Source organism: Mobula birostris, chromosome 22 (assembly GCF_030028105.1).
Source record: "Mobula birostris isolate sMobBir1 chromosome 22, sMobBir1.hap1, whole genome shotgun sequence".
Classification (NCBI taxonomy): Eukaryota; Metazoa; Chordata; class Chondrichthyes; order Myliobatiformes; family Myliobatidae; genus Mobula; species Mobula birostris.
The window spans coordinates 25,357,330-25,480,796 of record NC_092391.1 but is presented as its reverse complement, the minus strand read 5'-3'; the positions used below and the strand labels follow the sequence as shown (position 1 = coordinate 25,480,796).

Genomic DNA, 123,467 nt, shown 5'->3' with positions numbered 1-123,467 from the left:
ATGTGGACATGCAATACACTTTTAGTGTCTTCTTTATTAGATACATTTGCACACCTGCTCATTAATGCAAATATCTAATCAGCCAATCATGTGGCAGCAACTCAATGCGTAAAAGCATGCAAACATGGTCAAGAGATTCAGTTGTTGTTCTGGCCAAGCATCAGAATGGGAAGAAATTTGATCTAAATGACCTTGACTGCTGAATGATTGTTGGTGCCAGATGGGGAGGTTTGAGTAGCTCAGAAACTGCTGATCTCGTGGGATATTCGCGCACAACAGTCCCTGGAGTTTACAGAGAATGGTACAAAAAAAAAACATCCAGTGAGTGGTAACTCTGTGGATGAAAGTGCCTTGTTAATGAGAGAGGTCAGAGGAGAATGGCCAAACTGGTTCAAGCTGACAGGATGGTAACAGTAACTTGAATAGCCACCCATTACAACAACAGTAGAGTGCAGAAGAGCATCTCTGAATGCATAACACGTTGGACCTTGAAGTGGATGGGCTACAGCAGCAGAAGACCACAAACATACACTCACTGTCCACTTCATTAGATACAGGAGGAATCTCATAAAGTGGCCACTGCATGTATAGGTCAATAGTGTATCAAATATAAAACTAACTACCCACCAGGTGCCACTAGTGTTTTGAATTAAATTGTATTTATTCCATTTTTTTTCATCAGAATCAGAAGTTTTTCAGCACAGAACATGTCCATTCATCCCATTGAGTCTATGATAGCTCTGTGCCAGAACAATTCAGCTAATCCCACTCTTCTGCCCTCTCTCCTAGCAACAATTCTTTAGCCTTTTGAGTACTTAACCAGTTCTCTTTTGAATATTGCGATAATTTCACAACCTAACACTGCACACCCCAAGCAAAAGTGAGTCACACATTCAAATGCCGGGTCGGCCTCTACCAGCCACCTGATAGACCACCAATAGACAACTCCTCAGGAGAACTTCTTACCCAACTCGAGTGACCGCACTACTTCTGCTGCCCAGCTTCAGTCTTGTTAAGGTCACCATTAATCAAAACTTCTCTCCATCAACTACTCAAGTACAATGGCTAAGAGGGAAGGGACCCTGTGGCAAGTGATTCACCTTTTGCCAACCAAAGCCTTTCCACCAGTTACAAGGCATAAGCCCAGATGTAATGGAATATTCTCCACTTGCTAAATGGGTTTAGTGTCTACAATACATACAGGAGGGAGATTGAAAATCAGGTTGAATGGAGCCACAACAACCATCTCTCGCTCAATGTCAGCAAAAACAATGAATTGATTATTGACTGCAGGAGGAAGAACCCAGAGGTGCAAGAGCATAAGGGGATTGGAGGGAAAGAGGGTCAGCAACTTTAAATTCCTTGTTATATCAGAAGATCTGTCCTGGGACAAGCATTTAAGTGCCATCACAAAGAAGGCATGACAGCACCTAGTTTCTTAGAAGTTTGAGCAGATTTGGCATGTCATCTAAAACTTTGACAAACTTCTATAGATGCACAGTGGAGATTATCCTGGCTGGTTGCATCATGCCCTGGTATGGAAGCACTGATGCCCAAGAACAGAAAAGCCTAAAGAAATGGTGGAGACAGTCTCGTCCATCACAGGAAAAGTCCTCCCCACTATTGAGCAGATCTACAAAGTGCACTTCCACAAGGAAGCTTCATGCATCATCAAGGTCTGCTCTATTTTCAATGCTGCTACTGGGAAGGAAATTCAGGAGCTTTAGGTCCCACAGCACCTGGTTCAAGAATAGTTATTACCCTTAGACCATAAGACATAAAGGCAGAATTAGGCCTTTCAGCCCATTGAGTCTGCTCTGCCATTCCATCATGGCTGATCCTAGATCCCACTCAACCCCATACACCTGCCATCTCGCCATATCCTTTGATGCCCTTTCCAATCAGAAAAATTATTAACTTCCACCTTAAATATATCCATGGACTTGTCCTCCACCGCAGTGGTAGAGCATTCCACAGATTTACTGTTCTCTGGCTAAAAAAATTCCTCCTTGCCTCTGTTCTAAAGGGTCATCCCTCAATTTTGAGGCTCAATTCTGGGTACCCCCACCACAGGAAACATCCTCTCCACGTCTACCTTAACTCATCCTTTCAACATTCAGTAGGTTTCAATGAGATCCCCACATTCTTCTAAATTCCAGTAAGTACAGGCCCAATGCTGCCAAATGTGAGCCCCTTCATTCCTGGAATCATCCTTGTGAACCTCCTCTGGACTCTTTCCAATGACAACACTTCCTTTCTGGGATATGGGGCCCAAAACTGTTGATAATATTCCAAGCGCAGCCTGACTAATGTCTAAAAAATCTCAGCATTAACTCCTTGCTTTTATATTCTATTCCCTCTGAAATAAATACTAACACTGCATTTGCCTTCTTTGCCACAGGCTCAACATGTAAATTAATCTTCTGGAAGTCTAGTTCGAAGACTCCTGAGTCCTCCTGCAGCTCTGATGTTTGAACCTTCTCCCCATTTAGATAATAGTCCGCACTATTGTTCCTCTTACTAAAATGCATTTCCCAGCATTCTATTCCATTGGCCACTTTTTGCCCATTCTTCCAATTTGTCTAATTCCTGCTGCAATCACATTGCTTCCTAAACATTACCTACCCTTCAACCGTCAAACTCCTGAACCAGCATGGATATCTTCACTTACCTCAACTCTGAACTGATTCCACAACCTATGGACTCACTTTCAAGGACCTACGACTCATGTTCTCAATATTATCTATCCATCAAATTACTTATTTATTTTTGTATGTGCACAGTTTGTATTCTTTTGCATATTGGTTGTTTGTTAGTCTTCGTTTGTGTCTAGTTTTGATTCATTAATTCTATTGTATGTTTGCTCTACTGTAAATGCCTGCAAGAAAATGAATTTCAAGATATTATATGGTAACATAAATGTACTTTGAAAATAAATTTTAAAATACTGAAGACAAAGAAATTTTGGCATTAGTCATTATTCTATGTCATCTGCCTCTACCAAGGGTTCCCAACCTGGGGTCCGTGGACATAAAAAGGTTAGGAACTCCTACTCTAGACCTTCTACCAACAGGAAGAGTTGCTGACTACCCTGATCTTCATGATTTAATCATAGTCATAGACATACTTTATTGATCCCGGGGAAAATTGGTTAAGTGCCAATTTCAAGTTTCAAGTACCCCCATCACATCTCCTCATAACCTCTACTCTTCCAGGGGATCACCTGCAGCTTCTCACAGTAGTACCTCATCACCCTCTTTAAGGATATTAGATTTCACCTAATTCTTCAACTTGAACTTTCATCCCTGCACCACCAGAACACTGCAGCCGCAGTTTGTACCATTTACAAAAGTAGCTAGCCTGGGCTACTCCAGCAGCAGTTTCCAAACACAGACGTTCTACAGCCAGCAAGGGCAAGGACTTCAGGTGGATGGGACACCAGCTCTAAGTTCGCCTCTGAGCTGCACACCACTCTGATTTGGAAATCTTTCCCCTTTCTTTCATTGTTACCAGGCCTAAATATGAAATCTCTATCCACTGTACTGTGGGTATATGTTAACCAGGACTACAGTGGTTGAGGGAGGTGGTCTACCACATCGTCTCAAGAATAATTAAGAATGAATAATCAGGGATGGCCAGTCCTGTTTACTCCGACTCAATCCTTCCACCAAAGGAAACTGTCTCTGTCTACTCTGTACAGATCTTTCACAATTTTAAATATGTCTATCAGTTCCCCCCACACCCTTCTCTGCACAAGGAAAACAACCCAGCTTCTCTAGTCTATTCATATCATATCTCATCCCTAGAATCATACAAGAAAAATTCTCTCTTTGGTCTTTACATATTTCTTAAAGTGTGTTGGCTATAAGTGATACCTTAATGAACCAGTGTTTTATAAATATTCAATAGGATTCCTTGATCTTGTTCTCTACATCTCTATTTATAGAAATGAAGCCCTTTCTCAATTGGTCCAAACCCTTTTAATTATTTATGCATATATACCCTAGCATCTCTCTTTTCTAGCATGTAGAATTATGCCCATTTGTTTATATTGCCACTACCTAAAGAAACACAACACAGCATTCATCTGCAATAAAGTTTATCTTCCCTTTATCCACCTATTGCATCGTCTATATCCAAAAAAAATCCTACTTACACTTTACCATGTTTCCAAGTTCTGAGCAGTTTTGGAAATCATGCTCTGTACAAAAGTCCAAATCATTAACATATATCAAGAAAAGAAAATGTCCGGGTACCCCCTCTAAGGAATATTACCAAAGGTTTCCCTCCAGTCTGGAAAACAACACTAACGTCCAACGTCAAAGCATAATATGTATGTATTTTTAAAGAATTCTTCTTTTTAAATACCACACTTACATCTCCTAGATAACAGAATTCTTATCTAAGCTGTGCAGAAAGAGCTTCGGGGTTGGTGAGACAGAAAACCGCCCTGTTTATGACACGGAGAAAGCAGAGAGATAGACCGAATGAAGGAGAGAGATAGGGCATGAAGAAGAAAGGAAAGCACGAAGGAAGGAAAATAACAAGGAAAGAGAACCAGAAGGGAGAAGATATGATTGCAAGTGGCAGTAAAAATAAAAGGCATTGAACATGCACAACAGCACGGATATAATTTTACATGTAATCCTATATTAATGCATGATCGGTATTGACAGACCCAGCACATCCACCGAGGTGTAAACTAACTGTTGTGTAATATAATATGAAAAAATGTTTTATATGTACACATGGAGCTAAACTATGGTTGAGAATCTGAATAATGTACCAAGAGGATAGATAGAGGCAAACAAAGAAACAGATTTATACATACAGGAACAAACATAGACTGTGTTAAATAAACAGTTATATGTATATGGGATATACAGTACACGGGTTATATATCCAAGGTTATGGGTGGGAGATTGCAAGGGTTCACTGCAGCAACTATCATGTCCATAAAGCTATGACAGCCATGTAGAGAATCCTCCAACTTTGCCACATTCGATGTCTGGAGGCCAGCCACTTCCCAACAGGAACGTCAAGTCCAGAAACAAAGTAACAGTGAGTCATAAGATTCTTCCTGGAAGACTCTCTTGGCAGAAATATTCAAGCCTGAGTTATCTTTCCCTGACAGTGGTGTTCCGCTGGTTAAAACTGACTTCAGGCTTCAAACGAGGGATGACAAATGGAGAAACGGGGGTCTGAAAAATAAGCCTCAATTCTTCCTAGCTTGCAGTTCCCAATAATAGGGTGTGTGAGATAGTCCTCAGTTTGTAATGAGGTGGCAGTAAATTTTTTAAATACTTCATTGATTGAGACCGTGAAAAATACAATAGAAACTTCCCCACTCTTCTTTAAACAGTCCCTTGGCTTTTTATGAGGAATGGTGATCTGGATTATAAGACCATAAGACATAGGAGCAAAATTAGGCTATTTGGCCCATCAAGTCTGCTTGGCTATTCAATCATAGCTGATCCTTTTTTGTCTACTCCTCAACCCCAGTTCCCGGCCTTCTCCCCGTAACCTTTGATGACATGTCTAATCAAGAACCGGTCAATCTCTGCCTTAAATACACCCAATGACCTGGCCTCCACAGCTGCAATGTGGCAACAAATTCCACAAATTCACCACCCTTTGGCTAAAGAAATTTCCCTGCATCTGTTTTGAAAGGGTGCCCCTTTAGCCTGAGGCTGTGTCCTATTGTCCTTGACTCCCCCACAATGGGAGAGATCCTTTCCACATCTACTCTGTCTGTGCTATTTAACATTCTAAAGGTTTCAATAAGATCCCCTCTCATCCTTCTGAATTCCAGCGAGTACATACCCAGAGCCATCAAATGTTCCTCGTATGACAACCCTTTCATTCCTGGAATCATCCTTGTGAACCTCCTTTGTACTCTTTCCAATGCCAGCACATCTTTTCTTAGATGAGGAGCCCAAAACTGTTCACAATACTCAAGGTGAGACCTCAGCAGTGCCTTATAAAACCTCCAGCGTCACATCTTGTGTTCTAGACCTCTTGAAATGAATGCTACATTGCATTTGCCTTCCTCTCCACCAACTCAACCTACAAGTTAACCTTCAGAGTGTTCTACATAAGGACTCCCAAGTACCTCTGCATATCAGATTTGTGGATTTTTTAGAAAATCATCCGCATGTTTATTTCTACAACCAAAGTGCATGACTACATTTTGGAGTGTGACTTGAAGTCACAAACTTCTGCTTCGGTTTTGGAGAAAATGACCTCTAAACCACCTCTGGCACATCCACTTTAAGGCTAAGAACATAGAAAAGCATTCAATAGGTCCAATAGATACATTTAATGTCAGAGAAATGTATGCAATATACATCCTGAAATTCTTTGCAAAAAAAAAAAAATCTGGATTCTTCTTCCCAATGTAGGGTATCTGGAGCAGCTTGGTGATAAGTCTTCTTTACTTGGCATTTAACGATCACATGTGTGACTCCTCAGGATACTCCCTGAGCTTTTTAAATATCACCAGGTTCCACTCTTCCCTGTATTTTTTAAAAATAATAATGGGAAGGCCACTCACAAAGATTAGAATCCATCAACAGAGGAATAGCACACAACTTAATTTAAATTCGGTCACGAAAGACACTAGCAAATTTCAATAGCGGAGAGTATTTGGACTGGTTGCATCGCCAACTAGTATGGAGACTTCAACGCACAAGATCACAAGATGTAGACTCTGCCAGTTCCATCACAGGCACAAACCTCCCCCTCCATCAAGGACGTCAGCAAGAGGTGATCCCTGAAGATGGCATCCGTCATTAAAGACCTTCACCATCTGGGACATTGGGGAGGTGGTACAGGAACCTGAAGATCCACACTCAATGCTTTAGGAATAGCTTCTCCCGCTCTGCCATCAGATTTCTGAATGGTCCATGAGCACTACCTCATTGTTGCTCTTTTACACTATCTATTTATTTATTTATTGATTGATTGTAGTTCTTATGTCTTGCACATTACTGCTGCCCCAAAGTAACAAACTTCATTACACATATGAGTGACAATAAACCGGATTGTGATTCTGAAAAAGAAGCAAGCTTTCAGTCTTAAAACACAGTTGGCAGTATATCGTCACCAGACTGAAATCCTACCAGGTACAATCAAACGTGTTTGGTTTTCCTCTGTTGATGGATAACAATTCCCTTTGCTCTCCATTTTATCCCTACCACTCTCCCAAAGGCAATCTTTCCTTTATTATTTTGATTTTATCAATTATACCTTTCTCTATTTGCCACTGATTTTCTTCTGATGTTCCTCCATAACCACTCTGATATCTCCTCCATATGCAGGAAAATTCCTCTGCTCCAACAACATCTCTCCAATTATCCCTTTGCCATTTTTCCCATTGTTTATGATTTTCCACACTTTCTCTCCTTTTTATTTGTTTTAACTTATCTTGTTTACCTCTGTTCCTCTTACATTTTATCTCATTCTTATTTCTTTCTTCTAGTTGACTTTCTCTCTCGTAGACTTTCCATGTCTCCAAATTCCTCTACTGCTCACTGCTCAGGCCTCCCTTCCCGATTTGATCATCTGTCTTTTCTCCTTCATTTTGTTTGCCTCACTTTTCAAAACACCCCGTGGCTCCTTATTCTCACTTCCGCCCCACCCCACCCCACCCCACCCCGCTCACTTCCTCTGACAGTACATTTCCTAATCCCCTCTGGATTATCCTTTTCTTTGTCTTTTGTCTTCCTGACGGATTGATGCCTTTCTGTCATTGTAAAAGCCATCAGTGTTTCTCACTGAAGCAGAATGATACTCTGCAAACCTGTCATTTTAACTCATTTGCATTGGAAATGACTTCAAATGTTTCCATCTGATTTGTATACAACTGTTGTGGTAACTGTTCATAGAACAGACTTCATGGAAATGATTATAACAATACCTGTGCCAGCAGGTGATCAGTTGCAAATCTGACTGTAAAATCTCTGCCCCACTGGAGTGCATCAATCAAACGTTTGTTCAGACAGAGGATCTCAGTTAACCTAATCTTACCCAGGGAAAAAATGAAACTTATTACTGAAGTGATAACAAGACATCTGGAAAGTAATATCAGGATTAGATAAAGCCAACGTGAACTTCTGGATATTTGACAACCCTGTTGGTGTTTTTGATGTTACAAGCAACACAATAGATGAGGTGTAAACCCTTGTATGTAATGTAGTTGTTTTGTTGGAAGGTCTTTGATAGTGTCCCACACAGGAGATTATTAAACAAAATTACTATACATGGGATTGGGGTTCAGCATTAATGTGGTACCAGATTTGGTCAACAGCCAAGAAACAGGGCAGGAATAAGTAGACCATTTCAGGTTCTAACCAGAGGAATGCAGATGCCCCAGACTACGTTGATAAACTGGATGTAAGGGCCCAGTGCAGTATGTCCAGATTTGCTCATGGTAGAAGGCTGAGAGGCAGTTGCAGTTGCGAAGGAGAACTTGGGGGAGGATGTAGACCGGTGAAGTGAAGTGAACAGCCAAGGACATAGAAGGTGGAAAGTAACATGGAAAAGTATGGTGTCGTCGACTTTGGCAGAGAAATCCAAGGAAACGTGGTGTCTTTCAAGTGGCAAGACGTTTGGTGTTCAGAAGGCCATTGGTGAAACCTGAAGACATGAAGCCAATTATGAGGGCAAAGGACAGGAGTTGAGTATCAGAGCAAATGAGTCCTACAGCTTTTAAATAAAAACAAAATAAAGGAAGGAGATACTTGCAGCAGACAGAATGTGCTGAACGTTTACGTAATGAGTTTCCGGGCAGAGACTTAGGACTTTATAAGAAAGAGAAGTTAAATACACAATGTTCTTCCGGGCCTGACGGGATAGATGTAGGAAGGATGAGACCCCTGACCAAACTGTGTAGAACCAGGGACCATAGTCACAAAGTAGTGAGTCCTCCCTGGTGTACATATACACTCACCAGCCACTTTATTAGGTACTGTACACCTGCCCCTAATGTAAATATCAAATCAGCCAATCATGTGATAGCAACTCAATGCATACAGTAAAAGCATGCAGACATGGTCAAGAGGTTCAATTGTTGTTCAGGCCAAACATCTAAATGGGTAAGATCTGAATGGGTTAGTCCTGACGAAGGGTCGTGGCCTGAAATGTCGACTGTACCTCTTCCTAGAGATGCTGCCTGGCCTGCTGCGTTCACCGGCAACTTTGATGTGTGTTGCTTGAATTTCCAGCATCTGCAGAATTCCTCGTGAATGGGTAAGAAATGCGATCTAAATTACATTCATAGTTGAATGATTATTGGTGCCAGACGGGGTGGTTTGAGTATCTCAGAAACCACTGATCACCTGAGATTTTCACACACAACAATCTCTAGAACTTACAAAGAATGGTGTGCGAGAAACAAAAAAACATCCAGTGAGCAGTAGTTCTGTGGATGAAAATGCCTTGTAAATGAGAAAGTTCAGAAGAGAATAGCAAAGCTGATTCATCCAGACAGGAAGGCAACAGTACCTCCAATAACCACATGTTACAACAGTGCAACTCACACAAAATGCTGGAGGAACTCAGCAAGTCAGACATCATCGATGGAAATAAATGAACAGTCGATGTTTGGGACGAGATCCTTCTTCAGGACTGGGAAGGAAGGGGGAAGATGCCAGAGTAAAAAAGTGGAGGGAGGGGAAGAAGAATGAGCAAGAAGGAGATAGGTGAAGCCAGGTGGGTGGGAAAGGTAAAGGGCTGGAAAAGAAGGAATCTGATAGGAGAGGAGAATGGACCATGGGAGAAAGGGAAGGAGGAAGGGCACAAGGGGGAGGTGATAGGCAGGTGAGAAGAGTTAAGAGGCCAGAGTGGGGAATAGAAAATGAGGGAAGTGGGAGGGGAAAAAATTGCCAGAAGGAGAAATTGATATTCACGCCATCAGTTTGGAGGCTACCTAGATGGAATATGAGGTGTTGCTCCTCCACCCTGAGTGTGACCTCATCATGGCAAAGGAGGCGGCCATGGAGCAACATGTTGGAATGAAAAATGGGGATAGGAATTTAAATGGTTAGCCATTGCAAAATTCCTCTTTTGGCAGGTGCTCAACAAAGCGGTCCCCCAATTTACATTGGGCCTTTTCAATGTAGAGGAGGCCCCATCAGGAGCACCAGATACAATAGACGATCCCAACAGGTTTGCAGGTGAAGTGTTGCCTCACCTGGAGGGATTGTTTGGGGAAAGGAGTGGGGGGGGGGGGGGAAGGAAAGGGAAGGTGTACCATTTTTGTTGCTTGCAGGGATATGTGCCAGGAGGGAGATTAGTGGGGAGGGATGAGTGGATTGGGAACAGGTGCAGCAGAGATGAAGGAATGAGCATTTTTACAGGGGACAGAGTGAGAAGGGGTATAGTCAGGAAGATTGGCATTCCAGTCCAGAACTGATTGAGTGCAAGATCTTCGGAAAGGTTGCATTTTCTATATCACAAGAACAATTACACTGTGAAAGAACTTCAGAAACTGAACAATGCTATGGTTAGCAATGTAAGTCTCAATAATATATGGATGTTGTTCCTTTTCATTTTAGAATGGTGTTGAACTGTCAACAATGCTGTGGAGAGTGTGCCAAATGAATTGAATATACAGAAGGTCCTGACTTGACTGAGATCACCCGAACACTTGAAAGTTATGTTCAAACTGCCAGTGCTCTCCTCAGGACAATCATAGTACCACCAGAAGCATGTAAACATGTCGAATCAATCCATACCAGAGCTGGAGAAAACTCTGGGCGAGGGGGAGGCTGTTCGGGCATGGGGAGGGATAAAGGCACTTGTTCCCTCTCAGCTGTGTGGGTGCATGGCCGCACAGTGACTGAAATGCTCCTGTGCACATAGCCGTTGTTGCCGCACAGCTGGAATTTTCTTAACTTTGAAACGTTTAAAGTACCACGCAGATTTCAGGCCGTGTAAAAATTTCCTGCTCAGAGCAATGGCCGGGCTGCGCAGCTGCAGGAAAAAAAGAGGGAATGTTGGATTCTGAGGGCGGAAAGCAAATAGGCAGTGCTTCAGGTTCAGGGGTTGAAGGTGGAGATGCAGGAAAGATTGTATCTGCATGTATGCGTATGTGTTTTACAAGTGCATGTAGCATAGTAAATAGCACAATCTCTTTACAGTGCCTGCTGTAAGATCAGGTTCTGATTCCCGCCACTGCCTGTAAGGAGTTTGCATGTTCGCTCGGGGACTAAATGGGTTTCCTTGGGGTAATCCAGTTTCCTCCCAATTCCAAAGCCATACAGTTACGGTTCAAGAGTTGTGGCCATACACACTTGCAGGCCGCTTTTTGCAATCCTCACTGATTTGATTGGTTGCAAATAGCACATTTTACTGTATATTTTGATGCACATATGACAAATGGAGCTAATCTATCTTTCTGTCTACAAGTACTTGCTAAGAGTCTGTCCTCTTCTTCATTCCATTGGACAAACACTTCTGTTTCTCAGGACGGCAGGGTAGCTGACGTGCAAAGACTAAAGCACATCAGAATAATCCATGCACAGGGATCTTCCGCTGCTCAGATCCGCAGTGGAAAGTCAGTCATTCTTGATTCCAGGAGGCTGCCTAAGAAACGAAGGGGGGGGGGGGGAAGATTTTCAGTGAATTTTGTCTCCTGAAATGTATGCATTAACACTTCTTAAAGTAAATGAAAATCAACAAAGCTGACAGAAGGCTGCAGACCCGAAACATTGACTATTCCTTCTTCCACTGATGCTGTTTGACCTGCTGAGGTTTCGCAGCATTTTCCATTTTTATTAACGCTTTTTGAAACTGGTATGCCCGCAATACCACTTTCTACCATTGATTGGCGCTGTTGCACCATTCTTACTCTGTGTAATTAGTTAATAACTTCACAGATAAAGAATCCACAGCATCAAGATCAAGAATTCGAGACACAAACACGAGGAAATCTGCAGATGCTGGAATTTCAAGCAACACACATCAAAGTTGCTGTTGAACGCAGCAGGCCAGGCAGCATCTCTAGGAAGAGGTACAGTCGACGTTTCGGGCTGAGACCCTTCGTCAGGACTAACTGAAGGAAGAGCTAGTAAGAGATTTGAAAGTGGGAGGGGGAGGGGAGATCCGAAATGATAGATGACAGGAGGGGGAGGGATGGAGCCAAGAGCTGGACAGTTGATTGTTAATGCCCCTCCGCCCCCTCATAATATATATATATGTATATATACACACACACACACACACATATATACACACACACACATTCTTTTTCTCTCTCCTTTTTCTCCCTCTGTCCCTCTCACTATACCCCTTGCCCATCCTCTGGGTTCCCCCCCCCTTTTCTTTCTCCCTAGGCCTCCTGTCCCATGATCCTCTCATATCCCTTTTGCCAATCAACTGTCCAGCTCTTGGCTCCATCCCTCCCCCTCCTGTCTTCTCCTATCATTTCAGATCTCCCCCTCCCACTTTCAAATCTCTTACTAACTCTTCCTTCAGTTAGTCCTGACGAAGGGTCTCAGCCCGAAACGTCGACTGTACCTCCTCCTAGAGATGCTGCCCGGCCTGCTGCGTTCACCCGCAATTTTTATGTGTGTTGCAAGAATTCAAGATGTCATTTCCAGTACACAGTGTAAAGGAGTAAAAAAATAATTGTTACTCGGGATCTGAGAACACAAAAAATAGTTAAAGAACAGAATATTTTTTTAAAACACAATAAATACAAACATATAATTTATATACATAGATTGATTGCATGTCGATAAGGAATGCTAGGCACACCTTATGTCTATGCATAAGGTGAATCTGACAGGAAAAGATATAGTGGAGGGGGTGGGTGGGTTAGTGGGTGGAGGTGTTGATCAGCCTTACTGCTTGGGGAAAGTAACTATATTTGAGTCTGGTGGTCCTGGTATGGATGCTATATTGAATCTTCCCTGATGGGAGTGGGACAAACAGTCCATGAGCAGGGTGGCTGGGATCCCTCATGATGTTTCTGGCCCTTTATCGACACTTCTGTATATATATATATTTCTTATAAATCAAATATCTATGATAGAAATCATAGAAGATTTATGATTGTCCTTTAACATCTGCCGGACGATGCTGAGGGTGGTCGAGTCTGTGGTGGCCAGTGCGATCATGTTTGCTGTTGTGTGCTGGGGCAGCAGGCTGAGGGTAGCAGACACCAACAGAATCAACAAACTCATTTGTAAGGCCAGTGATGTTGTGGGGATGGAACTGGACTCTCTGACGGTGGTGTCTGAAAAGAGGGTGCTGTCCAAGTTGCATGCCATCTTGGACAATGTCTCCCATCCACTACATAATGGATTGGGTGGGCACAGGAGTACATTCAGCCAGAGACTCATTCCACCGAGATGCCACACAGAGCGTCATAGGAAGTCATTCCTGCCTGTGGCCATCAAACTTTACAACTCCTCCCTTGGAGGGTCAGACACCGAGCCAATAGGCTGGTCCTGGACTTATTTCATAATTTACTGGCATAATTTACATATTACTATTTAACTATTTATGGTTTTATCACTATTTATTATTTATGGTGCAACTGTAATGAAAACCAATTTCCCCCAGGACCAATAAAGTATGACTGTGACTATGACAATGACTATTTAGCCTGAGCAGTTTGGGGATCAATTTTAACATGCCATGAACCCACTGCACGCAACAGATGAAAATGCTGTTTGTAATTTTCCTTCTCCCACCCATAGTTCTACACAAAGTACAGAGTGGCCATAGCACATAAGTACTTGAAATATATTACAAATTTAACATTGACGATGAATAATTGGCTTAAAATGGAACAGGGTGCTGGAAATACTCGATAAATTAAAGAAAGAAGCAGAGGATGGGCTTAGAGAAGGGCAGAGTCATTATGTCTAGAGAGATGAAATGTTGCTTGAATTTACAGAGTTTCAACAAAGAGCGATTCAACATTCCTGGTTACAGGTGGTTGAACAATAGAAGGAAGTGGTAATATTGATTAAATAAACAATTACAGCCTTGAAGGGGGTGGTTTGCTGGAAAGATCTACAAACGGGCCAACATGCATTAAAACGGGGAACCCAAGTGGAGAAATTTGTCACAATGGGGGCGCTGGGAACGGACCCAAATGCAAGGCACAGACACTGAAGTACGAAGAACAGGACTTGACTAGAGTAGGGACGTGACAGGATACAGACAAGGAGCAGGGACAAGAATGCAGACTTGGGCTAGGCCATGGACAAGACAGGGAACCCAGACAAGGAACTATGCTTGGGCTCCAAGCCAGAGACTAGACAAGGACCCAGAACCTGGGTCTTGCCTCCGGCCTCAGAACCAGGCAAGGACATGACATGACTACAGGACAGGACGTGGCTGGGGTCTAGAAGCTTGGAGATAGGCTGGGGTCTTGGTCTTGAGGCTTGGAGACAGGCTGGGAGCTGGAGTCTTGGAATGTAGAGGCTGATAAATCAGAGGCTGGAGCTCAGAGACAGACTGGGAACTGTACATCAACAGAGCCAGGACTTATCCTTCAAAAAGCCAGGACTCATCTATAACTCAACACTAACATGAGACTGGACAGTACATAGACATAGAGCCAGGACTTATCCATAGACAAGCTGGGACTCAACTTCATCTCCACACCAAGGTGGGACAGGTCCACCTGTTGGGTAAGGGCAGAATGGCCAGACTTAGCCAACAGAGGCAAGGACAAGACAAGACAGATTCCCCTGCAGGGCAACGGCAGAAACAGCCTGACTTACCCCACAGAGGCAAGGGCAAGGACAAGACAAGACAAGACCCCCCCCCCCTCACAGGGCAATGGCAGAATGGCCTGACTTACTCCAGAGGCAAGGACAAGATGAGACAGATACCCCCGCAGACCAACAGCAAAACAACCTGACTTACCCTACGGAGGCAAGGACAAGAAGAGACGACACCAAAGAACAGACAGTTCTATCTCTGCTCTGGGGTAGCTCCGAGTCTCAGTTCAGCCAGCAACCTCAGCCGGCTACAGAAACAGCCAGATCCCTACCTAGCTCAGAATAGCTGGCAGCCACTCAACTGGCCCAGGACACAGCCAACTCCATACTGCAAAGACAGCTCTAACTACTGACTGCAAGGCTCCATGAGGTGATGGTTCTCCAACACAGCCTAAAGATGATAAGTGGCCACTCTAGCCTTCCACCAGCAGGGTACTCCCAGAGCATCTTGACAAGACAAACCAGCCACCCACACTCAACCCCAAGGCTGCTTATATTCCAAGCCCCAAGATGGGAATCAGGTGCCTACGATTAACTCAACCAAACAAGGGACAGTTGGAAGACCCGGTGTCCTGAGTCCACGGACCGGACCGTGAACTGGAATGCGGACTTCACGGACCAGACCATGACAAAATTGCATTGATGGAATTGTACTAAATAAATAAAGGCATCCGTTAGTCTTGCAAGACCATGGATCTGCGCCTGGAAAGTCTTCACTCTCCAGGACTCAGGCCTGGGCAAGGTTGTATGGAAGACCAGCAGTTGCCCATGCTGCAGGTCTCCCCTCTCCACGACACCAGTGTTGTTCAAGGAAAGGGCATTAGGACCCATACAGCTTGGCACCGGTGTCGTCGCAGAGCAATGTGTGATTAAGTGCCTTGCTCAAGGACACAACACGTTGCCTTGGCTGGGGCTCGAACTCACGACCTTCAGGTCGCTAGTCCAATGCCTTAACCACTTGGCCATGTGCCCACTGGAATTGTACTGAAGGCCCCTTAAACATCAGAAATAAATGGAGAGCATATGTATAGCCAATTATTCAAGAAGTGCTTCTCTCTGGAATCTCTCCTTAAGTATCAGAGAGGAAAGAGTAGATGTCCTGATCAGCTGCATCATGGTCTGGTACAGAATTGTAAAGCATCTGACCACAAGTTCTGACAAGGGACTGTGAGAACTGCTGAGAGGATCATCGGGACTTTTCTTCCACCCATTACAGATAATTATCAGGAGCACTGCTACGCAGGGCCCTCAGCGTTGTCAGTGATCCCTCCCATCCGTCCAAAAACCTCTTTGACCCCCTACCATCAGGCAGGAAGTACCATAGCATTAGGACAAGAACTGTTGGGATGGGAAACAGCTTCTTCCCCCAGACCATAAGACGACTGAACTCCCTGTCGCCACCTAGGTATTATCAAGTATGAAGCACCAGTAGCGTTATATAGTTTATAACTTATTATTTGTGATAATATTACTTTATGTGCTACATGTTGAAGTCGTATGTACTGTGTTATGCACCTTGGCTCGGAGGAACATTGTTTTGTTTGGTGGTATACATGTATACAGTCGAACGACAATAAACTGAACTTGACCTTGAACTTTTTCTGTGATCTTACAGAGTGAAGTCACCCCATCAGAATTTATTAAAAAATGACTAAAATAAACTAAATTGAACAAACTTGTAACATTCTGCATCAGCTAAAAAGAATGGTGACCCCCAGATGGTGGAAAGGAAGAGACAGGTGCAAGGACAAATACTGCATTACGTTTGAAGGTGAAAAAGAAAGAGTATCTCGTTTTTATCAATAGGTGGTGGTGATTTTTTAAGATAAGATTAGCTTTATTTTTCAAACATACATTGAAACACCAAAACATACAGTTGTGACGGGGTCCTGAATTACTCTATGAACTGTGCTCGACTACCCCTATGAACTGTGCTTTTGAAAAGAGAGAGAGAGTTTTTTTTTATTTCAAAATATACTTTATTCAAAAATCCAAAAATAAATATATACAATAAACCATTCAATAACTTTTCATCCTTTACATACGTTTCCATTATACTCAGTAAAATATCCGTGTTTATAGCCACCCACGTGGCACTCCAGTAGTTCAGCTTAGCATCTCATTGTTGAGGGGTATACTCCCCGCCCACCGACCCCTCCCGCTCCCACGGGTGGAGAAAACCTATACTGTGGTCCTTCCCCACCGGGCCCTTGCGGTGGCTGCACCAAGTTTCAGTGCGTCCCTCAGCACGTACTCCTGCAGCCGAGAATGTGCCAGTCGGCAGCATTCTCCCACGGACATCTCCATGTGCTGGTAGATCATCAAGTTTCGGGCTGACCAAAGAGCGTCTTTCACCGAGTTGATGATCTGCCAGCAGCACCGGATGTTGGTCTCCGTGTGCGTCCCCGGGAACAGCCCGTAGATCAGAGAGTCCTCTGTTACGCAGCTGCTGGGGATAAAACGTGACACTAGCCCGTCCATCCTCCTCCACATCCTCTTTGCGAACTGGCAGTGTACAAAGAGGTGGGTCACAGACTCCTCCTCACTGCAGTCCTCCCGTGGGCAGTGGGGTGCGGAGACGACATTCCGGGCGTACAGGAGGGCTCTGACTGGGAGGGCCCCTCTCACCGCCAGCCAGGCGAGGTCTTGGTGCCTGTTGGTGAGATCTGGTGATGAGGAGAGAGAGAGTTATTTAACACCGACATGTTGTTTTGAAAACAGAGAGAGAAAGAAAGAGAGAGAGAGAGAGACGAAGACTAACTTTTGGACTGTCACTTTAAGGCACGAGGAACTTTTGGATTTCTGCTGAGTTGGAGAGCACCGAGCAGCTCATAAGTTGCTATGGTGACGGAGGGCGGCGTTATTTGATGGACAATCGATGTTATGATTTTTCGGCAGCGTGTTTATACTTCCAAGGAAATTTGCCTGTTAGTGCATTTCTTACACAGACAAAGGAAGGAGGAGTTATTTGAATGACAGTTGGTACTCAGTACGGTGAGATAAATAGGAGGTCAGATGATATAGACCTCAGTCACATGTTTTGGACACTGAATGAGCTTTGTTGTGCCCGCAGAAAAAGTGGGTTTTTGGAGGATCGATCAGTCGCTCTTGCAGTGAGGAAAGGCAGTGACCGGTGGGAAGTTGTCCATGTGTCCACCCTTGCCTGGGTTGATAGCTCCACCACAGAAAACCAGTCCCCTGTGTTGTGGTCACAGTCAATAACTTCTAAAGTATTTTGGAGGACAACGAGATGGTCGACGGCGTCAGCTCACCTGAAGACTCAAATCTCTCCCTGTCTCTCTCTCCATCACTACTCAACTCAATACTGTACCACGAACTGAACTGAACTTTACTCATCATCGTAAGACTGTATCTTTTTACCCCTAGACTTGAAGAAGCTTGGTTTTTCATATATATTTCCACACTTACTGATATACTTACTTACATATATAATCATTGCTAACCTGTTTGATTTATCTACATTTATATTACTGTATTGCATAGTTACTAATAAATATTATTAGTTAATAGCAATACTGGATTCCAAAGTGCTTTCCATCTCTGCTGGTTCTTTATTCCCGTCACGGGGTACGTGACACAGTGAAATGTGTAATTTTGTGTCAACAACCAACATGGTCCAAGGACCGTGCTGGAGAAAGCTCACAAGCTTCTGGCACCAACATAACATTCACACAACTCGCTAATCCTAACCATACGCCTTTGATTTTGTGGGAGGAAACCGGAGCACCCGTAGGAAACCCACGCAGTCATGAGGAGAACTCCTTACGGACAGTGGGGGGATTCAAATCCTGAAGGGTGTTCGCTGGTGCTGTAGAGCGACTGTACCTACTGCCAAGCTGATCTGCCACCACTTCTCTGTAAAATTAAAGAACTTTTTACATAAAAAGGGAAGAGAGGCAATGATATATAAATGAGAGAATGAACATGAGGAAAGTGTACATAGTTGCAAGAAAAAACTAGAACTGTTTAAAAGCCTGGGATGATAATAATAATGTATTATTATTATTATTAATAATAATAATACATATATAAGGTTTTAAGTGGTTCAGTATACTTCAAGGAAGTATACTATAGGAACATTAATTTATAGAACCCCATGGAAAATATTCCAAGGTGGAGAGGATATTTCTGGAGAGATTTCCGGAATGAAAGGCCTCGTAGTGTGAAAACAGAGCCACCAACCTCTTGAATGATAGAGGGCGAGTGGGAGAGAGGAAAGCCAATGTCAGGCTTGAAGTCCTGGTGGTGGTAATGAGGTTTGGGGAGTGGGGTTGGCTTGATGAAGTTAGGAGGAATAGGGAAACGTCAATTGAAGGAATTGGAGGCTGGGACCTATGTACTCTACATGTGCAAAAACAGTGGGCAAGTGAATGGGTGTGCACAAATTGGTTCAGATTTGTTCAGTAATAACATGTGATGGAGAAATGATTAAGAAGAACATTGAAATGCTTAAAAACAGAACTTCTACGTGGAATTTATTAAGAAAACAATCAGCATGGAAGGCAAGCATCTGTAGCGTGGCAGAACAAAAAGGGAAGAGAGATGAAAGAGTAACTATGAGAAAAGTGTAGATGCTTGCAAGAAAAGCTAGAAATATTTAAAAACCCGGGGTAATTTTAATATGTGAAGATGTGTTAACAAGATATATTGTAATCCTTGCAGCTGCATGTTGTAATCCTTCACCTTTTCTGGCTCACTGTCCAGGAGGCGGCAGTGTCAGCACCCTCTGGTTACAAAATACTGCTTCTTCCAAAATGAGGCATTCATCTTTTACTGCAGTGGTAATGTAATTCGACAGGGGCCACTGTCAGGCTAGTAAATCATTGAATCCCAAGTGTAATTTTATTTCATGCCATTCCTACAGAGACACAGGCATAAAAAGGTAGCACAGAAGAGAGGCAAGCCTGTGCTCGCAAACAATAAGTGACCTGATCTTAATTAATTAATTGGCTGACCCAGTGCTTCCCTTCCCTTCAGGGATAGATGGCTGAAGTCTTAGAGCATGAAGAGTGCGTTGCTGTACCCACAAATGGTGGGGGGGGGGAAGGGTCTCAGCCCTCAAGACACAGGTGGGATGAAGCATGCCAAGTCCATGAAAAAGCTTGAAAATACTAGACATGACACTCCTGTGTTACACTACATTATGAGGTCTGCCATTGGTCAAGGTCAAGCATGGATGTTGCACCTTAGCTGTCTACATGATACACAAGCCTGGGCAGTTCGATATGGAGAACAAGCTGGTGTCCATGTAGCAAGGTCCTCCTCTCCACGCAGCTGACGAACCCAAAGGAACGGCGGAGACCGACACAGTTTGGCACCAGCGGCGTCGCAAGAGTTGCCAGTCAGCGATGAACTCAGCATAGGACAGTCTTAGGGACACCAGCTATGTAGTTTTCCTTGGGGTTTACTCCCAAGCCTTCCCCATGAGTGGGCATAGCTGCAAGGCAGCGGAAGCTTGAAATCAGAGTTTTCCTTCTCCTAGATGAGCTGCCAACCGCGGCTGTTATATTTGTGTGCTGTAGCACTTCTTTTTTATTCGCAGTCATTTTGTAAATAACACTGTTCTTTGCATTTCTGGTCAGATACTAAATGCATTTCATTGGCTTTGTATCTGTACTTGGCACAATGACAATAAAGTTGAATCTATCTAATGAGCCCCTTCTGCCTGAAGTGACTGGTTTTAAGGTGCCGGTAACCTGCCTTTGCCCCTTCACCTGTCAGTAGAAAGGTTCTGCCAGACTTGGTAGCTAAGCCACACTTAGAGTAGGGCAGGAGCTGGACTTAGTTGTCAATCTAAGGGAATTGGGCGTGCAGGAATTCACATTAAAAGGGTTGCTGGGCATGGGTGAGAGAGCACAGATCAGGGTATTTTTAGCTTTCTTAAGGAGTACAGGGGTTTTGTGGTAAACTATATTTATATGTTGTAACTGGGTTACCTGTCTGGACACGTCCCTCTACAGACTGCCCCTGTGGCTCCTCCCACAGACCCCTGAATAAAGGCGATTGTGCCTTGGCTCCTCCCCTCAGTCCAGGGGCAGACACTCAGCATGCTGGAGGTCACATTTTACTGCTAATAAAAGCCTTTCAGTATTTACCACCATTCAGGGCCCCAAACAGTCCTTCCAGGTGAGGCAACACTTCACCTGTGAGTCGACTGGGGTGATATACTGCGTCCGGTGCTCCCGATGTGGCGTTTTATATATTGGCGAGACCCGACGCAGACTGGGAGACCGCTTTGCTGAACATCTATGCTCTGTCCGCCAGAGAAAGCAGGATCTCCCAGTGGCCACACATTTTAATTCCACATCCCATTCCCATTCTGACATGTCTATCCATGGCCTCCTCTATTGTAAAGATGAAGCCACACTCAGGTTGGAGGAACAACACCTTATATTCCGTCTGGGTAGCCTCTAACCTGATGGCATGAACATCGACTTCTCTAACTTCCGCTAATGCCCCACCTCCCCCTCTTACCCCATCTGTTACTTATTTTTATGCACACATTCCTTCTCTCACTCTCCTTTTTCTCCCTCTGTCCCTCTGAATATACCTCTTGCCCATCCTCTGGGTCCCACCCCCCCCTTGTCTTTCTTCCCGGACCTCCTGTCCCATGATCCTCTCGTATCCCCTTTTGCCTATCACCTGTCCAGCTCTTGGCTCCATCCCTCCCCCTCCTGTCTTCTCCTATCATTTTGGATCTCCCCCTCCCCCTCCAACTTTCAAATCCCTTACTCACTCTTCCTTCAGTTAGTCCTGACGAAGGGTCTCGGCCTGAAACGTCGACTGCACCTCTTCCTAGAGATGCTGCCTGGCCTGCTGCGTTCACCAGCAACTTTGATGTGTGTTCCTTTCAGTATTTACTCTACTTCCAGTCTTTTGGAGTTATTGATGGTGCATCAGGTTTTTTTATAGGATATGATGAATAAGCAGGAATAGGGTACTAGGATGGCCAAAGATGGGAGGATAAAATGTAGATTAGGGTATGTGTGTGTGTATGATTGGGTGAAGGAATTTGGAAGGTAAGTCTATTGCACACTCCAGAGCAGAAGGTGGCGGTAATGCACCATTAGGCTGGGTGCCAACCACCGTAAAACAAGAAGAAGAAGAAGCCTTGGTTGTCAGAGGCTATTTGAGGTGCACACCTTTGGGAGCATTTAATAGGTAGTGGGAGCTTAGGGAGAGCCAGCATGGCTTTGTGTGTGACAGGTCGTGCCTTACCAAATTGATTGAGTTTTTTGACCAAGGTGACGAGAGGAATTGATGAGGGTAGGGCAGTAGATGCTCTCTACATGGGTTTTAGTAAGGTGTGCGACAAAGCCCCTCGTGGGAGGCTAATCCAGAAGATTAAGATGCATGTGGTCCATGGTGAATTGACTGTTTGGACTCAGAACCGTCTTGCACATGGAAGTCAGAAGGTAGTGTTTGAAGGGATTTATTCGAGCTGGAGGTCTGTCATTAGTGGAGTTCCGTAGGGATCTGTGCTGGGACCTCTGCTGTTTGTGATGTATATAAATGACCTGGATGAAAATGTAGAAGGGTGGGTTCATGAATTTGCAGATTGGTGGAGCTGTGGATAGTGTAGAAGACTGGCAAAGAATAGAGCATGGTATAAATCAGGTGCAGATATGGGCTGAGAAATGGCAGATGGAGTTTAGCCCAGATAAATGTGAGTTGTTGTACCTTCAGAAGGGTGCAAGGAGGCAGTACACTGTTCAGGGCAAGATCTTGACTGTGTTGCTGAGCAGAGCGATCTTGAGATCCATATTCGTTGAAAGTGGCTACACAGGTCAATAGGGTGGTTAAGAAGGCTTATGGACTGCTTGCTTTTATTGGTTGAGGCATTGAGTTCAATAGTTAGGAGGTTAAGTTGCAACTTTATTGAACTCTGATTATGCCACATCTGGAGTATTGTATACAGTTCTGGTCACCCCACTACAGGGAGGATGTTGAGGCTTTGGAGAGGGTGCAGAACAGGTTTATCAGGATGCTGCCTGGTTTAGAGGGTGTGTTCTATCATGCGAGGCTGGATCAGCTTGGGTTGTTTTCTCTGGAGTGCCGGAAGCTGAGGAGAGATCTGAGAGAGGATTATATGATTATGAGAGGCATAGATAGAGTAGACAGGGACTGTCTGTTTCCCAGGGTAAAAACGTCTCGTAACAGACAGCATGCATTGAAGGCGAGAGGGGGTCGGTTCAAGGAGGATGTGAGGGGTAATTTTTTTACTCAGAGTGGTGAATGCCTGGAATGTGCTACCTGGTATGGTGGCAGAGGCAAATACATTAGTGGCTTTTAAGAGAAGTTTGGTTGTAAGGAAAATGGGGGGATATGGACATGGTGTAGGTATGAGGAATTAGTGTTTGGGTGTTTTTGATTTGCTTTTTAGCTGGTTTGCCACAATACTGTGGGATGAATGGCCTGGTCCTGTGCTGTACTGTTCCGTGTTCTATGTACCCCTGTGCCCCCCACCCCCCCGCTGGCTATAACAGCCTTAAGGAACCACTTTATTGTACGAAATGCAAATAAAGAGAACAATTTCAGTTCTGGCAAATATGGGGAAGAACATACAGGTTTTCAGGCTGAATAATTTAGATTCTGGGGCATTGTTATGGAATTGCTTCAGATTCAGATTCAGAATTATTTATCGCATGTACATTGAAGCATACCGTACAGTGAGAAGCCTTGTTTCTGTTCGCAAACAACGTACCCGAGGATGTGCTGGGGACAGCAAAGACAGCATGTCCGTAACGTTCAGCAGAACAACACAATACTAGGCAGCAACAGCAAAACTGCCCCTTTTCCCATCTGGCCACCTACCCACTCACCCCCGACCTTCAGTTCCTGGCCCAGACTCACAGACTGACAGTCGTTGGGCCTCTGACCTCCAAACAAGCTGACCCAGAGGCTTTAACCTTCGGGCCTCTACCTCCCGACTCTCCGACTTCGGTCTTCAACCCATGGCTTTGTCCTGGGATCACGACACTTGCCAATAACAGGTTTTGACTTTCAGGCCCTGACCCAGCAGTCGCCGGTCATGGTGTGAGCTCTTGGGCCTTGATTTCTGTACTCACGTGGACCTTTGAACCCGGGACTTGGTGGTCACCGGCTCTTGCGACTCCCACCCGATGGATCACCGTCCTGGGGATCTCCATCCTCAGCGCCTCCTGACCTGACCACCAGGGTCACTGACCTTTGACGGCAGAGTGCTCTGACCTGGATTCCGAACACTGGCTCCTGCCCCTTCCCTCTGCCTCATCGCTGTCCCTTAACCTCACGGCTGACTTCCCACACTATCCACAAAACCATCCCTACAAGCCTGAAGGAAAACACAGCTGAGCTTGAGTCACAACATCACCGGGCTGTTGTGGCCCGGCGCCATCTTGACCAGATTGTATTAGTCATCTACACTAATAATCTGGATGAGAACATAGATGGCATGATTAGTAGGTTTACGGATGGTACCAAAACTGACGGACAGTGAAGAAGGTTGTCTGAGTCCACAATAAAATCTAGATCAGCTGGGAAAATGGGCCAAGGAATGGCAGATGGAATTTAACTCAGACAATTGCATTTTGGGAAATTAAATCATGGCAGGTCCGGTACAGGAAACGGCTGGGTCCTGGAGAGTGTTGTAGAACAAAGAAACCTAGGGGGTGCAAGTACATACAGTATTCCTCTGAAAGAGGCAACACAGGTAGACAGGTGGTGAAGAAAGTACTTGACATAGTTGCTCTCATCAGTGTAAGTGTTCCAGCTGTACAAGAAGTTAATGAGACTGCACTTGGGTTATTGTGAGCAGTGCTGGTTGGTTACATGTAGGAGGACATCATGAAGCCGGAAAGGGTGTAAAATAGATTCACAAGGATGTTACAAGAACCGGAGAGGTTGAGTTATAAGAAGCAGCTCGATGGGCTGGGGTGTTTCCTTTCCCCTCGGAATGTCAGAGACCGAGTGGTAAGCTTATAAAGTGTAATCAATTACAAGGGGCGTCAGTAAAGTGAATGGTTACAGTCTCTATCCCGGGTCATCATCATCATCATCAGGTGCCGTGCCCAGTTTGAGCTTTGACTGCCATGGCCCACACACTCCTGTTTTGGGTCAAGTGGATCAATTCATTGGTATTCATTTCCAGTTCTCTGGCTGCTGTCTCCATCATCATTTGTCTTTGTCTTCCTCTTGCTTTCTTCCCTTCAATCTTTCCCATAATTACAGTGCATTCTAACTCCTCTTTCCTATCCCGGGTAGGAGAGTTTAAGACTAGAGCACACAGGTTCAAGCTGAGAAAGATTTAGAGGGGGGGGTCTGAGAGGTCTGTTTCTCCACACGGAGGATTGTGGGTAAATGGAGTGAGCTGCCAGAGAACACAACTGCAATAATTAAAAGAGACACAGACAGGTGGATAGATACGAAAGGCTTAGAGATATGGACAAATGGAAGAAAATAGGTAGGCTACTTGGAGGGAATGGAGTTAGGATAAAGGGCCTGTTTCTGGGCTATAAAACTCCAGGTCTCTTGGGCTCTGTGATTGGAGGAGTTTGCAGAGATAGGGGAGGGGGAGAATCATTTGATTTAATTTGAAGTGTTGGGTACAAAGGAGCTGATTGAGTCAGTAAGCACAGGCCCGAGAAAGGATAGATACAAGCAGTGGGAATTTGGATAAGGACATAAGGGAAACATGGCTGGAATCTGGGGCAATTGGAAAGCTCAGAGATTCAGGGGCATCTGTGGAGGCAAGGGGACAGTTGGTGTTTCAGGTGGAGGTGGTGCAGAAGGACAGAGTTTAGAGAGGTTGAATCGCAGAATAAAGAGGCAGGGGAGGGGCGGATTAGATTAGATTAGATTATGAGGACAGTCAATCCTCGTTTATTGTCATTTAGAAATGCATGCATTAAAAAATGATGCAATGTTCCTCCAGAATGATATCACAACAAACACAGGACAAACCAAGACTAAAACTGACAAAACCACATAATTATAACATATAGTTACAACAGTGCAAAGCAATACCATAATTTGATAAAGAGCAGGCCATGGGCACGGTAAAAAAAAGTCTCAAATTCCCGATAGACTCATCATCTCACGCAGACAGTAGAAGGGAGAAACTCTCCCTGCCATGAACCTCCAGCGCCGCAAACTTGCCGATGCAGCACCATTGGAAGCACCCGACCGCAGCCGACTCTGAGTCCGTCCGAAAACTTTGAGCCTCCGACCAGCCCCTCCGACTCAGCCTCTCCGAGCACCATCCTCTGTTGAGTGCTTCGAGCCCGCCCCGGCCGCCGAGCAACAAGCAACAAGCAAAGCCAAGGACTCGGGGCCTTCCCCTCCGAGAGATTCTGGACCACACAGTAGCAGCAGCAGCGAAGCAGGCATTTCAGAAGTTTCACCAGATGTTCCTCCGTGCTCTCACATCCGTTTCCATCAAATCAGGATTGTGCACGGCTCTCTACTTGACAAATAACAGACATCACCACCGGAGTGGCCACTGCGAGCTGCGTCGCACCGCCATTTTCTGAAGCGATTGAAGCAAAGGTTGAGGCAGGAGCTGGCAGGTGGTAGGTGGAACCAGGTAAGCAGGGATCGATGGGTAGATGGGACTGACAGAGAGAGCAGAGGAGACAGTAGAGGCTGGAAAATGATAGGCGGAGGCAACAGAAGGCTGCAGATTTTGGAATCTGATAAATAAGGAAGGTGATTGTATCTGATACATAAAGAATATCTGATAATCTAAATATCTGATTTCTTATCTGATTAGTCAGGAAAGTAAAGCCAGATAAGGGGAGGATGATGGAAGACGGAAACAATGGGAAATGGGATAGTAGACCCAAGGAGTTAAGTATATGGGTGATGGACACTCCCTACCCCATTGAAGGCTGCATCCATCGTCACGAGCTGTCACCACCCAGACCATCAGCAGGTCAGGCAGCATCCATGGAAACGATCAGTCAACGTTTCGGGCCGGAACCCTTCGTCAGGACAGTGTGTGAGTGTTGCTTTGACCCCAGCATCTGCAGAGTATTTTGTGTTTACCATCCAGGACATGCCCTCTTCTCATTACTACTGTCAGGGAGGAGCTATAGAAACCTGAAGACGCATACTCAAAGTTCTAGGAGCAGCTTCTTCCTTTCTGCCATCAGATTTCTGAACGGTTGAAGAACCTGTGAGCACCACCTCACAATTTTGCTCTACTCAGTCATCGTTTTATACAGTCCTTATTGTAAGTTGTAGTAATTTCTTATGCCCTGCACTGAATTGCTGCGGTAAAAGACCAAATTTCATGACATATGTCAGTGATAGTAAATCTGACTCTGATTCTGAGAATCTTCCAAGGAAGGGCAATTAGCAGACAAGAGGATTGGCGAGGGTCATGTGGATTTATGAAAGGAAGATCATGTTTGACAAATCTCTTGTTGTCCTGAGATTGGAACAAGCAGAATAGGTAAGCTAGAGCCAGTGGATGTGATGTGTTTGGGCGTTTTGAAGGCCTTGATGAGGTGCTGCACGAGAGATTATTAAGCAGAGTGAATGCACGTGGAGTGGGGATTGATTACTGCATGTGCTGCTGCTGCTGCAAAACAAAACTTCCGTGACATTTAGAAAGAGAGCATAAAATGATAGCTGTGTGAATCCCTGCATCATCTGGCGACCCTGTGGTCTCTGTCTCAGAGACAGGCGTCAGAACACCTCCCAAGGGGGTGAACTTTCGCAAGGTGCCAGGTCTCAATGGTGTACCTGGCAGGTAACTGAAAACCTGTGCCAACCAACTGGCTGGAGTGTTCAAGAACATCTCTAATGGCTCACCACTGCAGTCGGAGGTTCAAAAGGGCCAAAGAAGAGCAGGGTGGGCTACCTCAACAACTATCACCCAGTTGCTCTCATATCTACTGTGATGAAGTGCTTTGGGAGTTTGATCATGGCCAGAATTAATTCCTGCCTAAGCAAAGACCTGGACCCACTACAATTTGCCTTCCACCACATCGTTTCACTGAACACCTACGCTGTGTCCACCACAGAAAGCAGGAACTCTAATGGCCACACATTTTAATTCCACGTCCCATTCCCATTCTGATGTGTCTATCCACGGCCACCTCTACTGTCAAGATGAAGCCACATTCAGGTTGGAGGAACAACACCTTATATTCCGTCTGGGTAGCCTCCAACCTGGTGGCATGAACATTGACTTCTCAAACTTCCGCTAATGCCCCATCTCCCCCTCGTACCCCATCCGTTATTTATTTATTTATTTACACACTTTCTTTCTCTCTCTCTCTCCTTTTTCTCCCTCTGTCCCTCTCACTATACCCCTTGCCCATCCTCTGGGCTTTCCCCCTCCCCCTTTTCTTTCTCCCCAGGCCTCCTGTTCCATGATCCTCTCATATCCCTTTTGCCAAACACCTGTCCAGCTCTTGGCTCCATCCCTCCCCCTCCTGTCTTCTCCTATCATTTCAGATCTCCCCCTCTCCCTCCCACTTTCAAATCTCTTACTAGCCCTTCTTTCAGTTAGTCCTGACGAAGGGTCTCGGCCCGAAACGTCGACTGTACCTCTTCCTAAAGATGCTGCCTGGCCTGCTGTGTTCACCAGCAACTTTTATGCGTGTGCTTGAAATTCCAGCATCTGCAGGTTTCCTCGTGTTTGCCTTCCACCACGATAGGTCTATAGCAGATATAATTCCATTGGCTCTCCACTTGGCCTTGGACCTCCTGAACAACAGCAATACCTACGTCAAGCTGCTGTTTATTGATTATACCAACACCATCACCCCCTCAGTACCAATCAGCAATCTTCAAGATCTAGGCCTCTGTACCTCCTCCTGCAACTGAATCCTTGACTTCCTTATCGGGAGACCACAATCAGTGCAGATCGGAAAAAACATCTCCCCCTCACAGCCTCCCCTCAAAGATGCATGCTTAGCCCTCTGCACCCATAACCGTGTGGCTAGGCACAGCTGAAACACAGTCTGTAAATTCATCAGTACTACTATTGGCAGAATTTCAGGTGGTGACAGAGAGGCATACAGATAGATTGGCTTGTTGAGTGGTGTCAGAACAACAACCTTGCACTTAATGTCAGTAAGGCCAAGAAATTAATTGTGGACTTCAGGAAGGGGAAGTTGAGAGAACACACACCAGTTCTCACTGAAAGATGAGTCGCTTCAGGTCCCTGAGTGTCAATATCTTTGAAGATCAATCCCGGGCCCAGCATACACTGGACCCCAATTTTTTTCAGAAGTGTTGCTTCCTCAGAAGTTTTCTGTTAGTTTATGATAGACTGCTTGAAGCTGAACACAAATTTAATTTCAGATTTCTTGTATCATGTAGGAATTTGGAGAAACAAGAAATTAACTTTTATTAAATATAATGCATTTAATTGCACAAGGTGCTGACACTTTGCAATAGTTCAACTAAGCTAAAAATGTTTTGTCGGTGACTTTCATTTGTACTCAGTGTCTGAGGCTTCTCACTTAAGCGTCCAACAATAATCAGCCAGCATTGTTGGATTCCAGTTGCCCTGATATGGTTTCTCCATGACCGCAATGTCCTGGTAACTTTTACCATGCTTGTCACTGATTGCCAAGATTTGCAGGGAAGTAGTCCAAATGGGAAAGCAGAAAATGAGTCTTTAGTGACATGTTGCACTTCATGGTTTTGTATGCTTGAAGCATGTTGTCAACCAGTTTAGTACCCTGTAGTTGCCAAGAAGATTTTCAGCAACATCTTTGAATGCTTTCCCTGCGGATTTTCTCCAGTTCCACTCGAAGGTTTTTGAATTGCCTGTCGTTGATGACCTGTTTGATTTGTGGACAAACAAAAATGCCTTCCTTAGTCTTGACATCGGTTATTCTGGGAAACATCGAAATCCTTCACAGAAGTTTACAGCCTTTCTAAAACCTGTCCTGCCATGCAGCATCCGCCTAGCCCAGGCATGTCTGGACACGATAGAAATCTTTTCAGCTTACATTGTGGGCAACATTTTAAATGACTTAAGTTATTAATTGAAATAACAAATATAGGCAATTTCAAAAAAAAGGAATGTGATAGGGACATTTCATGGTAAATTTAATGGTGATTTTCATGATCAGCAGCCCAAAGTCCATAAGATACACCCAAAAGCAAGGGGCGGAGTGAAGTGACGATGGCACCTAACGGCGACCCCTTTGCTTGCAGCTTTGGAAACAGCTCTATTTCTATCTTTAACATCTCTTTCAAGGTTCTTTTGAAGACTCTAACCAGGAGTTACACTCTGACTTTGGTTCTTTGCAGGAATAGAACCCTCTCAGGGCCTCACAACCATCCACTTTTTGATATCCCAAAGAACGCGGCCTGGGAGACTAGTGTGTCTTCAGGGTGCTGGATTTTCGTGGCTCTGGAGACGGGCTGATTCTAGGCCGGTGCCCCTGACTGAGGCGTTGCAGGAGAACACGGAACATCGGAAGCAGCAGGTTAGCTGCTGGCTGCGTGTCCAGAGACCTGAGCTCTCTGGGCACAGAGCTTGAAAAAAGTGATGCAACAGACTTTTAACATCATAAACCAGCGTTGTTTGTTATGTCTCCCCTCTCGCTGTGAAATGGGGACACCTCTTTTTCTCTTATAAGGAAGAGAGAGAGAGAGAGAGGGAGCCTGTGGAATGTCAGATTACTGGGTGAACAAGTAGTTTCTGGAGTACAACAAGTCTGTGCCTTTATTGATGCTTTGCTGCATGCTTGAGTGCTCTGTGGAGGGTGCTGATGCTTTTTGCTGGTGGGGGAGGAGGGGCATTGCCTTGCTGCTTGTGCATGGGAGGAGGAGCTGGGGGGGCTTTGGGATTCTAACATTTAACCGTTATTCATTCTTTGGGGCACTCCTCTGTTTTTGTGGATGTTTGCAAAGAAAAAGAATTTCAGGATGTATATTGTATACATTTCTCTGACAGTTGATGTACCTATTGAAGTATTCAGGAAGCAAAATCTTTGTTATCCAGTGATATTGATGCAATTATGGAGAAGTCACGCCAACAGCTATATTTCATGAGGATTTTTACAGATACAGCACGGAGAGCATTTTGACTGGTTGCATCACCACCTGATATGGTGGGGCCACTGCACAGGATCAGAAAAAGCTGCAGAGGATTGTAAATTCCGCCAGCTCCATCATAGGCAACGGACTCCCCACATTCAAGGACATCCTAAAAGGGCAATGCCCCAAGAAAGCGCGCCCATCACCACCCAGGATGTGTTGTCGTCTCATTTGTACCAGCGGGGGAGGAGGTACAGGAGCATAAAGACACACCTTCACCATTTTAGAGGCTGCATCTTCCTCTCTGCTGTCAGATTTCTGAATGGTTCATGAACTCATGAACACTGCCCTACTTGCTTTTGCCCTCTTTTTGGATTACTTATTTAAGTTTCTTATTGTAGTCCATGGTAATGTTTATGTATTACACTGCACTGCTGCCACAAAACAACAAATATTTCACAGCAAACGTCAATGACAATAACCCTGATTCTGATTTTGGATCCAGGTGGTGGATGGTAAGGAAGTTCAAGTTCATTGTCATTAAACTGTACACGTGTGTACAGCTAAACGAATCGACATTGGCGCGGATCACAGTATGTCCATCGTTGTCTCACGGGCAACGCTGGGTTTTCGTGGCAAGATGTCGAAGTAGATTGCCAGGTCTACCTTCCGTACAGATAATACTGCTGGCCGGATTCGAACTCGGGACCATCCGCTTCAAAGTCCAGTGCTGATGCCACTATGCCACCAGCTGGTGTATCGCATAGAATACATAAAATAATATTAACATATAATAAAAATATTATGTACAAGTGACATTAACTGAATATACAACATATATATAACAGTATATATAACAACAGTATAATGCTACTGGCGCTGTCAAAAATAGCGTGGACTGGGTGGTAGCAGGGTCTTCAGAAGTCTCTCAGCCTGGGCAAGAAGCTGTCACACAGAGTCTTTGTTTTTATACCTCGGTACCTTATGCCTGATGGTAGGACGTCGAAGAGATTATGGGACAGATGAGAGGGGTTCTTGACAATGCTATGTGCTCTGTGAATGAGCGCTTCGCGTATATGTCCTGGATTGTGGGAGGGGCGGGGCGGAGCAAGACCTCGAATTTCTCTCAGCAGTCCTCACGATCTGTTGCCTTGCAGTTCCCGTCCCAGATGGTGGTAGAGCTGTCTTGACAGTCTTGAAGGGGGTCCGGTGGAATGTGATTAGAATGGGGGGGGGTGTGGTTAGAGAACTTCGCTCGTCTCATTCTGCCCAGGAAGCAGAGATGCTGCTGTGCTTTCTCGACTAAAGAGATGGTATGAAGGGATCAGGAGAGATTGTCCATGACGTGCGCTCCAATAAACTTGGTGCTCCTGAATCTCTCCACAGTTGATGTCAGTCTGTAACTTCCTGAAGTCCACAATCACCTCTTTAGCCTGGACTCAAGAAACTGACTTGGGGGTTTGGACAGAGTTGAAGTTCTCTGTGTGCGATTGAGTTGGTTCATATGGGAAGAAGTGATTTATTAACAGTGCCTGTTCATAGTTGTTACCAAGTGAGCATTACTCATAATCCGTTACATACAAATTGTATAATCACCTCATTTGCTGACTGTATTGCAATATTCCACATTTCAAATAATGGGAAGTTTTCTGAAATCAAAATAAGATCATCTCACCATCCACTTTTTATACCTGATGCAAATAAATTTAGAATGTTGCACTGTTTTTCCACGTCTTCAGATAAGATGAAAAGAACCCATGAAAAGCATCTGGCCCAGATGGGGTATCTGGCCAAGTACTAAAGACTTGATCAACTGGCCAGAGTGTTTACTGAGATATTTAACTTCTCGCTCCGCAGTCTGAGGTACCCGCCTGCTTCAAGCAGACTTCACTTGCACTGGCGTCTAAAAAGAATGTGGTAACCTGACTATTGTCCAGTAGCACTTTCATTCACAGTGATGAAACACATCAACTCCTGCCTGAGAAGCGAATTGGATCCACTCCATTTTGCCAACCGGAACACCAGGCACACAGCAGATGCCATTTCATTGGCTCTTCACTCAACCCTGGAACATCTGGACAGCAAAGGTGCATACATCAGGATGTTCTTTATCGACTACAGCTCAGCCTTCAATACCATCATCCCCTCAAAACTAATCAATAAGACCTTGGCTTCAATACCTCCTTGTGTAATTGGATCCTGGATTTCCTCACTTGCAGACCCCAGTCAGTTAAAATTGGCAACAACATCTCCTCCACAATCTCCATCAGTACAGGTGCACCACAAGGCTGTGTGCTTAACTCTCTGCTTTACTCACTTTACATTTATAATGTGGCTATGCACTGCTCCAGTGCCATATTCAAGTTGGCTGATGACACCACTGTCATTGGCTGAATCAAAGGTAGTGAAAAATCAGCGTATGGGAGGGAACTTGAAAATCTGGTGGTGCCACAGCAACAACCTCTTGCTGAATGTCAGCAGGACCAAAGTGGGATTATTAACTTCAAAGATTATTAACTTCAGGAGGGGGAAACTCGAGGTCCAAGTACCAGTCCTCATCAGAGGATCAGAATTGGAGAGGGTCAGCAACTTCAAATTCCTCGGGTTATCATTTTGGAGGATCTGTCCTGAGCTCAGCACGTAAGTACAATTTCAAAACAAAAAATAGCAACACCTTAGGAGTTTGTGATAATTCGGCATGTTACCTAAAACTTTTACAAACTTCTGGAGATATGTGGTGGACAGTATATTGACTGGCTGCAGCACAGCTTGAAATGGAAACACGAGTGCTCTTGAACCGAAAATCCTACAAAATATAGTGGATATAGCCCAGTTGATCATGGATAAAGCCCTTCCCACAATCAGACAGCGCGTCTACATGAAGCATTGTCACAGTAAAACAGCATCTGTCAGCAGGGGCCCTTCTTTCTTCTCACTCCTGCCATCAGGAAGGTGGTACAGGAACCTTAGGACTCATACCACCAGGTTCATGAACAGTTATCAACCTCAACCATCAGGCTCCTGAACCAAAGGGGATAACTTCACTCAACTTCACTTGCCCCATCGTCTTAATGTTTCAACAACCTATGGATTCACTTTCAAGGACCCTTTATCTCATGTTCTCGATATTTATTACCTATTTCTTTGTTATTTCCTTTTTGTATTTGCTCAGTTTGTTGTCTTCTGCACACTGGTTGAAGGCTCAATTGCCTTTCATTGATCCCACTATGGTTATTATTTTATTATGGATTTATTGAGTACGCCCTCAAGAAAATGAATCGCCCGTGTTATATATGGTAACATATATGTACTTTGAAAATAAATTTACTTTGAACTTTGGTTCTCTCCCCTTGCCTTACTGCAACCAATAATGCCTCACTTCTGACCGTGATTGACAACACAGAAGACCCGCCCCTTTGCCCGGCAATAACCTGTTTACCACAATGCGGAGACGTCATACGGAGGCGGCGGGTCTTCGCGCGATTTGCGCAGGCGCGCCACTGGTCCCTTAAATCACGCGCAGCCGCGTCGCTCCGCGTGATATCCCTCCGCAAACAAGGAGAAAAGAGGCAACAGAATAACAATTTACATATATTATCTTTAATTTTCTCAGGAAAAACATGTATATTAAGCGATATTTGTTGTTATGAAATGAGGGCGAATTACAGTTTGTTGGCTGGTGGTTTTCCAGTGTGGGGAGGGGCGGGGGGTTGCAAGGAGCGTGATGCATTGTGAGGAATATATGAAGAAGTAGTCCGAGGTTTATTTGTTTTTCAGTCGGCAGCGGATGCATTGAGTCGGGGGAGGGGGTGAGCTGTTCAAGATGGCGGCGCCCTGTGGAATGCGGGGTCTCTGAGAGGTAAAAGCGCCGCGCTGCTCGGCTGAGAGGGCGAGTCCGACCGCGTGTTTGGCCCACTTTCTCGGCCGTGCCGCCGTCCAGCTCCCCCGCTTGGCCTCACGCACCGACCCGTGAGCGGGTGAGGTTAAGGTGGTCTTTTCCCCGCCCCTCGTTCCATTGTGGAGGGGAAGGAGACATCGGATGGTTCAGGGGAACCGAAGGGTCCTGTGTCTCCTCGGACCGTCACGTTACTTAGTGGTCAGTGAGTGCCTGGGACCTTGAGCTAAATGAATGGGTGTAGCGTATTTAATCAATGCTACTGTTTCACGGTTTAGCTTATATTGGTGTTGCTTCCAGTCTATCATGGGCAGGTAGTCCTTTCGTACGTGTGGGATGAGATCTGTTCTTGATCACTCAGTAATTGTTTGGTTATGTGAAAGTAGTTGTCAAGTCTGATCTTCCTATTCATTCTTCTGCGGGTCCCGCCCCAAGCAACCCCAGAATGGGTTTAAACTAGAGTCATTTTGGTTGCCAGGGCGTCTTGTAATAGCGATCTTTTTCACTGCCCCTTTTGTGTTAAATGCTTCGTGTGCAAGTGTTGTCTTAATAACTGTGGGTTGTCGCACTAAGTGTGAATGAACTATGTTTAGGTGACTATAATTTAGTAGTTTATTCTACTTCTGAGGGAATTTAAATTAATAGATGATAAGTAATTCAAATACAAGCTGGCAAAATGGGCTGAGGGATTGCCTGGTGATTTAGGATTGAGTTTGAGTGTACCAGAAATAACAGATTTTTTTTAAAAATGTGAAATAGCAATCAGTTATTAAATCTGGTAGAACTGTTTATAAATACAGGTAATAGTATTTTGCAAATTTTATATACATTGTCTTTATTGAGTTGGCATACAATTTTCCATGTATTACAATGATTTGTGCAGATTATTATTTTTAGATTCAGTATTGATGCCTTCAGGCTAAGCTATCTATCTGTAGTTTTTTAAATATATTAAATATTTAAGTGACTCTGGGAAATGTGAACACTGAGGAAAGTAACAGTTGGGTAAAAAATATTATTGTCTTGATTTATTGATGGTTATTAATTTTCCCATGCAGATGTCATTAACGACTGTTGACTGTTTGGTGAGGATGTCAAGTAAAGTTCCAGAATTTTGATGCACTGTTGAAGGTTTTTCCCAGGTTGGCTCTGGGAAGAATATCTTGCAGCTATTGTCATCCACAACTGTTTACTATTGTCTGAATGGTGTGGGTTGTAGGCCTGGAAGGTGCTGCTGAAGTAATCTTGGTCAGTTTCTGAAATAGATGGTAAACACAGTGCATTGGTGCAGGAATGCCTGGAGTATTTGTTTAGGATGACTTTGAATTCCTTCATTGTTAGTGCTGTATAATCCATGCTTTCCATAATACTTTTGACTTGTAAAGGGTGAAAAGGCGTAGTGAAATCAGGTCACTCCATTGAACGTTTTAGAATTTGGTGGACAATGTTTCATGCACCATCTTTGGGAATTTATTAATAATTGCCAGTATCTGTGAAAACGACTGTAAGCTCTCTACTACATTGCTGAATGTTGCTAAATTGCTAACTTATTTCATATGGGCTGTTGCCCTCATCTGATAGTGATGTCATTGAGCTAGAATTATCCACCCACCCTAGCTGTCACCTTTTCATCAAATTGCCTTTAGGGAAATGCTGCAAGTCCAACCACCAGGACTACACGTCATCTGCAAAGCTTCTTTCCTGTAGCTTTCCAGCTTCTCAACAAAACTTACTCGGGTGTAATAACTTAACTGCCCCTGTACAACATCTGTTAAGTGGGCTTTCCTGCTCACCTTGTTCTGTTGATAATTAGTCTCTTCATATGTTCACATTTATTTAAGTTTGATTATTGACTTCTTGTGCCTGTCACCATTCTAATTGTTATTTGCTCCTTGCTGTTTGCACTATTGTCTTGTAAATTGTTGGTTGCTATTGTGTTGCCTGTTAAAGGGTATTGTCCTGTTTTATGGCTTGACATCGAACCACAATCAATTCTGGTACATTTCACATACAGTCAATAAAATGTTTCTGATTCAGGTTGTTTAGATAGATTACAAAGAGATTATTTAGTCAATCTTGCATGTTCCTATCTCTGAAAATCTTTCCAATTAATTTCATTCTACTTGTTTTTCTCCCAAAACTTTAAACTTCTCTTAAAATTGTATGAGTAAATGATTTTTTTTCAAATGGCAGGCTTTTACTTGTAGGTTGCCACAAGAATTGACATGGAAGCTGCACTCTTTTCAGCCTGTCATTTAAGTCTGCTAACTTGGTCTGTCAGGAGAGGAAGCATAAAGTGACAGTAGTAAAAAGGTGTGAAAACTGGTTGTGCATTTAGTCAGCTGATAATCACAATAGCACCTGCAGCTTTATTTGTCACGTGCTTTCCTCCAAAAGAAATTGACCAGTCATTAATGTTTAGCACATGCTGTTTTATATATATTCATGTGGATGGAGTTTGCATCTATGTGCATTTCTTTTGTCAATTTCTAGGGCTTGTTGCAGTGACAAATGGAGTGCTAGCACCAAATGTGCCAATAATAAATAGCTGGCAGGTGTGGAGATGCCCAGACTTCATGTCATTCCAAATGTTTCTGTCAAGTGCATTTTGCAATCAAATTGACTCCTAGTCTCACTAGTTTAAACAGTTGTGGGCTTTGTCAATCCAGAACATTGCCCTTGTTTTCAAAAAAAAACTTTTGGAGTGTCTGTTGGATTTCTGTACTCATTTTAAACAAAACATAAGATTTAACAAAATGAGCTCCTGATACTTCTACTCCTTTCTGAAATTGTAAATCAAGCCTTTCCCATCTGAAAGATTGCAGATATGTTGAATAGAATATTGCAGCAATTCTTTAAATATTTGTGCTAAAGTTCAGTAATGCATATATGATCTTCCAGAAAACTTAAACAATTGAAACCATTTTCATTTGGAATGTATTTGTATTTTAATCCATTCAGCTCAATTGTGAATAGTTAGGCTCCCAGTGAATACTTTGTACTCCATTTTGCTCTATTAACAAAGCATCAATTTGTTCCTTGCTAATTTAAATTTACCTAAATGCATCTATACATTCTATTTCATCTGCTTATCACTCACTAACACACTTTCCAGAATTTCTTGTTTGGTTTAATAGTAACTCTTGTATATGCCTTCCTCCTTTGAGTACTCTGTGGAAGCAAAAACATCTTCCATCCGCAATATCAACTGATTTTCTTCTACCACCTCTCTAGCCCCTCAACGTGATGTTGTTCTCAGTTTTGATTTGGACTGCATAATGCCAAATGTGAATAAGTACATAGTTGTCCCTGCAGCAAGTGGCAAAGGTTTTGAAAGTCATTTTATTTTGATAAGTGATTACCCACCCAGGGCATGCTTCTTCTCATTGTTACCATCAGGAAGGGGGTACTGAAGCCTGAAGGCATACACTCAGCGATTCAGGAACAGCTTCTTCCCCTCTACCATCTGATTTCTGAATGGACATTGAACTCACTACTATATTTCTGATTTTGCACTAATTTAACTATTTGATATACATACAGTGTGTATATATGTATACTGTAGTTCAGTTTTTGTTATTATGTATTGCATTGTACTGCTGCCACAAAGTTAACAAATTTCGTGATGTATACCAGTGATATTCAACCTGATGCTGATTATTCAGATTCATTTATTTGAACATTTAGTCTTCTCTAGGTTCAGTTGCTGTAAGTTTTAAATGTCTGCGTAATCCACGTAACAGTGAGCAACGCTCATCAGATGCTTTGTAAGTGGGGGAGAGGGCAAGTGCAGTGAAACTGAGGGTCTTTTCTCTGCTGCATTCTGCATGTGTTTATGTAGCTCAACATTGAAATGTAAAGCATATGTTTAGTCTTTTTAAAATGGAATTCCCATTTTCCTATACAAAATTTTATTTGTCACATTCTTTCCTAGAGAAGGAATTGATCTGTGATCAGTATATTTGGCACATGTTATATACAGTATATTTATGTGGATGGAGTATGCATTTGTGCATCCGCAGTCTTGTTTCTCTTAGTAATTCCAGCTCTTCAATCCTGACAGTTTTGTGGTCCACCAACTCTTAATTTATTGACCATACCTTCAGTAGTTGAGCTCCCATGTTCTGGAAGCGAATGCTTTTGACTCCTTTTAGAAGCCTCCAAAACCTGCTGCCTCTGTCCTAAAGTGATATCTCCTTTTGTACGTTTCAAATTTTCAACTTTTCTGCCTTTGAAGCACCCTTATATGGAACTATAAATGCAAGTTTTTGAAATTGGCATTTGCTGCTTCTGCCTGAGGTTGTGAACAATGAAAACAAATAACACATTTTTTACCAAGAACACAGGAGGAGTAGGCTTTTGTGTGCATTGCCATTCTATAACTCTGACATTTTTATGCAATGTGACAGTTACAAAAGCACGTTTTTGTAGGATTGATATGAGGATTGTCTTTAATTCTTGTCTCACCCTTGGTTGCCAGTTTGTTGAAATGGTTGAATCACTTTCCCAGCTGGTGATTTAAAAAAAAAATGCTAATACATATTTGGTTTCATTGATCGCCTGATGTGTTATAGTGATATCAGTGGTGTTTGCTTCATCTGGCCCATCTTATTTCTTCACACCATTTTGCTGTCCATGGGAAACCTATCAGACAAATAAATCTTCATTGTGGCTTTCATGCACAGACTTGGTATTTACACCTATTGAACTATAGTTAGAGACTAAGAATGATGACTACCCAGTTTGTGCATGGCAAAGTTCATCAAAAGTAGCAGTAAGGTGAAGAAAATGCACAATCTGGTCTAGTAATGGTTTTGGAAATATTGGCCAAAAATACTGTCTACCTTCAGATTAATGCCATGGGATTAATAACAGCAAGAGATCTGAGTACGGTAGCAAGAGTTTCTTGCCATTAGATAGGGCTTGATGGGGTAAACTCTTTGCATAGGAAAGCATGCACTTGTGATAGAGGGAATGTAGTGAAGGTTCGGATTAATTCATGGGATGGCAGAATTGCCATATGGGAAGAGATGAAGTCAATGTGGATTTTTCTCACCGGAGAATTTGGAGTATTCTGACAGATCTAGGCAGACTATTCTGACATTAAATAAACTATGGCTTGATATTTTCTGGAAGCAAAAGGCATCAAGGAATATGAGAAAGCAGGAATATGGTTTTTGAGTAGAGGGTCATCGATGATCAAATTGAATAGTGAAACATTCCCAGAGTTGTTATTTTCTAGGTTTTTTGGGACAATAGACTTGTTGGCCTAACCTCAATGGGGGAAAAAGTGATGGTTTTTAAAGTGGTAAGAGGAGCTCCCTACAATGAGTGAGTAGAGTCAACGTAGACTTGTGAAACTGAAATCATATTTGATAAATATTTTTGGAGTTATAATTAGGGGAATATGTTAATATCAGCCAGTTAATGTGATGTATTTGGTCTTTCAGCAGTTGTTCAGTAAGATGCTATTTAAGAGGTAATTAGACCTCATAATGCATGCATTTATTAGAAATGCTTGCATGGATTGAGTATTGGTTAACAAGAAATTGTAGGAATAAGTGGAGTCACCTGTAACTTAAGAGACTGTGACTAATGGGGTGCCTTAGCAATGGATATTAGGCCCTCAGCTGTTCAGTCTAGGTCGCTGATCTAGTTGAGAGGATTAAGTCTAATATTTCTAAGCTTGCTTGTGCACAGTGGCCTGTGAAGAGTACAGTGTTTCTGGTGGATATGGACAGTAAGTTAATGGCAAGGACATAGCAGCTGGAATGTGTCATCAACTTCAACAGAAATAAAATGATCATATTTAAATAGTGAGAAATTGGTTGTGGGAAAGTGTGGATGTCCTTTTATGCAAGTCACTGAAAGTTAATATTTGGGTACAAAAAGCAGTTGCAGAGAGCAAGTAATATGTTGATGTTAAATGCAAGAGGATTTGAGAATGAGTACAAACATATTGCCACACTTGTACAGTGTCCTGATGAGGTCTTGTTTGGAATAGTGTTTTCCTACACAAGGATGTATCTCTGCAGTACGAAGTTGAAACAGAGGTTAACCTGATTTGTCAAATGACAAGATATTGAGCAGACTGGGACTGTATTGTCTTGGATTTAGAAGATTGAGAAGTGTTCCCATTGAAAGTTAGCAAGTAATTTGAGGTATAAATATTTAGGTTTTTTTTTTACCTAAGCTAGCTGTCTATATTGGTATATTTGACGTAGAGATCAATGGATTTTTTTGAAAAAAAGTTCAAGGGAATCACTGGATATGTGGTTGGCGCAGGAAAGTGATGTTGCTATGAAAGATCAGCTGTTGTTTTGAATGGTATAACAGACATTTAGAGTTAAATAGCCTACTCTTACTTATGAGACTGTATTCTTGTATTTTAGTGCTGCCCTGCTAGTCAGCAGTTTGGTGTTGAAAAGGGTGAAACTGGGGAGGCGATACAGCGTCAAGTGTACACAGCATGACACAGCCGGTGAATATTAGTGACCTGGTTCAGCTGCTAGAATCCACAAACCTTCAAATCTTTGAGGACGTGAAAGGACTTATTGTGGACCACCTTCGGTCAGGTGAGGCTGTGCTGGTTTCTCTTTCAGGGACTGTTTTGATGAAATGGTCCTCCCTGAACTGTTGGGATCTTTGTGCTGATGTTCTTAGCAGGTGATTCTTCTTGATTTAATTAACTTTGTTTTTTCTTTAAAGTAACATTTTCCCTGTGTTTAATGGTTGGTGGGTTTTGGTAATACTTTCATCATCAGAGGTTAATTTGGGACTCAGTGTTGTAATTTTTGAGTTTGTGCAGTGTGTGTCTTGTATTTTAAGTATTTCCATTTGCTACATCTGTTAATAGGAAATGTAAAACTTCCTTTTTTTTAAACTTTGCTATAATTGCACAGAGTTAGTGGAGCACTGTTAAATGTCTAGAGATATGGAATATTTCCAAATATTCCTGTCCTTCACTCATCATTAGAACCATACAGCACACAAAGAAGTCATTTCTTTGATATGCCTTTTTGGAACTCTTGGGAAGAACCAGTCAATTAATCTTGCACTGTCCACAATCCAGCAATTTCCTTTTTATTTCAACTTCATCGTTAAGGTTGCTAACCAATCTCCTTCCTGTAACTTTTCAGGCATTGCACTTCAGATCAAAGTTTTATCTCTGCACCCACCATAAATTCTGTTTTGCCAACTATCTTAAATACTTGTTCCCTGATTCTCAAGTTAGTCAAAATTTAATGTGTTAAATTTTGAGCACTTCAATGAAATCTACCCTCAAACCTTGATGCAAAAACAATCCCAGATTGTTGGCATAGCTAACTACTTCACCTCTGCTGCCACCCAAGTGTGGTAAGCACAACATTCCTAATTGAGACTCAGCAAATGATTAAAATATTTACATGTTATTTCATTGCAGAGAATCATGGGGTCAGTCTCCTTATCCAACCAATTTATTTTGAAGTGCCATTTTGCAGAGTTGACTGAAGTCTTGCACAACTAGTAAAAGTTCCTTGTATGTGTCAACTGGTTGTTATGTCTGCAGATCGTGGCTCCTTGCTGCTGAACCCATTAGTGGATCATTACTTGGAAAATAATTCTCTGGCAGCTGTGCAGATCCTTTCAGCTGTACAGGAGCCTCATGATAAGGTAAGCAGCATAAGTGGTGATTGACTTTGAACACGTTTTTATCTTGTTACTTCTAATTGCACAACCATTTCTGAAGGAGTCTGAAGGAAAGGTGATAAACTTAAATTCTGCCACATTAATTGGCAGTTGGTTTAAAAACTTACGGATGCCAGATGGGGGAGAGGGGGGATGTTCTTATAGCCTCAAAGATAAGCCAGGGCTAGTTTTTGATGCCATTACCCAAACCATTAAATGTGCAGATGTGCAAGAAGACGTTTTATTTCATTGCTAAATTTAATCAACTGTGCAAATAACTATTGTGTAGCTTTTCTAACAGCTTCATAATTTTTAGGATTGCAATTTCATCTTGGGGCTGGATATTTCAAAAAGTGACAGTTTTATGCAATTATGCTTTTTCATTAGTTTTTAAACTTACTCTGAAAGGTCCCCTTAAATATCTGCCACTGCGTCTTTGATTTCCTCCTCCCCTCTTAACCAACTTGCCAGTTCACTGTAACTATTATAATTTCTCCCAATTGCCCTTAGTTTGGTTCCAGGGCTGTTATTTTAAACCTCACTTCAGTAGAAAGCAAAATTCGGTATTATGATCATTGCTGCTCTGGAATGCCTACAATAATGCCCGTTGTATTATGCTAAGTTGAATGCAGCCTGTTCTCTGGCTCCAGAGCATGCTTGTGTGAAAGAAAATTATCCTAAAAACATAAATGGTTCATTTAAACTTGCCTTTGCCCATCTAATTTTTCTCTTAATACAGATTAAAATTGTCTGTGATTATTACCATCCTGGTCAAGCTCCTATTCTTTTTATTCTGTTGTACAACTCTCTACACATGACTTTTTGTAGTGAAAAATGCATGCTTAAGTTGCTTTAGGCGTAATTCTGAGCTTTCAGGCTGCTGCTTCTTGTCAGAAATGTAACTTTGCAAGCTATCCACTAGCCATATGAATGCTATCAATATTTCCTTCACCGATGCTAGTTTAAAAAATCCTTTGGGTCTCTGCCTATCAACACAGTGAAATAATCTTTAACACAGATTGCATTAGTTTTTTTAAAAAGTGGCCCATCCCCACCAAAACAAAGACCAGTGAGATCCAGAATCCTTGAAAGTAATGAGCACATTTTTTAAAAAAAATTATCAAAGCAGTGCCTGGAGAGGAACAATTGTGTTTTAATCTTCACCTATATCCTGGTGTGTTGGTAAGTTATGCCAAAATGTCCACATCTTATGGTTACTGATCGCTGGCTGTTTTTCACCGGTCTAGACTGACTATCGTCTTTTCAAGCATTGGCTATTAGTCAGCAGCAGGATTCCTGGCTGTGTTTTTTCCCTTATGACTCCTTTGATATTCATGTATCTGATAAATGGCCAAGTTCAGGAGTCTTTCGCTGCTGGGTACTATACACGTAAACTAAACAATGAAATCTTAGATTTTATTGCTACGGGGGGTGGGGGGGGGGGAGTTCTGCCTTTTGAGGAGCATTAATTTCATTTAACACCACACTCTGTGGTCTTGTAATTCCTGGTAAACTCCCTCACATGAGGCAGGAGAGGTGAAATTAAACACCTGTCATGCTGGTTATAACTGGAAGTTCAGTTGTGCTTTTGTACTGGATTAGCCTTTTTGAAAATTCTTTTGATGGGGCTTGTAATGAACATGGTTGGCAGGATTATTGCAAGTCAATTTTAAAATAGCCTCAGTGTTGGACTGGAGCTACACGAAGTCCACAACTGTAATCTGCTCTCTGAAGGAATGTTAGCATGCTGGTTGTAATTTTAAAACTATTTAACAAATGGAAACAACAGGAATTCTGCAGATGCTGGAAATTCAAGCAACACACATCAAAGTTGCTGGTGAACGCAGCAGGCCAGGCAGCATCTCTGGGAAGAGGTACAGTCGACGTTTCAGGCCGAGACCCTTCGTCAGGACAAATGGATTACTTTTTACTGATTCTCCATTTGTTCCCAGATTTTAACTTAATAGGACTGAATTCAAAGTCCTGGCACAGACAGACGAGGCCATGTGACTGACTTCTGAGAATCTCTTAATGGTTCTAAATTTGCTAATGGGATTTGACACCTTGTTCTGAATTTCTGGTTTATTATTATAACGGTTTTTCCACTGTACAATGTCTGGGACTCAGATGGCTATTCTCCACTTAAGCAGGTTTTTCTTTCTTCCTTTCTTCAATATTTTTATTTCTTAAAAGAATACAGGGTACAGTAGGATATATAATATATCAAATACAATATATTGAAATCACAAAGTGTAATTACCCATATCCATATAAAATTAAAACATAATATTGAAAAGAGATTTTATTATACAAAAAATCTAAAGTCGCTACCAGGAAAAAAAACAGCTGTTAGGTTTGGGGAAAAAAAAGAAAAGGAAGAAATCCTTAACATATAGTAAAACATATTATGAGCCTACATCTGTGCTTAATAACAAATCAAAGATTTTGAAAATAATTCAGAAAGGGTCCCAACAATGTTAAAAAAAAATCTTGTCTAGGTTCAGAAATTGAACAGTGAATCTTCTCTAAATTTAAGCATGACATAACATCATGTAACCAATGAGTACGAGTAGGCAGAGTGGCATCCTTCCACTTAAGCAACAATGGCCTCCTGGCTATGAGAGAAATAAAGGCCAAAATATGCAGATCATGTGTCTCCAAAGTAATATAATTTCCTCCAACAATACCAAATAAGGCAGTCAAAGGATTAGGTTTAAAATTTGCAAGCAGGTTTTTAATCATGGGTTTAACAGGAAGAGTTGTAGTGGCTGTAGAATTCATTGCGCTTCATTTTATTTTTCAGCATCTTTTGGATCGACTAAACGAGTGTATGGGAAAGGCAGCGACCCGTCTACCTGCTGTGACCTTATTGGGTCACGTCATCCGACGTGAGCCCACTTGGATTCATAAACTCTTCCGTGCTCCTGTGCTGGTTTCACTTCTCAAGTGTCTGAAGGTTCAATTTTCAAAATTAAATTTATTTTTAAAATGAACTTGTATTTTTCCTCTGTGCCCCCAGTGTTACTATCACACCTCATGTTTCCACGTAAGATATGCTTTGACATTTGTGAATAACTTGCCTTCTGAAGCTGGTGGTGTATAGCTTTAAATGTTTGTATTACTTGTAGATTTAAGGCTTTCTTATAATTTTTGCCCAACTTCTCTGAAGATTTTGACTGAGGAAGTAATGTGAATATAAATATAATGTTGGATCTCTTGTCCTACTCTCTTCTGTCTCGCTGGTTAACTAACACCCAAATCCTTTTGAGCTTTTCTAAGTAATAAGCAAGGAATAACATTTTTTAATATTGTATGTGGACGAGTGTGTGATGACATATTTCTGTCCTATGCCCAAATAGTTCTCTGGGATATCTCTGGTAGGACTCTGGTAATCAGAATTCACAAATGGGATCCATATTTAGTGTGCTAAGGCAGTACCTTGACACTGTACAAACCCTTCACTGGAGTGTCTGCTTGCATTTTGTGCTCTGGAGTATTTTTGAGTGAGACTTGAATTGCAGCTTTCTGGTTCTGAATGCTGCCATTGAGTCAGAGCAGACTTCGCATATTTTTAATGAGAATTTTTTTGGAGGGGGGGTGCTTTACTTGAAGACTACAAGAGAATAAAAATGCACCTTAGTAACAATGCTGGGGAAACTTAGCAGGTCAGGCAGCATCTACGGATAGGAATAAAGAGCTGATGTTTTCGGCCGAGACACTTCATCAGGACTTGGACGCACACTTTCCAGCTTCTGTATGCCTGTCAAAGACAGATGGAAAACTGTAATGTTGTTCAAAATGGGTGTCAACTTATCTTGAGATTTATTGGGCATAACTATTAAAGCAAATGGAGTCAAAAGCTGGTGAATGGGATAACTGAATTGACAGAACAGGCTGGTGAGACTGCCTTCTGCATGCTAAAAATGTCCATTGAATCATTCCACTAAAATTCTTCTTGTTGCCTGACTGAGATTGAGTGCCATCATGCAAATTTTGTCGTCCAATGTCTTTAATTTGTATACAATTCAAACTTTTAAAGGTTTGCCTTGTTAATTTGATTTCTACAGATGGAGACAGACATTGTATTCCTTACTACTGGAGTTCTTGTATTAATCATCCTCCTGCCAATGATTCCTCAAGCTGGGAAACAGTATCTTCTTGATTTCTTTGAAATCTTTGGCCGCTTGGCTGCCTGGAATCTGAGAAACCCAGGTATGATGATGCATCACCAAGACTGATAAACTTTGTCTTCTGCTTGAGGGATTTACTTTGAATGAAATACTTATGTAATGAGTATCTTTTTCCCAATTAAATCTAGTGAATGAAATTGGGTTTTGGCAATTCCTTCTCCACCTAATCAATTGGTACTTGGTACAAAGCAGTAATCACATAGTATTTGAAGCTAATTAATATAGATATTCCATGGGCAGTTTAGAAAGTTGGGTGATGACATGGCTTGATCTTTTATGTTTGCTGTACTTGCCTCAGAGGAATTTAAATTTGTGTGGCTTCTTCCACGATTTTGGGATGTCTGAGCTGCTTTATGTGATTTTTAGCACCTTGGCAGCCAATTTACAGTTGTACTGATAATGAGTAGCATTGTTTCATGTTGCTGGCTGAGGGATTAAATATTAGGTAGAAAGGAGACCCCCAGTACAAAAGTAGTGTTGTATCTTTTGTTGCAATGTGTGTCTTCCAAGTTATTTTAATTTGCTACTTTGGTCTTTAACTCCTTGGTAGCCCATAATCTTTTGTAATGAAATAAAATATTGAAAAATGAGAATCTGATATGAGTGAGTGAAATGCTAGTTCCTTTGGGCAGATTAGAGAGTTACTATTTTAGTTCCATAATCCTGCAGTATTTTCATGAATTATTTGAATTTATAGAATGACCTTAACATGTTAATTGGAATAATGAAACCAATGTAGAAGCACCAGACTCCAGACTGTAATTAACTATGTTGGTCTGAACTACAAATTTGCTGCTAAGCAAACTGTTGCAAAGGGAATAGAGAAACTTCTTGAAGCACTTTTCTTTATAATAGAATTGAGGAAAAATTGGAAGTTCAGTTCTCTTTAGTGAAATAGTTATTGATGTTTAATGATAAGGGCTAAACTATCTCCTCATTTAATCCTTTTTTCTATTCCCTTTAGGTCAAATATCAGAAGTGTATCTGATCCATCTACATGCTAGTGTTTATGCATTGTTTCACCGTCTCTATGGGATGTACCCTTGTAACTTTGTGTCCTACCTCCGCTCCCACTACAGTATGAAGGAAAACATAGAGATTTTTGAAGAGGTGGTAAAGGTAAGAAAGATATTTTTATTTGGCAAGGTGAAGGGTTAGAACATTGGGAAGTGCTAGCTAATAAATGGAAAATTGGTCTTGGTTGAATAAGATGATGAGAAGGTCCAGGTACCTTTCTAAAATGGAAGGGAAGTGTCAAACAAAGATACCGTATTGTTTGGTTCGAGTTGTTAATTTAAAAAAAAACTTGCTTTTCATTACCACTATGATATTCCAAAAATAATGAAGTCGGTGGCCAGTGAAGTAATTTTGCAGTTCTGGTCCCTGTAGCATTGCTGGAAATGACCAGCTTTCTGTACATGAGATACCATAAGTACTGAAATAAATAGATTTTTGGATCTGCAGCAAGTTGTTGGTTGAGGAACATTGATTAGGATGCCTGGGTGATGTTCTTTGCACCATGTTATACTGACCATGGGATCTTTAAAATAGGGAAGGTTGCTTCCTTACTTCCAGCAAGATGACTAATTCATTCACATTTATTCCTTGTCTTCAGTATTTATGTAAATGTGGTATTGAGCTACCACCATTGAAATGATGTTGGTGATTGATGTGGGACTGGAGTTGTGTTGATAAAACTGGATTGTGACAGTCCATGGTGAAGTGGGAGATGGGTGGTAATTTGCAAAATGGTCTAGTTGGCACTTGTAAGGAGAATGGTGGTACTGACTTGAGATTGAGGGTTGAAGGCAGGCTCGGTTTGACATCTATCATTGGTAAGTTAATTGCCAGTACCACACTCTAGTTGGGGCACTAGTAAGGTTGGGTGACAGACAGAGGGTTCTGTGAATGGGATACCCAGGTGGTATGTTGCTTCCCACGTGCCAGGGACAGGGACGTCTTGGATTGCATCCACGGAGGGAGGGAGAGCAGCCAGATGTCTTGGTGCATATTGGTACCAATGACATGGGAGGCAAAGCAGAGGTCCTGAAGAGAGAATTTAGAGGGTGAAACGGAAAGCTGAGAAGCAGGGTCGCCAGGGTAGTAATTTCTGGATTGTTGCCTGTGAGGGTAGAAACAGGATGACTTGGCGTGGCTGAGAAGCTGGTGCAGGGGGCAGGGCTCTTGGATCATTGGGATCTCTTCTGGAGAGGCACGACCTGTACAGAAGTGACGAGTTGCACCTGACCCACCAATATTCTCACGGGCAGATTTGTTAGAGCTATGGGGGAGGGTTCAGACTAATCTGGCAGGGGGGTAGAACCAGAGTGAAGGGACTCAGGATGGGACGGATGGTAAGGAAACAAAGATAGCGTGCAGTCATTGTCTGGAAGGACAGGCAGATGGTGGGACATGATTGCAGCCAGCAGGGTGATTATCAGTGCAATAGGGATGCAGAAGCAAAAAAGGGTAGCAGATACAGTACTCAGTGTTATAGATCAATGCACGGAGTATAAGAAATAAGGTGGATGATCTTGTTGCACTATTACAGATTGTCAACTATGATGTTGTCATCACTGAATCATGGCTGATGGTTGTAGTTGGGGCTGAATGTCCAAGGTTACATGTTGTATTGGAGGGGTAGGAAGATAGGCAGAGGAGGTGGTGTGACTTTGCTGGGACAGAATGGCATCAAATCAATAGAAAGATGTGATATAGGATCGGAAGATGTTGAATCCTTGTGGGTTGAGTTAAGAAACTGCAAGGATAAAACTACCCCGATGGCAGTTATATACAAGCCTCCCAGCAGTAGCTGGGATGTGGACCATAGATTAAAATGGGAAATAGGAAAGGCATATCAAAAGGGAAATGTTATGGTAGTCATGGGAGATTTTAACATGCAGGTCGATTGGGAAAAATCAGGTTGGAAATGGATCTTGAGAGAGTGAGATTGTTGAATACCTACTGTTTGGGTGTTATGTAATGAACTGAAGGTGATTAGGGAGCTCAAGGTAAAAGAACCCTTAGGAGGCAGTGATCACAATATTATTGAGTTCAACTTGAAATTTGATAGGGAGAAAGTATGGTCTGAAGAGTGGTTGATAGCTGAAATGTGTTATGAGAAGAGGTGGTAGAAACGGGTATAATTCTTATGTTTAAGAGCCATTTAAATGGATACTTAAGAGTAAATATGAAAAACATAGAAGGATATGGTCCTGATGTGGGCAAGTGGGATTAGTGTAGATGGAAAAAAAAAATTGGCATGGACAAGAGGGCAGAAAGGTGCATTTCTGTGCTTGTGTCTTATGTAGATCTAACTCAATTTTTATTGATTTTGTTACTGTTGAGCACTTTGGGAAGTATCACTACATTGAAGGTTGCCTGGATTGGGGAGCATGCCTTATGAGAATAGGTTGACTGAACTCGGCCTTTTCCCCTTGGAGCGACGGAGGATGAGAGATGACCTGATAGAGGTGTATAAGATGATGAGAGGCATTGATTGTGTGGATGGTCGGAGGCTTTTTCCCAGGGCTGAAATGGCTGGCACAAGAGGGCATAGTTTTAGGTGCTTGGAAGTAGGTGCAGAGGAGATGTCAGGGGTAAGTTTTTATATATATATATTACACACACACACACACACACACACACACACACACACACACACACACACACACACACACGGAATGGTGAGTGCGTGGAATGGGCTGCCGGCAGTGGTGGTGATAGGGTCTTTTGAGACAGTGGTCCCCAACCACCGGGCCGCAAGCATGTGCTACCGGACCATGCGGAAACAATATGATTTGGCGATATGAAACAATGAGTCAGCTGCACCTTTCCTCACTCCCTGTCGCGCACTGTTGAACTTGAACCCCCCCCCCAGGTCAGCCGATGCGCAAAAGGTTGGGGACCCTTGTTTTAAGAGACTCCTGGATAGATACGTGGAGCTTAGAAAAATAGAGGGCTATGGGTAAGCCTAAGTAGTTCTAAGGTAAGGACATGTTCGGCACTGCTTTGGGGCTGAAGGGCCTGTATTGTGCTGTAGGTTTTCTGTTTCTATGATGTAGCTGTATTTCAGCAGAGTAAAGGAAGTTACAGTGGTATGAGAGAGGAGTAGGACAAGTAAATTGGAAGGAGATGCTGGCAGGGATGACAGCAGAGCAGCAATGGCATGAGTTTCTGGGGGAAAATTAGGAAGGTGCAGGATGGAAGTATTCCAACAATGAAGAAATACTCAAATGGCAAAATAGTATGTGGCTATCAAGGGAAGTTAAAGCTAATGTAAAAGCAAAAGAGGGCATACAACAAAGCAAAAATTAGCGGGAAGATAGAGGATTGGGAAGCTTTTTAAAACCTACAGAGAGCAACTAAAAGAATCATTAGGAGAAAAAAGATTAAATATGAAAGCAAGCTAGCAAACAATATCAAAGTGGATAGTAAAAGCTAAGTCATGCAGACTAGATGAACTATACCCTAGAGTTCTGAAAGAGGTAGGGGTAGAGATCGTAGAGACATTGGTAATGATCTTTCAAAAATCATGGTGCCAGAGGACAGGAAAATTGCAAATGTTATTCTACTCTTTAAGAAAGGAGGAAGGCAGCAGAAAGGAAATTGTAGACCAGTTAGCCTGACCTTAGTAGTTGGGAAGATGTTGGAGTCAGTTGTTCAGGATGAGGTTATGAAGTACTTGGTGACACAGGACAAGATAGGACAAAGTTGGCATGGTTTCCTTAAGGGAAAATCTTGCCCGATGAACCTGTTGGAATTCTTTGAGGAGATTACAAGTAGGATAGATACAGGTGATGTAGTGGGTGTTGTATATTTGGTCCTTTAGAAGGCCTTGAGATGCCACACATGAGGCTGCTTACCAAGTTAAGAACCCATGGTATTACAGGAAAGTTAATGGCATGGTTAAATAAAAATAATAATCTGGTCAATGATTTTTCTGTGACATCATCACTGAAGGTGGTAACTGGTATGTTTTGCAGGAGTCTGCTTAAAATTTTAATTGTTTTACAACAAACTGGTTTTAGATTTATTAGCATTTCTGAAGCCTGAATTCTTTTTGGTGAGATACATGTTGGAGACAGGCTTGGCTCTTTGTGTTAGGTGACAATGGATTCTTTGTCATGCTGATTGTAAACTTGCTGCATTCCTAATATCTCTTGCAGCCGATGCTGGAACATGTGCGAATCCACCCTGAGTTAGTGACTGGAACCAAGGATTATGAACTGGATCCAATTAAGTAAGTGACACATTGCAATCTTAAGGGTCCAGTCTTTATCTTCTCAACCCTATGCCACTGGTTTTTATTTTTACCTGTGTCAACTCATTAAAGTGTTTAATGTGGCTTGCTGAGATAGACTTGTGTGGAATTGTCAATTAGTATCATCTGAGCAACTGACATTGACTTGTATCCACTCTATGCTGTTTATATGTCAATCAGGTTGTGTGAATTTGTCTATTTATAACATAATAACAATGCTAGTTAATCTTATGAGTAATGTTATTATTGAACTAAATTCTTTTTCTCCATTGTACTTGAAAGAAAAATTGCATTTCTATACCTTATTTATCTGAGGATATCCTAAAGTACTGCAGCTAATTAAGTACTCTTGCAATAAAATTGCTAATTGGATTGTGGGCAACATTCTTGTATCAAATGACCCACTAAAAAGATGTGATTTGGTGTTTTGTAATATTGATTTTGTAGTTAAATATTAATTATGACATAGTGAATAACTTTGTTTTGCAAGATAATACTTTGGGACTAAGCTTTGGTTTAATGACTTATTAGAAAGGTGGTATTTGCTACACCTCTATCATTGGAATTTTTGCTTGGGTTACCTATTTGGGTCCTTGAAGATGACTGGACAAGATCCTATTAAAAGTTTGGTGAAAATGTGTAAAGGGGCATTAACAGAAGAGCAATCAAATAAAGTCCAAAATAAACTGATATATTTAGCAGGGATTTCTGTGCCAAGAGGTTTGAATGTCAAACCTGAATGAAGCTGGCATTGCTAATGAATTTTAAGGGAGGCTTAATGAAAGCTTAAGGGGGAAGTGAATACTAGGTAGAATAGTAGATTTGGTGGCCTGTTGTATTCCATCTAAGTATCTGGCAAAGAGTAAGGGTCTGAAATCTAGCAGAATTGCATAGATATGAAATTAGTGTGAAAAACAATGACTAAACCTTCAGTGCTGCAGCAGCTGACTGGATCAGACATGATTTGGGGCAATATTTCCTCCTGATCTTACTCAATTAAGTATGATTAGCAGTGGCTAACCGTTCTGTTTCCTGTTCTGTTGCACAGATGGAAGAGATTTGAAACTCATGACATTGTTATTGAGTGTGCCAAAGTTTCCCTGGACCCAAAAGAGGCATCCTGTGAGGAAGGTTACACAGTCATGCCTCAACATTTCTCTACACATAGCCAACACAGGCACACTGACCACAGCTCCAGCCCATTCTCAGATTCTCAGTGCAGTTTTGGTAAGTATGAAATCTTTAATTTGGACCATTAGACATAGAAGCAGAATTGAGCCTTTCAGCTTAGAGTCTGCTCTGATGTTATTCCTACTCGCCTGTATTTCATTGCCTTCTCCCCATAACCTTTGACACCCTTACTAATCAAGAAAAGAGATTCTGCAGGTGCTGGAAATCTTGAGCAACACCCCCAAATTCTGGAAGAACTCAGCAAGTTAGATAGCATCTATGGGTGTTGGCCCAAAATGTCAACTGTTTAATTCTCTCCATGCTATCTGATTACATTCACTTCTGCTCCCTGCCCCTCTCATTTCAAAACATTGTAGAGAAATTGCATGCAAGTTAACTGTCTAGTTTTGTTGTTCCTTGCTCCACAAATGACCGGCAGCTCAAAGGCAATTATGTTCTGATCTTTTTCTTCCTGACCTTAAATTTTGCAAGGATTTCTGGTTAAGTCATTAACCCTGATAATGCAACTCTTTGTGTATAAATTTCCCCATGAATTTTTGATTGATTCTTCATAATTTTACCACCTTTTTAAGATGTTAATGATATACAACACATTTTCAGTCTTCTGCATTATTTTTGTAAAAGTTTTTCTCTAATTGTTCAACCCTTCAAAAGGGGACAAAGATTTGTTCATGAGGGAGTCTTTGCAAATCTTAACTGGCTGTACTTCACGGAATTTCCAGGGCATAGCAGGTTACAGACCTACTGCAGGTAAATGAGATTAGTATGGATAGGTACAATGGTGAACAAGGACATGGTAGGTGAGGGTTCCATTTCTGTGCTGTATGACTCCTTTTGTTTTTGGTGTTCTAAAGTCTCCCTGTTCACCTTATTGCAGGCAGTGTTTCTTCGGCTTGCACTCCCAGAGTCCCAATCTCCAGTCACCCAGGATCTCAGTCTATGTACAAAACACCAACTTCACAACACCAGCCTGCAGAAACGCTGCAGGTAAGTTGAGTCCTCACTTGAAGGGGCTAGTAAGTGGTAAGTGACGTTGCATGGCAAAAGTACCATATTACCAGGCATTAACCACTTCTAACAAGTAGGTTTCCATTCATTAATCTTGGCATTACCATCAGTGTTCCTTCTCCACCCCCCCCCCCCTTAATACTCTGAGGATCATGACTGATCAGAAGGTAGAGTACACGAGCTGCAGAAATATATTGCCATTGTAAGATCAGACCAGAGGCTGGTTACCCTGGTTAACACCCCAAAGCCATTCTACCATCTACATGACAGGAGTCAGGAGTATAATGGAATACCTTACACTTGCCTGTGCGAATTCAAAACCATTATAAGTTTGTCATAGTCCAAGGAAAGGCAGCTGGCTTGTTTGCGATGCAATCCATCTCACAAAGCATTCATTCCCTCTGAAACTGGTGCAGTGGTTGCCCTGTGAACCATTCTGCATGATCAGTGATCTCTTCCACCAAGACTGAGAGGGTCTTCAAGCGTCATTCGGCAACACCATCTGAGCTTCCTTTCCACATTTACTTGGAAATGTAATATCTTCGGTAAATATAAATCTTGCAACGCCTTAACCAAAGATGCAGTGCAAGTACCATCAGCAGGACTGAAGAGGTAACAGAAGGCAGTTTGCCAGCTGCAGAAATGTACTGTCACTGCCTTCTCAGGGCATTAAAGGGTGGGCAGTGAATGTTGGCTTAGCCCATGGTATCCAGATCCTAAAAATGTATATGTAATATAAATTTGTCTCGTTTTTAGGATGTGCTCTGGAGCCCGTCTTTGGCATGTGGGCTGTCTACACCCCCTTCCTCCAGAGGACTTTCTCCAACAAGCCTTCATGAAACATCTCAGAGTGCCTCCTGTCTATATGCTAAAGGCCACAGTACACCTGGTAGGTATTTCAGTCAATTTGTGGTCCATGTGAAAGTCCCTTAGCTCACTGTATACATAAACTGGAGACTGTAACTAGGTACTGAACTGTCGTTCAGCAATTGAGTGCTTACCAAGCTGCTGCATGTATAGCATCTTGATGTAGGCTTGTCTAGAAGCACAGATGCAAAGGCTCTAGTATCCACAGAATTTAACTTCAGCTCAACATACCAACTATAAAATTCAAGCTACCACAAGGACTTCTGAAGTTTAAGGGGTTTTTACTTTCATTTTTTCCACAGTAAACTGAAAACACCAAGCACTGGAATTAGGCATTCACTTCTGTTCAAGTTGGATTGAACAAATAATGCACTTTTACTGATTTTAATGGGAGAGTTTGAGAATCTTCAGTGTTGAATTCAAGAGCAAATAGCTTATGACCAAATCCTGATAGTGGATGAATCTGTTTCATTCAGCTTACCAGTGCCCAAGATATATTCAAAAAGGGCAAATGTCTTGCACACCGTGGTAAGACAAAGAGCAATAGAAACTCCACAAAATTATGAGAGTGACAAAATGGGTCATTTTCTGACAGTCATCTATCAAAATTAAAACCTTTTTGATCCCTAAATGTCTTCTAAAACACGTGCTTACTACCTCTCCAAAGCCATATACCATTTTCTTTCCACACTGTGACATAACCCTGCCTTGAGCATTTCTGGTGCTGATGCTTTGTCCCCTCCAGATACTTCAACAGACTTCTGATTTTTCTCTTTTATTCTCTCTGAAGTCTGGGTATTTGAAAACTCTGCCCCTGTTTTCATCTGCAGTGTCTTTCACCCATCACTCTTGTACTTGTTGACTAATGTCAGCTGCTAGTTAAGTAATTTGTAATTTTCACCTTTTATTTGCAAATCCTTCAGTCATTATCCAAGGTGTGTGTTTTTTCTCTCTCCCCCTCATAACTTTGATCCTTAATCATCCGTGAGTTGGCTTCCATTGTTATAGGCAGTTGTGTCTTCAGATCCCAAGCCTTGAAGTTTTTTTTAAACCCTCTGCTTCTGTACTTGTTTAGTGTGTTTCCTCTTAGCCACCTCTTCAAGCTTTTCACTTTGATCAAAGTTTCAATTGATAACTGTATACTTGTATCAAAGTTATCAAATTTTTTTAATGTGTCTGCTATAAGTGTTCAACCTGGTAATAAAGCAAGCCAGGGCAGATCTTGATATCTCAGCCAAAACTAGCAAATGCTGGATTTGGATGATGTCCCCCATCTTCTCTTCCCTTGGTCACAATTAACTAGTGACTGTGGTTATTAATAGGTCAGTTCTTTGTTCTTAAGGATTATTGCAAGATATTCATCTATGGTTATTGCCTTGGCTCAACAGTTGAGTGTCAAGTAAACCAGCTTAAGAAGTAAAATGTGAGCAAGAATATAGTTATGAAAATGCACAGCAGGTTCACCTTTCTCTAAAGGGATAAGACCAATTAACATTTGTGAGAGATTACTGGGTAGTTTGAGTCCAGAATAGACAACTTTGCCCTGGTCATGGATTTTGCCTATTTCACCATCACTAATGCATTGGTAATAATCCATAAGTAAGAACTGAGTCCTGCCCTTGAAGTCTTGTTTCAGTAATGACCAAAACTTCCACCTTTTATCTGTGCTCTCAATCCAATGGCTTTCTTTTCTAAACTCCTTGTAATGAGATGTTTACTCTTAATCATTACTTTTGCCTTTTCCCCAAACAGCGTTTTCAAAGTTTTCCAATGTTACTGAGAAGTTTCATCCCTTCTGTCTTCAGCTAATGCTACATCACTAGTCACATGACAGTACGTATATGGTTTGACTGTCACTCTGTTTTCTCATTTCAACTTTAACTAAGTCTCATGATCTTCAAATGTCTTCTGCAAGGTCATGTAGGTGTTGCTAGGTTCCCTTTTTTTGGAATGTGCTGTAAAGTTGCAAACAGAATTCTGTTGTAATAAAGAGGGATTAATATTGAAGTGTTAACTGGAATACAGTCAGTGTGAAAGCAAAGAAGGTTGAAAGTGTAGATTCCTAAATTGTATTAATGGAGAATATTCCAACACAGGAAGCTGCAGGGAGCATTCTGAATTTAGTTGAGGGATAGTTTATTCCAACATTAGGATAATGTTTTTACAGTAGTGAAGATAGTCATTATCTTCAACTTTTTATCTTTGTCTTTATTTAAACTGAGATAATGTTGCAAAGTAGGGAAAGGTCAAATTTGCATGACTGACAATGTAGTAAAAATATAAATTAGGAATGACTGCTTAAAGGTAAGTGGTCTCAGAGTAATAGATGGTATTTGAGGAGGAATTAAGATAAACATTCCAGCAGAGGATTTGGCTAGCAGCCCTGATAATGTACACAATGGATAAGAGAGACTGGTAAAGGAAACATCAGACATAGCACTTAATTTACTCTTCTCTTTCCTTGAAGCTTTCTGTAATACAAAATGCAAATGGAGAAATCAATGAAAGCATGAAAAGTACTGAATAAGTTCAGGAAAATACAATTGTTTTGTATGTATGAGGATCTAAGTGGCTGTTGTTACATGTATTGTCACTTTCATAATTCTGTGGAATTTGTATGGCTCCTTGTCTCACCATGGTGGGCAAGAAATTTGCCCTTTAAGAATAAACTCTGAGCATCGTGCATTGATCCTTTGTCATTTTACTTGGTGTATGCTGTTTACTGTGAACAGTGTATTCCTTTTGAAGTTTGTTCTTGATCGTCAATCTTTTTAACTGTTTTGCGAACCTTCCTTCTAAATGTCATATTGAAATCTGCTATGTCAGCCATACATGGGAAAATTCATTGTGCTTTAGCATGAGCTGGTTGTATTTTCCAAAGCATTGAAGTACAATTGGAGATTGAAATTACTACTCCCTTCCCAACATGATTTTTGTTGGAAGTGGGAAGACTGTGAAGCTGGAAGGACTTTGATTTTTTGACTCGATTTAAACAGTAGGTGGAAAAGGGCAATCTACTGACGCATCAGCCTCATCCCCTTCCATGCCATGTCCTGCAGATGGGTCTGAACAAAGCAGCAAGTTGGCAACACCCGTTCCATCAAGAAAGGTAAAACTTGCTGATGTCTGTTGAATGGTGTAAACGTAGAGATGCATGATGATTCAGTTCATGTAATGTGGGTGTTTGAGAGGCCAGCAACAAGTTCAGTAAGAATTGGTTAAAGGGAAACCTTTTCAGTGGGAGTCTTTGCGCAGAAGCATTCCTGCGCAGGTCTGGAGTGGAGCTTGAAAAGCTCAGTCTCCCTAAAAGAGCTACCGTCTAGCGGAGCGGTCATTGTTGGAATGGTCTGAGTCAGAGCGGTAAGGCTTTGGCTCAATGAGCTTTGGTGCAAACAGGTGGAAAGAAGGTAAGTAGGCAAGTTTTCTCTTTTTTTTTTCTCTTTTTGAACTCTTGAAAGAACAGGGATGTCAAATGTGGGATTTCGAGGAGACTTCCAGCCTCCCCGATGGCCACATCTGCATCAGGTGCATTGAGATGCAGCTCCTTAGAGATTGTGGAACTGGAGCTGCGGCTTGGTGACCTTCGGCTTGTTAGGGAAAGTGAGGATGTGATGGGAGCTACAGGGAGGTAGTCACTCCAAGGCTACAGGAGACAGATAAATGGGTGACTGTCAAAAGAGGGAAGGGAAAACATCAAATAGTAGAGAGCACCCCTGTGGCTGTCCCCATCAGCAATAAGTTGATGATAGTTTGCCTCCCAGGTGCCAGGGTCTGCGATGTTTCTGAATGCGTCCACAATATCCTGAAAAGGGAGGGTGATCAGCCAGAAGTCATGGTATATATTGGTACCAACGACATAGGAGGTCCTGAAACAGAATACAGGAGGTTAGGAAGGAAGTTAAGAAGCAGAGTATCAAGGGTGGTAATCTCAGGTTTGCTGCCTGTGCCATGTGACAATGAGGATAGGATTAGAATGAAGTGGCATATAAATGAAGAATTGGAGCAGGGGGGGCAGGGATTCAGATTTTTGGATCATCGGGACCTCTTCTGGGGCAGGTGTGATATGCAAAAGGAATGGGTCACACTTGAATCGGAGGGGGATCAATATCCTTGCAGGCAGGTTTACGAAAGCTGTTGGGAGTGGTTTAAACTAATATGGCAGGGGGATGGGAACCAGTATGATAATGCAGAGGATGAGCCAACAGGTTTACAGGTAGACGATGGGTGCGATGTGAATGTAAGGAAGGACGAGCCAATGGTTGGGTACAAATGCAGACAGTGCAAAGAGTAAAACTGTACCACAGGTAAAATTCAAAAGGGCGAAAAATGTAGGACTGAGGTGTTGTTTTTAAGTGCACGTAGTATTTGGAATAAGATGAATGAACTTGTGGCGTAGTTAGAGATTGGTCTGTATGACGTTGTGGGCAGGATACTAAAGTTATTTTCAGTTAAATAAAGAGTAAAAGGGAGGTGAGGGATGATATTGGATCTCTGGAAAACAATGCTGGAGAGATAGTAATGGGGGACAAAGAAATGGCAGGTGAACTTAATAAGTACTTTGCATCTATCTACCCCAACCCCACTAGAGGGCCAACACTGCACCCAATAATTAAAAACATTGAGAAAATTAAAGTAAGGAGGAAGAGGAGGATCCCCTTCAGTCACCCACCCTGAAACAAAATTAAGACAGGTGACCATTAAATAGGAAAGGTACGTCTTACTTTGGAAATAGAGCCTAACAATTGGGCCCCAGAACAGAACCTAATTCCCCAAATAGAGAGGGATAACGTGAGAAATTATAACTCTACTAGGAAGAATAGACTCGTAACAACCAGTTTGATCCAGGCACAGCACTCGCCCCCACCTCCCAGCTTCCCCCCCCCATGAGGGAGAATGCATCCCCAGCACATGGCCCTGCCCTGAAACCTAACACCTTCACACCCCATAAACACAGGTCCTCTTCTCGCCAAGGGGCCAAACTCACCCCACACCACCAGTTATACCTCCCGCCACCCAGCGGACCCCCCCCCCAACCTAATCCTAACATCCAAAAGGACCACACACCCCAAGTGGACCCTGGCCACACCCTCACAAAGGGGCCTACTTGATGGACCCCATGCTCCTTTTCTTCCCACACCTCCATGGGTAGGCCTGCGTGCGCATTCCTTGGCCATATCCCTAAACATAATGCCTTCACCCATCCTACGCACCCCCATAAACCTGAACCTCCTCTCCATTGGGGGGGGGGCCAAGTTTACCCCACTACACCATTGGTTTGGGTGCGCTAACCCTAAATCTCCTGTAACCCCACTACCCAGCCATACACCTCAGCTTAACACCTCCAACCCTTCAGCATACCCCCATAAATCCTAGCCCTCTCCCCACCTGGGAGCCAGGTTCACCCCACATCACCAGCACCACGCCACCCCAGAAACATTCCCATCCCTAGCATTCACCATAACCATAACTTCCAATGGACCGCACACGCCAACTAAACCGGACAGCACCCCAAATAACCCAAACTACACCACACAAAAGGGCTTATGTAACAGTCCTTTACCCTACCCCTAACCTCAACATCTCCAACCCTGCTACACACCCCCATAAACCCAAGCCCTCACCCCATCAAGGGGCCAAATTCACCCAATATCACCAGCAGTTAGGCTCCTATTTCAGCCCTCTTCCCCCCCCCCCTTACTGCAGGGGCAACCCCCCCCCCCCCCACAATGCCATTTGCCACCCCGCCCCACCTCCCTTCGCTGTGAATCCTCAACCCCCACTACCTAACTGTACACCTGGGCATGTCCCTCCCCACAACACCCCTCAATTAGCTACTGCACAACCCCAAGGTCACAGCGCACAGTCCCTATAAAAAAGACTTCAAATCCAAAACACTATCCATAGGCAATAACTCCACCATTGTAACTTAAACTCCAGGATGGAGGTTAAAGAGGAGGAAGATCCCAGTAAAGTTGGGGACCGAGATGATGACAACGTGGGCCAAAAACAAGTTGCAGGGTGAAGTGATATTGCATCTCCAGTACGAGATCCACAAACACTAGGGGGATATTTTGTGCACTGCCGGCATACTGGCATCTTAACCCTCACCCTCTGGCAGTATGCCAGAGGTCCATGAGTCAGGGAGCAGGAGTGAGTGTCATTGCTATTATGTAGGGGGAAAAGTGCTAGGCACACTATATCCCATAGTCTGAAAGAGATTGCTGAAGAGATGGCAGATGCATTGATCATGAACTTTCAAGAGTCACTTGATTCTGGCGTGATTCCGGAAGACTGAAAATATGTAAATATTACTCTTTAAGAAGGGAGGAGGGTAAAATAAAGGAAATTATAGGGCTGTTGGCTTAATCTTGGTGGTTGGCAAATGTGCTGGAGTCTATTATTAATGATGAGGTTTCGAGGTACTTGGAGACTGATGATAAAATAAGTCAAAGTCAGCACGGTTTCTGTAAAGGGAAGTTTTGCCTGGCAAGTCTGTTGGAGTTCTTCGAGGAAGTAACAAGCAGGGTGCACAAAGGAGAGGCAGTGGTTGTCAGAGGCATTTGATGAGGTGCCATACATGAGGCTACTTTACAAGATAAAATCCCATGGCATTTCAGGAAAGATACTAGCATGGACAGAGGAATGGCTGACAGGCAGGGAGTGGGAATAACTTGGCTGCCAGTGACTAGTGGTGTTCCTCGGGTCGGTATTGGGACCGCTATTTTTTTTCCACATTGTTTATCAATGATTTAAATAGTGAAATTGATGGCTTTGTGGCAAAGTTTGCAGAGGATACGAAGATATGTGGAGGGGTAGGTAGTGCTGAGCAAGCAATGCAATTGCAGAAGAACTTACAGAAATCAGAAGAATGGGCAAAGAACTCACAACACGCTAGAGGGACTCAGCAGGTCGGGCAGCATCCGTGGAAAAGATCGGTCAAGGGTTCCGGCCCGAAACGTTGACCAATCGGGATCCGTATGCTCCACAACCACTGGACTAAGTGTGTACATGTAGGAAGGGACTGTGTTAGAAAAATAGATGTGCTAGGTTTTCTAAATTTCTCCTATCTTAGGCCACGAACTTACCAATCACCTCTCGTAGAATATAAAAACAAGGAGATGATGTTGAAGCTTTATAAGACGCTAGTCAGGCTGCACTTGGAGTACTGTTAATAGTTTTGTGCCCCCTATCTCAAAGGATGTATTGTCATTGGAAAGAATGCAGACAAGGTTCATGAGGATGTTTTCAGGAATGGAGGGGTTGACGTATGGCATCTTTGGGCTTGTACTCACTGGAATTTAGAATGTGAGGGGATCTTGTTGAAACCCAAGTGTTGAAAGGACTAGATAAGGTGGATGTGGAGAAGATGTTTCCTATGGTGGGGGTGTCCAGAACTCGAGGGCACAGCTTCAAAATTGAAGGGTGACCCTTTAGAACAGAAGTAAGGAGGAATTATTTTATAGCCAGAATGGTGAATCTGTAGAATGCTCTGCCACAGACTTCAGTGGTGGCCAAGACCATGGGTATATTTAAAGTGAAAGTTGATAGTTTCCTGATTGGTCAGGGCATCAAAGTTTATGACTAGAAGGTGGAAGGTGGAGTTGAGTGGGATCAGGGATCAGCTATGATGGAATGGTGGAGTAGATTCGATGGGCTGAATGGCCTAATTCTGCTCTTATGTCTTATGGTCTTATCGACCTTGATAGGTTTTTGAAGTAGGATTGATGTAGAAAATGTATGATTTGCAAAAGGTGTTTTAATAAAATGCCACCTTTTGTCACCAAAATTATGATGTGTGAAATTAAAGGGGCTGTAAGAGCTTGGATTGGCCAGGTAATGAGAAACAATAGTAAGGAAAGAGGTTGTTGGACTTGAGTTTGCACTATGTACACTAGTTCCCCAGGAGGTCACTGCTTTACTTTGTTATGATATGGGCCTAGGTATGTAGGGTAAGACAGGTATTATAAACCACAAGGCACAAAACTAAGGAGTAAAAGAAATGCGCCCACCCTCCCCCAGCCATATACTTGGTTTTGGAGCAAAGGGTCGTGGGCTTTATAAATGGAGACAAATACAATAAGGCTATGAAGTCAAACCATCAGAAGCTGTACAATGGTGCAGAAGAAATTTAGCAAAAATTAATCCAATGTCAGTGTTTGGATTGAGGTAATTCTGAGGTATTTAAAATCATTGGTCGAGAGCAACTGTTCACTCTTGGAGTGATCATAAAGCAGAGGACAAATATAGTAAAGGAACCGGGACATAAGCTTTATACAGCTCATGGTTGGAGTCCAGAAACGCCAGCTAATCGCAGTAGTGGGGAAAATTCAGTTGGAACATTGAAAAGGAAGTGCTGTGTCTGAAAGAATATCAGGATGTGGAGAAGTAGTCTTTGGGTGATTATTACAGATGCTTCAGATTTGACAGCTGAATGGCTGCCAAGCTCTAACCATTTGTGCTTTCCTATCATTTAACTGTAAATTTCAAATGTCTTGCATTCTCACAGCTGTTACTTGTATCTTTTGGGTATTAACTGTAAAGATTCTGATATTCTTGACAGCTTTCACTTTGGACATTGGTATAATGTTTCTTCTTTAAATCAGTGGTGCAAAGATGTCTGTATTTTTGTTACAGGATGGTAAACATGAAAATGTAAAGCCATTAAAAAGACAGCAGCATGTGACAAGTGATAAGGGAGCAGCTGACAGTCCAAGTGAGTGGAAAGTTACACACAATCCAAAACTTTAAGTTCTTGGCCCCATGACTGTGTTCCAGTTTATAGGTGAATAAATTCACAACGAGTAGAAATTTTCTTCCTTAATAGAATTATGTAACATTTAGAATGGAAATAGATTATTCATACCAAATACTTGTGTTCATCTTCTATACAAGTTTCTTCTCGATCTTCATCCAAGGACAACAAGTAGCTAGATGTGTTCCATAGCAGTAAGCAAATCATAGAGTGGCATCTACTGCATCATTGAAGAAGTAATCATGGGAAAATGGCTCAGAAGTGAACCTGTTTGTGTGTTTCCCACCTTCCAGCACCATGTCTCTAACCTTTAAGATTATGGCTCTTCAAGTACTCAGCCATTTTCTTTGAGTGTCTGCCTTTATCACCGATTCTGGCAAGGAGCCTCAGATTCTTGCCATTTCCAGCTCATTTTCTTTCACCATCTTAAAATAAGCTGCAGAAGGTAGATCTAGTCAGCTCCATCTTGGGTACTAGCCTACAAAGTACCCAAGACATCTTCAGGGAGCAGTGTCTCAAAGGCAGCATCTATTATTAAGGACTTCCAGCACCCAGGGCATGCCCTTTTCTCACTGTTACCATCAGGTAGGAGGTACAGAAGTCTGAAGGCACACACTCAGTGATTCAGGAACAGCTTCTTCCCCTCGGCCATTCGATTCCTAAAAGAACATTGAAGCTTTGGACACTACCTCACTTTTTTTAATATACAGTATTTCTGTTTTTGCACTTTTTAAAAATCTATTGAATTCCTCGTTTACGTTTTTAAATTCAATATACGTAAATGATTTACTTATTATTATTACTATTCTTATTTATTTACTTTTCTCTGCTAGATTATGTATTGCATTGAACTGCTGCTGCTAAGTTAACAAATTTCAAGTCACATGCCGGTGATAATAAACCTGATTCTGAGCTATTTAGTTTAAATCTCCAACAAGAGAAAATCTACAGGCGTTGAAAATCCAAGCAACACACACAAAATGCTGGAGGAACTCAGCAGGCCAAGCAACATCTACGGAAAAGATTACCGTCGATGTTTTGGACCAAGACCCTTCATCAGGCATGTGTTCTGATGAAGGGTCTCGGTCCAAAACTTCGACTGTACTCTTTTCCATAGATGCTGCCTGGCCTGCTGAGTTCATCCAGCATTGTGTGTGTGTGTGCTTAGTTTAAATCTCCATTGCTTGGTTTTGTTTATATAGCTAAGTGAAGTAGATCCTTGCTATTTACTCTATCTAGGCCCCTTTATAATTTTATGAACTCAATTGCCTTCCCATGCCTCCCTATTTTATTCCAAAGAAAGCAACAATTGGGTTTAATGTCACTGAAATATGTTGTGAAATTTTGTTTTGTTGCAGTACATAATAAAAATGAAATTACAATTTAAAAAAATTAAAATAAGTAATGCCAAAAAAAAGTGAAATGTACATAGGTTCATTGTTCATTCAGAAATGTAATGGTCGTGGGGAAGAAGCTGTTCCTAAAATATTGAGTGTCTTCAGGCTTCTGTACCACCTCGATGGTAGCAATGAGAGGAGGGCTTGTCCTGGGTAATGGGGTGGGGGCAATGGCACCTTTTTTTTTTTTAGGGCATCTGCAAAAGGTGATACCTCAGTGCTGGGGAAGATAGCACTCATGGTGGAACTGGCTAAGTTTGCAGCTTTTTCTGTGCAGTGACCTCTTTACCAGGTGATGCAACCAGTTAGAATGCTCTCCACTGTACATCTGTAGAAATTTGAGAGATTTTGGTGACATGCCAAGTCTCCTCAAACTCCTAATGGAAATGTAGTTGTTGTCATGCCTTTATAAGTACATTAATATGTTGAATCAAGGATAGATCTTCAAGTTGTTGACACCTAGGAACGCTTTCCACTTCTGTTCCCTCAACTTTTGCTTCCTGGGGTTTACAATCAACTCCTTGGTCTTACGGACGTTGAGTGCGAGGTTATTTCTGCAACACCACTCAGCCAGTTGGTCTCACTCCTGTACGCTGTCTTGTCGCCATCTTAAATTCTGCCAGCAATAGCTGTCATTTGCAAACTTGTAGGTGGTAATTTGAGCTGTGTGGTGTGTGTAGAGAGAGAATAGAGCAGTGGGCTAAGCACACATCTTTGAGGTGCACCAATGTTGATCCTCAAGGGAGGCATTATTTTCAACTTGCACTCACTGTGGTCTCCCAGTGAGGAAGTCAAGGATCCAGTTGTAGAAGGTACAGAGGTCCAGGTTTTGAAGCTTGTTGATGGTGTTGATTGCTGAGCTGTAATCAGTAAACAGTCTGATGTAGGTATTGCTATCGTCCAGGAAAAACCCTAATTTGTCCAGTAACTCCAGTCAGTACTGGAGAGGTTAGAGACTTTTGGTCTAATATGGTGGGTAGAACTTTATGCAGTGGTGAAGCTGTAGTGAAATTAGAGAACATCTTTTATTAACAAAAGCTTGTGTTCTGTTCCTTTTAACCACTTAACTGTGCTGTCCTGCTACCTTAAGAATCTTGAAGGTTCTTCTGTTCCTCCATGGCTCTCATTGCTCACCATTTATTGTAGATTCTTATGTATCGTTGCTTCCCAAATGCATAAACTTGTGTGGATTAGTTCCACTTGATATTTTTCTGCCCAATTTGCCAGGCCATATTACCTTTTGCCTATTGACCATGGAGCTAATTTTATATCAAATGTAAGCTTCCTAATTGCGTCCCCTACATCTAAGTGTAAACAATTAATAGTACTGAGTACTCTCCCTTAACTTCATTTATGAGATTTTTGGTCACAAAACCAGCTGACTTCAATAAGTGCTGTCAATATTAAATCAATTTTGGATCTATTTCCCATGCTTCCTGCATCCTGGAGGCGATGTGGGACATTGTTAAAAGCCTTGCTGAAATCCATGCATATTGCATCAAACGCAATGCCTTTTGTCTCAAGTTGAGGAGGAAGGCGCATGAGTTTGCGGCAGCACGCAGGTTTATGTGAGTGAATATGAACTATAATGAGTGACTAGCAATTCTACTTGTTTAGATTTCAAATAGCTGATCTGAAACATAATCATTCTATCATTAAACATAGAGTTGCTATGTGTAATAAGCCGAGGGTGCAATTTTTACTGTTCATCTTGTACATTCTGGAATCTGACCCAAGCTCTACAAAACCAAGAAACTGAAAATGATTGCAAGCAGCTTCAACTGACAGATATACAAATCCATAAGTTTATCATTGGAAATTATTTGATAATGTTATGAACAAAAGGTAGATTCTTGAGGTTGATTAAGAGTGGATTAAGTAAAAGTGGTTTCATACGGTTGCCTCAAATATAAATCCCCATCATTTCACACGTTGCTTGTGGTAGAAAGTTCAATATTTGATAAATTCTTTTGAGAGCTATGAACTTCTCTGTCAGAGACCTTTTATTAACCCCTCTAGTTTGGTCTTTTGGTCTTAGCAAATGAAATCTTTACATTTATCATGGACCTCTTTGAGAAGACTTAAAAGCAAGAGTGCTTTGACTGTAGCTACTCCTTCACATTCTTGCACAGTAAATGATTGCACCTCTGCAGTCTGTGTAACGCTTAGACAGTCTTGTCATTGTGTATGCTTTGCCCAGTCTCTGGATTCCTAGTGCATCAAAAGCCTGTTTAGTAGGTTAATTGGCTGCTGTGAATGGTACCTAGTGCTGAAATGGGAGAATATTGGGGGCAGTGAACAAGAATATGAGGAGAATTAAAAATAAAGAGAATGGGGTTAATGGTGGCCAATGGTCGGTCTGGACTTGATGGGCTGAAGGGCCTGTTTCACTCATTATAGTTCATATTCAATTCAATTTTGACCTGTATTTTAAAATGAACATTTACGTCATTTTCACATAATCAGCCTCTTTTTTTACTTTCTCTGCATTTTATTCAGGTTTGGAAAGTGAGATTGCCAAAACAGTATCTTTGAAAGAGCTATCAGAGGTTATAGAAGAATTACAAGAGGGTGAAACAGAAAAGGAAAATGAAGAAGGTATGTCTTATTCACCTGCAGCAATAGGTCAATTCCTTTGTTTTGCATAAACAAGATTTTTTTCCACTGCTGACATCAATGTTAAGTGCAGTTCCTTATCTTTTTAAATATTCTTGATAGATATGTCCTCCAAGATGTGTTCATAATGAGCTTCTCTCTCCAGAATATCATATTCTTTTCTTATATGTTAACCAAGTGGACTATAATGGCAGGTAAATGTTGTCAGATGATTGGGAGTCTATGGTTAATTGAGTCCTTGACCATGAATTCTAATCACTAGTCATCAATAGACTTCAATTGTCATTTCTCATGCAACTTGAAAACCAAATTCCACAACAAATGTTATTAATTTTAAAAAAGAAACAAATGGTTATCTTTATTTTGTTGTGACTGCATACAGTACAGAATTCAAATTTTATTTGTAAATCTTCATAGTCTTTATCCTTGTATGAAGGAGCAAATTAAATGTAAGGAGGGGTAGTGAAATTAATAACGTTGCCATGGACAAAGTGGCCGTAGATGTTGCCTGACCTGAGTATTCACAGCATTCGTCAAATTTGCTGGTGAGCGCAGCAGGCCAGGCAGCATCTCTAGGAAGACGTACAGTTGACGTTTCGGGCCGAGACCCTTCGTCAAGATCCTGACGAAGGGTCTCGGCCCGAAACATCGACTGTACCTTTTCCTAGAGATGCTGCCTGGCCTGCTGCGTTCACCAGAAAATTTGATGTGTATTGCTTGAATTTCCAGCATCTGCAGAATTCCTCGTATTCACAGCATTGTTCAGTTTGATTGCAACACAGGTCATTTGATCTAGGACAGCATTTATCCTTGTCATCCTGTTCACTTAGTCTTTTCATACTTCCTTCCTTATTTCCATGTGATGGTGAAGGAGGCTATTGAAATGACTTTTGCTTTGAGCAATCTCATCAATCCAGTGCCCCTATACTTTTTCCTCAAGCCCTACTTCATTATGTGCCTCATACCCCGCACTAGGGTTATCCTGCTGCCCACAATAATGCAAAGTAGCCAATTAGCATACTAAATGGGGGGGGCTAACAAAGCAGCGCCTCAGGGAATTTCATGTCAACATGGTTAATGTGCAAACCCTGGGCAAAAGTAGAGACTGAGAACAAATCCAGGTTGTTAGAGCAGAAGCAGTAGTGCTGCTGTTGAGTTTCTGTGCAGTCTTGTTTACAGCAAGCCTTGTTAAATACATAACTCACATCTTGTATGTCCATCTTACATGTTCTACTAAATACCCGTTGACAACAGAATTTTCTGTTTCAGGTCTTAGTGGGTAGGTATCTTTTTATGGCCCCCAGACCTGGTCTTTTTCATCCATTGGCAACATTATTTATAGTATTAATGCTACAATTATAGTATCAAGCATTTGCAATCATGTCACCCCTTAAGTCTTTACTAAACCACAGTTTAAGTACATAGGAAGATAATATTGTAGTGCATAGATAGGAATACTTAGAAGGCTTCTGTGGTAAAAGAAAAATTGACATAGATTTTGTAGGCTAAATGGCTCATTGCTATGTTATCTAAATTCTTATGGCATCTATATCAACTTCTATTTCTACCTGTGGAGTTCCTCCAGCATTTTGTATGTGTTGCTTGGGTTTCCAGCATCTGCATATTTTTCTTGTTTGTTTCTAATTCTACCTAATAGGCAAATACAGAAGTACAAGATCTTCACACCATTGGCCATACCTTCAGCTGTTTTAACCTCAGTTGGAAATTCTCTTCTCACCCTTTACCTCTTCCCCTCTCTTCCTTCTTTTTAAGATGTCCTTAACATTCCTACTTTGACCAATTTACCGCCCCCCCCCCCACCCCCAGATTTCTCCTTCTGTGTGGTCATGGCAAATTATCTTAAACTTTTTGGAATGACTATGAAATCTTTATCTTGCCACACTAAATGCAGTAATCATTGTTGCAGCTTTATCAAAGGCATGGGCCCAGAAAAATGTTCATCTTTGTAGAGAAGGGTAAAAGAATGGTATGTGCTAAGAGTTTTACAGAAGATAAAGGATATATTTTTAACTTTAACAGCTGCTATTGCCGATGAGCTTACTGAAATTACATCTTTGGATCTACAGTCCCTGGTTATTCGGGGGGGATTTGACTCTCCTTTTCAACACACAACTGAAATGCTTACTGGCCCTCAGACAAAACGTGAACAAGAATCGTCTTGTTCTGCCACCGAGCAAGGATTGCACACTGAGCCCCACCAAGTGCCATCAACAATAAGTAAAACACCAGAGCCTCGCAGGCAAGAGCAGTGCTCTGTCAAAAAAGGGTTTACGCCCATTGAGAAGCCATGTGAGAACTATCCTGCTAACACTAAGGAGGAGGTGGACAAAGCTGTATCAACACCTGTTACACCCAGTACCCTGTTTAAGGTCCAAGCATTGAGACATTCTCCCCTTAGTACTGGGCATCCACTCCCCTATGAACACCTTTTTGAATTGGCATTGCCCAAAGCAGCAATTCTTTTCATCAAACAAAAAAACACCGAGCTGGAAAAGCTGGCAGGCAAGCAATTGGAGGATCCATCTTCATTGATCTCACCTCTTGATGTGTTGGATAAGCTGATTCAGCAAGGAGGAGATGCACACTTGAAGGAGCTTAGCAGGTAAGATAGAAAGAAAATAATGAATGTTCCATTGTTGCATGTGCCTTTCTGGCACATTAACCCAAGGCCTCATGGGTAGCTGCAAAAGGCCCAGGGGATTATTTTGAAAAGCAAAGTTTATCCTTGAACCAATATTAAGACAACATTCTGAAAGTGCTCAATAAGTGCAATGTCCTGATTGGGGTGGGGGGGGGGGAGAATAAATTTCTTGTATTGCCAACATATTTGAAAGAAATTTTCAATTGATCTAAGGTGTTTTATTTCTCAATCCACGTGATCAAATTGTTTTGGTATTGTTAATATTTGCAAGTAGCATAGATTTTCCATGTTGTAGTTTTTTTTAAAAAAAAATCCAACTCTTAAACTTGAAGTGAGGGCTAAAGTTGCTTTCATGCCGGTTATTGAACTGACTGCTTCATGCATCATTCTCAAATAGAGTTACTGGGTTAAAGATGAGCAACTCTTGCACTCCAACTCTTGCATTTGGATAGCATGGCATAATTATTGCTGTAAAATATCTGGAAGTGTCTTGATTGTTCATCTGGGCAGGGTAACTGATGGAAGTGACTCCACCGTGTCTATTTTAGAGTTTACCCTGTGCATCCTGATCCCCACAATCAAAAAAAAATGGTCAGGTAAGTGCAGAGTTTATCATCGTATTAGTAACCACCAGTTAAACCCCAATAAATGGAACTGTGGAATAATTCTAACTCTCATGGTGCTTGTTTTGATTAATTTGCCTGATTCACTGGGTAACCTCACAATTAGATTTTGTACATAACTTTCACAAAATGGAATTGATTTGGGTTTTCTTAATGGCTTTCTTTGAACTTTGGAAAACAGATTTTAAGGTGAATTAATTGGAAATGGAGGTGGTGAAGTTTTCACTTTCATCTAACCAGAGTTAATGACTTAACACACTCAATGTGCTGAATTTTTATAGGGTGTTAATTGGTCATTTGGGCGTCATGTCTATTTTTCAAGGCAAAGCAATGGGTCTCAGACTTTGCATAAATGATTTGTGATCTGGACACCCACGTGGTCTAATCCATCTTTGTCAATGTTAAAATCACCCAGTGGAGAACAGTGTTTTGCTATCAGTTTATATTGATTATGTACTAATTACTCATACAGTTGTATGAATTTAATTAACCTTGGATATCATTTTGTTAATTCAGAAACCCAAGGAGGCATCAGTAGATCAAAATTATGTCAGTGTTATTTTCACATGTGTCCATTTACAGCCTGCATCTTTCCGTAACCCAGAATGCCTGTGCCGACTGGGGGTCTTGCTACCAATTGACGTATTATCAGATTATCAGAGAATGTCGATGAACTGTTTGTGAAGCTGGGTGCAGTGTCCACTTCCCTGACTTTAAATTACACTGTGGCCACTGTATTAGGTATACCTGCTTGTTAATGCAAATATCTGATCACCCAATCATATGGCAGCAACTCGTACATAAAAGCATGTAGACACGGTCAAGAAGTCCAGTTGTTCAGACTACAAACATCAGAATGGGGAAGAAATGTGATCTAAGTGATTTTAACCATGGAATGATTGGTGGCAGAGGGGGTGGTTTGATTATCTCAGAAACTGCAGATCTCATGTGATTTTCACACAATAGTTGTAGAATTTATTGAGAATAGTGTGGAAAAACAAAAATCATCCAATGAGTGGCAGTTCTGTGGGTGAAAACATGTTGTTAAAGAGAGGTCATTTTTGGTGATAACACCACTTTTGGCAATAGTGTTAGTATTGGGGTTATTGCTAACTACATCAAGGAAATTGTTTTAACTGGATGGGTAAACTATTTACCTGCTATCATAAATAAAAGAAATTCTGCTGATGCTGGAAATCCAAGCAACACATACAAAATGCTGGATGATCTCTCCAGGTCACGCAGCATCCATGGAAATGAACAAACAGTTGACATTTCACGCTGAAATCCTTCAGGATTGGAAAAGAAAGGGGAAGATGCCAGGAAAAAAAAGTTGTGGGGGGGGGGGGAGGAGGAGGATAGCTAGAAAGTGATGGGAGAAGCCAGGAAGGGTAGGGAAGATAAATGGCTGGAATCTGGTAGAGGGAAGTAGACCATGGGAGAAAAGGACCTGGGGGGCAGTGATAGGCAGGTGAGAAGAGGTAAGAGGCCAGAGTGGGGAGGGGAAGGGAAACTTTTTTTTAACTGGAAGGAGAAATGGATATTCTTACTATCAGTTTGGAAGGTACCCAGACGAATATAAGGTGTTCCTCCTCCACCCTGAGGGTGCCCTCATCATGGCACGAGTGGAGACCATGGAATCGCATGTCAGAGGAGAATTACCAGACTGCTTCAAGCTAACAGAAGGCAACAGTAACTCAAATAACTGCACGTTATAATGGTGATGTGCAGAAAAACATCTCTGATGCACAACACATCAAACCTTTAAAGTGGGGTTACAGCAGCAGAAAACCATACTGGGTTCCGCTCCTGTACCTAATAAAATGGCCACTGAGTTTTTTAATTGAGTGTAACCCTCAGGTTGTGTCAGCTGCGTAAATCCAGGGAAGACAATCTCTGGCCCCACCAAACGTGTGAGATTGAGGTACAAAACCTCCTGTTTGTGTGGATGCTACGTGATGTGTAACCCTGTTACAAATCAGTACCATGAAATAACGGACAGTACACCATATGCAATTAAATGATTTAGCTTTATAATTCTTAATTTGACTAAAGGATTAGTAAAGTAAAACAAAAAGAAAAGGGCCCATTTTAATGAAAGTCTAATGTGCACGAGTTGGAGCTCACGGTTTCTCTTTCGCCAATCCTCCATTGATTTCCCCAGGCTTCATCAACTCCCGGCCCCACTCCAAGTCCACTCCTTTCTGGTGCCTACAACCCTTTCTTTCTCCATCTTCCACTGAACAAAAGACCCAGATCACCTCGGTCTCAGGCACCTAAGGAAAGGTACATCACATCCGGAGTTTCTCCGGTTAGCGGATGATTTCCCTCCACACCTCTGACGTAGTGGGGAACCGCGTACGAGGTGAGTTACGGTAGTAGTTTGCCATTGCCTTCTGCCAGGTGAGTTTCCAAAGAGATCACCAGCTCGTAACCCAGCACGGATGGAAAGCGTGCAGGGGAGCCGGCTGGATTCGAACTCGGGACCTTTCGTCCTGAAGTCCAGCACTGATAGCACTGTGCTACTACCTCACCAGTACCCAACAAGAAAAAAAAACACTCCCTTCATTGGACAGTGCACATTCCAAAGCCCCCGTTATCTCTAGCCATAACCCAAACACTGCTGCTACAGAAAAACTGTTACATTAGCAGTGAAACCTTTCCCAGGGTGTTACATGAGCTTCATATCAGCATGTGAACTAAGCACTTTTCCATTATTTTGAATACTGTACCCAAATGATAACCACAGTATGGCACAGCAGTTTGATTACAATGTTTTGAACAAGTGTTATTAATAGGATTTGCATTGCACAATAGGGCAATCTGATATTTATAACCCATGCAAGTTATCAAATCTAACACTGATTTCATTGGTAACTTCAGTTATTTGTATACTGACACTAGTTGTCTCCAAGCAGAACTAATTGACATTTACCCTCTTCTGCCATGTGCCCAAAATGGAAAGTGTATCATGTATTCAGATTTAGAGTTGCAGTTGTAGCCCTAATATGCAGCATTCCTCTTTAATATACTTGAAGCTTTCAATTAGTCTTGTGAGAAAGGAAAACAATTATGGGGGTGCAGAGCTTAACATGTGCATTGAGATTTAAATTCTTACCCAATTTTACAGGCAATTTTTTTTTTTGTATCTAAAATGCTCTTTGCTAGATGCGTTAGTGCAGAATCCTTTGAACAGAATTTTACCTTATTTTGCATCTCACCTGCAGTATGAATCACCTGAAAGAATATTTACCACCACTTTGGGTACCCTGTGATATTTTTCTTCCAAACACTGACAACCCTAGAGTATAGATGCTGCCTGGCCTTCTGCGTTTACCAGCAATTTTTATGTGTGTTGCCCGAGAGTATATTGTAGTTTCTTTATTCAGCATCTACTTTTGATCTGACCTTGTGTAGTTTGGGATCTTGCTTTGTAAGTGTATTTGGTCTCTTTAACCCAGTTGTCTGCAGGTGTAGAAGTCATTGCTGCTGTGTTTTTATTATAAAAATGAATTTCACCTGTTGCTGATGAATCTGTTCTTTTTGAAGTCAAGGTTCCCAGTAATTTCATGCACAGGACAAAAGGCATATCAGTAACTGAAATGTTAATCTGCTGGTTTGCGATGGTAGTGAGTATTCTAAAGGAAATTTCAGGCCACCTTTTGAGCATCAGAATATGCCAGTGTGGTAGTGAAATGTTAGCCTCGTTTGCCAGTTGCCTATAAATTGGGTGGGGAAGGGCTTGAACTGCATGGTCAGTGTTCCTCTGGTAAAACTGGCACCTTCTTTCACTATCCAATAATGCACTGCTAACAATGCGAAACTTTACAACTTTATACCTTTTCTCTCTCTCTCTGCTGATCATCTGGCTTCTGACGCAGCCCACTACCACATCACTCAAATGACGATTCTTCATGTGAGCCCAGTTGTAGTGTCAGTGGGTTACTCAACTTCTGAACCCAAGTTAGGTGTAGTCCTATTTATGGTGAAGACGATCTGCTCATTTCCAAGCAGAATATGTTATGGTGGAGATATGAACATAAAGGAATGTGAGATTCTTGAAGCAGTTACAATTAAAAGCTACAGCTACTGATGTACTGCATTTTACTATTGAAGTGGAGTCTTGAAGTTTATTATTGATTGCATTTCAGTGACATTGTAATTACATTGCATAAATTGGAAACATTGCATAAATTGGAAACATTTATGTAATTACATTGCATAAATTGGAAACATTCAATTGGTAGAATGATTAATGCTATTTTATTAGAATTTTTTTTTTTTACAATTTCTTTTAGATTGCCATTGCCCAGCAAATCTGCAGACTGGACTCACTTTGGAGGTATGTGTTGCATATATCGTCCAATTCTACTGAGTGAAGCTGACAAACCTAAAAATAGTGTAATATCTGGTATGAGCTGCATTTTAAGGGGAATGGTTCTCTTGAACTAATACATTGCAATGGTACATAAATGTATTCAACATTGTGCTTATTATATGCAACCACCAACTGCGACTCCAGCCTTGAACTCCAGGCCGGGTCTTTATGTGCTGCTATTGTGACTCCCGTCTCCCCTTCCCCCACCAATACACTGCAATCCCATCTCCTTCAGATCCCACTGTCAGCTCCTGGGTCCTCAGAGGCTCCATCTTCCTCTCACCCCAACCCTCTCCTCTCCATTGACACCCCCAGCCTCCACCCTCCCCCCTCTGATCCCAGCTCTCATCCGTGCCGGGTCTTTACCATCCCCTCCAACCTTCAACTGTCGGAGGCAGAGCGCTCTGTCCTCAGTAAGGGCCTCACCTTTGTCCCCCTTCACCCACACCTCAGCGAGTTCTGTGTTCGCCATGATGCGGAACTTTTCTTTCTCCGTCTCCGAGCCTACTTCTTCGGCAAGGACTCTTCCACCCCCACTGATGACCCCTTCTCCCGTCTTCAACCCTCCTCTTCTTCATGGACACCCTGCTCTGGTCTTCTGCCTGCTCTGGATCTCTTTATCGCTAACTGCTGACAGGACATCAACTGTCTCGACTTCACCGCACCTTGTCCCCATTCCAACCTCACTCCTTCGGAACACTCTGCTCTCCACTCCCTCCGCACTGATCCTAACCTTATTATTAAACCCGCCAATAAGTGGGGTGCTGTTGTAGTCTGGCGTACTGAGCTCTACCTTGCCGAGGCACAGCGACAACTCGCGGATACCTCCACTTATTTACCCCTCGATCGTGACCCCACTAAGGAGCACCTGGCCATTGTCTCCCACACCATCACCAACTTTATCTGCTCAGGGGATCTCCCATCCACTGCTACCAACCTTATAGTTCCCACACCTCGCATTTCCCGTTTCTACCTCTTACCCAAGATCCACAAACCTGCCTGTCCTGGCCGACCTATTGTCTCAGCTTGCTCCTTCCCCACCGAACTCGTTTCTGCATACCTCGACACGGTTTTATCCCCCCTTGTTCAATCCCTTCCTACCTATGTTCGTGACACTTCTCACGCTCTTAAACTTTTCGATGATTTTAAGTTCCCTGGCCCCCACCGCTTTATTTTCACCATGGATGTCCAGTCCCTATATACTTCCATCCCCCATCAGGAAGGTCTCAAAGCTCTACGCTTCTTTTTGGATTCCAGACCTAATCAGTTCCCCTCTACCATCACTCTGCTCCGTCTAGCGGAATTAGTCCTTACTCTTAATAATTTCTCCTTTGGCTTCTCCCACTTCCTCCAAACTAAAGGTGTAGCTATCAGCACCCGTATGGGTCCTAGCTATGCCTGCCTTTTTGTTGGGTTTGTGGAACAATCTATGTTCCGTGCCTATTCTGGTATCTGTCCCCCACTTTTCCTTTGCTACATCGACGACTGCATTGGCGCTGCTTCCTGCACGCATGCAGAGCTCATTGACTTTATTAACTTTGTCTTCAACTTTTGCCCTGCCCTCAAGTTTACCTGGTTCATTTCTGACACCTCCCTCCCCTTTCTAGATCTTTCTGTTTCTGTCTCTGTCTCTGGAGACAGCTTATCCACTGATGTCTACTATAAACCTACTGACTCTCACAGCTATCTGGACTATTCCTCTTCTCACCCTGTCTCTTGCAAAAACGCCATCCCCTTCTCGCAATTCCTCCGTCTCTGCCGCATCTGCTCTCAGGATGAGGCTTTTCATTCTAGGACTAGGGAGATGTCTTCCTTTTTTAAAGAAAGGGGATTCCCTTCCTCCACTATCAACTCTGCTCTTAAATGCATCTCCCCCATTTCACGTACATCTGCTCTCACTCCATCCTCCCGCCACCCCACTAGGAATAGGGTTCCCCGGTCCTCACCTACCACCCCACCAGCCTCCGGGTCCAACATATTATTCTCCGTAACTTCTGCCACCTCCAACGGGATCCTACCACTAAGCACATCTTTCCCTCCCCCCCCCCCCCCCCCGCATTCCGCAGGGATCGCTCCCTACGCGACTCCCTTGTCCATTCGTCCCCCCCCTTCCCTCCCCACTGATCTCCCTCCTGGCACTTATCCGTGTAAGCGGAACAAGTGCTACACATGCCCTTACACTTCCTCCCTTACCACCACTCAGGGCCCCAAACAGTCCTTCCAGGTGAGGCGACATTTCACCTGTGAGTCGGCTGGGGTAATATACTGCGTCCGGTGCTCCCGATGTGGCCTTTTATATATTGGCGAGACCTGACGCAGACTGGGAGACCGCTTTGCTGAACATCTACGCTCTGTCCGCCAGAGAAAGCAGGATCTCCCAGTGGCCACAAATTTTAATTCCACATCCCATTCCCGTTCTGACATGTCTTTCCACGGCCTCCTCTACTGTAAAGTTGAAGCCACACTCAGGTTGGAGGAACAACACCTTATATTCTGTCTGGGTAGCCTCCAACCTGATGGCCTGAACATCGACTTCTCTAACTTCTGCTAATGCCTCACCTCCCCTTCGTACCCCATCTGTTACTTATTTTTATGCACATTCTTTCTCTCACTCTCCTTTTTCTCCCTCTGTCCCTCTGAATATACCCCTTGCCCATCCTCTGGGTCCCCCCCCCCTTGTCTTTCTTCCTGGACCTCCTGTCCCATGATCCTCTTGTATCCCTTTTGCCAATCACCTGTCCAGCTCTTGGCTCCATCCCTCCCCCTCCTGTCTTCTCCTATCATTTTGGATCTCCCCCTCCCCCTCCCACTTTCAAATCCCTTACTCACTCTTCCTTCAGTTAGTCCTGACGAAGGGTCTCGGCCTGAAACGTCGACTGCACCTCTTCCTACAGATGCTGCCTGGCCTGCTGCGTTCACCAGCAACTTTTATGTGTGTTGCTTGAATTTCCAGCATCTGCAGAATTCCTGTTGTTTGTGCTTATTATTACCTGATGCCTTGTCTTGTATTACAACAAAGTAGCCTTGGACTTTTTACAGTCTTTATTTTCCTTTGAATTTGCACTTTCATAGATTTGCCAGCGATTTGATTTTTTTTTTTTGTTCCCTCCTAAATGAACTGGTAATTACTAATTTTGCTCTGAATGAGAGATTGTCCAATAGTCCATCTGTATTCTAACTTTCATCTAGTCCTGTAGAATACTTGCAGCTGTTTTGGCAATTATTTGCTTTTTAAATTTTGATCTGCTTTCCACAGCCCAGCAATCCCATGTATCTCCTACTTTCAGTTTTTATCAAACATCTTCTCTAGTCATCCTAGATTCCAACCATCTCAAATGAGCCACATACTTTCAAATCAACAATTTTGGTCACTTGTTATCTCTCTCTTTTGTTCCACCATTGGCAAATGGCCCTTTAGTGGATTCATCTGTTGTAAACCTCACTTTGAAATTTTTATTCAACTCTTCATAAAGCATATTTTACAAGGTTAATTCCTAGATACTATTGAGTGCAAGATGTTTTAGAAACCTGCTCATGAAGAATTAGTTGTTATTTAGAGTTGCATGAAACCAGGAAATATTGTTATTGCCACAGCTTGGCAAAAGCTTTTAGTCCTTTAAAGCTGGTATAGCTTTGATTGTTCTGCCAGGTTCTGCCCCCATGGATGAGCTACACACTCTTAGGAACCAACTTGTTCTACTGCACAACCAGCTGCTTTACGAGCGCTATAAACGAGAACAACATGCCGTCCGGAACAGGCGTTTGCTGCGCAAAATTCTCAAGGCAACTGCATTGGAGGAACAAAACTTAGCTATGGTGAGGCTTTAAAACTCTTACAGTTACTCTACTGGCTATTTTCTTCAGTAACATCTGTTCAGGTTGCAAAAAAATTCTCCTTCTATGCATGGAGTGTGCAAGAAGGTTCATTTATGACTTGGACTTCGCTGTGTATACTTTGGTTGCTTACTGAACCAGAAAGCTATTTTCTAACCTCTTATCTTACTGGGAATGAAAAGAGATCATCCATAAGTGCTGGAGGAGCTCAGCAAGTCAACCAGCATCTATGGAGATACTCCAACACTTTGTGTTACTCAAGATCTGTAGAATCCCATTTTTTAAGAAACCATTCAGCTTGTCAGGTTCATAGTGACTCATAGTGCAATTCCATTAGTCCCATTTTGCCTCTGGTTATGTCCCAGTACCCTTGCAACTTATTCTCTCACTTGCTCACCAACTCCTCTTTGATTCTATGGTACTGTTTACGGTACGGTTGCCAGTTAACATACTGGGTACGTCTTTTATGTAGTTGCGATGAGAAAGCACCCTGGGCCTGGCCCTTCAAGCTATGAGGCAGAAGCACAAGCTCCTCTACTATCTTGTGTTAAACTGGATGTAAGAAATCCCAGAGATCAGATGTAGCATAATGGATGTTTGCCCAATTCTATCTGCATTCCTCATAAATCAACATGTAATTTATATGGTGATTTACAGCATAGAAATCCTTTCAAATAACTATTGAGGTACAGCATGGAATAGGCCCTTCTGTTCCTTTCAGCTGTGCCGCTCAGCAATCCCCCGATTTAATCCTCACCTAATCATAGGACAGTTTGCAGTGACCAATTATCCAACCAACTGGTATGTCTTTAAACTGTGGGAGGAAACCAGAGCATCTGGAGGAGGCCCACATGGTACAAACTCCTTACAGGCAGCAGCAGGTGACAATGGTGACCTTCAAAACATAAAAGGTAATGGAATGCATTCAGTAAATACTGTCTGTACAATGTTCACATTGGTATTGGTTGTAGAGTTTTCTAGAAATACTATTTATGGTTTGTACTCTTGGTAGTTCAGAAATTGCTACTAATGTAATACTCCTTCACCAGACCCTACAAAAATCTAAAGCTGAAAGTATTTAATTTCGATTAATGCTCTTTTCCCCCTCCCCTTTGGAAAAGAGGGTTGGTGCCATTATGAAACTGTACAGTCAAAAAAACATTTAACAAGGCATGGGCAAGACAAATGCAACTTATAGTTTAGGTGTCCGTTAAATCAGCAGTGAGGTGGAGAGGTTTGAGCAGCATGCATTAATCGACTTTGTTTATTGTCTGTGGATAGTATGATGTTTATTTCCTCACTATCGCAATGAGTCTCATTCCTTTTTCTGTCAACTCTGATGTGCAGAAGGACCAGCTGAAACTCCAAGAATTGGATATCGGATCTCTCAAGCACAGTTTAGTTGTTGAGCAGGATAAGTATCAGCAGCTGAAAAAAGAGAAAGATTCTATCACCGGACATCTCAACAGCCAGATTGCAGAGCTCCAAAAGGGTCATGATGATTATCGTGCCAGCTGCCAGGAGCTACAGGTAAAGACTGAGTATTAGAAAATGTTGCTGTTGGGCTAATTTGGGGTGTTGGAATGAAATGGGAGATTAGGTGTTGGATTCAGTATATTCAATTGGTTCATAAATACTCATTGAGTTACTTTGCATTAGCATGCACACGTGTAATTAATCTTGGAGTTGGTTTAATATTATCACATGGACCAAGATGGCGGAAGGTTTTTGTTTGCACACAATTTGGACAGGTCATTCTGTGTACAGGCGTCCCCTGCTTTCCAAACGTTCTCTTTATGACGTTTCGCTTTTATGAAAGACCTACATTAGTACCTGTTTTCATTAACCGAAAGACGATTTTCGCTTTTACGAAAAAAGACGCTCGCTTTAAACTTGTGTTTACCCCGAGAAAGACCACCATGACCATGAAGCCTTGCGCAGGAAGGAGTGTGCACATGCGTGTACGTGCCGATTTTTTTCTTTTTTTTTTCGACAAATCAATTTTGGCTCAAACTTCCTGATTCTGTTAAGTGAAACTACACTGTATATTATTTCTACTTTATATAGGCTGTATATTTATCATATTATTCCTGCTTTTACTATATGTTAGTGTTAGTTTAGGTTTTATGTGCTATTTGGTATGATTTGGTAGGTTATTTTTTGGGTCTGGGAAAGCTCAAATTTTTCCCATATAAATTAATGGTAATTGCTTCTTTGCTTTACATCATTTCGGCACGAACGGTTTCACAGGAACGCTCTACCTTCGGATAGCGGGGGAAATCTGTAATAAGGAACAAAATGCATCCTAGTAAATAACTGAGTACTTACCAACCAATAACATCCACTGAATTCAATAGTTATGAGAGAATTTGCATCTCTCCAATTCCCATTTATTAATAAGATATCAACCTTAACAGTTTTGGATATCCTTTTCCTTAAAGGTGGCAGTGATCTTCTTGAATTGCTATTGCAGGATATATGATGGTGTTCCTATAGTACTGGTGGGTAAGGAGTTTTAGGATTTTGATGCAGTGAGATTCAAGGAATGGGTTGTGTATTTTCAAGCTGTTAGTATTTAAAGTCTGCTTGCTTCCGTTGTGTCTATGTATCCTGAGTATGAGCATCTTGTCATTTCTACTTGTAGAATAAGCTACAAGATTGTCAGAAGACAATAGGAGAACTGAAGTTGGAGCTACAGAAGGCCAATAACAAAGCATGTAATACAGAATATCTGCTGAACCAGATGACTGAAAAGGTAACACATGTGACAATCTACCTCGTAGAAATAAAATCCTAAACTACCTTGGGTAAGGTAACAGTTGGCATTGCTTTCTTAATGTTATGAGTTTCCTCCTCTTCATTCTGGCCTTTTGATAATTGCATTCCCAATATTTGCTTGCATCAGTGAAAAGACAAGATTCTCATTGGCAAGGTATGAAGTTTCCCAGCGAGTGCTGATTGGTTACCTAATGTAGAAGGCAGATTAAATTCTTGGTCTCTGAGACTCATCCAAAACAGAAAAGGTTAGAGTAAAACTATTTGCTACCCATCCTGGTGCAAGTACCAATGCAGTGTTAGTCATACTTGCCTCACTGCTCTTTGAAATTGATGACACTTATTCCAATTAGTGCTGCATCCTTTGACTAAAAGCTTCATTTGGATAATTTTGCAGATGAGGAAAGAAGACTGACTTTGATCCTGCTTTTAGTTGTTACCTGGTGGGAATGCTGTCATCTGACTTGAAGGCTTTGCTTCAGGCTTAATGAAATTTGTAACACAGTGTAGCATTCCAGAGCCGTGCTGTGGCAGGGCCACACGGATCTGGTTTAGAGGCATCAGGAGTACCAAACTGACTTCTAAACACTATGGGACACAAATCCAAATACTCATTGACCTGACATGGATACTTTAAACACTTGCTATCCGCCCTCAAAGCCATTTCATAGCATTGTACACCATAGAAACAGCCCTCCCAGCTTACCTCCATGATGCTAATCCACACTAACCCATTTGTTGTTTCCAATACCGGGGGAGTTTAGGACCAGAGGGTACAGCCTCAGAATAGAAGGATGCCATTTAAAACAGATGAGCAATTTCTTTAGCCAAAAGGTGGTGAATGTGTGGAATCATTGCCATAGGCAGCTGTGGAGGCCAAGTTGATGGGTATATTTAAAACAGAGGTTGATAGGTTCTTGTTTAGTAAAGGTGTCAAAAGTTATGGAGAGAAGGCAGGAAAATGGAGTTGAAGGGAAAAATTAGCTGTGATCAAATGGCAGCCAGGCATGATGGGCTGAATTACCTTGTTCTACTCCTATTTCTTAAGGTCTTGCTCTCCCATCATCCTCTTAAGTTTCTTCCCTACCCCTCCCCTCTATACCTTTGTTCGCAATGAAATGCTGATCATATCTGTTATTCCCAGTTCACCAGTACCCAGTCTGTGCAGCAACAAATGGAATGGTTGAATAAACAGCTTCTGCTTCTGAGCGAAGTGAATGAACTGCACATGGAGAAGTTGCTACACTCTCAGATGGGCCCCGCTAAGGTAAGGTTATTGGCAGAGCTTCGGAACTTGATAGTATATGTTGGAGCTCCACAAACATTTGTGTTCAACAATTCTTTGAAACCAAAGCTGCTGGAGAAATGGGTCAAATCTTGCAGTAGTGCATGGGAATCTTTACATTTGAAGATCATTGAACTTGAGAATTAGCCTCCCTAAATCTTGTACAAGGGGAAATTTAGCTGTGCAAAGTATGGTGTGGGTATTCGTACCCTTAATTTAAATTCTTACTCTTGACCAATACCCCTGCCCCCCCCAATGGCTTCCCATGTCTATCCCTCAGCCTTCTGAATTCTGCCAGACTTCATTTTAATCAACCCATTCATTCGTGGTTTGCTTTATGTTTACCTTCATACAGCTGTGTTTGGGCTGCATAGGTTCCAAGTTAGGCATTGCATTAAAAATAAATGTAGAATTATTATTTTTTAAATACTGCTCGGGGAGAAGGGTCTGCACTGCGCAGGCGCGTGACGTAGCACGCCAAGGTTTAAAAAGAGAAAATTTCAACGGTTCTTGATTCAGTCAAAGCAAGCAGCTGAGAAGAAGCGTGGAAGAAATCGGGTAGAAAAAGTCTTTTTTTTTTAAACACTGCTCGGGGAGAAGGGTCTGCACTGCGCAGGCGCATGACGTAGCGCGCCAAGGTTTAAAAACAGACCGCCATATACAGCGACCATCGTTGTAGTGGCCATCGTCGGAGTGGACTGAGTCAGAGTGGGACGGCTTTGGCTCAACAGGCTTTGGCGAGAACAGGCAGAGGCCAGGGTAGGTTCCGGTAAGTTTTTTGTTCAGATTGTTCAGAGTAGAGAGAATGCCAGGCAAGATGTTGGAATGCTCCTCTTGCAGGATGTGGGAAGTCAGGGAGCCCTCCGGTGTCCCTGACAACGACACCTGCAAGAAGTGCATCCAGCTGCAGCTCCTAACAAACCGTGTTAGGGAACTGGAGCAGGAGCTGGATGACCTGCGGATCATTTGGGAGAATGAGGAGATTATAGATCGTAGCTACAGGGAGGTAGTTACGCCAAAGGAGCAGAGGGCAGGAAATTGGGTCACTGTCAGGCGAGGGAAGAGGAAAGGGCAGGCAGAGCAGGGTTCCCCTGTGGCCATTCCCCTCAACAAGTATACCGCATTGGATACTGTTGGGGTGGGATGACTTACCTGGGAAAAGCTGCAGTAGCCGGATCTCTGGCACTGAGTCTGGCTCTGCAGTGCAGAAGGGAGGGTGGAAAAAGAGGAGAGCGGTAGTGATAGGGGACTCGATAGTTAGAGGTGCAGATAGGAGGTTCTGTGGTCGTGACAGAGAATCCAGGATGGTTTGTTGCCTCCCAGGTGCCAGGGTCAAGGATGTCTCTGATAGCTTGCATGACATTCTGAAGTGGGAGGGTGATCAGCTAAATGTCGTGGTGCACATCGGTACCAATGACGTAGCAAGGAAGGGTGAGGAGGTCCTGGATAGTGAGTATAGAGAGCTTGGTAGGAAGTTGAAAAGCAGGACCTCAAGGGTGGTAATCTCAGGATTGCTACCTGTGCTAGGTGCCAGTGAGGGTAGGAATAGGATGCTCTGGAGGATGAACAGGTGGCTGAGGAACTGGTGTAGGGGGCAGGGTTTCAGATTTCAGGATCATTGGGACCTCTTCTGGGGCAGGTGGGACCTGGACAAGAGAGACGGGTTACACTTGAACTACAGGGGGACCAATATCCTTTCAGAGAGGTTTGTTAGTGCTATTGGGGAGGCTTTAAACTAGATTTGCAGGGGGATGGGAACCAGAGTGCCAGAGCTGACAGTGTGGCTGGGGTGAAAATAAATGATGTTGGAAGTTCAAGCAAATCTGCTGATAGAAAGGTTGTGAGTGATGGTAAAAATCTTCTGAGGTGTATATATTTCAATGCTAGGAGTATTGCAGGGAAGGCGGATGAGTTGAGGGCGTGGATTGACACGTGGAATTATGACGTTATAGCAATTAGTGAAACTTGGCTACAGGAGGGGCAAGACTGGCAGCTTAATATTCCAGGGTTCCGATGTTTCAGATGTGATCGAGGCAGAGGAATGAAAGGTGGGGGAGTAGCATTGCTTGTTAGGGAAAATATTACAGCAATGCTCAGGCAGGACAGATTAGAGGGCTTGTCTACTGAGTCCTTATGGGTGGAGCTGAGAAATAGGAAAGGTATGGCCACATTAGTGGGGTTGTATTACAGACCACCCAATAGTCAACAAGACTTGGAAGAGCAAATCTGCAGAGAGATAGCAGGCAACTGCAGGAAACATAAAGTTGTGGTAGGGGATTTTAATTTTCCATACATTGATTGGGACTCTCATACTGTTAGGGGTATAGATGGTTTAGAGTTTGTAAAATGTGTTCAGGAAAGTTTTCTAAATCAATATATAGAGGGACCAACTAGAGGGGATGCAATATTGGATCTCCTGTTAGGAAACGAGTTAGGACAAGTGACGGAAGTCTGTGTAGGGGAGCACTTTGGTTCCAGTGATCATAACACCATTAGTTTCAATTTGATCATGGACAAGGATAGATCTGGTCCGAGGGTTGAGGTTCTGAACTGGAAGAAGGCCAAATTTGAAGAAATGAGAAAGGATCTAAAAAGCGTGGATTGGGACGGGTTGTTCTCTGGCAAAGATGTGATTGGTAGGTGGGAAGCCTTCAAAGGGGAAATTTTGAGAGTGCAGAGTTTGTATGTTCCTGTCAGGATTAAAGGCAAATTGAATAGGAGTAAGGAACCTTGTTTCTCAAGGGATATTGCAACTCTGATAAAGAAGAAGAGGGAGTTGTATGAAATGTATAGGAAACGGAGTAAATCAGGTGCTTGAAGAGTATAAGAAGTGCAAGAAAATACTTAAGAAAGTAATCAGGAGGGCTAAAAGAAGACATGAGGTTGCCTTGGCAGTCAAAGTGAAGGATAATCCAAAGAGCCTTTACAGGTATGTTAAGAGCAAAAGGATTGTAAGGGATAAAATTGGTCCTCTTGAAGATCAGAGTGGTCAGCTATGTGCGGAACCAAAGGAAATGGGGGAGATCTTAAATAGGTTTTTTGCGTCTGTATTTACTAAGGAAACTGGCATGAAGTCTATGGAATTGAGGGAATGAAGTAGTGAGATCATGGAAACTGTACAGATTGAAAAGGAGGAGGTGCTTGCTGTCTTGAGGAAAATTAAAGTGGATAAATCCCCGGGACCTGACGGAGTGTTCCCTCGGACCTTGAAGGAGACTAGTGTAATGTCACTGTCTACGGGTGAGGTGCCGGAGGATTGGAGAGTGGCTCATGTTGTTCCGTTGTTTAAAAAAGGATCGGAAAGTAATCCGGGAAATTATAGGCCGGTGAGTTTAACATCGGTAGTAGGTAAGTTATTGGAGGGAGTACTAAGAGACAGAATCTACAAGCATTTGGATAGACAGGGACTTGTTAGGGAGAGTCAACATGGCTTTGTGCGTGGTAGGTCATGTTTGACCAATCTATTGGAGTTTTTCGAGGAGGTTACCAGGAAAGTGGATGAAGAAAAGGCAGTGGATATTGTCTACATGGATTTCAGTAAGGCCTTTGACAAGGTCCCGCATAGTTAGGAAAATTCAGTTGCTAGGTATACATGGAGAGGTGGTAAATTGGATTAGACATTGGCTCAATGGTAGAAGCCAAAGAGTGGTGGTAGAGAATTGCTTCTCTGAGTGGAGGCCTGTGACTAGTGGTGTGCCACAGGGATCAGTGCTGGGCCCATTGTTATTTGTCATCTATATCAATGATCTGGATGATAATGTGGTAAATTGGATCAGCAAATTTGCTGATGATACAAAGATTGGAGGTGTAGTAGACAGTGAGGAAGATTTTCAGAGCCTGCAGAGGGACTTGGACCAGCTGGAAAAATGGGCTGAAAAATGGCAGATGGAGTTTAATACAAACAAGTGTGAAGGACAAACCAAGGTAGAACATACAGGGTTAATGGTAAGGCACTGAGGAGTGCAGTGGAACAGAGGGATCTGGGAATACAGATACAAAATTCCCTAAAAGTGGCGTCACAGGTAGATTAGGGTCGTAAAGAGAGCTTTTGGTACATTGGCCTTTATTAATCAAAGTATTGAGTATAAGAGCTGGAATGTTACGATGAGGTTGTATAAGGCATTGGTGAGGCCGAATCTGGAGTATTGTGTTCAGTTTTGGTCACCAAATTACAGGAAGGATATAAATAAGGTTGAAAGAGTGCAGAGAAGGTTTACAAGGATGTTGCCAGGACTTGAGAAACTCAGTTACAGAGAAAGGTTGAATAGGTTAGGACTTTATTCCCTGGAGCGTAGAAGAATGAGGGGAGATTTGATAGAGGTATATAAAATTATGATGGGTATAGATAGAGTGAATGCAAGCAGGCTTTTTCCACTGAGGCAAGGGGAGAAAAAAACCAGAGGACATGGGTTAAGGGTGAGGGGGGAAAAGTTTAAAGGGAACATTAGGGGAGGCTTCTTCACACAGAGAGTGGTGGGAGTATGGAATGAGCTGCCAGACGAGGTGATAAATGTGGGTTCTTTTTTAACATTTAAGAATAAATTGGACAGATACGTGGATGGGAGGTGTATGGAGGGATATGGTCCATGTGCAGGTCCGTGGGACTAGGCAGTAAATGGTGCGGCACAGCCAAGAAGGGCCAAAAGGCCTGTTTCTGTGCTGTAGTTTCTATGGTTTCTATAAATGAGGGTTTGATGGATAAGATAGACTCAGTGGTTATGTCTGTGCTGTACATTTCTATGATACTGATTTTAAAAGCTTTCCCGCTCCTTTGCCCGTACTTTTGCTCATCTGTCAATTTCTTGGTGACTTTGTCAGATTAAGCTTTTATGAAGTGCCATGGGGCATTTTACTTGGTTACCTTCAATTATATACTGTCTGAACATTAAGACTAGTGCCAATTTTAAAAGATATTCCAGATATTGGAAGGCGAAAATAAAAAAAAAATGCTGCAAGTGCTCCAATTCAGGCGTATTCTGTGGAAAGAGGAAAGATCGTTCATCAGAATTGCCTAAATATAAAACTTTTTCTAGTAAAAGTCAAATGTAAATCAAGAACTATTTCTCACTGCAAAGAAAGATAGCTTTATTTGTTACACGTACCTCGACACACTGAAATGTGTCACTTGCATCAATGATCACTGCCGTCTAAATATGTGCTGGGGGCAGCCTGCAAGTGTTGCCATGCTTCCAGTGCCAACAGAGCATGCCCACAACTTGCTAGCTCTAAAATGTACATCTTTAGAATGTGGGAGGAAATGGGAACACCCAGAGGAAACCCACAGGAGTACAAAATCCTTACAGACAGCGGTGGGAATTGGAACCCATTCACTGATCGCTGCTGCTGTAAAACATTCCGCTAACTGCCATGTTACCATGCCAACCGTACTATGCTGCTTGACCTATTGAGTGACTTCAGTATTTTCTGATTTAATTAATTTCTATTTTGGTCATTGCATTATTTTTAATGTGTTCAAACAAGTGGTCTTTCTGCATTGACTATCCCCATCATCACTGTTTTGATTTTCTTATGGAATCTGTACATGGAACTCTAGTTGCAGCTTACTGATAACTATGCTGCTTTTCTTCTGATTGGCATGAGGGTGCAATCACATTTTGATAAGTTTATATCAGTACACTTTATTACAAAAATACACCTTTTATGGAATTGCAATTCTCAGTCTAAATTTTAAAATCCATAGCAGGTGGTTATCACTGTCATCTAGAGAACAATTAGCTGATGTTCACTGAGATCCTTTTTCATTCCTCTCCCCACCGCCCCCCCCCCCCACCTCTTCCGACCTCGCCTTTGTCATTTTGTTCAGGCAGCAGAGGCAGAGATGGTTCAGGCAACTTTAATTCGAGAGAAGGAGAAAATGAGAAACCGCATCCAGCAGCACATACAGCGGATGGAGGCATCGCAGCGGCGTATAATGGAACTTGAGAGCCAACTCAATAAGAAAGAGCATCTCCTAGTCGAACAAAAAAAATACCTGGAGAACGTGAAAAATATGGCTAGGTATGGTGGGAGTCGTATGTAAGAGCAGAATTAGGCTATTTGGCCCGTACTGTCTACTCCTCCATTCCTGTTTCTTTAAACCCTCCTCTGCCCTGCTCATAGGCCTTCTCCCTGTAACCTCTGATGCCATGTCCAATCAAGAACTTATCAATCTCTGTCTTAAATGCACCGAATGACCTGGCCTCCATAGCTGCCTGTAGTAATAAATTCCACAAAATTACCACCCTCTGGCTAAAGAAATTTCTCCGCATCTTTTTTAAATGGATGCCCTTCTATCCTGAGGCTGTGCCCTCTTCCCCCACCATGGGAAACATCCTTTCCACATCTACTCTGTCCAGGCCTCTCAACATTCGAAAGGTTTCGATGAGACACCCCCACCCCCCCCCCATCCTTCTAAATTCCAGTGCGTACAGACCCAGAGCCATCAAATGTTCCTTGTATGATAACCCTTCCATTTCCAGAATCATCCTTGTGAATCTCTATGAATCCTCTCCAATGCTAGCATTTTCCTTTGATGAGGAGCCCAAAACTGCGCTCAGAGTGAGGCCTCGCCAGTGCTCACATCACATCCCTGTTCCTGTATTTTAGACCTTCTGAAATCAATGTGAACATTTCATTTGCCTTCCTCACCACCTGCAAGTTAACCTTTAGGGCGTTCTGCACAAGGACTCCGAAGTCCCTTTGCATCTGTTATTTGGATTTTTTCCCTATTTAGAAAAATCTGTACATTTATTTCTATCACCAAAGCGCATGCCCATGCATTTTTCAGCACTGTATTTCATTTGCCACTCTCTTGCCCGTTCTCTTAAACTGTCTAAGTCCTTCTCCAACTTAACTGTTTCCTCAACACTACCTGCCCCTCCACCAGTCTTTGTATCATCTGCAAACTTGGCAACAAAGCCATCTATTCCATCATCTAAATCATTGATATACAGCATTAAAAAGTCCCAATGCCAACCCCTGTGGAATACCACTAGTCACTGGCAGCCAACCAGAAAAAGATTGTTTTATTCTCACTTGCTACCTCCTACCAATCAGCCAATGCTCTAACCATGCCAGTAACTTTCCTGTAATACCATGGGCTCTTGACTTGATAAGCAGCTTCATGTAGCACCTTGTCCACAGTCATGGTAGGGTTTTTGTTTCAGTTGACAACTGAGGTTTATCTTCTCACTATTGCCATCTAGAATGATACCTTGGGAATTGTATGGGTAGTAGGGAGGGCTGGCATTGAAGGTATCTGACCAATCCTGATTGTCTGTTTCTTTCAGTGGAGAGCTGCAAGCAGCAGAAAGCCGATACGAAGCTCAAAAACGGATAATACAAACTCTACAGACTGAAATATTGGAACTTTACAGCAAGTTGGAGCGGACAGAACCTCCAAAGAAGATATCTGCAGCAGAAAGTACTGTTCAGTCTGCAGAGGAAAAGTAGGTTCTTTTAAGTTAACTCAATGAATGTTGTATCATATGAATTGAAATGCTCCTTTTCACTTTCTATGGTTAGAATTCTTTATCTGTTTCTGACTAACCAAGTGAAATCATCTAAACCTTGCCTGCCCTGAGGTAGACAGATCGTAAAGGAAAGCTGATACCTTGCAGCAGTTTGCATCGAGATAGTTTGTCATGTCTAAGCTTCAAGATTTTTTACCCCCTTGAGTCTAAAAAAAGTATTATCTACTGAAAAATCATGGAACTGAGAAAGACCTTTCAGGTCTTCACAGAACAAATTTAGACATATGGACAATAAACAAATTTAAAACTCCACCTTTGAGTAAAAACAGTTATTCAGCTCTATCCAGAGGCAAAAGCTATAACTTTCACTTTTAATAGAACTAGCACATCTCAAAATGCCCAACGCTGGCCCCCTAGGCCTGAGTTGACGTAGTAGTACATCTCAAAGTAAACTTAAATTCTGCTGATTATAACTTTTCTTCTAACGCTGTAAGATTGTCTTGAGTCTTACAATATTCTTTCACAGAAATAAGTTTCTTAATTTAGATTAAAATATTATGCACGACTTTGATTTGCAGATCTTCCGCCCTTGAGGCTCATTTTGCCCAAATAGTTCATTAATTATTCTGTTCTTTAGCTAAAGTCACTGTCATGGCCTGCCTTCTGCATTTTGTTACTACTGTACGTGCAGATGTGTTTATATTTTAAAACTCAGGTGTTTGTAATGAAATATCACCGCTTTTTATACCTTGGTTTCTGACGTCCAACCATTCATCCTGCTTTCTAATTCAGTGAAATAATTTGAATATTTGATTGTCATACAAGATCGGTGTGGAGTCAGTTAAGTCTTACTTTACCTTTCAATCATGTTTTATCTTGGAAATTCCATGTGTTGCATCAACTGTGGGTTTTTTTTTTAAACTAATTGTGCCAGAACAGTATGCAGGAAGTCTGGGAGGGGGGAAAAACACAGAAAAGGCTGAAAATTATAGGTGAGGCATTGTCTGTGTTTGGGTCACTGACCTGATTTGGGTCATATGTTTTCCATTGTTTGGTCTTTATCTCCAAATTGGGGAATAAGTGTACCAATTTTCCTGATCTGGCAACTCCTATTGGGATTGTATGTGTCAAGGTTAAGTGGAGACACCATGTAGTATGGTTGTGAACACATGAACAAGTGAATGCCCTCTTGCCCGAGGTGCCAGGTACCTTGTGGTATCCCTAATAACATGCTTGCAGAAATGGAAAGTAATTCTGATGGGGTTGAAGTTGATTCAAAATTGGTGTGGCATTTAAAATGGAATGAACCAGCGTCTGTGCTGTATAATTACCTACCTAAACGGAAAGCAGTTTAAATTAAATTCAGTTTAATTTTACGACCCTGCCCTATCAAGATACAGGATTTATTTTAAATCATTTAAGATTGATTGTAAAGTCTTAATTTGTCAATCTTTGGAGTCCTTTCTCCTTCATAATGATCCCTCCTCCAAACGGTTGTGTTAAATTGAGTATATTCAAGGCTAGGTAAGATCTGAGAACAAATAAGCTAATGTAGACAATCAGTATGGTCTTGCTGCATGTCTGCTGTTTAATGGCCTTGTCTTATGTACTTTTCTTGTATAAATAGGTCTGAAAACATTATTTCTGAATCAGTTGATAAGACCATGGATGCGGAGAACAAAGGCGAACAAGCCAAGCCACCAGTGGCGCCCAGCACATCATCTGATCAATATCCCGAAAGCAAAGCAGAGCCACCTCCAATGATGACTGAGATGATGGACCAAAGCCAGCGTGCCCCAAGTATGATCTTTCTGGAGCAGCCCACAACACCTGTCACGGTTGGCTCCTATCCCAGTTCCAAGAGTTTCCTTGGGATGCGTGCCCGTGAGCTGTTCAGGAACAAGAGTGAAAGCCAATGTGACAATGAGCGGCCGAAGATGGATAGCCTTTTGGACTCCCTCAAAACTGACTGTGACATAGAGCTGGGCAGTTCTTTGGGCCCCTTGAAACTGCAGGTGCCTGTTCAAGTTTCCAGTTCTGAAAGCGTCAGGCAGCTCAGCATAATGGACTACGACGAAGCACATCATGACCAGAATTAATTGTTTGGGGGTAGGGGTGGGAGAAAATAGGTGGAATGGAAAGAAACTTAGTCAGTATTATTCTGAGCAGTTAGTGCCTGCTTTGCTTTGTAAGCATGTCATAAGTTTAAAACAAGGTACAATCCAGTAAAGGGCACATGTTCTCCCTTCAATGGAATGTTTATATATTTAAGAGGAAAAAGGCATCAAATTCCTGTGTAACTGTGAACAAATGTTGTCTTTAATGTTTTGCACTACATTATGTTGTACATATGTCTGTATACGATGGCCACCCAGTTATGATGGAACATCTGATTGGAATCTTTTATACTCCCTCCCTTTCAAATGCTTGCTGCTGACCCAATCGGACTGCTCCTCTTCAGTTGGGATGGAAAGTGTGACCTTAAACATCCATCGTACAAGCAGACTAACCATCTTGCGGTGTTCAAAGGAAAGGCTGGACCAACTCCCCGCAAGACCTATCAGACTGTGTACTTTAAATAATGAAATATTGCTGTGATTTTATTTTTAACCGCCCCCTCCACCATTTATTCTAGTGCTGCAGTTGCTGTTTCCCATACTGCAATGATTTAGAATCTTGAAATTGCTCACCACTTGAAATCAAGCCAGAGGCTGGGAACAGAACTGCTTGTTGTGAATCTAAGCTAGAGACCTTGACTTGCCATTTGAAGTGTAGTTGGTTTTGTTCACGGTATCTTGCCAGATTCATGTCTCTTTGGAGGTGGGGGCAAAGGTTTGGTTTGACTGCTCAGAGACAGTATTTTTTGGGATTCACAGTCGAGTTGACAATATTGCGCAGTGATTTAATAAAGGGCTACCCTCCATACTTGCAATTCTGCTGCAGTAAGTTTATCTCCTGACTCATGGTTACTTCATGTTGACAGAAATATCACTATCTTCTCTGCAAATATAAGCCTTAATGCAGCATCAACTGCAGCAACTATTGTTAAATAAAATCATATTGAAAATAAAGGAAGCCTGTAAAACATAATGTAATGTATAAGCTATGGCTGTCCTACAGAAACAATAAATCAAAGTTATAATGGAAAGAACAAGATGCAGAATCAGGGAAAAGCCCTTCAACTTTTATTTGTATCTTCTGATCTACAGATACACTTTAACTGATCCTTGATCTTGTTTCTCTTTCTATAGCGGGAAAATTGTTTTTATTCAACAATTGTGCAGCTCAAGTAATTCCAATGCTTTTATTCTCTGTAATGAAATTTATCAGTTCATCTAAGTGGTCTGTTATGACAAATCACACTCAATCTTAGATTCCTGGTGAACCAATACATTCAATTGTGTATTTTCACTTCTAAATATTGAGTACAAGCCAGTGGCCTCAAGATAGCTTTTGATTGCGATATCAGACAGCATAAAGTTATTAGACTATCTCAGAAGAATTTGTATCCTTCAGAAATGAATGCTAGTGCTTCAGCATGAAATAGTGAATGGGCACTTTTTGCACCAAAGACTTGTCCAAACAAGTCTTGCTCAACTAGTCCAGTCTCCTTGCAATAAGGTATTACCTAATTACTTGCTTCACCTACAATGATTACTGTTCTCGTCATGAATCAGCACCAAAACAATAAGATCCCTCTTCATATCAATGTGGCATGTCTCCTTTGTTAACGTTTTCAGGTATATCATGCATTACAAAACCAATGCATATTGTATGTATGCTATATATGCAACACAAAATGCTGGAGGAGCATTTAGGAAAAGAATATAGTCGACGTTTTGGACTGAGACCCTTCCTCAGGATATATATTTATACACATACATACATACACACCCACACGTATAAAATTTTATATTTGCCGATTCAAAATTTTATGGGGGATACAGCTTGAACACATGATATTTAATAATTAGATTGCAGTATTTCGTAGGTATGATTCTGATGTGAAGCGGAACCAATAGCATGATTATTAGTTCCTGCTTGTATGCCGGACGTAGTTAGCTGTAGGACGAGAGGCTGCGATGGCGGCGGGTGTGCGGGCGGTGGGGATGGAATCCGAACTGGCTACGGAGTCTAAGTCTGGTCAGGGCTCTGCAAGATTTGTGGGTGCACAGACCACGGCGGTCAAGGTCAACTTTGACGCCGAGAAGCGACTGGTTTGCGCCGAGTACCCTGGGTTGGTCCGCGACCCGCTGAAGATGCTGGAGACCCTGGGCGGGGAGGAGGGGGTCTCCCGGGTGAGTTAGTGAGCTGCCGCTAACCTCTAGTCGTCTCTCCATTACCTCCGCCCCCGACCTTACAACTGTTTATCCTCCGTCAGATTAGTGACAAGATTACGTTGCCAGTCAGGCTCGATGGGGATTGTCCTGTTTAGGTTATGTCCGTTCAAATCTCACACATAGAGGCTAACTATTCAGGGAATTGGGAAGTGTACTTTCAAGCCTGTCCTTCAGGTGAATTTACCAAAGCTAGCCTATCCATCACATCAAGGAGGCCCTGAAATGTCCCACCGCGTGGAGGAATGCACTATAACACGCAAAAACTCAGCAGCTCCTCCAGCATCTGTAGAACGTCTTGTATTTAACATTTATTCTAACCTGGGCTGGATTTCTAGTAGGTAGAAATAATCCATAGGGTTATCCACACGGGAAAAATACTGGAGGAAGAGTACGACATTACTTCAAACAAGTGTATTAGTCACTTGACACACACATTACTAAAATAATTTGGTCATTATTAAATGTAAGTTGTTCTATTAGAGGCCTGATATCCTGCACTTAAAATATATGATTAGCTGTAAAGTGCTCTGAAGTGGTCTAAAGTCAGAAAGGGTTGTTTATAAATCAGAACTTTCCTTCTTGACCTTGCTTGGTGCTGACAACCCATAAGGTCAGAGACTTATTGACAGGCATCTTCCCAGCTTTCCCCAGGATATCATCCAATACTTACCAGGGGATTTTATCACGACTTAACACGTGTTCGTAGGTTGTGTGGTGTTTGTTAGACATTGAGTATAGCATCCTTCATACTAAACTTCTCTGATTCTGAAATTGTTTATCCACTAAATGTGCTATACAAGTATAACCAATGTTTATGATAATAATCCTTGAAAATCTATTTATTTTGGAATAGGCTTATGCTGATCCATGCAGGAGGCTTGAACTGCACTTCCGTCCAAAGGATCCTTACTGCCACCCTGTGTGTGGTAACCGCTTCCCTTCAACCAGTATGCTACTTAGGGTCAAAAGGAGAAGGAGAAAAATTACTGCAAAAGAAACTTCAAAGGAAGGAGAGAGCGAAGAGGTTAAATATGAAATGGAAATTCTTGGAATTATTGGGACCACTTATAAATTTCAGGGTAATGCATTATTGGATTGTATATGATTCAGATAGTTGTCTTCAGAATAAATGAGAAAATAAAAACTGTAAATTCAGTTCATGACAAATTTTCATCTGGCATTGCCCATAATATGCAGGAGTTTGTTTGGGAGAACAGGGAAGAGGGGGGAAGAATCTGTGATGATGTGTCACAATCTTTGCTGACTAAGGGACATTTGCAGGTGGAGGGAAGAGAAGGAAAAGCTTGCGCTAGATTTAAATGTGTGATTCTGTGGCACCATTTTGAGGAAAGATCATTGGTTTGACCATAATGTGTCTCTAACATTTTTAGCCAATCCCCATAATGTTGTTTGTGGGTGCTTGTGCAAAGGGTCTGTCACATTTCATGCACTGCAAGAGTAACTATACAAATACCTGAATGGTTGCAGTTCTGCTGGGATTCTTCAATGTTAACAAGTGACAATCCTTTGGTTTTATCCATTGCTTCCTTTGGATGTAGTTCTCAAAGTGCCCCTCTGTCTTGAATTAACTGAGCACCACAGTAACGTAGCAGTTAGCGCGACACTCTTACAACTTAGGGTGTTGGGGTTCAATTCCGACATCATCTGTAAGGACTGTGTCTGTCCTCTTGTGGAATGTGTGGGTTTTCTCTGGGTCCTTTGGCTTTTCCCACAGTCCAAAGCTGCACTATTGGTTAATTGGTCATTGTAAATTGTTCTGTGATTAGGCTCATGTCAAATCGGGTTGCTGGGCAGTGCAGCCGAAAGGGCCAGAAGGGCCTATCTACACTGTATCTCTAAATAAAATAAGTAAACTGCAGAATACTTTTTTCCCCAGTCCCCATAAGAAAATGCTACACTTGAATTTCCTGGGCGGCCTCAAGGAGGCAACATTCTCTTATTAATCTGTGGTGAAATTTGCATTCAGCAGTTCTGCCGAAGGGTCTCAACTGTACATTTTTTCCCATGGATGCTGCCTGGCCTGCTGAGTTCCTCCAGCATTTTGTGTGTGTTGCTTGGATTACCAGCATCTGCAGATTTTCTCTTGATTAGAATATTGTTATAGCTATTTAGTCTATGTCAGTTCTTAAAAAAAAGTTAACCAAATAATAGCCCCACTACCTCCTGTTGTTATCCTATAGGCCTGCAGATGGTTTCCTTTTTAAATATTTATTCAATTTCCTGTGCGCCTGTTGAATCTGCTGAATCTTGGCCTACCAGGTTAAAATAATTCCCTCCTCTTCTCTAGTTATTTTGCTATTAATTTAATTGTCTGAGTTCTCTGTTAACTGACTGTCCTGCCAGCTGAAACCATTTTTTAAATTTGCTCTTGCCTACAAATGTCAGGGTTTAAGCACTTCTTTTAAGTATCTCCTCATCCTTCTCTGTTGCAAGAAGGATGGTCAAACATTTCTTACTACTAAACTCTTGTTACACTTTAAAAATGTAGGACCCTGAACTGAATGCAACTGTGATCTAACTGATAATTTACAAGATTTTAAGCACAACTCTTCCTTATTTTCACTTTGAGATTATTACATATGAGCCTGATCTATACCAATGCTGGACACCTCAAAGTAATGGATTATTTTCTATCACCCAGCTCTTGCTTCCTCTGTCAATTGATACACATTAACACGACACAAAGTAAACCCCCCCCCCCCCGCAGTTTGTTTCACTAATCATTGCTTGAAGGGTTTTCTGATTATGTGTTACAGGTATGTCTGATTTCCAGTTTCTTGCCTTGCACAACACGACAGGAGGCTCACAGATGTCCATGTATGACAAAGTCATCCTTCGCAAGCCTGAACACAAAGAGTTTTTTGACCAGGAGTTGCCACTCTACATTCCTCCTCCAATATTTTCCCGTGTAGATAATCCTGTGGATTATTTCTACCGACCAGAAGTCCAACACAGGTCAGTATAGATAATAAACACAAGAGATTCTGGCAACGTTACCTTTTCTTAAAAAAAAACTACACAGCTGCGCAGATCAACCATTACTCTGAGAAGGAATTTAAAGAAAAACATGGTCTGAAAACAGCACAGCACTTTAAAATTTATTAATATAATCTTCATACTATGAATATTTAAAAAGAAAATTGAAAATTATGTACTTTTGACTATTAATTGAACAGTATAATTAAATACAGTACAAAAAAGAACTTTTCATGAACTTTTTCTAGTCGATCTTTATTAGAAATCCATTGTCCAGATTAATTTTGCATCCAGATGAAAGATAATCCTCATTAGGTCATCCAAGTGTTCCACTTCTAATCTGTTTCTGAATTTGGATTTGACTCGGTTCACAAGACTAAATCCATGTTCGCAGTCAGCGCTAGAAGCTTGAAATACTCAATGATGGCAACAAGAATACACAGTTCTTCAAATTCTGCATTTCTAAGCATGGCATTCAACATATCAGTGAATGTCTTAATTGAACCAGTCTTAACTTTCTCAGAAACAAAAAGTTTGATATCACTGTATTTCTGTGATACTTTTGAGGAAACACTTTCTTAGTATATAAAAGGAAATCCCAGCTGCGCAGCAACAAAGGCTGTGTGCGTGGGAGCATTTCAGTTGATGCATGGCTGCACACCCGGGCAGCTTAGAGGGAACAGTGGATGCTGTAGATGATGAAAATCCGGAGTAACAGACGCAAAACTTTGGAGGAACTCTGCAGGTCAGGTAGCATCAATGGAGAGGAATGACAAGTCAATATTTCAGGCCAAGCATCAGTATAGATTACCAGTATTGGGAACTTAACTCATTAACACCAACGACAATTAGATAGCCTACAGAGAGGAAGATGGTCTCTTCAATGTCAACAAGACAAAAGATGATTATCGACTTAAGGAAAACTTTCACCACTCACATTCCTCAGCGGCACAGCAGTGGAAACTGTAAGTAGTTCCAAACTGCTGGGAGTGCACATCTTGCACAAACTCCTATGGTCCCAGGACACATTCTACACAATCAGGAAAGCTCACCAATGCCTCTGCTTTCTGAGGAGGCTGAAGAAAGCTGGACTGTGCACACATATACTCTCCTCATTCTACAGATGTGCAGTGGAGAGCATCCTGACATGCTGCGTCACTGCATGGCATAGAAACAGCACTGCAGCAAACAAGAAAGCTCTACAATGGGTAGTCAAAACTGCCCAACACACCAACCGCACTAGCCTATATGCCATCAAGGACATACGGTGCCTATAAAAAGTATTCACCCCCCCCCCCGAAGTTATCATGTTTTATTGTTCTACAACACTAAATCGCAGTGGATTTAATTTAGCTTTTTTGACATTGATCAACAGAAAAGACTCTTCCATGTCAAAGTGAAAACAAATTTCTAATTTCTACAAATTGGTCTAAATTTATCACAATTATTAAACACAGTAATAATTGCATAATTACTGACCCTCTTCAAGTCAGTGTTTTGTAGATGTACCTTTGACAGCAATTACAGCTTTGAATCTGTGTGGCTAGGTCTCTATTAGCTTTGCACATCTAGACACTGCAATTTTCCCCCCATAAAAATGCTCAAGCTCTGTCAGATTGCATGGGGATCATGACTGAACAGCACTTTAAGTCCAGCCACAAATTCTGAACTGGATTGAGGTCTGGACTCTGACTTGTCCACACCAGGACATTAAATTTGTTGTTTTTAAGCCATTCCTGTGTTGTGTTGTTTTGGCTTTATGCCTGGGATCATTGTCTTGCTGGAAAACAAGTATCCCAAGTCGCAGTTCTCTTGCAGACTGTATCAGGTTTTCCTCCAGGATTTCCCTGTATTTTGCTGCATACATTTTACCCTTCCAGGACCTGCTGCAGTGAAGCATCCCCACAGCATGATGCATCTACCACCATGCTTCACAGTAGGAATGATATGTTTTTGATGATATGTGGTATTTGGCTTACACCAAACATAGCGTTTATTCCAATGTCCAAAAAGCTCAATTTTGGTTTAATTAGACCACAGAACCTTCCCCCCACTGACTACAGAGTCTCTTCTACATGCCTTGTGGCAAACTCTAGCCAAAATTTCCTGTCATGTTTTTTTCCCAACAGTGGCTTTCTCTTTGCCACTATCCCATTGAGCTGTGACTGGTGAAGCAGCCAGGCAACAGTTGTTGTATGTGCAGTCTCTCCCATCTCAGCCACTGAAGCTTGTAACTCCTCCAGAGATGTCGTAGGTCTCTTGGCGGCCTCCCTCACTAGTCCCCTTCCTACACGGTCACTCAGTTTTTGAGGACAGTCTGTCCTAGGCAGATTTACAGCTGTGCCATTTTCTTTCTATTTCTTGATGGTTGATTTAACTGCACTCCAAGGGATACTCAGTGACTTGGAAATTTTCTTGTATCGATCTCCAGACTTGTGTTTTTCAATAACCTTTTCGCAGAGTTACTTAGAGTGTTCTTTTGTCTTTATGGTATAATTTTTGCCAGGATACTGACTCACCAGTAGTTGGACCTTGCAGATACAGGTGTATTTTTACTACAATCAATTGAAACACCTTGACTGCACACAGGTGATCTCCATTTAACTGAATGTGTGACTTCTAAAATCAATTGGCTGCACAGTGATGATTTGGTGTGTCATATTAAAGGGGGCGAATACTTATGCATCAATTATTTTGTGTTTTATTTTTGTAATTAATTTAGATCACTTGGTTTTCAATTTGACATGAAAGAGTCTTTTTCTGTTGATCAATATTTTAAAAAGCCAAATTAAATCCACTGTGATTCAATGTAAAACAATAAAAAATGAGAACTTCCAAGGGTGGGTGAGTACTTTTAATAGGCAATGTATATAGAGAAAGGGCTAGTAACATCATGAATTGTTTGTCCCACTCCCATCAGGGAGAAGGGTACATAGTATCCAGACCAGGACCATCAGATTCAAACTGTTACTTTCCCTAAGCAGTAAGGCTGATCAGTACCTTCACCCACTGACCCACTCATTTACTGGAAATGAAATTAAACACACTTGAGTCTTGAAGGGGAATATCCCCTGCACTACCACTTTGTCAAGACCTCTAAGAATCTTGCATCGTTCAGTGATGTCCTCTCTCACTCTTCAAGACGTGTTCAGAATTGAGCCTAGTCAGTTTAGCTTTTGCTCATATCCCTGCCCCTGCATTCTTGATATTAGTCTAGTAATCATTCTCTAAACTGCTTAATCCATTAATACACTTCTAAAAGGGAAACCAATACTATACATAATATAATATATAAGATGTGGTCTCCCCAATGTCCAACGTAAATGAAGAATAACCGTCTCTACTTTTGTATTCAGTAATAAGCAATAACATTCTATTGACTTGACCTGCTGTTCTTTATACTAGACTTCTGTGAATTATGTGCAAGGACACCCAAACTCCTCAGCATCTGCAGTCTCTCATTATCTTGATAATATGATCCCTTTTCATTTTCCGGTCAAAATGGATAATTTCACAATGTTTTTTGCCCACTGACTTAAGCTGTTTATGCTTCTATGTGGCCATCACATATCCTCTTCACAACTTAATTTCTTTTGCATTTCATGTAAAATTTAGTTACCAAACCTCAGGTGATTTCGTCCAAGTAATTGTAATAAGTTGTAAAATTTTGGCACCCCCCGATGCCGATTGGTCTCGCATACTAAAACAAAGTGGAACATAATCACAGACAGAAGTCCCATTTATGTCTACTCCATGTTTCCTATAGGCTGGCTAAACTTTTCACAGGAAAATGTTACCTCCAGAAGCTTTTATTTCCTGCAATAATCATAAAAATTGTTCTCTGGAAATCTAAGTCTCGTACTTCCACCACTTTATCTTTATCCATGGCACATAACTTCTACGAAGGACTTCAATACATTGATCAAATACAACTGCTCACCTTGAATTTTTTAAGTGCTCTGCTAAAACCTCTTTAAGAATAGCCACTGATACTTTCTCAAAATGGCAGATGTTAAGCTGATTTGCCATTTGGGAAACTTATCAGTAGCTTTTTGGCTGCCTTTCCTTTTTGTATGAAGGCCCTTACTTTTGATTCCTCCCATCACAGAAATATGACCATTCTGTCTATTCTGTTAATCTGTTCATCTTAATTCATTTTTTTGTAGCAAAGAGCTCCAACCTGTTTAATTCTTACCAATCATTGATAATTTTCAATCCCAAAAATAAAATTGTTGCATCTCTTATATTACTTTAACTGATTTTGCTCAAAATCTATTGTATTGATATATTTTGTCTTAGTTTTTAAAGCCATATCCTTATCCTCCTATAGATTCCTATGGATCAGCACATCCCAGTGAGCAGTTTGGTTGCTGAATTTTCCTTATGTTATAGCAGTTTCTTAAGAAAATAAATTCCATGGTTACATGATGCTTTGTGACATGCTGGATTAAAAAATGTTTAATTACATTGAGAGCTGCTTTACATTTTATTAATAAATATACATTTATTTGCAAAGTGTAAAAATTATAGCAGTTGCTTTTCCTAACACTGGCCATGTATCCATCCTATTTGCATTTTGAATCTGGCATCTCATTTTTAGATTCTGTGGCATTTATTTGTTATTGGCAGAACAGTGCCACGTTTAGATGGTATGATGTAGTGAGCAAAACCAGTTGGCAGCAATTCACTTTCCTCTTCCTCTCTTTTCTAGGGAAGGTTATCACCCTCCAAAACTGTCCAACGAGAACTTGATCGGTCTGGGCCGAGCCCGCCGTCCGCACAATGCTATATTTGTGAATTTTGATGATGCTGAGGTCCCATCCCAGCCACTTGAAGCTGCGGTTCAGAACTGGAGAAAATTTAACACTCAAGCGATAGACCGGAAAGCTGAAGAAGAACTGAAAGCGGTGAGCAGTAAATGTATCCCTAAGGTGCTTGATTGTTGTTTATTTAAATCGTTGCTGAAGTTAACTTTTTTAATAGAGTTGGTAAGTTTTCCCTGGTGAAAATGGCAAATACACAATCCTCAACATCACTTTAAAGACCAGATCATCTTGTTATTATTGCATTGTTGTGTGTGCAAATTTACTGTTTGCAAATTAGCTGCCATTTCCCTCCCACTATAACTATGACGACAATTTAAAAATACTTTGATTCTTAAGTCCTGATGTTTTTTCTCTTGTAAATTCATTTATGGAGTGGGGGTATCCCTGGCAAGGTCAGTATTTATCGACCTTGAAAAATGTGCTAGTCACCTTCTTAACTTGCTGTAGTCAAAAGTGTGGATATGGCTATATAAATACAAGCTTTTAGTCCTGTGGTGTGAAATTATAAACTGATCATGTACTATTATCAGTTTATTGTAATGCTGTATAGTATTAAAATGTTATTATAAGTTTTACATGCACATGCAAAGGATTAATATTTCCGATAGTGAACGAATTCTGTCTTGATGGGCTGATTCTATCAGGATTGCACATAGTGTTGTGAGTTGCATGAGATGTGTACTCAACAGTGGCAGAACACAAAACCTCATTGTCTAAATTGATCTCCCCAGCTCTTTGAAGTTCGACCCATTTGGTCCCGAAATGCAGTGAAGTCAAATATTAATATCCATCCAGAGAAACTGAAGCTGCTGCTGCCTTTTGTAGCCTACTACATGGTGAGTTCTTAATAAGTATTACAGCACCAAACTGGTTTCAGCCCACCTTATCCATGCCCACCCTGATGCCTTTCTGTGCTCACCCCACTTGTCCACAATAGGCCCTTTTGTATCTTTCCTATCCGAGTACCTGTCTGCACCCCTTCTACACTGTAATTGTATCAGCTTCCATCACCTCCTGGTTTCAGGTATTTCTCACTCTCAATATGATCCATCCGATCTACTTTAAAATTTCTCCCCTCTCACCTTAAACCTGGTCATTCAAGTTGTTGACCCTATCGCATGTCTATGTCCCTCATAGTTTTGTAAACCTCTGAGGTCAATCATTAACCTCCGATACAAGTTAGTCCATCCTTCACTCGCCTTATAACTGTGGCCCTCCATTCCAGGCAATATCTTGGTGAATTTCATCTCCACTCTCTCTGTATTGTGTTACGTACCCCGTAACTGGGTTGCCAAACCAGCAGAAATGGATCACTCAGTTGGAGTCTGGATTACTAGAACTAAGAAAGTTTTATTAAAGAAACAAGCAACACAGTAATCGAAAGGATAATAAATGCAACAGTTCAGCAATGATAACCACACATGTGCACAGAATTAAGATAACAGCATCAATCAAGCTCTATCATTGTCTAGGGATAAATGACCAAATTTCAAAGTGACGCAAAAGTTCAGTCCAATTTAGTTCAGTTCGCAGTAATCGTTGCCATGGCGATGGACAACGTGGGGGGAGGGAGAGAGAGAACGGGAACGACTGATCATTCAGACACGGCTTCCACTCACAGACCGGCAAGATTGCTCACAAGCAGCTTTCCGGGCGGGTCCTTGGTGATGTCACCTGAGGTCACCGACTGTGACCCCTCCTCCAGATGCGGTCGATCCTCTGCAGTGAACTCGGCACCCAAGCAAGGACGGAGACACACCGGGTTCCCGCTGATCGTACTTTTCCACCCTGTGCGTTGTCCGGTACTTCTCACCGACTCGTGAGAGGCGCACCGCTTCCAGGGTCTCATTACCTCGGGTGTCGTGTGTGTCCTGTCTTAGTGAACCGGTCCCTTTTTATCCCCCTGCTGGGGTATCGCCTGTCCATCACTTCAAACAGTTCAGGGTTCAAAGGGGGAGCTGCTCCAGACAGCTCTCTCTCTCCCGTCCCTTCATTACACATCTCCAGATGCTGTTTCATTGTGCTCCTTATCTCTCTCTTGAAGACAGGTGGCAGCCCAACTGCTGATCACACAGGACAGCTAACATCTTATCTACGTGTATTCTCGTCACAATTGCTATCACATCCTTCCTGTATTGGGGCAACCAGCACTATACAGGATGCTCTTCATGATCTGACTAGTTGCAAAATAACATCCAAAGTCTTGTATTCAGTGCCTCAGCCCTTGAAGGGATGCATATCAAATGCCTTTTTCACTATCCATTCTGTATCAGGTGAGTTATGAACTCGCAACCCAAGGTCTCTTTATACATGAGAGCTCCAAAGGTCCCTGCAATTTATATGTCCTATCAGAATTTAACCTCCACAAAGTACATTATATCACTCTTGTCTGGATTAAATTCGATCTGCTATTGCTAGCCCCCACTTTCCAGTTTATCTATGTTCCACCGTGCCCTCGGGCATCCTACTTTGCTTATTATGACTTCACCGATTTTTGTGCCATCTTTAAACTTGCTGATTGCACCACCTATCTTGGAGGCCCTCCACTGGTCGGGATTGACGGTGGATGTTACACCTTGTCTACGTCGATGCGCGGGCCTGGGTGGTGTGGTAGCTGGAGAGCAAGCTGCTGCCTGTGCAGCAGGCTCCTCCACTCCATGCAGCTGATAAATCTAAAAGAACAGCAGAGACCGATACTATTTGACACCAGCAGCACCGCAGTAGTTGCCAGTCAGTGTTGAACTCAACGTAGGACTGCCTTTGGGACTCCACCTCCAGAGTTTTCCTTCTCCTAGATGAGCTGCCAACTGCGGCAGAGGAACCCCATCTGCCCAAAGCAACTGTTTTTAAGGCATCAGTAACCCACCTTTGCCCCTTCTCCTGTCAGTGGAAACGGCTCTGCCAGGCTCAGTAGCTAAGCCACATGTGAAGGCCGGGAGCTGGGCTTGGTTGTCAGAGGCTCTTTAAGACACACACCATTGGGAGCAATTAATAGGTGGTGGGAGGTCATCCCCACTCCCCGAGTCCCCATCCTGCCCCTGGTTATGACAACCTTAAGGAGCCCTTTTCATTGTAGTCATTTATACATATTACAACCAATAGTAAGTGAATGCACCATTCAGTACGGTACTGAGGTGTATCTGTCAAAGATTGGTGGAGTCTTTTCAAAGGTCTGCCTTGCTTGGCCTCTCGGCCCCTGGGCATTGACCAGTGTACTCGATTCCTGAGCTAGTTCATCAGGCTGAACAATGCTTTACTGGAGTCATCTATGTAAGTTACAGATCGTAGCAGTGTTTGCTAACCCCAGTAAGTAAATATTTGCCATTAGATGCTGCATTAAGTTCACACAAAATGACTGTCATTTCAATGAAGTACTAGTTTGCCTGTAAGAATGTTTCTAAGCAGTTGAATAAATTTGTCAGGGTTCTCTGTTTTATTGAAGGTTTAAATGACCGTAATAAATCAGAGTGACTCGTGGTTTACCCTGGCATCAAAATGAGTATGTGAGTGTAAGCACTTAAGGGTCATTGCTGTGGGTTTTTGATATGGATGGTGTAAGGGATGGTGCTACGCATTAGTAAGTTATGGGAGTTGATCATTGTAAACCCTTTAGCATATTGGACAGCTGGGTATTGGTCTCTGGTTCTTGTTTAGCTGAGGAGTGGAAGAATATTTGTAAACCTCTTAAAAAAAAGAGAAATGATGGTATGGTAGAAAGTATTTTTACAGTTCTTTCCAACAGAGCTGGCTCCATACAGAGAATGTAAGCTTGCTGCTGAAATTCCTAAACATAGTTTCCTGTGCTTTAGGCTGCACAATGGAACCTTTAGTTGGCACAGCAATAGTGCATTCTGTTCCAGAAGCGTTACCTCTGAACATCTACTGAACACAACGAGTCATTCTGCATTTTCTCTTCCATTCCCTTTAGCTTACCGGTCCCTGGCGAAGTCTCTGGGTAAGGTTCGGATATGACCCAAGGAAGGATCCCAAAGCAAAGATTTATCAAGTGTTGGATTTCAGACTTCGTTGCAGCACCAAACATGGTAACTATTGGGGAAAGAGAAGCTGGGTGCAAAAAAAAAGCAAAACTTGAAAAGTGTATGTAATATGAGAAAAGAAAACTTCCGTATGTATATTTATTCTTGCTTTCCCCTTTCCTTCCTTTTATCTTTCTAAACGAGGTTGAATTCACAGTCAGTAAAGTTCAAAGTTAATTGTATTATCAAAATATATATCACCATTAAATACTACCCTGACGTCCATCTTCTTGCAGGCATTCACACACAAGCAAATTATGCAAATACAAAATGAAACAAGTAATAATGAAAATAACTAAGTAAATAAATAAAACTGAGAACACGAGTTGTAGAGTCCTTGAAAGAGAGTCCACAGGTTGTGTTCATTGATTAGTTCATTGTAGTAATGAGTGAAGATGTCCACACTGGTTCAGGAGCCTGATGGTTGAAGGGTAATAACTGTTCCTGAACCTGGTGGCATGGGACTTGAGGCTCTTGTATCTCTTTCCTGATGACAGTACTCAGGAAGCTGAATAGGCTAAAGGTCGATAAATCTCCTGGACCAGATGGAATGCACCCTCGTGTTCTGAAGGAAGTAGCTGTGGAGATTGCGGAGGCATTAGCGATCATCTTTCAAAAGTTGATAGATTCTGGCATGGTTCCGGAGGACTGGAAGATTGCAAATGTCACTCCGCTATTTAAGAAGGGGGCAAGGAAGCAAAAAGGAAATTATAGATCTGTTAGCTTGACGTCGGTGGTTGGGAAGTTGTTGGAGTCGATTGCCAAGGATGAGGTTACAGAGTACCTGGAGGCATATGACAAGATTGGCAGAACTCAGCATGGATTCCTTAAAGGAAAATCCTGCCTGACAAACCTATTACAATTTTTTGAGGAAATTACCAGTAGGCTAGACAAGGGAGATGCAGTGGATGTTGTATATTTGGATTTTCAGAAGGCCTTTGACAAGGTGCCATACATGAGGCTGCTTAACAAGATAAGAGCCCATGGAATTACAGGAAAGTTACATACGTGGATAGAGCATTGGCTGATTGGCAGGAAACAGAGAGTGGGGATAAAGGGATCCTATTCTGGTTGGCTGCCGGTTACCAGTGGTGTTCCACAGGGGTCCGTGTTGGGGCCGCTTCTTTTTACATTGTACATCAATGATTTGGATTATGGAATAGAGGGCTTTGTGGCTAAGTTTGCTGACGATACGAAGATAGGTGGAGGGGCCGGTAGTGCTGAGGAAACGGAAAGTCTGCAGAGAGACTTGGATAGATTGGAAGAATGGGCAGAGAAGTGGCAAATGAAGTACAATGTTGGAAAGTGTATGGTTATGCACTTTGGCAGAAAAAATAAACGGGCAGACTATTATTTAAATGGGGAAAGAATTCAAAGTTCTGAGATGCAACAGGACTTGGGAGTCCTCGTACAGGATTCCCTTAAAGTTAACCTCCAGGTTGAGTCGGTAGTGAAGAAGGTGAATGCAATGTTGGCATTCATTTCTAGAGGAATAGAGTATAGGAGCAGGGATGTGATGTTGAGGCTCTATAAGGCGCTGGTGAGACCTCACTTGGAGTACTGTGGGCAGTTTTGGTCTCCTTATTTAAGAAAGGATGTGCTGACGTTGGAGAGGGTACAGAGAAGATTCACTAGAATGATTCCGGGAATGAGAGGGTTAACATATGAGGAACGTTTATCCGCTCTTGGACTGTATTCCTTGGAGTTTAGAAGAATGAGGGGAGACCTCATAGAAACATTTCGAATGTTAAAAGGCATGGACAGAGTGGATGTGGCAAAGTTGTTTCCCATGATGGGGGAGTCTAGTACGAGAGGGCATGACTTCAGGATTGAAGGGCGCCCTTTCAGAACAGAAATGTGAAAAAAATTTTTTTAGTCAGAGGGTGGTGAATCTATGGAATTTGTTGCCACGGGCAGCAGTGGAGGCCAAGTCATTGTGTGTCTTTAAGGCAGAGATTGATAGGTATCTGAGTAGCCAGGGCATCAAAGGTTATGGTGAGAAGGCGGGGCAGTGGGACTAAATAGGATAAAATGGATCAGCTCATGATAAAATGGCGCAGCAGACTCGATGGGCCGAATGGCCTACTTCTGCTCCTTTGTCTTATGGTCTTATGGACAGCAGTGAGAAGGGAGTGTTGTATCAATGTTTATTTTCTGATCCTTAAAGTTCTTCCAGGATTTAAGAATGAAAAGCAGTCTCTATTCTAAGTGATCATTTATTTTACAAACAAACATACAAATACTAAGCACACTAAATAGAGAGCTGAGAAACAAAGGAGAGAGGTGAATGAACAGCAAAGAATGTGAAGGTAAAAGGTGGTGCCTCTGAAAAATCCATCACTCTTATAATTAAGATGAGAAAAATTCCTTAGATGAACTAAAGCAATCATTGATTGCATAATTACATCATGTGGGTAATGTGCTAATACTTAGCCAATGAAAGGTTATAAACCATTATATCGCAAAACCGCTTTCCGCCAGGAAATGGGGACAAACCACCACATACTGTGTAAAATACATGAGTTTGTTTAAAAAAAAGTACAACTTATTAAAATACAACTTTAGTCTTACTTGAATTCACCTTATAAAAAGTATTAAAATAAAGTGGCTTCCAACAAGAGCATGACCTGACAGGTGGGGGTCTGTGATGATTGATGCTGCTTTCTTGTGGCAGTGCTCTTTGGAGATGTGCCCAGTTGTGGAAAGGGCTTTTCCTGTAATGGACTGTGCTGTATCCATTACCTTTTGTACACACTGAAAGAATACTATACTGCCATGTTAATATTTCCATGTTCATAGACTTACATGGAAACAGGCCCTTTGGCTCACCCTGTCCGTGTTGTCCTACTGGTATTTGTCTAACTAATTCCATTTCCCAGCACTTGGAATTTCAAGTTATCAATATTTTTAAATGCTGTCAAACTACCTGCCTCAGCATCCTGTGGATGTAAAAGATATTATCCTCAAATCTCTCTGGAACTCCTATCACTTGCCCTGAAACTTGTGCCCTATGGGCAAAGATTCCCTGCCAAATATAAAGGTTTCTCATTATTTCTCTCTCCTCATAGTTGAAATGATCTATCCCAGGCAACATTCTGGTGAATCAGCCCTGCATCTTCCAGTGCACTCTCTGAAGTTAGTGATTTGAGATCTTTTACATTTGGCTGTGCGGACACCCGTGGTTTAGGTTTGATAAATTTTCTGAAAGCTGCACCACTGACGATGGGACACACTTGGTCCCTCGGTGATGCACCTCTGCCAGCGCAGCTTTCCTATCCATGTTTTCTGCTCAAGTATCTGGCAACTTTCTGTCTCATGAAAGAACATTACATACCTGCTCCTGAATAGTATACACCGTTAGGCCTACAGGGGAAACAAGTAAATGGAAATTCCATGGTTAAGTGTTAATGAGGGCACAGATCTAATAATCTTTCATCTTGCAGGTTATATGCCCTCTGACATGCCAGTGAAGGCAAAGCGCAGCACATTTAACTACAGCCTGCCCATTACCATCAGCAAGCCAGGTAAGAATCAGTAAATGCAAGTGCAATGAGAGGGAGGAAAAGAGTCTCTGGTTCAGTCACTCCAGCGCAAGCTATGATTTTGCAATTCCTTGGACTTTAGAGATCACCTTGCATCTAAAATTTAAAACTGACCTGGCCATAGCCAGAATCCTATCAGGTAACAAGGCTCTGTGTTAAGTGCTGAACCTTGTTGTGTTTGTTTTAAAAGGGTTTGCCCAATCCAATCTAAGCACAAAAGTGAACGCTTTTCGTACTGGACCGGACACACCATCAGTGCTGGGTGGCCAAGCTCTTATGCTTTCTGATAAAAGGACATTGAACTGAAGTGCTACTTCTAATTTCTAGACTTCACAAAATTATACCTACTTTCAACATTACTGAAGAAAATCTAGGCCAATTTAGTTCAAAGTAAATTTATTATCAAAGTGCATATATGTCACCATATAGTCATAGTCATACTTTATTGATCCCGGGGGAAATTGGTTTTCATTACAGTTGCACCATAAATAATAGATAGTAATAGTAATACTACTATTAGTAAATAGTAATAGTCATGGAAATAATAAATAGTAATAGGAAAATAGTAATAAATAGTTAAATAATACTATGTAAATTATGAAATAAGTCCAGGACCAGCCTATCGGCTCAGGGTGTCTGACCCTCCAAGGGAGGAGTTGTAAAGTTTGATGGCCACAGGCAGGAATGACTTCCTATGACGCTCTGTGCTGCATCTCGGAGGAATGAGTCTCTGGCTGAATGTACTCCTGTGCCCACCCAGGACATCATGTAGTGGATAGGAGACATTGACCAAGATGGCATGGAACTTAGACAGCATCCTCTTCAGACACCACCGTGAGAGAGTCCAGTTCCAACCCCACAACATCACTGGCCTTACAAATGAGTTTGTTGATTCTGTTGGTGTCTGCTACCCTCAGCCTGCTGCCCCAGCACACAACAGCAAACATGATAGCACTGGCCACCACAGACTCGTAGAACATCCTCAGCATCATCCGGCAGATGTTAAAGGACCTCAGTCTCCTCAGGAAATAGAGACGGCTCTGACCCTTCTTGTAGACAGCCTCAGTGTTCTTAGACCAGTCCAGTTTATTGTCAATCCGTATCCCCAGGTATTTGTAATCCTCCACCATGTCCACACTGACCCCCAGATGGAAACAGGGGTCACCATATACTACCCTGATGCGCTTTTTTTTGCTGACGGGGGAGGGGGGATCATTGCTTGCTGCCGCTTACGCGCGGGAGGGGAGAACTGGGGAGGGACTTTGGGGTTCTCATGTTTAACTGTCATTCATTCTTTGGGGCACTTCTCTGTTTTTGTGGTTGTTTGCGAAGGAAAAGCATTTCAGGATGTATATTGTATACATTTCTCTGACATTAAATTGGATCTTTGAACCTTTGAGGTTCATTCTCTTGTGGGCATTTGCAGTAAATGCAAGAAACACAATAGAATCAATGAAGCACTGTACCCATACCCAGCAGCATGGACACATAACCAGTGTGCAAAAGACAACAAGCTATGCAAGTACAAAAAGAAATAATAATAAATAAATAACCAATAAATATCGAGAACATGAGATGAGGATTCCGTCAATTGTTGGAACAGTTCACTGATGGGGTGAGTGAAGTTGAGTGAAGCTATTCCTCTGGTTCAAGAACCTGATGGTTGAGGGATAATAACTGATCCTGAACCTGGTGGTGTGAATCCTGAGGCTCCTGTATCTTCCTGATGGGAGCAGTGAGAAGAGAGTGTGGTCTGGATGGTTTGGGTCCTTGATGATGGATGCTGCTTTTCTGCAACAATACTCTCTATAGATACATAAAAGTTGCTGGTGAACGCAGCAGGCCAGTCTGCACCTCTTCCTAGAGATGCTGCCTGGCCTGCTGCGTTCACCAGCAACTTTTATGTGTGTTGCTTGAATTTCCAGCATCTGCAGAATTCCTGTTGTTTGCGTCTCTATAGATATTTTACTTTATTGTCGCCAAACCATTGATACTAAAACGTACAATCATCACAGCGATATTTGATTCTGCGCTTCGTGCTCCCTGGTGTACAGATCGATAGTAAATATTAAAAATTTGAATTATAAATCATAACTAGAAAATAGAAAAGGGAAAGTAATGTAGTGCAAAAAAACCAAGAGGCAGGTCCAGATATTTGGAGGGTACGGCCCAGATCCGGGTCAGGATCCTCAATGTCAGATGTGCTCAATGGTGAGGAAGGCTATATATATCTGTGATGGACTAGGCTGTATCCATTACTTTTTGTAGGCTTTTCCATTGGTGTTTCCATACCAGGCCATGATGCAACCAGTCAATATAATCTCCACCACACAACTTAATAACTTTGTCAAAGTTTTAGATGACATGCCGAATCTTTGCAAACTTCTAAGAAAGTAGAGGTGCTGCTGTGCTTTCTTCGTAATGGCAATCATGTGCTGGACCCAAGACCAATCCTCAGAAATTATAACACTGAGGAATTTAAAGCTGCTGATCCTCTCTACCTCCAAGCTCTCTATGAGGACTGGCCCATGGATCTCCGGTTTCCTTCTGCTGAAATCAATAATCAGCTCCTTTGTCTTGCTGACATTGAGTGAGAGAGGTTGTTGTGGCATCAGTCTGCCTGATTTTCAATCTCCCTCCTATATGCTGATTCATCACCACCTTTGATTCAGCCAACAACAGTGGTGTCGTCAGCAAACTTTAATATGGCTTTAGAGCTGGGCTTAGCCTCACAGTCATAAGTATAAAGTGAGTAGAGCAGGGGCTAAGCACATCGGTTTGTGGTGTACCCGTGCTGATGGAAGTTATGGAGGAGACGTTGTTGCCAATCCAGACTGACTGGGGTCTGCACATCAGCAAGTATTGAGTGCAAGGTCTTGAAGTTTATTGATTAGTTTTGAAGGAATGATAGTATTGAATGCTGAGCTGTAGTCAGTGAAGAGCATCCTGATGTATACATCTTTGCTGTCCAGATGTTCCATTGTTGAGTGAAGAGCCAATGAAATGTCATCTGTTGTTGAACTGTTGTGATGGTAGGCAAATTGGAGCAGATCCAAATTACTTCTCAGGCAGGTATTCAAGTCAAGTCAAGTGAAGCTTATAGTCATTTAAGTACATTCATGAATGTAGCGTATATAATGTATATAGAAACGAGACAACTTTTCTTTGAACCAGGTTGTAAAGCACATGACACATGATAACTTACGAAGGTAAGGATAAAATCTACAGATGAATCACACATAAATAACAAACTAAAGTGCATTAATATTAAATATTGTAAGATACGTAACAAATTAACCAGTGACTCTTTGAATGCGATGCAGCTGGCAATTCCAAAGCCTAATGGCTTGGGGGAAGAAACTGTTTCTCATCCTGACCATTCTTGTTTTTATGCATCATGTTCTCCTGCCTGATGGTAGAAAGTCAAAGAAGATGCGGGATGGATGGTGGGATCCTTAAGGGCCCTGAGTATGCAGAGCTCCTGATAAATGGATGGTAGGGAGACCCCTATGATCCTCTCAGCTGTTCTCATGGTCCTTTGTAGGGACTCCAGGTCCGATGCTCAACTGCTCCCTTACTAGATAGAGATGCAACTTGTCAGGAAGCACTCCATGGTGCACAGTTAAGATGGGGGGAGCCTTGCATACCTCAATCTTCTTCGGTAGTGGAGTACTGCTGTTCCTTCTTGTTCAGAGAGGTGATATTGAGGGACCAAGTGAGGTCATCCATGATGTGAACCCCCAGGAACTTGGTGCACTTAACTTTCTTTACGAAGGAGTCATGTATTTGCAGACAGGGATGGTTTATCTCCATCTTCCTGAAATGCACAATGATTTCCTCTGTCTTCTCCACATTCAGGCTTAGGTTGTTCTTCTCACACCAATCCATCAGCTGCTCCACTTCCTCTCTAAACTCCGTCTCGTCAACTTTCTTGATAAGGCCAACCACTGTTGTGTCATCTGTAAACTTGATGACACGGTTTCAGCTGGATTCTGCATCACAGTCATGCATCTGCAGAGTGAAGAGCAGCTCAGCCTTGGGGTATGAATACGTTTCATCACCAACCTGTTAGCAGGAAAATATCTGACGCATTCCTCTACAACTTTATCATGTAATTAAAACCAGGCTCTGAATTGCCTACGTCGCCCCTCTTTTGTACAAGTTTATCTTAACCCAGCCTGAAAGTAGTTAACACTAGCACAAAAAATTCAGTAAATTAGCACCCATTTCATGGTCTGGCACTCTGTTTTACAGTTCCACTGTTCTTTAGAAAAGGTCTTCTTAATGCAACATGCTACAGCCATTATAACTTGTAAGTAATGTCTTCTGATTTATTTGTATCCAGTCAAGAGAATGAGGCATCTTCTCCTGTTAGAACCTACTCCTTTTGAAGAAGTTAATGAAAATGAGCTGGATGATGTGGAAGGTTGTTTAAATCCCTCTCACCCTGGACCTCCTCATGACTCCTTTACCCTTACAAACATCTGGAATCTCTGCAACTGACCCATTTGAGCCTCTTGCACATTCAAGAGTTTAATTACTCCAGCAGAGGCAAACGTGCCTTTGATTGCCTTGGCACTAACCCCTGGAATTCCTTCCCTGTACATTTCTGCACCTCGAACCTCCTTTAAGATGCCCTGTGAAGTGCCCAAAGCTGTTTTACTGCACTGAAGTTCCATAAAAATACAAAGTACTGTCACCAAATAGCAATCACTACTGAATGAAATTAATCAAAGACCTTACTCGCTGAAGTTAGTAGAATTAGTATGGCTAACACAAGAGGGCACAGTTTTAAGGTGCTTGGAAGTAAGTGCAGAGGAGATGTTGGGGGAAAGTTTTTTACACAGAGAGTGGTGAGTGCGTGGAATGAGCTGCCGGCGACGGTGGTGGAGGCGGATACAATAGGTTCTTTTAAGAGACTCCTGGATAGGTAATGAAGCTTAGAAAAATAAGGGGGCTATGGCTTTGTGGGCCAAAGGGCCTGTATTGTGCTGTAGGCTTTCCATGTTTATATGTTTCTAATTCGTATCAGCAAATACAGAACCTGTAGCCCATTAAGCTATCAGGAATATCTTGCTCAGTGCTTTGAAAGCAACACCACTGTAATTGAAATCTATGCTAATATCAGATAGTCAACACTGTTTGCCCAGTGTGGGCAATTGAGCATGGTGTGTGAATAATTTAAATGATGGAATCCATATTGCAATTTAATTAAATGTGTGATTTTGATACTCTTTCTAATTCTTAGCCCCCCAGGTTGTGAGTATTCAGGATCTAACAAAAGGTTCTAAGGTTCTCAACTTGCCACAGAGGAAAATATCAACTCTATCTGGATACAAACTTAAAGTAAGTTTACCAATAAAATGGAGATGTGGGAATTTTGCTCAATGTATTTAGAAAGAAGACTATATATTATGAAATGTGTGGCTCAGAGACAGTACACAGGCCAGAGAGAGTCACTAGGAAAGTTGTGTGTATGCTCACGGAAGTTACTAGAAAATTACGAGATCTTTGATCTACAGTGGCACTCAAACTGTGGTTCAGCACGGTGCGTGCGCATTCCCGTTCCTGGAGCACGTTGATCGGCCACATCTTGATACGTCCAGGTTCGGCCTGCAGTTGAGCACCTTCGGGGTGTGGCCTTGTGCAGTCCTGTGGACACAAATTCTCACCAGTGTCGCAGACTGAAGTATAGTGGGAGCCGGAACTTCGAAGGCAGCAAGAGTGGCTTTCAGAGGGCTCTGCACTCAGTGATCAATGTCACCCTCCCCCACCCCGATTCTTGAGTTGGGGAACTTGAAATGAAAATCAGTGCTTCAGACTGACTGTAATATCGAAATAGCGACTGTCTCTCCCTTGCGACAGAGATGGCTGTGGGATGTTGAAATGTTGGAGTGAACAGTTAGTGATTGATGTACTGTAGGCCACAGTCCTTCTTTGGGGGCTTTGCTGTTGCTTGCATGGTGGGTGGTGGGAATGCTGATGCTTTCTGCTGGAATAAGTAGGGGAGGGGAGGGTTGATGCTGCTTTTGTGAGAGAGGGGACAGGGGGCTTTGGGGTTCTTTTATTTTTTCTGTCATTCATTCCTTGGGGTTTTTCTTTTGTTTGGAGGAGGTCTGTGGGGAGTAAGAATTTCAGGTTGTATATTGTATACATTCTCTGATATTAAGTGGAACCATTGAACCAATGGACACAGGTGAGAGCGAGTCAAGATGAACAGACTGCAAGAATAACCACTAGGAACTTCATGATGAACACTTGTGTGGATTGATTCATTGATTAACTGAATGCCTCTTCTCATTTGCACATCTTGTAATTTTTTTTCTGCTTCAGTGGTCTTTGTTTTAGCCACTCTTGCCATTGTCTCCTCCTACCAAATCCATCCCTCTACAGATTTGAGTAGCCTCATTGCCAGCAAACGGTTAGAGTCTATCAGAATGTAATGGGTGCATTTTATGATGTAATCACCCTGACTTCTACAATTTTTATAATTCCAGGAGTCGGCATACATCTTCAGAGAGGACACTTTGCCACCTTATCGACAGATGTTTTACCAGTTGTGTGACTTGGACGTGGAGAGGTACTAATTCATTGGGCTTGAGTAAGAAGGCGTTTCAGTGGAGAATAAATTGAGAATGGATGAGATGTTGAAGGACTGAGGGAATTCAGCCTATTAAACTGAAGTGTCTCAATGATAAATATTGGCCAGGGCATCAGGGAGAAATTCTCCATTGTTTTTCAAGGCATCACATCTTTTACACGTACCTCTACCTTAGAAGCCAATTGAGACCTCAGTTTAATTCCTATCAGTCAAAATCTGTGTATTGGGACTCAATCCTTGACCTTCTGACTCAGGAATCAACTCATTTGTCACAGCCTAGACGTTCTGATCTGGAACCTCCAGTGGAACTTCAGCAATAGAAATGGAGAATTTAGTTTTCTGTTGCAGCTTACATAATTTCCAGAGCCTTTCAAGAATCACAGGTGTTGTACCATGGTCATCTCATTCCTAAAACTTGTTCCCTTCTGATATTTCAGTTTAAAAAAGATTATCCATCGTAATAAAGGCAAAGAGACCACTTGTAATGAGAGGGATGGCTGGTGTTTGCCCAAAACCAGTGATGAACTCCGAGATCGGATGTCTAACATGATCAAAGAGATGTGTCGCAAGAACCGAGCAGGTGAGGGCAGTACCTACACTAAAAAGAAAGATCAGAATCTTTTTCTTCTGGTCAGTCTGACTTTGTTTCTTTCTCTGCTTCAACCTCTAACTATCCTCCATTTCTTTCTCTGCTGTGATGTGGATTACATTTATCCATCCTGTTTAAAATCTTTAATTTATTGTGACAACATTCACCCAACAACCACTCCCTTTCACAGCAGAGCCGATGATTCTTCCCTCCTCTGTATACCTGGGTGCAATCTTGTTAATATTCTCTGCTTCATTTCCAATATGTTTTATTGGGGAGTTAGTGAACTTTACTTGAGAAGCTTGACCTGTGACTAGCTTTTACTTTTGACTCACGTGCTTAATTGTTCTTTGGTGCACTTACTTATTTGCTGCTTGTTATGCCAGTGGTGTTTAGGGCAACAAAGAAGGTCCTCCATCTCTTGTCTGTCCTCGACCATCTTCTCTGCTGTGCCCCAGGTGTATTTCAGGGTCAGCCGTGCAATTTCCGGTTGGAGTCTCAGGAACACCATCACACACAGACGAAGAAGGTTGCTGCTTCCGTAACAATTTTGTTTTACCAGTCGGGGTTGTTAACCCTGAGCTGAACCCCCTCCCCCCCGGAACTTGGAGGACCAGTGGACCACTCTTAGTCTGTCCTCTACCCTTTGACCTGTTTGGAGCCCGGACCCCAGCCAGCATAGCTCTCCAGATCACTGAGGCACGCAAGCCTCAAAACTACGACAAGGTTGTGGTCCTCTTGGAGGTTCGCTGCATTTGAACAAAGTTTAAAAATAAGAAATCAGAGCAAAGATTTAAACGTGAATACCTTGTATTAAAAAGGAGATGATGTGAAATTTCTTTCATTATATTGTTTTAATATAGAAAACAAACAAGTAAAATATATGTGGATGTTCTATAATGACAGAAAGGGAAAGGAGGCTCCAGGATATCTTTCACTTTTTCAGACCCGGAACTTCATAATATGAGATGTTACCATGCAGCTCTGACTATCTGAAAGGATGAAAATCTGTGTTCGTAACCCTTCGAAGATTCAGTGGTGGGGTTATTGGGCAGCATTGTCAATATAGATTTAAAAGAATGATTTTCAAGCTCTACTATATAACATATAACCATATAACAATTACAGCACGGAAACAGGCCATCTCAGCCCTTCTAGTCCGTGCCAAACTCTTACTCTCACCTAGTCCCACCGACCTGCACTCAGCCCATAACCCTCCATTCCTTTCCTGTCCATATGACTATCCAATTTAACTGTAAACGACAACTTCGGACCTGCCTCAACCACTTCTGCTGGAAGCTCGTTCCACACAGCTACCACTCTCTGAGTAAAGAAGTTCCCCCTCATGTTACCCCTAAACTTTTGCCCTTTAACTCTCAACTCATGTCCTTTTGTTTGAATCTCCCCCATTCTCAATGGAAAAAGCCTATCCATGTCAACTCTATCTATCCCCCTCATAATTTTAAATACCTCTATCAAGTCCCCCCTCAACCTTCTATGCTCCAAAGAATAAAGACCTAACTTGTTCAACCTGTCTCTGTAACTTAGGAGATGAAACCCAGGCAACATTTTAGTAAATCTGCTCTGTACTCTCTCAATTTTATTGACATCTTTCCTGTAATTCAGTGACCAGAACTGTACACCATACTCCAAATTTGGCCTTACCAATGCCTTATACAATTTCAACATTACATCCTAACTCCTATACTCAGTGCTCTGATTAATAAAGGCCAGCATACAAAAAGCTTTCTTCACCACCCTATCCACATGAGGTTCCGCCTTCAGGGAACTATGCACCATTATTCCTAGATCCCTCTGTTCTACAGCATTCTTCAATGCCCTACCATTTACCATGTATGTCCTATTTTGATTAGTCCTACCAAAATGTAGCACCTCACATTTTTCAGCATTAAACTCCATCTGCCATCTTTCAGCCCAGTCTTCTAACTGACCTAATTCTCTCTGCAAGCTTTGAAAACCTACTTCATTATCCACAACGTCACCTATCATAGTATCATCTGCATACTTACTAATCCAATTTACCACCCCATCATCCAGATCATTAATATATATGACAAACAACATTGGACCCAGTACAGATCCTTGAGGCACACCGCTACACACCGTCCTCCAATCTGACACACAGTTATCCACCACTACTCTCTGGCGTCTCCCATCCAGCCACTGCTGAATCCATTTTACTACTTCGATATTAATGCCTAATGATTGAACCTTCCTAACTAACCTTCCGTGTGGAACCTTGTCAAAGGCCTTACTGAAGTCCATGTAGACAACATCCACCGCTTCACCTTTGTCAACTTTCCTAGTAACCTCATCAAAAAATTCAATAAGATTTGTCAAACATGACCTTTCACGCACAAATCCATGTTGACTGTTCCTAATCAGACCCTGTCTATCCAGATAATAATAAATACCATCTCTAAGAATACTTTCCATCAATTTACCCAATTTCCATCAATTTACCCACCACTGACGTCAAACTCACAGGCTGATAAACTCACTGCAACATTTAAACTATAAGTCTTAGCCTGACACTTCAGTGCAGGGGTACTGCTAATGCCAGTGTCTCTTGCTCGCACTACCTTCCTCAACTCATGACATTTCTCATGCCCTCCCAAGTCACACTGTCATCTGTCATTTGTTGCTGCATCTCTTTGGATCCATTCCCCGGTAGAGGCATTGTTATCCACAACCCCATGTATAACAGGAATCTTAGAATTCTGTGGCATCCATCTGAATCTCAAACCAACTGAAACATGGAGGCTATTTGCCAGTATCTTGGGGAACATCTTATGTCTGAGCTGGAATGCATCTGGTAATTTTATAACATCCTGAACATCTTCTGTCTGCAGGTGTATTGGACATGTTCCATAGTTGTATTAATGTGAAGGGGTGATCATACCCAAGTTAAATCTCCAATACACCTGTATTGAAAGTTGCACTTTTTGTAAGTTTCACCATTTGAAAGCTACACTTTCCATCTGCAACTTTTGACAAGATGGTGGGTGGGTGGGCTAGGGTGTGTTATCCTCTGGTAATCTGGAAAGACCAAATTGTGACACTATGAAACTGACATTGCCTTTCTTCATCATTCTGTTTTCTTTCATGGTTCAGTTTCAACCTCTTTGAGGAAGAAGCCATCAGTCACAAAAGAGTATGAATCTGCTGAGGAGGAGGAGGAGGAGGAGGAAGACGAGGAGGAAGAGTATGCACCGTTAGAGGGAAGCGAAAATGAAATGGAGACTGAAATTCTTGATTATATGTAATTTAGTTGTAAGGTGGACTCAGTTACAGGGCTTAGAAGAGCAGCACTGATTATGTTTTACTGAAAATACTGCACTATACTGACAAAGGATAGTGGTTTTGCTTGGACTGTTTGAGAACTTGTTCAGCAGGGTCTTATGTTCCTGTTGCAGGCTGCATTGGGGCCAACCTGTCTGATAAAAGAAACAGCTGCCAGAGGTGGTATTGGTCAACACTAACTGATTCTGCAGTTACTTGCCAAGGCAGTTTATTGGAAAGTGACCAAGATGTGGAGATGTTTATTTGCACAGGTGATACCTGATCCATTTAGTGCTCTGCAGTATCTTCTGTGTCTCCATTATGTAAACAGTGATTATGTGAAGGTTCAATAACACGTGTATTTATGAGTTAGTAACAGAATATTAAATCAGATTTCTTCCCACAGTTTGATGTGAGAATGTATAGTTGAGTACTGGGCTGCAGGATGGTGTTCTCTGTAACATCTTATCCTTCATAACTTTTCCTGCAGAGAATGTCCATTCTCCACTAAGACTTCAATAGGCAGCTAATCCACCAAAACCAGCTTCCTCTTGCTGGCCGCTGTGTTGGCATCAGAATCAGTTCCAGACATTCCCATTGCAGGTAACAAAGTTAGGTTGCACGATTTGGTGCATCTTTTATTTTTTAAACAAATGAGATCCAGGAGGAACAGAGTGTCTTCACCAACACACTAGTGTGTCTACCATTGGAAAATGGCAGGAATGGGCAAGAGTTTCAACCAATAGACCAATGAGTGGAAGGGGAAGGGAAGCTTCCACCAGCAGAGCAACTTCAGCCTTCTCCAGCACTTACAGGTTTTATTTCAAGATTCCAGCATCTGCAAAACTTCGCTTTTCAATTTGGAAACTGGAGACCAAGATTCTTCCCACTCACTCTGAAGTTAATACAGCAAACAAATGGCAACGTCCAGAAAGCCTGCAATCCACACGTAACATCCATAGATCTTGGTTCACTCAACCTGAGGTTAAATTCTTTGGCTGTGGGTTGGGAGAGAATGCATTCATAGCTCTGCAAATGAAAGACAAGAATAGACATTCCTGACAGTCACATCGCCAAACAAATCATCGATGAATTCATACCAATGATATTCCTACTTGGCTTTCTTGGTAGTTTGGTTTGGAAATAGTACTAGGACAGGGTTGTGTGTGGTTGAATGAACACAGACAAAGCTCATGGGCACCTCCAAGCTTAAGGTGGGTTATTTTATCCATATGGTGAATGATGTGCTGTTAACCTTGATATCTAATGACACTTTCTCTATCCGACTGAACATGATAATCAGAGGGAACAAGGTGCGCCAACCGTGAGTGGATAGCTTGAGATGGCTACTTCTCTTCCCTACACCTTCTCTCCATCCTTCCTTTCCTGAAAGTGTTAAAAATAGTTCACAATTCCAAGGTTATGAGTGAAAGCGTGCTGGAGGAGGTATACAGAATCTACTACAAATGGAGAGCATGCAAGCAACAGGTGTTTGAAACTCAGAAACTCACAAACTAATCTTGTGCTTGAGAAATTCTCAGCTGTGAAAACATTAAGATAAGAGAGTGCTATTTATGGAACTGTTTATCTATAGGAAGCAGGGGCTACACAGTGCAGGATGAGAACGTTATTTTTATTGTGAGGTCAGCACAATTGATTTTCTGTCTCTTCATACTTTATTGAGTCACTTTCAATCATGTAATAGCAATTAGTGCAACATTATTACAGCTTGGGGCGTCGGAGTTCAGAGTCAATCCCAGCGTCCTCTGTAGGGAGTTTATATATGGAATACATGGGTTTTCGCCGGCTGCATTGGTTTCCTCTCACATTCCAAAGACATACCATTTAGTAAGTTTAGTAAGACAAAAGGTCTCGACCCGAAACGTCGACTGTACCTCTTCCTATAGATGCTGCCCGGCCTGCTGCGTTCCACCAGCATTTTGTGTGTGTTGCTTGAATTTCCAGCATCTGCAGATTTTCTCATGTTTCCATTTAGTTAATTGGTCATTGTAAATTGTCCTGTGATTAGGTTAGGGTTAAATCGGGTTGCTTGGGGGGGGGGGGGCGGCATGAAGGGCCTATTCCTCACTGTATCTTTAAGTAAAAAGTAAGTAAATGAAATGGAATGGAAGCTGGCACTAATGCCTCTCACACATCTGTATGTTTAACTTCATAAACTTAATATTGTAACAAAAACTCATTGCACTCCCTGTGCCTGCCCAACTTAGCTCTCTATTGCATACCAAAGAGAACTAAAGTTTAGAATAGTCTACCCAAAAAAAAGTCAGTTGTGCACATAAGTATAGATGACTGATTTGCATGTGGGGGTGAGGTGCAGGGAATAAAGCAGAAGTCCAGGACCAGTTTGGAGAGTGTTTCAAAGAACTGGTACAGGTAGGATTGTCCAGATAGCCTCTTAAGAACTGTTGTGGTCCTGTGATTTCACCTCCCACATGCACAGAGTATCTCAGAGTACCGGTGAATCAGGGATTAGAAGTTAATGCTCAATCTGTCAATGTTCTGGATGAACATTGGTCCAGAACACCAGGGATAACTCAACTTTATTTGACTAATACTGTATAAATCTTTTTTGTGTTTTCGAATTGG

General features: G+C 42.2%; 2 protein-coding genes across 6 annotated transcripts; both read left to right on the top strand.

Annotated features, from left to right (window-relative positions):
- The first annotated feature begins 34,528 nt into the window (after nt 1-34,528).
- tsc1b (TSC complex subunit 1b) lies at nt 34,529-93,783 on the top strand. Of its 5 annotated transcripts, none has more exons than XM_072240385.1 (23): nt 34,529-34,608; nt 41,037-41,219; nt 42,194-42,297; nt 45,116-45,268; nt 46,380-46,524; nt 47,467-47,621; nt 51,671-51,744; nt 52,814-52,992; nt 53,834-53,943; nt 54,721-54,853; nt 57,828-57,940; nt 63,466-63,544; nt 67,480-67,578; nt 69,637-70,219; nt 70,807-70,854; nt 75,180-75,223; nt 78,891-79,075; nt 80,441-80,623; nt 81,738-81,848; nt 83,013-83,135; nt 88,978-89,171; nt 90,443-90,601; nt 92,253-93,783. In XM_072240385.1, the coding sequence occupies exons 2-23, from the start codon at nt 41,114-41,116 to the stop codon at nt 92,722-92,724; spliced, it is 3,552 nt and encodes a 1,183-aa protein (XP_072096486.1). In that variant the 5' UTR covers nt 34,529-34,608; nt 41,037-41,113; the 3' UTR covers nt 92,725-93,783. The 5 variants fall into 5 exon arrangements, with proteins under 5 accessions (XP_072096486.1, XP_072096488.1, XP_072096490.1 ...); XM_072240387.1 differs by having other exon boundaries at nt 78,909-79,075; nt 92,253-93,782; XM_072240386.1 differs by lacking the exon at nt 34,529-34,608 and adding an exon at nt 34,672-34,845.
- A 912-nt stretch (nt 93,784-94,695) lies between these two features.
- On the top strand, nt 94,696-122,812 carry gtf3c5 (general transcription factor IIIC, polypeptide 5). Its single transcript, XM_072240383.1, has 11 exons — nt 94,696-94,923; nt 95,819-96,044; nt 97,743-97,941; nt 102,674-102,869; nt 103,520-103,624; nt 106,717-106,831; nt 110,269-110,349; nt 115,616-115,713; nt 116,865-116,947; nt 117,406-117,548; nt 120,693-122,812. Exons 1-11 carry the CDS (start codon nt 94,708-94,710, stop codon nt 120,842-120,844), a joined length of 1,614 nt encoding a protein of 537 aa, XP_072096484.1. The 5' UTR covers nt 94,696-94,707; the 3' UTR covers nt 120,845-122,812.
- The last annotated feature ends 655 nt before the right edge of the window (nt 122,813-123,467 follow it).

Bases quoted from the DNA above. Each gene is read 5' to 3' on its own strand.
- tsc1b (XM_072240385.1), top strand. From the start codon at position 41,114: ATGACACAGCCGGTGAATATTAGTGACCTGGTTCAGCTGCTAGAATCC. The intron at 46,525-47,466 runs GTATGATGATGC...TATTCCCTTTAG, and splicing joins CTGGAATCTGAGAAACCCAG to GTCAAATATCAGAAGTGTAT. The intron at 70,220-70,806 runs GTAAGATAGAAA...TGTCTATTTTAG, and splicing joins CACTTGAAGGAGCTTAGCAG to AGTTTACCCTGTGCATCCTG.
- gtf3c5 (XM_072240383.1), top strand. From the start codon at position 94,708: ATGGCGGCGGGTGTGCGGGCGGTGGGGATGGAATCCGAACTGGCTACG. The intron at 96,045-97,742 runs GTAATGCATTAT...TATGTGTTACAG, and splicing joins GACCACTTATAAATTTCAGG to GTATGTCTGATTTCCAGTTT. The intron at 117,549-120,692 runs GTGAGGGCAGTA...TTCATGGTTCAG, and splicing joins GTGTCGCAAGAACCGAGCAG to TTTCAACCTCTTTGAGGAAG.